General features: G+C 45.1%; 2 protein-coding genes and 2 pseudogenes across 2 annotated transcripts; 1 reads left to right on the top strand and 3 right to left on the bottom strand.

The window, feature by feature from the left end:
- Positions 1-39,733: 39,733 nt before the first annotated feature.
- Positions 39,734-53,676, top strand: LOC144728135 (uncharacterized). Its single transcript, XM_078607447.1, has one exon. The coding sequence runs from the start codon at positions 39,773-39,775 to the stop codon at positions 53,267-53,269; it is 13,497 nt and encodes a 4,498-aa protein (XP_078463573.1). The 5' UTR covers positions 39,734-39,772; the 3' UTR covers positions 53,270-53,676.
- A 4,764-nt stretch (positions 53,677-58,440) lies between these two features.
- LOC144727927 (trace amine-associated receptor 365 pseudogene) lies at positions 58,441-60,701 on the bottom strand (annotated as a pseudogene).
- A 6,672-nt stretch (positions 60,702-67,373) lies between these two features.
- LOC144727925 (uncharacterized) lies at positions 67,374-79,257 on the bottom strand. The gene is made up of 3 exons (XM_078607055.1): positions 78,212-79,257; positions 74,253-74,515; positions 67,374-71,514 (listed from the first exon to the last, which is right to left on the bottom strand). Exons 1-3 carry the CDS (start codon positions 79,255-79,257, stop codon positions 70,349-70,351), a joined length of 2,475 nt encoding a protein of 824 aa, XP_078463181.1. The 3' UTR covers positions 67,374-70,348.
- An 18,561-nt stretch (positions 79,258-97,818) lies between these two features.
- LOC144727876 (trace amine-associated receptor 365 pseudogene) lies at positions 97,819-98,889 on the bottom strand (annotated as a pseudogene).
- Positions 98,890-107,900: the final 9,011 nt, after the last annotated feature.

Genomic DNA, 107,900 nt, shown 5'->3' with positions numbered 1-107,900 from the left:
TGTTTATTTTTCGGATTTAGTTTCCTGCCGAAATATTAATAGTTCAGAAAATTGCTATTTGCCATTAATTCAGTGTTTTGTGAAAATCATTCTGAGTAATTGTCAGCATGGGGATTATACAACGGAATCATTTCCTGGCAGCATGTGCGTTTTTAACGTGCTATAGATCATAGAGTTACAATGATTACAAAATGTAATGGCAGGCTTATTAATGATATGCAATTGAATAACTATTGCAGGAATAATCATTTAGTATGTACATGTCATGTTAGCATTCTTGTAGCACTGGGCTATCATCACAAAGGAACGTGCTGTTACGTTTCACAGGCAGTCTGCAATACGTTTCAAAGTAGTAGGGGCAGCGATGTTGCTGCTGTGTGTAATCCCAATTGAGTCGTCGGCAGGAAATTGGGCAAATTTTCCCAGCACACAATGGCCTACTCGCTTCGAATGACGTCACGGGATCTTTAAAGTCCCATGTGAAGCAGGCGGACTGTAGTATGCAAAAATAAGAATTGATTTTACTTTCTGCCAATGAAACAGGTGTTAAGATGGTCAAACACCAAAATAGATACCTTTTGCAAGGAAGCAAGTCCGCACTAACCACAAGTACTTGCAGCAAAAACATAAAAACAAACATGTTCTGATAATATATGCATCGTTTTTGACACTGAATGGCCTAAACCAGACAGCCTTCATTATGGCCTAGTCTCACCAGTGTCAGACCAGAGAACGCCAAAAGGTGAACAGGACAAAGATAATGCAAGTATCAGAGCATGTGTTGAGGTACAAATGACGACGCGGAGGCAGGTCTTCAGTTAAGGGCTAGCGCCAGTTATTTATTAAGGGTTTCGAATAACTTCCCCAGGGGTAGGGGTCCTACACTAAGTCCTTCACCCGGACCTTCACTCTGTCTGTTATTAGCTCGGCTAGCTCCAGGGCTCTCTCCCTCGAGTCGGATCGGGGGTTCAGCCAACACCGACCGACCGGGGAGAGCAGCACCTTTTATGACTACAGCCGGCTTCTCTCCAGACTCAGTGAACTCTACCCCTGGCTGCCTTTTCCACCGCTCTCTATCCCGGGCTCCAACAACGACCCCGCTTTCGTCACGGGGTCCCCCTTAAGTACCCTGGTGAGACAAGACATCATCGCACCGCCCAGCACGCATGACGTACTCCTCTACACATGTATAGCTGACTTTGAGCAGTTCTATCTATAGGACCTTTTTTGCCAGTATTAAAGTATGATACTGGGGAAAAAAAGGTTCCACAGAGTGTAGTATTTTAGGGTTGATACACCCGCGGTATTAATCAGGGCGGCCTTGCCGGACCATAGCGACACACCACCCCAAGAGCAATCCTTATTCATAATCGTAAGTGTAGCATATCGAAGTGCATTAAAATCGGAAAACTATAAAATTGCGTTATACGACAATCGCCACATCGTGAAATGTAATATCGCATCGTGAAAACGTGATATTGCGCAAACCACGTAGTCTGTAATTCCTAATGTCTTGGGTCATATTGTGTTGGTATAATACCAATGAGAACGAATCGCTCTCCGCCACAGACAAACAAATAAAGTTGTCGCGTCATGGACAAATGGGTCAACAGTCTGTAGCCTGCAGAACAGTGACCACCAGAGCCGTCCATGGGTTCAGCGATTCGGGGTGACCGCCCCAGGTTCCGCGCTTTGGGAGGGGGTGGGGGGGGGGGGCTCGACGTCACCATGTCAGATGCAATACTCCCGGTTTAGTTTGAAGGCCTCAAGGGGCCCCACACTGCGTTATTTGCTCCCCCCCCCACCTTATGCACGGCCCTGGTGACTGCGCCCTAAAACAATTCCAATAAGCCAAATAGCGGAATCTCATTAATTACAAGACGTCATTATTATCATTGCCTCGTCAACAACAATGAGCGCGTAGTCACAATACCTAATCGGTCCGTCTAATTAAGCCAGACAGTCCCTGCCTTTATAAGGACGCCCGGAGCAGAGTGTATTTCAGTCCGGAGGCTGGGTGCCCAGGACTGTAGAATCCACGTGAGGAATCTCCGGGCTGTATTCCATGCAGATGGCTGCACATATCCTGGGTTGCTGACCCGTTCTCAAAGAGTTTCGTTTGGCAGATGTCAATGCTGAGCGTTGTTCCCTCCTCTCGTTTGTATGCGTGGTGGGTTTCCTTCCAACGTGTAGCCAAAACGCCACTTGATGCATAGAGAAATTTCTATTTTTTCAAATCAAGATCATCCTGAGAAGCAGTCCTGGATAAAAGATAGTTTATCATTGGTGGTGTCCCTTCAATAACGCGTGTGCCTCCGTCCAATTTAATACACCATGAAGATTAGTGTATTAGCGTTGGGCGATGCTGGTTCTGCTGGTGGTGGTGATGGTGGTGGTCGTGGTGCTGATGATGCTGGCGATGGTGACGAGATAAAGTCTTCTGTTCGGTAAGTGTGTGTATGTTAATATATATAAGTCTAAGGATGTCTACAACACCTCAGCTGGCTTCCGGTACCTGGATCGTCTGCTTTGATTCTGGGACGGTATTTCTGGATAGTCTACTTAGGCTCCTCAGACGGTGCTTCTGGATAGATAAGCTTCTGCTCCCAAGACGGTGCTTCAGGAATCGTCTGCTTTGCCTCCGGAGACGAGACACGATGGAAGAACTATCCATGATATATTTCCTTAAATAGTGACATTTTAGCGATACAGTTGATCATCATCCGGCTTCCACCATTATCCGGCTGTCCGGCCAAACTACCAAAATCGCTCCACGTGCTCTAACCCAGCGGTCCCCAATCTTTTTGGCACCAGGGACCGGTTTCGTGGAAGACAATTTTTTCACGGACCGGGGGGGGGGTCATCATTGGGTCATTCCCCCTTTTCAAAGAAGCTCTCCAGCGACGTTTGTTTTTTTACTCATGTTGGCTAGGGATTAGCAGCTTGTGGGCTCACCAAAACTGTGACTGAGACAAGTGCGCATTGCGGGAAAGAGGCGCGGACGGAAGTGGTAAAAAATAAAATAATGGGGGCGGGCCACGTGCGGACTCACCGCTCACCTCCTGCTGCTGTACGCAGAGGCGTAGCTAGGATATTTTGCGCCCGGGGACGAACTATAAAATTGGCGCCCCCCCCCCGTTTAATCACATTTTCCTATTACATCGAATAAGGAATAACAATTTTAATTTTAATGAAACATTGTATTTAAAGAAGCAAATTTATAGAAATTATATTACATGGCTCACTCAGTCACTGTCGTAGACTGGTTGACATAGTCTACAAAAGATTAATTTTTCTTGATTTCACTGTCGCAAACTGGTCAATCACGTAATCAAAATCTGTTTTTTCCAATGTTCCTCTTTTAATGCTAAGAAGAGCAAGATCACTGAGACGATCTTGTCCCGTTGAAGCACGCAAATACGACAAAATAAGTTTCATTTTGCTGAACGACCGCTCACAGCTTGCAATTGAAACTGCGAATTGTTAATAAAATTTGCAGTGAAATTCGTAAATTCGGAAATATGTCGTCTCCATAAAACACAATAAAACCAAGAAGATCCAAAGGAGTTTCTGGTAGAACTTCATTCCGGTTACTGAGCAGCATTTTGCAATCTCCAATTTCTGTGAAAAGTTCGTGGCCATTGATGTCGGTGTCATAGAAATTTCCTAAATCTTTGCAATTTCGACGAATTGCATCGACATCTGTGTCGGATAGAAGAGTTTTGACGTCCAGCAGAAATCCAAATTTAGTTTTCAGGTCTTTTAGTCGTAAAAACCGTGTTGACATCTGTTGAAGTCGATAAAATACGCTCTTCATAACGTGCACAATTTCTTCTTCTGCTGAAAGTCCTGCATCTCTTGCCAGTTCTCCTGGCATCTTCCGACGTCGCCTAATTCTTCTGTCCACATCGATCCCCCAGGCTGTGCATCTTGTTTTGGCGTTTTCTACAGCAACTTGGCTCAAATCATCACGAAGCTTGACAAATTCATGCTCCAAAGATTCAAGATCAGTTGCTGCTTCCTTGAAATTCATAGTAGGATCCTGTAAGCGCTTCTGAACACGATAAATTTTTCCAAGAATGACATTCCAGAAATGTAATAAAACTATGAAGTTAAAATTTAATACGCATGCCTGTAACTGTTCTGCATCACTTCTGGTTTCAGGCGTCATAGTTACGTCCTCCGATAATTTGTCTAGCAGCCCTACTTGTTCATCCAGTCCTTCATAGATAGCTTTAATAGTTTCTGATCGTGCACTCCAGCGTGTTTCAGGCCGTCGTAGTTTCCGCCACCAAGAAACAGGCCAGTGACTAAGGCTGAAAGACTGCGCCTGTCTGTTGTTTGGGACGTTCTTCCATGTAAGTTCTTAATAGGCGCGAGTACCAAAATGTAATTACATGACATGTAGGCTGTGTGTGGCGGGATATATAAACTTGTAGGTTCAGGTGTAGATTTGTGCAGTAGTTTCAGGCTGCCGCGCCCGCCGCAATAAGTTATAATGTAACGTTGTAAGCCTCATTTTGGCGCCCCTTTACCCTGGCGCCCGGGGACATATGTACCCCCCTGCCCCCCCCCTAGCCACGCCTCTGGCTGTACGGCCCGGTTCCTAACAGGCCACGGATCGGTACCGGTCCGCGGCCCGGGGGTTGGAGACCCCTGTCCTAACCATTTCGGCAGCATGTGCGTGACAAAAAAAATGTAGATATCCTTGATTTCAGTGTTTTAATATTATATAGTACATTACACAATGCATACAACTTTAACAATGCAAATACTGCGCATGCATACATTTTTCATGACGAATAAATAGAGTAATAAAAACAGAAAAAATATATATATACTCTGTTTCTTTCGGTAAAGTCACGTAGGTATAAAATAAAATACGTGACTTTACCGAAAGAACCAAAGAATATGGATTCCTGCAGTCACGAAAGCTTCAAATCAAGAGAAAATATGCAGTGCGTGTAATTCGACGTTGGCATCAGTCCGGCGACCATCAAACACATGTTGTTTAAACAAGAGCGTTAGTAGTACGTACATCACCCCATGCAGAGTCTTTGAGATTGCAGTGGAAAGTACGATACAGTAAATACAGTTTCTTTTTCAAAATATATTTGTGCCTATTTGTATGTTTAATTCCCATTTCATCTATAAAAAAACACAACACATACAAACATGTTGTGCAAGAATGTGCAAAAATAAGCTATTTTAAATGATTAGTGATTATCCCGTGTTTTTTTGCAAATCCGGCGCCCCATTCACCCCGAAGCAGCTGAATAATTATCAATGTCTACTGTATTCGAATACCCTTCTGTCGAATTTTAAAGGGTTTTAATCTCTCTCAGATTTCATTTTTACGAAATGTTATTTTTTTCAACTATTACGTACCTCAGCAAGACACTATGGAGGCGATATCCATGATGTATTTAAGTGACATTATTTATTTTATATCTATCTTATGTATTTTAATTTAATATCTTTCTTTTTTATCTGTCTATCTTCTATCTATATCTTCAAACTATATCTTCTATATATTTTATATACATATTTTATTTGAAAATATAAGTAAAACAAAGCGTGAATCTTTATTTAAGATGTACTAGATCGGAGTATGTTTCGCCGGGTACCAGAGGTGTGGACTCGAGTCATGTGACTTGGACTCGAGTCAGACTCGAGTCATGAATTTGATGACTTGCGACTCGACTTGGACTTGCATAACAATGACTTTGTCCCACCTATGAGATGTGGACTCGAGTCATGTGACTTGGACTCGAGTCAGACTCGAGTCATGAATTTGATGACTTGCGACTCGACTTGGACTTGCATAACAATGACTTTGTCCCACCTATGCCGGGTACAGCTTGTATAACACTAGCTTTACTACCCGGCTTCGCCCGGGACTTGGATTCTTGTCTTGGATTAATACACGGCCTACGCGGTGGGGGGGGGGTGACGTCAGCAGGCACACTGTGTGACGCTGCCGCATGCAGGTGACATCACAGATGTGACGTCACCGCTCACTTTCCGTGCAAAATATATCCATTATTGCGCCCCCCACCCCCCCTCCCCAAAAAAAAAAATACCAAAGTCTATTTTTATAATTTTTGCATGGTGTACAGTCTGGAAGTACCCACATGGCAAATTTCAAGTTTGTTGCATGTCGGGAAGTACGCTAAACATTTTGAACAGACACACGTAATCACAAATTTCCCTTTAATATATATAGATAAGCGCGCGCACACACATACAAATATATACAGACACAAACACTTATAGGCGTGCATGTGCGCATGCATGCATATACATTCAAAGACACAGTTATACAACGCACATACATTAAAATGTATAGCCTCTAACAGACTGTTGGGGCTAGTGCTGTTAGCCAATACCTATTAGGCTGGAACAGCCACACCATGCTGCACACACATCACACTACACACGCCTCACAACCCCACATCACATTACACACAACACACACTACACTCACACCCACATCACATTGCACACACCACAGTCACAGCCACATCACACTACACACAACACTATATGCCACACACATCACACGCAAAACCACGCACCTCGTGGTTTTCACGTATGACCCTTGGGCTACATTCATCTCAAACCTTTATAACATCCTGCCTCAGCAGTTTTCCCGCTATATTTTTTCCTGCCTCAGCAGCTCTCCCGCTATATTTTTTCACCTGATGACGATTGCTTGTGTTGCGATCGAAACGTCGTGATATTTTTTTTTATTCTTTTTCTATCTACGTGGCTTTACCGAAAGACCCAAAGACTATAATTCTCTTGGATGTTGCAAAGTAAACACTTGGATTCATCAAGCTTAGAAAACGGAAAACGTGGATTTATAATGAGACCTTAATCAAAGAGGAAAGGGAAGTGAAGAGCAAATACAGTACCTCAAACGATATCAGGAGTTGAAGGCCGAAGTACAGAGGAAGCTATGAATGGATTAGCAGAAGCAGTTGGATAGTATTTGTGAGGAACTGAAAGCAGCAAACCGAAAAGGATACGCAAGGAAATGTTTTAAAGCAGGCAGATCAATCACAATGTAGTTTCAACCTCGACTGTAATGCATCCAAAATGCGACTGGGGAAAGTGTCACAGAAGCTTCACAATTTGCTAAGCAGTTGTGAGAGTAATTTGAAGACCTATATGATGACAACGGGGGGCGGGGGAGGGGGAAGTCTGGAACGAGATTACCAGGAGTGCGAGCCTCCTCCCCTTCGTTCAGAAGTTGCTCGAGCCATTCAACAGACAGCAAGTCACAAGTCTACGGGTCCAGATGACATCGCCGTGGAATTGTTTAAAGAAGGAGGAGAGACGGTACTTGAGAAGATGCAGATAATATGTGTGGCAATCTGGGAAATTGGTAAATGGCCAGATGGTTGGATATACTCTACGTTTATCCCTCTTCCGAAGAAGGGTGATTTTTAAACAGTGCACAAATTACAGAACAATAGCACTAGTTTCTCATGCTAGCACAGTCCTTCTTAGGATCATCCTGGAATGGATCTGCTTAAAAACAGAATATGAGATAGCGGACGAGCAAGCTGGATTACGGCAAGGGAGATGGACAAGACACCATTTAACCGATCTCAGAATCATCATACACACGGCAAGAAAACATCAGCTATTCTATACTATGTGCTTTGTCTACTTTAAGAAAACGTTTGACTCGGTCTCGCATCATAAGCTCTGGCAGACCACGATGGACATGGGATTCCCACGACATCTGTTTGACTTACTGGCCAAACTTAATAACAAACAATTTGCTCGAGTCAAAGTGACAGGGGCACTGTCAAAATGGTTCTGTCAGAAAGGGAGTCGGACAGGGTTGTGTCCTTTCTTCATACTTATTTACCATCCTGGATGAAACGGTACTGAGAAAGAAACTTGATGGTTTCTTCGAAGGAATCTTGATCAGAGGGTGATGAGTCACACATTTTTTGTATGCCGATGACATTTTGCTTGCTGGTTCCGAGGTTGAGCTGCAGGAATTGACAGATCGCTTAGATCAGGTTATTCACAAGTTAAACCTCCTCATCAATGTGGACAAGACCAAAGTGATGAGCCGTGATGGAGCAGCCTGCAACATCTGGATAGCGCTTCCTGATCTGGAACTTTAAGTAGATATCATGACGACATCGGTAGAGTTATGCACGTGAGCGAATAATGAGTTGATTCCCAGTTGATTGGTTGTGAGTGGAAGATTAGGTGAGTGTAATAAGGTGAACATATTTATCGATTAGTGAAAATAGGCTATGCTTAATTATTTTAAGGTGTACAGTATTGACACTGACCAACGTAGGAGTGACCAACATAGAAGTAAGTAAAAGGCTGCACCTAGAAGAAACCTGATGCAGGTAGTGATGAGAAGGAAACTGGTACTATTTGGACACGTATGTAGGATGGACAACGACAGGAAACTGAAAAGTGTGTTGTTATTCGGAAAAATGGAAGGAACCAGAAAGAGCGGGATACCCACCAGAGAATGGCTTGACGACATAAGAGATTGGTGCCAGAAAGATGTGCATAACGTGAGCATATTGGCGCAAGGCAGAGGAATATGGAAACAAATGATTACATGCGCAGTCGACACTTAAAAGCTATCTGCCCATAAATTGTGATGATGATGCTGTATATTATTGGTAACGAAGCTGAAATGTTAATGCTACTGTGATTCTCATTTAAGCGTGGACAAGATGTAATTATAATGGTTGATTGAGGTTTCGTGAGTAATTGTACGTTATGTTGTTATTTAATACAGTCAATTGTGTTGGGTATAGGAGAGTTTACGACACATTTTTTTACATGTCCTAACCCCCCCAAAAAAACTCAATTATGAATCATAATTTAACCTTGCTGGAGATATGCAAATATATACACTGGGTGATCTTCATCTACAAAGTCCGACATTCAGATCAGATCAATATTGAACTGACATCCATCTATACAAACAAATCTGTAAACTTTAGGATGACCTCTAATGGCCTCTTGACTGTTCCAGACCGAGAAATAAGTGTTTCCAGGGCCTTCTCTCGTGCATCATGCCTTTTTTTTTTAAATATCCTCATAACCAATCTTAACAATCCACATTCACTTCATATAGCCATGTGTGTTAAAGCCATGCTGCAGAATTACCTCTCCCACAAATGTGAATGCTATAACTAATCTCCGTTATGTCTAAGATGGTTTATTTACATTAATGTCTGTAATGGTGATTTTCTAACACCATTATTGAGTTGTGTTTATGCACGGATTATTGTGTATCCTGTTGCAGTAAGTTCTGGCGTGGGATTTTGAGAGAAAAATATTGTTGTATTGTTCGTTTGTACATTCCCTCCTCTCGCAATGTCCTGTAGCTGCTGCCACTGCCGACGGACTTGGACTGTGGTCGTCCTTTTAACAGCTGTCTAGAGCTCAATGCGCCCTTGCCAGCTGGAATTAAAGTTTGAGTCTGAATCCCCAATTTTTTAGGCCAAGGCGACCCAGTCAGGTCTGGATCGGCAGCATTCCCATGGCTGCATGCATCCTCTTACTATGCGGGACCACAGGGATCACGGGCTCGCCGCTCACCCCAACACCCACTACGTCTCAAAATCCCCTGGCTCAACAACTGAAGAACAGGTGAGTCCTCCTATACCTATTTCCACTGTACAACTGAGCCATGCCAGTGCCGTGCCAAGACAACAAGGTTGTTTTTCCCATTGCAGAATCATAGCTCATGTCACACGCTGAACAATGCAATGTATGACAGTAAAATTATTAATCCCATGCATGGCTCTGTTTGGTCCTGAGCTTTGGTTCTGGATCATCTCGGCAACTAGCCAGTGAACAAACGCCTATCGGTGGTGAGCGATATCAGAACCAGTTCTGGACCTCTCCTAGGTGGGCTCATCCTGAAAAAAATCCTATTCCAAATACTTTATGCTTACCGTGGCTTTCATTCATTGACTCCTCCACCCATATTGAAGACTTAGATTATTGCAGGCTGAATCTTTAGTCTCATCCATACCGTGATCAACCATGCTGCTGATCCAAACATCTTTTCACTCCTTGCACTGAATAGCTTTGGAATTCCCTCCCATGATCTCCTTTTTCGAGTTCTCATAACCCATGCTCAATGAAATAAAGAGATGAATTATCAATAACAACTTCAATATGATTTGCTTGTTTCTTTCCACTTGGCGGTTTGGCCCTTTGACTCTGTGCTTATCAATTGCGATTTCATATATTTTTAGTGGTATCAAGTGCATTATGTAAACATCAAATGGGCGTGGTGCTAGCCACATCACCCCTCTTAATAGTTCTTAATATCTGCCAAATAACTTGTGTCACTAGTATCTATAGGCTATCATGGACACCGTTGTTTATATATTTATATTTGTAGTTCTCTGTGTTTATTTGTATGTGTCGTGTATGCTCGTGTCTGTGTGTGTATGGTACAACTCCACGCAGAACTTGGTTTGCAATTCCCATTGCTTTCAGAAGATTAGCACTCGAACCATCATTAACCCGTAATGAAGATATCTTAAATACTTCAACTACATCACTAACAGTCGACGAAGACCGTGCCAATGGCACTGACCTAATGCTATCCCCTCAAGGAAATACTCTCAACACTCAAGAAGAACCGAGACAACAAGCTGAAGAGTTGGTGACCATTGAGGGACTAAGTGCTTCAAATGAGACATACCAATATCGTCGGAAATATTCAAGGAGATTTGGACAAACTGAAACAAATTTAAGTGTACCATACACGAAACAAGAAGTCCAGGTTCCTGATAATCATAAATATGCAGGTCTTCTAGGTGGTGATGAAAAACGTTCTCTTTTGTACAACTGGGAATCAGAGATTTTGTCCAAACAAAGAGCATCAGAGACATTTAATGGGGACACCCAATCTAAGAGTGAGGAGCAGAATTCAAATAAAACGGCCAGACAATGGCCTATTCAGGAACTGGAAGCGTCTGTTCCCATGGTACAACCACTATTGAACAGTTCCCAGTTTCTGCAAATAGTTTTTGAACCAGGACAGACCCGAGAAGAAGGGACCATAGCAGTATCTGATGTTAAGCCTAACCCGACTATTGACCTTGAATCTGGGGTCCGTGGATTGAAAACATATGATATTCTGAAGAAGCAAGAAATTGGAAGAGCAGAAAATGAATATTCTTGCACAAGCAATTTGCAACCAAAGGATGAATCGCATACCCCAAGGCAGAAGGCACCGGAGGAAAAGTCAAATCCACAAGAAAGTTCATGGACCGCAGTGATCACAGCACTTGTAAATGTTATTGTTCGCAGGAAATCAGATGATTCTCCGGCCATTGAGGAGAAAACTGGCAAAGAGGCAATAGGGCCAACGCAGGTTAAATGTCAGCCATCTGAGACTGAAGCTAAATCTGGAGGAAAACAGAGGCAACAGGAACATATTGTGGATGTGTCAGTTCAAGGTAGCAAATCAGCACTGGAAAATGAATTAAGAGGCAAAGATAAAAAATCCGACACTCACCCTAACACAAACTCCAATCTTAAAACTAACCCCAACCCCAACCCCAACAACATATCCAGTGGTATATTATACCCTGACTCCACTCCCAACACGAACTCCAAAACGAACTCCAACAAACACCCTGACTATAGCCCTAATAATAAAACCAACAATGACCCTAACAATAATCGAGACTCTTACCAAGACGCTGAATTTACCCACAACCCCAACAATAAACCCAATTTCAATAATAACCCTGAATCAAATCCCAAGGCTTACACCAACCCTAACCCTGACTTTAAAAACAATGCCAATGACTACCCTAGACCTGATATCAACCACAACACTAACACCAACATCGAACCTAACTTTGATGCTAGCCCCAACAACATCTCCAATAGCAAACCTTATGCTGAATATAATCCCAACCCAAAACCCAAAACGAACTCTGATCAAAAACCTGACTCGAGTCCAAATGATAACTCCAACACTATTTCCAACAATAACCATGACTCTTACCCCAATAGTAACTCTGACTCCAACCATAATCCTGACTCAAATGCCAATGCTGACCCAACCACTGACTCCAACCCTAAACCTGACTCTTACAGGAACCCTGACAAGAACCCAAAAACCAACCCGATCCCAGACACCAAATCCGATTCTAACCCCAGCACTCACTCCAACCCTAAGCAGGACTCTTACCCTAATCCTCAAAACAATGACAAAGCTAGCCCTGACTCTGAACCCAACACAAACCCCAACACTAACTCCATCCAAAGCCCTGGTTCAAACCTCAACTCTAACCCGAACTCTGACTCTTACCCTAACCCTGACTCTAACTCCAACACTGACAAGAACCCCAATTCCAACCAAAGCCCTGACACGGACTCTAACCACAATCCCACCAACCCAAATGACAACCCAAGCCCAGACACTGACGACAAAAGTAACCCCAACAATAACTTCAACCAAAACCCTGATTCTAACCCCAACTCTATCGCTAACTCCACCACTAACCAAGACAAGCATAATGACAAAAATAACCTTGACTCTAAACCCAACATAAACCCCAACACTAACTTCAACCAAAACACCGACTTTTACCCCAACATTACATTTGACTCTGCCTTAAAAAATAACACTGATTCTCACCCAAACCCTGACTCCAACCCTAACCCTGACTCTAACTATATCCCCGAAAAGAACCTGAGTGACAACCTGAGCCCTGAAACTAACGACAAAAGTAACCCCAATTATGAATTAATCAAAAACCTGGATTCTAACCCCACCTCTATCCCTAACTTTAACTCCAACTTTTCCCCACATTCTGACTCTTATTCCTACACTGACAAGAACCCCGATACCAACTCTAGCCCTGATACCAACGCTAACCTCAAACCCACCAACCCAAATAACAACTCCAGCTATGAAACTAATGAAAAAAGTAACTCCAATACGAACTTCAACCAAAACCCTGACTCTTACCCCGCAAATAAACATGACTCTAAGCCCAACACAGACTCCAACCCTTATCCTAAATCTAACCGCAACCCCACCAACGCAAGTGACAACCCAATCCCAGACACGGACAACAACAGTAACCCAAATTATGAATTAATCCAAAACCTGGATTCTAATCCCACTTCTATCCCTAACTTTAACTCCAACTTTTCCCCTGACTCTGACACCAATGCTCAACGGAACACTGATTACAACTCTAACCTTGATTCTTACCCCAACCCCACTGGCAAACCTGAGCCTGACTTTATACCCAAGACAATCCCCAACACTTACTCCAACCATAACTCTGACGCTTACCCCTACATTAACCCTGATTCTAAGCCCACCACAGACTCCAACCCTAAACCTGACTCTATCCGTAACCCCACCAACCAAAATAACAAACCAAGCCCAGACAATGCCGACAAAAGTAACCCCAACTATAACTTCAATGAAATCCCTGATTATAACCCCAACTTTAGCTCTAACTCCACCCCCAACCAAGACAACCGTAATGACAAACCTAACCTCAACTCTAACCCTAACACTGACTCTAACCCAAACCCCGACTCTAATTCCTACACTGACCAGAACCCCAATACCAACTCTAGACCTGATACCAAATCTAACCTCAAACCCATCAACCCAAATAACAACTCCAGCCCTGACACTAATGAAAAAAGTAACCCCAATACAAACTTCAACCAAAATCCCGACTCTTACCCCGTAAATAACCATTACTCTAAGCCCAACACAGACTCCAACCCTAACCCTGAATCTAACCGCAACCCCACCAACCCAAGTGACGACCCAATCCCAGACACGAACAACAACAGTAACCCAAATTATGAATTAATCCAAAACCTGGATTCTAACCCCACCTCTATCCCTAACTTTAACTCCAACTTTTCCCCTGACTCTGACACCAATGCTCAACGCAACAATGATTCCAACCCTAACCTTGATTCTTACCCCAACCCGACTGGCAAACCTGAGCCTGATTTTATACCCAAGACAATCCCCAACACTAACTCCAACCATAACTCTGACTCTTACCCCTACATTAACCCTGATTCTAAACCCAACACAGACTCCAACCCTAAACCTGACTCTATCCATAACCCCACCAACCTAAATAACAAACCAAGCCCAGACAATGCCGACACAAGTAACCCCAACTATAACTTCAATGAAATTCCTGATTATAACCCCAACTTTAGTACTAACTCCACCCCCAACCAAGACAACCATAATGACAAACCTAACCTCAACTCTAACACTAACTCTGACTCTACCCCACATTCTGACTCTAATTCCTACACTGACAGGAACCCCAAAACCAACTCTAGCCCTGATATCAACTCTAACCTCAAACCCCCCAACCCAAATAACAACTCCAGCCCTGACACTAATGAAAAAAGTAACCCCATTACGAACTTCAACCAAAACCCCGACTATTACCCCGCAAATAACCATGACTCTAAGCCCAACACAGATTCCAACCCTAACCCGGCCTCTAACCGCAACCCCACCAACCCAAGTAACAACCCAATCCCAGACACGGACAACAACAGTTACCCAAATTATGAATTAATCCAAAACCTGGATTCTAACCCCACTTCTATCCCTAACTTTAACTCCAACTTTTCCCCTGACTCTGACCCCAATGCTCAACGCAACACTGATTCCAACCCTAATCTTGATTCTTACCCCAACCCCATTGGCAAACCTGAGCCTGAATTTATACCCAAGACAAATTCCAACACTAACTCCATCCAAAGCCCTGGTTCAAACCTCAACTCTGACCCTAACTCTGACTCTTTCCTTAACATTGACTCTAATTCCCACACTGATAAGAACCACAATTTCAACCAAAGCCCTGACACCGACTCTAACGGCAATCCCACCAACCCACATGACAACCCAAACCCAGACACTGATGACAAAAGTAACCCCAACACTAACTTCAACCAAAACACCGACTTTTACCCCAACATTACATTTGACTCTGCCTTAAAAAATAACACTGATTCTCACCCCAATCCTGACTCCAACCCTAACCCTGACTCTAACTATATCCCCGAAAAGAACCTGAGTGGCAACCTGAGCCCTGAAACTAACGACAAAAGTAACTCCAATTATGAATTAATCAAAAACCTGGATTCTAACCCCACCTCTATCCCTAACTTTAACTCCAACTTTTCCCCACATTCTGACTCTAATTCCTACACTGACCAGAACCCCAATACCAACTCTAGACCTGATACCAAATCTAACCTCAAACCCATCAACCCAAATAACAACTCCAGCCCTGACACTAATGAAAAAAGTTACCCCAATACAAACTTCAACCAAAACCCCGACTCTTACCCCGTAAATAACCATGACTCTAAGCCCAACACAGACTCCAACCCTAACCCTGAATCTAACCGTAACCCCACCAACCCAAGTGACGACCCAATCCCAGACACGGACAACAAAAGTAACCCAAATTATGAATTAATCCAAAACCTGGATTCTAACCCCACCTCTATCCCTAACTTTAACTCCAACTTTTCCCCTGACTTTGACACCAATGCTCAACGCAACAATGATTCCAACCCTAACCTTGATTCTTACCCCAACCTGACTGGCAAACCTGAGCCTGACTTTATACCCAAGACAATCCCCAACACTAACTCCAACCATAACTCTGACTCTTACCCCTACATTAACCCTGATTCTAAGCCCAACACAGACTCCAACCCTAAACCTGACTCTATCCATAACCCCACCAACCTAAATAACAAACCAAGCCCAGACAATGCCGACACAAGTAACCCCAACTATAACTTCAATGAAATTCCTGATTATAACCCCAACTTTAGTACTAACTCCACCCCCAACCAAGACAACCATAATGACAAACCTAACCTCAAATCTAACACTAACTCTGACTCTACCCCAAATTCTGACTCTAATTCCTACACTGACAGGAACCCCAAAACCAACTCTAGCCCTGATATCAACTCTAACCTCAAACCCCCCAACCCAAATAACAACTCCAGCCCTGACACTAATGAAAAAAGTAACCCCATTACGAACTTCAACCAAAACCCCGACTATTACCCCGCAAATAACCATGACTCTAAGCCCAACACAGATTCCAACCCTAACCCGGCCTCTAACCGCAACCCCACCAACCCAAGTAACAACCCAATCCCAGACACGGACAACAACAGTTACCCAAATTATGAATTAATCCAAAACCTGGATTCTAACCCCACTTCTATCCCTAACTTTAACTCCAACTTTTCCCCTGACTCTGACCCCAATGCTCAACGCAACACTGATTCCAACCCTAATCTTGATTCTTACCCCAACCCCATTGGCAAACCTGAGCCTGAATTTATACCCAAGACAAATTCCAACACTAACTCCATCCAAAGCCCTGGATCAAACCTCAACTCTGACCCTAACTCTGACTCTTTCCTTAACATTGACTCTAATTCCCACACTGATAAGAACCACAATTTCAACCAAAGCCCTGACACCGACTCTAACGGCAATCCCACCAACCCACATGACAACCCAAACCCAGACACTGATGACAAAAGTAACCCCAACACTAACTTCAACCAAAACACCGACTTTTACCCCAACATTACATTTGACTCTGCCTTAAAAAATAACACTGATTCTCACCCCAATCCTGACTCCAACCCTAACCCTGACTCTAACTATATCCCCGAAAAGAACCTGAGTGGCAACGTGAGCCCTGAAACTAACGACAAAAGTAACTCCAATTATGAATTAATCAAAAACCTGGATTCTAACCCCACCTCTATCCCTAACTTTAACTCCAACTTTTCCCCACATTCTGACTCTAATTCCTACACTGACCAGAACCCCAATACCAACTCTAGACCTGATACCAAATCTAACCTCAAACCAATCAACCCAAATAACAACTCCAGCCCTGACACTAATGAAAAAAGTTACCCCAATACAAACTTCAACCAAAACCCCGACTCTTACCCCGTAAATAACCATGACTCTAAGCCCAACACAGACTCCAACCCTAACCCTGAATCTAACCGTAACCCCACCAACCCAAGTGACGACCCAATCCCAGACACGGACAACAAAAGTAACCCAAATTATGAATTAATCCAAAACCTGGATTCTAACCCCACCTCTATCCCTAACTCTAACTCCAACTTTTCCCCTGACTCTGACACCAATGCTCAACGCAACAATGATTCCAACCCTAACCTTGATTCTTACCCCAACCTGACTGGCAAACCTGAGCCTGACTTTATACCCAAGACAATCCCCAACACTAACTCCAACCATAACTCTGACTCTTACCCCTACATTAACCCTGATTCTAAGCCCAACACAGACTCCAACCCTAAACCTGACTCTATCCGTAACCCCACCAACCTAAATAACAAACCAAGCCCAGACAATGCCGACAAAAGTAACCCCAACTATAACTTCAATGAAATTCCTGATTATAACCCCAACTTTAGCACTAACTCCAACCCCAACCAAGACAACCGTAATGACAAAGCTAACCTCAACTCTAACCCTAACTCTGACTCTACCCCAAATTCTGACTCTAATTCCTACACTGACAGGAACCCCAATACCAACTCTAGCCCTGATTTCAACTCTAACCTCAAACCCACCAACCCAAATAACAACTCCAGCCCTGACACTAATGAAAAAAGTAATCCCAATACGAACTTCAACCAAAACCCCGACTTTTACCCCAACATTAAAAATGACTCTAACTACAAAAATAACCCTGACACTAACCCCAACCCTGTCTCCAACCCTATCCTTTACTCGAGCCATGACCCCAAAAATAACCCAAATGCCAACCCTAGCTCTGACACTAACTACAAAAGTAACCCCAACAATAACTCCCACGAAAACCTTGACTTTTACCCAAACATTAAACCTGACTCGAGTCCCAACACCGACTCCAATTTTTATCGTGACTCTGACCGCAACACCACCAACCCAAATGAAAACTCAAGCCCAATCACTGATAACAAAAGTAACCCCAACACCAACTTCATCCAAAACTCCGATTCTAACCCCAACTCTATCCCTAACTTTAACTTGAAACCCATTCCTGTATTTTTCCTAAATGATCAACGCCATACTGACTCCAACCCTAATCTTGATTCTTACCCCAACCGCAATGAAAAACCTGAGCCTAACTTTAAACCTAACACGAATCCCAACACTAACTCAAACCAAATCACTGAGACTTACCCCAACATTAACCCTGACTTTAACGCCAACAATAACCCTGAGGCAAATTCCAGTGCTAACCAAAGTACTGACTCCAACCATAACCCTGATTCTTACCCCAACCCCGAAAAGAAGCATAATGGCAAACTTATCCCTCCCTGTGAACCCAACACGAACCCCAACACTTACTCCAACCAAAACCCTGATTCAAATAACAATGCTATCCCAAACACTGACTCTAACCCTAAACCGGACTCTTATCGGAACCCTGACAATAACCTCAACACGAACCCTATCCCTGACACCGACTCTGATTTTATCCCCAGCACTCAATCCAACCCTCAGCAGGACTCTTACCCCAATCCTCAATCCAATCCTAATGAGAAAGTTAACCCTGACTCTAATTCCCACACTGACAAGAACCCATATTCCACCCAAAGCCCTGACACCATCTCTTACCATAACCACACCAACCCAAATGACAACCCAAGCCCAGGCACTGACGACAAAAGTAAACCCAACACTAACTTCAACCAAATCCCTGATTACAACCCCAACTCTATCACTAACTCCACCCCTAACCAAGACAACCCCAATGCCAAAGCTAACCCTGACTCTGAACCCAACACAAGCCGCAACACCAACACCAACCAAAGCCATGGTTCAAACCTCAAGTCTAACCCTAACTCTGACTCTAACCCAAACCCCGACTCTAATTCCAACACTGACAAGAACCCCAATACCAACCTTAGCCCTGATACCAACTCTAACCTCAAACCCAGCAACCCAAATGACAACTCAAGCCCTGTCACTAATGAAAAAAGTAACCCCAACACTAACTTCAACCAAAACCGCGACAATAACCCTGACTCTAAGCCCAACACGGACTCCTACCCTAACCCTGAATCTAACCACAACCCCACCAACCCAATTGACAACCCACGCCCAGACACGGACACCAACAGTAACCCAAACTATGAATTCATCCAAGACCCGGTTTTTAACCCCAAATCTATCCCTAACTTTAACTCCAAACCCATCCCTGACTCTGACCACAATGCTCAACGCAACACTGACTCCAACCCAAACCTTCAATTTTACCCCAACCCCTATGGCCAACATGATCCTGACTTTAAACCCAAAACAAACCCCAACAGTAACTCCATCCAAAGCCCTGGTTCAAACCTCAACTCTGACCCTAACTCTGACTCTTACCTTAACACTGACTTTAATTCCCACACTGATAAGAACCACAATTCCAACCAAAGCCCTGACACCGACTCTGACCGCAATTCCACCAACCCACATGACAACCCAAATCCAGACACTGGTGACAAAAGTAACCCCAACAATAACTTCAACCAACACCCTTATTCAAACCCCAACTCTATCGCTAACTTCACCCCTAACCAATACAACCATGATGACAAACCTAACCCTGACTCTAAACCCAGCACAAACCCCAACACTACCTTTAACCAAAACACCGACTCATACCCCAACATTCCCGATGACTCTACCTTAAAAAATGACCCTGACTTTAACCCCAACCTTGACTCCAACACAGACTCCAACCCTAAACCTGACTCTATCCGTAACACCACCAACCAAAATAACAAACCAAGCCCAGACAATGCCGACAAAAGTAACCCCAACTATAACTTCAGTGAAATCCCTGATTATAACCCCAACTTTAGCACTAACTCCACCCCCAACCAAGACAACCGTAATGACAAACCTAACCTCAACTCTAACCCTAACACTGACTCTAACCCAAACCCCGACTCTAATTCCTACACTGACCAGAACCCCAATACCAACTCTAGACCTGATACCAAATCTAACCTCAAACCCATCAACCCAAATAACAACTCCAGCCCTGACACTAATGAAAAAAGTAACCCCAATACAAACTTCAACCAAAATCCCGACTCTTACCCTGCAAATAACTTTTACTCTAAGCCCAACACAGACTCCAACCCTAACCCTGAATCTAACCACAACCCCACCAACCCAAGTGACGACCCAATCCCAGACACGAACAACAACAGTAACCCAAATTATGAATTAATCCAAAACCTGGATTCTAACCCCACCTCTATCCCTAACTTTAACTCCAACTTTTCCCCTGACTCTGACACCAATGCTCAACGCAACAATGATTCCAACCCTAACCTTGATTCTTACCCCAACCCGACTGGCAAACCTGAGCCTGATTTTATACCCAAGACAATCCCCAACACTAACTCCAACCATAACTCTGACTCTTACCCCTACATTAACCCTGATTCTAAGCCCAACACAGACTCCAACCGTAAACCTGACTCTATCCATAACCCCACCAACCTAAATAACAAACCAAGCCCAGACAATGCCGACAAAAGTAACCCCAACTATAACTTCAATGAAATTCCTGATTATAACCCCAACTTTAGTACTAACTCCACCCCCAACCAAGACAAACATAATGACAAACCTAACCTCAACTCTAACACTAACTCTGACTCTACCCCAAATTCTGACTCTAATTCCTACACTGACAGGAACCCCAAAACCAACTCTAGCCCTGATATCAACTCTAACCTCAAACCCCCCAACCCAAATAACAACTCCAGCCCTGACACTAATGAAAAAAGTAACCCCATTACGAACTTCAACCAAAACCCCGACTATTACCCCGCAAATAACCATGACTCTAAGCCCAACACAGATTCCAACCCTAACCCGGCCTCTAACCGCAACCCCACCAACCCAAGTAACAACCCAATCCCAGACACGGACAACAACAGTTACCCAAATTATGAATTAATCCAAAACCTGGATTCTAACCCCACTTCTATCCCTAACTTTAACTCCAACTTTTCCCCTGACTCTGACCCCAATGCTCAACGCAACACTGATTCCAACCCTAATCTTGATTCTTACCCCAACCCCATTGGCAAACCTGAGCCTGAATTTATACCCAAGACAAATTCCAACACTAACTCCATCCAAAGCCCTGGTTCAAACCTCAACTCTGACCCTAACTCTGACTCTTTCCTTAACATTGACTCTAATTCCCACACTGATAAGAACCACAATTTCAACCAAAGCCCTGACACCGACTCTAACGGCAATCCCACCAACCCACATGACAACCCAAACCCAGACACTGATGACAAAAGTAACCCCAACACTAACTTCAACCAAAACACCGACTTTTACCCCAACATTACATTTGACTCTGCCTTAAAAAATAACACTGATTCTCACCCCAATCCTGACTCCAACCCTAACCCTGACTCTAACTATATCCCCGAAAAGAACCTGAGTGGCAACGTGAGCCCTGAAACTAACGACAAAAGTAACTCCAATTATGAATTAATCAAAAACCTGGATTCTAACCCCACCTCTATCCCTAACTTTAACTCCAACTTTTCCCCACATTCTGACTCTAATTCCTACACTGACCAGAACCCCAATACCAACTCTAGACCTGATACCAAATCTAACCTCAAACCCATCAACCCAAATAACAACTCCAGCCCTGACACTAATGAAAAAAGTTACCCCAATACAAACTTCAACCAAAACCCCGACTCTTACCCCGTAAATAACCATGACTCTAAGCCCAACACAGACTCCAACCCTAACCCTGAATCTAACCGTAACCCCACCAACCCAAGTGACGACCCAATCCCAGACACGGACAACAAAAGTAACCCAAATTATGAATTAATCCAAAACCTGGATTCTAACCCCACCTCTATTCCTAACTTTAACTCCAACTTTTCCCCTGACTCTGACACCAATGCTCAACGCAACAATGATTCCAACCCTAACCTTGATTCTTACCCCAACCTGACTGGCAAACCTGAGCCTGACTTTATACCCAAGACAATCCCCAACACTAACTCCAACCATAACTCTGACTCTTACCCCTACATTAACCCTGATTCTAAGCCCAACACAGACTCCAACCGTAAACCTGACTCTATCCATAACCCCACCAACCTAAATAACAAACCAAGCCCAGACAATGCCGACAAAAGTAACCCCAACTATAACTTCAATGAAATTCCTGATTATAACCCCAACTTTAGTACTAACTCCACCCCCAACCAAGACAAACATAATGACAAACCTAACCTCAACTCTAACACTAACTCTGACTCTACCCCAAATTCTGACTCTAATTCCTACACTGACAGGAACCCCAAAACCAACTCTAGCCCTGATATCAACTCTAACCTCAAACCCCCCAACCCAAATAACAACTCCAGCCCTGACACTAATGAAAAAAGTAACCCCATTACGAACTTCAACCAAAACCCCGACTATTACCCCGCAAATAACCATGACTCTAAGCCCAACACAGATTCCAACCCTAACCCGGCCTCTAACCGCAACCCCACCAACCCAAGTAACAACCCAATCCCAGACACGGACAACAACAGTTACCCAAATTATGAATTAATCCAAAACCTGGATTCTAACCCCACTTCTATCCCTAACTTTAACTCCAACTTTTCCCCTGACTCTGACCCCAATGCTCAACGCAACACTGATTCCAACCCTAATCTTGATTCTTACCCCAACCCCATTGGCAAACCTGAGCCTGAATTTATACCCAAGACAAATTCCAACACTAACTCCATCCAAAGCCCTGGTTCAAACCTCAACTCTGACCCTAACTCTGACTCTTTCCTTAACATTGACTCTAATTCCCACACTGATAAGAACCACAATTTCAACCAAAGCCCTGACACCGACTCTAACGGCAATCCCACCAACCCACATGACAACCCAAACCCAGACACTGATGACAAAAGTAACCCCAACACTAACTTCAACCAAAACACCGACTTTTACCCCAACATTACATTTGACTCTGCCTTAAAAAATAACACTGATTCTCACCCCAATCCTGACTCCAACCCTAACCCTGACTCTAACTATATCCCCGAAAAGAACCTGAGTGGCAACGTGAGCCCTGAAACTAACGACAAAAGTAACTCCAATTATGAATTAATCAAAAACCTGGATTCTAACCCCACCTCTATCCCTAACTTTAACTCCAACTTTTCCCCACATTCTGACTCTAATTCCTACACTGACCAGAACCCCAATACCAACTCTAGACCTGATACCAAATCTAACCTCAAACCCATCAACCCAAATAACAACTCCAGCCCTGACACTAATGAAAAAAGTTACCCCAATACAAACTTCAACCAAAACCCCGACTCTTACCCCGTAAATAACCATGACTCTAAGCCCAACACAGACTCCAACCCTAACCCTGAATCTAACCGTAACCCCACCAACCCAAGTGACGACCCAATCCCAGACACGGACAACAAAAGTAACCCAAATTATGAATTAATCCAAAACCTGGATTCTAACCCCACCTCTATTCCTAACTTTAACTCCAACTTTTCCCCTGACTCTGACACCAATGCTCAACGCAACAATGATTCCAACCCTAACCTTGATTCTTACCCCAACCTGACTGGCAAACCTGAGCCTGACTTTATACCCAAGACAATCCCCAACACTAACTCCAACCATAACTCTGACTCTTACCCCTACATTAACCCTGATTCTAAGCCCAACACAGACTCCAACCCTAAACCTGACTCTATCCGTAACCCCACCAACCTAAATAACAAACCAAGCCCAGACAATGCCGACAAAAGTAACCCCAACTATAACTTCAATGAAATTCCTGATTATAACCCCAACTTTAGCACTAACTCCAACCCCAACCAAGACAACCGTAATGACAAAGCTAACCTCAACTCTAACCCTAACTCTGACTCTACCCCAAATTCTGACTCTAATTCCTACACTGACAGGAACCCCAATACCAACTCTAGCCCTGATTTCAACTCTAACCTCAAACCCACCAACCCAAATAACAACTCCAGCCCTGACACTAATGAAAAAAGTAACCCCAATACGAACTTCAACCAAAACCCCGACTCTTACCCCAACATTAAAAATGACTCTAACTACAAAAATAACCCTGACACTAACCCCAACCCTGTCTCCAACCCTATCCTTGACTCGAGCCATGACCCCAAAAATAACCCAAATGCCAACCCTAGCTCTGACACTAACTACAAAAGTAACCCCAACAATAACTCCCACGAAAACCTTGACTTTTACCCAAACATTAAACCTGACTCGAGCCCCAACACCGACTCCAATTTTTATCGTGACTCTGACCGCAACACCACCAACCCAAATGAAAACTCAAGCCCAATCACTGATAACAAAAGTAACCCCAACACCAACTTCATCCAAAACTCCGATTCTAACCCCAACTCTATCCCTAACTTTAACTTGAAACCCATTCCTGTATTTTTCCCAAATGATCAACGCCATACTGACTCCGACCCTAATCTTGATTCTTACCCCAACCGCAATGAAAAACCTGAGCCTAACTTTAAACCTAACACGAATCCCAACACTAACTCAAACCAAATCACTGAGACTTACCCCAACATTAACCCTGACTTTAACGCCAACAATAACCCTGAGGCAAATTCCAGTGCTAACCAAAGTACTGACTCCAACCATAACCCTGATTCTTACCCCAACCCCGAAAAGAAGCATAATGGCAAACTTATCCCTCCCTGTGAACCCAACACGAACCCCAATACTTACTCCAACCAAAACCCTGATTCAAATAACAATGCTATCCCAAACACTGACTCTAACCCTAAACCGGACTCTTATCGGAACCCTGACAATAACCTCAACACGAACCCTATCCCTGACACCGACTCTGATTTTATCCCCAGCACTCAATCCAACCCTCAGCAGGACTCTTACCCCAATCCTCAATCCAATCCTAATGAGAAAGTTAACCCTGACTCTAATTCCCACACTGACAAGAACCCATATTCCACCCAAAGCCCTGACACCATCTCTTACCATAACCACACCAACCCAAATGACAACCCAAGCACAGGCACTGACGACAAAAGTAAACCCAACACTAACTTCAACCAAATCCCTGATTACAACCCCAACTCTATCACTAACTCCACCCCTAACCAAGACAACCCCAATGCCAAAGCTAACCCTGACTCTGAACCCAACACAAGCCGCAACACCAACACCAACCAAAGCCCTGGTTCAAACCTCAACTCTGACCCTAACTCTGACTCTTACCTTAACACTGACTTTAATTCCCACACTGATAAGAACCACAATTCCAACCAAAGCCCTGACACCGACTCTGACCGCAATTCCACCAACCCACATGACAACCCAAATCCAGACACTGGTGACAAAAGTAACCCCAACAATAACTTCAACCAACACCCTGATTCAAACCCCAACTCTATCGCTAACTTCACCCCTAACCAATACAACCATGATGACAAACCTAACCTTGACTCTAAACCCAGCACAAACCCCAACACTACCTTTAACCAAAACACCGACTCATACCCCAACATTCCCGATGACTCTACCTTAAAAAATGACCCTGACTTTAACCCCAACCTTGACTCCAACCCTAACTCCAACCCTAACCCTGACTCTAATCATAACCCCGACAAGTACCTAACTGACAACCTCAGCCCTGATACTAATGACAAAAGTAAACCTAATTATAAATTTAACCAAAACCCTGATTCTAATGCCAAAAATAACCCTGACTCTAAGCCCAACACGGACTCCAACCCTGACCCTGCCTCTAACCGCAACCCCACCAACCCAAATGAAAACCCAAAGCCAGACACTGACGAAAAAAGTAACCCTAACAATGAAATCATCCAAAACCCGGATTTTAACCCCAACTCTATCCCTAACTTTAACTCCAACTCTTTCCCTGACTATATCCCCAACGCTCCGTACAACACCGACTCCATCCCTAACCCTTACTCTAACCATAACCCCGACAAGAACCTAAGTGACAACCGGAGCCCTGATACTAACGACAAAAGTAACCCCAAAAATAACTCCAACAAAAACCCCGACTCTTACCCAGAAAATAACCCTAACTTTAAGCCCAACACGGACTCCAACCATAACCCTCACTTTAATCACAACCCCACCAACCCAAATGAAAACCCAAGCCCAGACACTGACGATAAAAGTAACCCCAAATCTAACTCCAACGAAAGCGCTGGCTCAAACCTCAACTCTAACCCTAACTCTGACTCTAACCCAAACCCCGACTCTAATCCCAACACTGACAAGAACCCCAATACCAACCGTAGCCCTGATACCAAATCTAACCTCAAACCCACCAACCCAAATGACAATTCAAGCCCAGACACTAACGACAAAAGTAACCCCAACAATAACTCTAACCAAAACCCCGACTATTACCCCAAAAATAACTCTGACTCTAAGCCCAACAAGGACTCCAAACCTTACCCTGACTCTAACCACAACCCTACCAACCCAAATGACAACCAAAGCCCAGAAACTGAAGCCAAAAGTAACCCCAACTATGAATTCATCCAAATACCTGATTCTAACGAGATTTCTATTCCTAACTTTAACTCCAACCCTAACTATGAATCTTACCCCAACCTCAATGGCAAACCTGAGCCTGACTTTAAAACAAACACGAACCCCAACACTTCATACAACCATAACCCTGACTCTTACCCCTATATTAGACCTGATTCTAAGCCCAACACCGACTCCAACCCTAAACCTGACTCTAAAGGCAACCCTACCAATGCAAATGACAAGCCAACCCTAGACACTGAAGAAAAAAGTAACCCCAACACTGACTTCAGGCAAAACCCTAATTCTTACCCCAAATCTATCACTAAATCCACCCCTTCCCAAGACAACCCTAATGAAAATCCTATCCCTGACTCTAAACCCCACACAAACCCCAACAATAACTTTAACCAAAACACCGACTTTTACCCCAACTTTATCGATGACTCTACGTTAAAAAATAAGCATGAATCTATCTCCAAACCTGACTCCAACGCTAACACTGATTCTAACCATAATACTAACAATAACCTAAGTCACAACCTCAGATCTGATTCTAACGACAAAAGTAAACCCAACAAAAACTCAAAACAAAACCCCGACTCTTACCCCGATAATAATCCTGACTCTAAGCCCAACACGGACTCCTACCCTAACCCTGAATCTGACCGCAACCCCGCCAACCCAATTGACAACCCACACCCAGACACAGACACCAACAGTAACCCAAACTATGAATTCATCCAAAATCCGGTTTCTAACCCCAAATCTATCCCTAACTTTAACTCCAAACCCATCCCTGACTCTGACCCCAATGCTCAACGCACCACTGATTTCAACCCTAACCTTGATTCTTACCCCAATCTCACTGGAAAACCTGAGCCTGACTTTATACCCAAGACAATCCCCAACACTAACTCCAACCATAACTCTGACTCTTACCCCTACATTAACCCTAATTCTAAGCCCAACACAGACTCCATCCCTAAACCTGACTCTATCCATAACCCCACCAACCCCAATAACAATCCAAGCCCAGACACTGGCGACAAAAGTAACCCCAACACTAACTTCAACCAAATTCTTGATTATAACCCCAACTCTATCACTAACTCCACCACTAACCAAGACAACCCTAATGACAAAGCTAACCCTGACTCTGAACCCAACACAAACCACAACACTAACTCCAACCAAAACTCTGATTCTTTCCCCCACAATAACCCTGATGCAAACTCCGGTTCTAACCCAAGTTCTGACTCCAACCTTAACCCTGATTTTTACCCCAACCCCAAAGAAGACCCTATTGGTAAACTATTCCCTAACTGTGAACCAAACACGAACCCCATAACTTACTCTAACGAAAACACTGATTCAAGCCCAAACTTTAACCCTAACTCCAACCATAACCCTTACTCAAACGACAATGCTATACAAAACACTGACTCCAACCCTAAACCCGACTCTCACCAGGATCCTAACCATAACCCCAAAATCAACATTTTCCCTGACACCAACTCTGATTCTAACCCCAGTACTCACTACATCCCTAAGCAGGACACTTACCCCAATCCTCAAAACAATCTTAATGACAAAGCTAACCCTGACTCTGAACCCAACACAAGACCCAACACTAACTCCAACCAAAGCCTTGGTTCAAACCTCAACTCTAACCCTAAATCTGACTATAACCCTGACTCCAACACTGAAAAGAACCCCAATCCCAAGCCTAGCCCTGAAACTGACACCAACCGCAACTCCACCAACCCAAATGACAACCCAAGCCCAGACACCGACACCAACAGTAACCCAATCTATGAATACATACAAAACCCGGATTCTAACCCCAAATCTAACCCTAAATTTAACTCCAAACCCATCCCTGACTCTGACCCCAATGCTCAACGCAGCAATGATTCCAACCCTAACCTTGATTCTTACCCCAACCTCACTGGCAAACCTGAGCCTGACTTTATACCCAATACAATCCCCAAAACTAACTCCAACCATAACTCTGATTATTACCCCTACATTAACCCTACTTCTAAGCCCATATCAGACTCCATCCCTAAACCTGACTCTATCCATAACCCTACCAACCCAAATTACAATCCTAGTCCAGACACTGGCGACAAAAGTGACACCAACACTCACTTCAACCAAATACCTGATTACAACCCCAACTCTATCACTAACTCCACCCCTAACCAAGACAACCCTAATGCCAAAGCTAACCCTGACTCTGAACCCAACACAAGACCCAACACTAACTCCAACCAAAGCCTTGGTTCAAACCTCAACTCTAACCCTAAATCTGACTATAACCCTGACTCCAACACTGAAAAGAACCCCAATCCCAAGCCTAGCACTGAAACTGACACCAACCGCAACTCCACCAACCCAAATGACAACCCAAGCCCAGACACGGACACCAACAGTAACCCCATCTATAAATACATACAAAACCCGGATTCTAACCCCAAATCTAACCCTAAATTTAACTCCAAACCCATCCGTGACTCTGACCCCAATGCTCAACGCAGCAATGATTCCAACCCTAACCTTGATTCTTACCCCAACCTCACTGGCAAACCTGAGCCTGACTTTATACCCAATACAATCCCCAAAACTAACTCCAACCATAACTCTGATTATTACCCCTACATTAACCCTACTTCTAAGCCCATATCAGACTCCATCCCTAAACCTGACTCTATCCATAACCCTACCAACCCAAATTACAATCCTAGTCCAGACACTGGCGACAAAAGTGACACCAACACTAACTTCAACCAAATACCTGATTACAACCCCAACTCTATCACTAACTCCACCCCTAACCAAGACAACCCTAATGCCAAAGCTAACCCTGACTCTGAACCCAACACAAGCCGCAACACCAACACCAACCAAAGCCCTGGTTCAAACCTCAAGTCTAACCCTAACTCTGACTCTAACCCAAACCCCGACTCTAATTCCAACACTGACAAGAACCCCAATACCAACCTTAGCCCTGATACCAACTCTAACCTCAAACCCAGCAACCCAAATGACAACTCAAGCCCTGACACTAATGAAAAAAGTAACCCCAACACGAACTTCAACCAAAACCCCGACAATAACCCTGACTCTAAGCCCAACACGGACTCCTACCCTAACCCTGAATCTAACCACAACCCCACCAACCCAATTGACAACCCACGCCCAGACACGGACACCAACAGTAACCCAAACTATGAATTCATCCAAGACCCGGTTTTTAACCCCAAATCTATCCCTAACTTTAACTCCAAACCCATCCCTTACTCTGACCACAATGCTCAACGCAACACTGACTCCAACCCTAACCTTGAATTTTACCCCAACCCCAATGGCCAACCTGATCCTGACTTTAAACCCAAAACAAACCCCAACAGTAACTCCATCCAAAGCCCTGGTTCAAACCTCAACTCTGACCCTAACTCTGACTCTTACCTTAACACTGACTTTAATTCCCACACTGATAAGAACCACAATTCCAACCAAAGCCCTGACACCGACTCTGACCGCAATTCCACCAACCCACATGACAACCCAAATCCAGACACTGGTGACAAAAGTAACCCCAACAATAACTTCAACCAACACCCTGATTCAAACCCCAACTCTATCGCTAACTTCACCCCTAACCAATACAACCATGATGACAAACCTAACCCTGACTCTAAACCCAGCACACACCCCAACACTACCTTTAACCAAAACACCGACTCATACCCCAACATTCCCGATGACTCTACCTTAAAAAATGACCCTGACTTTAACCCCAACCTTGACTCCAACCCTAACTCCAACCCTAACCCTGACTCTAATCATAACCCCGACAAGTACCTAACTGACAACCTCAGCCCTGATACTAATGACAAAAGTAAACCTAATTATAAATTTAACCAAAACCCTGATTCTAATGCTAAAAATAACCCTGACTCTAAGCCCAACACGGACTCCAACCCTAACCCTGCCTCTAACCGCAACCCCACCAACCCAAATGAAAACCTAAAGCCAGACACTGACGAAAAAAGTAACCCTAACAATGAAATCATCCAAAACCCGGATTTTAACCCCAACTCTTTCCCTAACTTTAACTCCAACTCTTTCCCTGACTATATCCCCAACGCTCAGTACAACACCGACTCCATCCCTAACCCTTACTCTAACCATAACCCCGACAAGAACCTAAGTGACAACCGGAGCCCTGATACTAACGACAAAAGTAACCCCAAAAATAACTCCAACAAAAACCCCGACTCTTACCCAGAAAATAACCCTAACTCTAAGCCCAACACGGACTCCAACCATAACCCTCACTTTAACCACAACCCCACCAACCCAAATGAAAACCCAAGCCCAGACACTGACGACAAAAGTAACCCCAAATCTAACTCCAACCAAAGCCCTGGTTCAAACCTCAACTCTAACCCTAACTCTGACTCTAACCCAAACCCCGACTCTAATCCCAACACTGACAAGAACCCCAATACCAACCGTAGCCCTGATACCAAATCTAACCTCAAACCCACCAACCCAAATGACAATTCAAGCCCAGACACTAACGACAAAAGTAACCCCAACAATAACTCTAACCAAAACCCCGACTATTACCCCAAAAATAACTCTGACTCTAAGCCCAACAAGGACTACAAACCTTACCCTGACTCTAACCACAACCCTACCAACCCAAATGACAACCAAAGCCCAGAAACTGAAGCCAAAAGTAACCCCAACTATGAATTCATCCAAATACCTGATTCTAACGAGATTTCTATTCCTAACTTTAACTCCAACCCTAACTATGAATCTTACCCCAACCTCAATGGCAAACCTGAGCCTGACTTTAAAACAAACACGAACCCCAACACTTCATACAACCATAACCCTGACTCTTACCCCTATATTAGACCTGATTCTAAGCCCAACACCGACTCCAACCCTAAACCTGACTCTAAAGACAACCCTACCAATGCAAATGACAAGCCAACCCTAGACACTGAAGAAAAAAGTAACCCCAACACTGACTTCAGGCAAAACCCTAATTCTTACCCCAAATCTATCACTAAATCCACCCCTTCCCAAGACAACCCTAATGAAAATCCTATCCCTGACTCTAAACCCCACACAAACCCCAACAATAACTTTAACCAAAACACCGACTTTTACCCCAACTTTATCGATGACTCTACGTTAAAAAATAACCATGAATCTATCTCCAAACCTGACTCCAACGCTAACACTGATTCTAACCATAATACTAACAAAAACCTAAGTCTGAACCTCAGATCTGATTCTAACGACAAAAGTAAACCCTACAAAAACTCAAAACAAAACCCCGACTCTTACCCCGATAATAATCCTGACTCTAAGCCCAACACGGACTCCAACCATAACCCTCACTTTAACCACAACCCCACCAACCCAAATGAAAACCCAAGCACAGACACTGACGACAAAAGTAACCCCAAATCTAACTCCAACCAAAGCCCTGGTTCAAACTTCAACTCTAACCCTAACTCTGACTCTAACCCAAACCCCGACTCTAATCCCAACACTGACAAGAACCCCAATACCAACCGTAGCCCTGATACCAAATCTAACCTCAAACCCACCAACGCAAATGACAATTCAAGCCCAGACACTAACGACAAAAGTAACCCCAACAATTACTCCAACCAAAACCCCGACTATTACCCCAAAAATAACTCTGACTCTATGCCCAACAAGGACTCCAAACCTTACCCTGACTCTAACCACAACCCTACCAACCCAAATGACAACCAAAGCCCAGAAACTGAAGCCAAAAGTAACCCCAACTATGAATTCATCCAAATACCTGATTCTAACGAGATTTCTATTCCTAACTTTAACTCCAACCCTAACCATGAATCTTACCCCAACCTCAATGGCAAACCTGAGCCTGACTTTAAAACAAACACGAACCCCAACACTTCATACAACCATAACCCTGACTCTTACCCCTATATTAGACCTGATTCTAAGCCCAACACCGACTCCAACCCTAAACCTGACTCTAAAGGCAACCCTACCAATGCAAATGACAAGCCAACCCTAGACACTGAAGAAAAAAGTAACCCCAATACTGACTTCAGGCAAAACCCTAATTCTTACCCCAAATCTATCACTAAATCCACCCCTTCCCAAGACAACCCTAATGAAAATCCTATCCCTGACTCTAAACCCCACACAAACCCCAACAATAACTTTAACCAAAACACCGACTTTTACCCCAACTTTATCGATGACTCTACGTTAAAAAATAACCATGAATCTATCTCCAAACCTGACTCCAACGCTAACACTGATTCTAACCATAATACTAACAAAAACCTAAGTCTGAACCTCAGATCTGATTCTAACGACAAAAGTAAACCCAACAAAAACTCAAAACAAAACCCCGACTCTTACCCCGATAATAATCCTGACTCTAAGCCCAACACGGACTCCAACCATAACCCTCACTTTAACCACAACCCCACCAACCCAAATGAAAACCCAAGCACAGACACAGACACCAACAGTAACCCAAACTATGAATTCATCCAAAATCCGGTTTCTAACCCCAAATCTATCCCTAACTTTAACTCCAAACCCATCCCTGACTCTGACCCCAATGCTCAACGCACCACTGATTTCAACCCTAACCTTGATTCTTACCACAATCTCACTGGAAAACCTGAGCCTGACTTTATACCCAAGACAATCCCCAACACTAACTCCAACCATAACTCTGACTCTTACCCCTACATTAACCCTGATTCTAAGCCCAACACAGACTCCATCCCTAAACCTGACTCTATCCATAACCCCACCAACCCCAATAACAATCCAAGCCCAGACACTGGCGACAAAAGTAACCCCAACACTAACTTCAACCAAATCCCTGATTATAACCCCAACTCTATCACTAACTCCACCACTAACCAAGACAACCCTAATGACAAAGCTAACCCTGACTCTGAACCCAACACAAACCACAACACTAACTCCAACCAAAACTCTGATTCTTTCCCCCACAATAACCCTGATGCAAACTCCGGTTCTAACCCAAGTTCTGACTCCAACCTTAACCCTGATTTTTACCCCAACCCCAAAGAAGACCCTATTGGTAAACTATTCCCTAACTGTGAACCAAACACGAACCCCATAACTTACTCTAACGAAAACACTGATTCAAGCCCAAACTTTAACCCTAACTCCAACCATAACCCTTACTCAAACGACAATGCTTTACAAAACACTGTCTCCAACCCTAAACCCGACTCTCACCAGGATCCTAACCATAACCCCAAAATCAACATTTTCCCTGACACCAACTCTGATTCTAACCCCAGTACTCACTACAACCCTAAGCAGGACACTTACCCCAATCCTCAAAACAATCTTAATGACAAAGCTAACCCTGACTCTGAACCCAACACAAGACCCAACACTAACGCCAACCAAAGCCTTGGTTCAAACCTCAACTCTAACCCTAAATCTGACTATAACCCTGACTCCAACACTGAAAAGAACCCCAATCCCAAGCCTAGCCCTGAAACCGACACCAACCGCAACTCCACCAACCCAAATGACAACCCAAGTCCAGACACGGACACCAACAGTAACCCCATCTATGAATACATACAAAACCCGGATTCTAACCCCAAATCTAACCCTAAATTTAACTTCAAACCCATCCCTGACTCTGACCCCAATGCTCAACGCAGCAATGATTCCAACCCTAACCTTGATTCTTACCCCAACCTCACTGGCAAACCTGAGCCTGACTTTATACCCAAGACAATCCCCAACACTAACTCCAACCATAACTCTGACTCTTACCCCTACATTAACCCTGATTCTAAGACTAACACAGACTCCAACCCTAAACCTGACTATATCCGTAACCCCATTAACCCAAATAGCAATCCAAACCCAGACATTGGCGACAAAAGTAACCCCAACACTAACTTCAACCAAATCCTTGATTACAACCCCAACTCTATCACTAACTCCACCCCTAACCAAGACAACCGTAATGACAAAGCTAACCCTGACTCTGAACCCAACACAAGTCGCAACACCAATACCAACCAAAGCCCTGGTTCAAACCTTGAGTCTAACCCTAACTCTGACTCTAACCCAAAACCCGACTCTAATTCCAACACTGACAAGAACCCCAATAGCAACCCTAGCCCTGATACTAACTCTAACCTCAAACCCACCAACCCAAATGACAACTCAAGCCCTGACACTAATGACAAACGTAATGCCAACACTAACTTCAACCAAAACCCCGACAATAACCCTGACTCTAAGCACAACACGGACTCCTACCCTAACCCTGAATCTAACCGTAACCCCACCAACCCAATTGATAACCCACGCCCAGACACGGACACCAACAGTAACCCAAACTATGAATTCATCCAAAACCCGGTTTCTAACCCCAAATCTATCCCTAGCTTTAACTCCAAACCCATCCCTGACTCTGACCCCAATGCTCAACGCAGCACTGATTCCAACCCAAACCTTGATTCTAACCCTAATCTCACTGGAAAACCTGAGCCTGACATTATACCCAATACAATCCCCAACACTAACTCCAACCATAACTCTGACTCTTACCCCTACATTAACCCTGATTCTAAGCCCAACACAGACTCCAACCCTAAACTTGACTCTATCCATAACCCCACCAACCCAAATGACAACCCAAACGCAGACACTCATGACAAAAGTATCCCCAACACGAACTTCATCCAAAACCCTGATTCTATCCAGATTTCTATTCCTAACTTTAACTCCAACCCTAACCCTGACTTTTACCGCAATCCCACTAACTTAAATAACAAGCCAAGCCCAGACACTGACAACAAAAGTAAGCCCAACACTAACTTCAACCAAAACCCTGATTCTAACCCCAACTCTATCACTAACTCCACCCCTAACCAAGACAACCATAATGGTAAACCTAACCCTGACTCTAAACCCAACACAATCTCCAACACTAAATCCGACCAAAACTCTGACTCTTACGCCAACATTAACGATGACTCTAACTTAAAAAACGACCTTGACTCTAACACCAATCCTGACTCCAACCCTAACCTTGACTTTAACCGCAACCCAAACAAGAACCCCAGTGCGAACCCTAATTCTGATTCAAACCCCAACGCTCTCTCCAATACTGACTCCAGCCCTCAACGTGTCTCTTTCCCCAACCCCAATAACCCCAATGACAATCCTAGCCCTGACTCTAATTCGAAAACAAACCCTAACACCAACCAAAACCGTGATTATAACCACATCTCCAACTCTGACTCTTACCACAACACTTTCACTTCACAGGAAAAGAAAGCTGGAGAATATGGTATCACAATTGTCCCAATGCAGGAGGCTTTTAGTGATAAACAATTACCTGACAATAAGGAGACACATTTATATGAAATAAATACGAAGTTTAATGAAATAAATACGAAAGAAAGAAGTCTGATTTATAAAAATTATACACAGACCAACACTCTGAAAAGAGAGTTTAAGGAGCAGACAGACACATTATCACGTAACATTTCTAAAACAATAGACATATTTCAGGTTCCAACCATTGTTTCCACTCTGGATTCTGATCAATCTTGGGATTTAATTGAAAATACAAGTCCTGAGCTGCAGATCTTTGTGAAAGATGTGAATTCACAAAATCCTGCTCATCCAGATACCACAAATCAGCCAGATGCAAGACATTGGCTGGAAACTGCACATCGGGCAGAAACACCAACTACAGCACCCACAGGCAATGCGACAGAGTGTAAGGTTTGGTACAAGTCGAGGTGCATTGAACGTAAACATGTTTCTAATGAAATTAAAACAATTGGGAAAGAACGTCCTATGAATAGGAGTGAACTATTTGATGGAATACCAAACAAAGCAAGATATTTTGAAAATCCTATATCACCAGCCAAGGGTTGGACAAAACCAGAAACTGGTACAGATTCTAGAAGGCCAACAGATTTTACAGCGGGGGAAAAGTCACCCAAAGAGACAGGAAAAATATTGGAAAAGACACGTGGCACAGAACAATCAAATGAGCTTGGAGAAACAAGCCAGGGAAAGCATTTAGAGGTAAATGAGCTTTACCAAGTTGCCACATTAAACAAAGACATTGATCTTCCTTTGTTCAGCAACAATGTCGGTGGACATCTGAAACCTCGGAAAGAACCAAAAATTGTGAAGAAAACTAGTGTATTAAATCCATCAAGTGAATACAAATACGCACAACAGGAGGAGGATGAGGAGGACGTAGAAGAAGGAAGCCCGCGGAAGATTTCTGAACAAGGTAGACAAAATGAGGAACTTGAAAATAATGGAAAAAATGGAATTAATCCCTTAAACGATGGGTGGAAAGATATTATCAAGGCCACTGTTGATATTTTAGTTCAGGCCAAATCCAAATTTCTTTCAGCTGCACAGAAAAAAAACACTGCTATAAAGTCAAAGTCAAAATGTGATGATTCACCGACGAAAAATGATAAAAATGTGCTTACGATTCATGAGCCAACATTGACAAACTACGACAAAAGCATGACCTCTAAACCGCCACCATTGAAGGAACAGCCACTATCAAGTCCAACCCAAGGTGACCGAAAACCAAATTTGCAACTTGAGTCGACAACGGAGCATGTTTCAGAAAAAGTGGCAAAGCAAGTTGAGTCACCGACAAAAGTGCCGAAGGCTTTAGAAAGAATAGGTGGTGGTGATTTAATTCAGGCTTGGAGGGAAACAGTCACCTTAACAGGAATAGAACACAAAGTCAAGGGGACTGGAAGTGCGATATTAAAGCCAACAACAGCAGAGGCACATGGAATTGACAACAGAGCAACTCCAACAATAGCACTTAAACATGGTAGTGATGTCAGGTTTGTGCCGACAAGAGCAGTCCAAGAGGAATTCGACATCAAGGCAACTCCAACAACAGCACCAAAACGTGGAAGTCACATCAGGTTTGTGCCAACAAGAGCAGGTAAACAGGAAATCGATATCAGGACAACTTCAACAGCAGTACCAAAACATGGAAGTGATGTCAGGTTTGTGCCGACAAGGTTATCCGAAAAGCAAATCGAAATCACAACTCCAACACCAGCAGTAAAACATGAAAATTATGTCAGGTTTGGGCCAACAATAGTAGCCAAACAGGAAATTGACATCGAGGCACCTCCAACAACAGAACCAAAACATGAAAGTGACGTCAGGTTTGTGCCAACAAGAGTAGCCCAAGAGGAATTCGTCATCAGAGCAACCCCAAAAACAGCACCAAAACATGTAAGTGACATCAGGTTTGCACCAACAATAGAAGCTAAACATGGAAGTGACATCAGGGAAACTCCAACAACAGCACCAAAACGTGGAACTGATGTCAGGTTTGTGCCAACAAGAGCAGGTAAACAGGAAATCGATATCAGGGCAACTTCAACGGCAGTACCAAAACATGAAAGTGATGTCAGGTTTGTGCCGACAAGGTTATCCGAACAAGAAATCGAAATCACGGCAACTCCAACACCAGCAGTAAAACATGAAAATTACGTCAGGTTTGGGACAACAATAGTAGCCAAACAGGAAATTGACATCGAGGCAGCTCCAACAACAAAACCAAAACATGAAAGTGACGTCAGGTTTGTGCCAACAAGCATAGCCAAACAGGAAATCGATAGCAGCGCATCACCAACAACAGCACCAAAACGTGGAAATGACGTCAGGTTTGTGCCAACAAAAGAAGCTATACAAGAAATCGACATCAGGGCAATTCCAACAACAGAACCAAAACGTGGAAGTGACGTCAGGTTTGTGCCAACAAAAGAAGCTATACAAGAAATCGACATCAGGGCAATTCCAACAACAGCACCAAAACGTGGAAGTGACGTCAGGTTTGTGCCAACAAAAGAAGCTATACAAGAAATCAACATCAGGGCAATTCCAACAACAGCACCAAAACGTGGAAGTGACGTCAGGTTTGTGCCAACAAGACCAGGCAAACAGAAACTGGACATGGGGGCAACTCCAACAACAGCACTAACACGTGGAAGTCACATCAGGTTTGTGACAACAAGAGCAGGTAAACAGGAAATCGATATCAGGGCAACTTCAACGGCAGTACCAAAACTTGAAACTGATGTCAGGTTTGGGACAACAAGAGCAGCCAAACAGGAAACTGACATCAAGGCAACTCCAACACCAGCACTAAAACATGAAAATGATGTCAGGTTTGGGCCAACAATAGTAGCCAAACAGGAAATTGACATCGAGGCAGCTCCAACAACAGAACCAAAACATGAAAGTGACGTCAGGTTTGTGCCAACAAGAGTAACCAAACAAGAAATCGACAGCAGCGCAACACCAACAACAGCACCAAAAAAACATGGAAGTGATGTGAGGTTTGTGCCGACAAGAGCAGCCAAAGAGGAATTTGACATCAGGGCAACCCCAACAACAGCACCAAAACGTGCAAGTAACATAAGGTTTGTGCCAACAAGAGCAGGCAAACGGGAGATCGACATCAAGGCAACTCCAACAATAGCACCAAAACATGGAAGTGATGTCAGGTTTGGGCCAACAAGGGCAGCCCAAGAGGAATTCGACATCAGGGCAACTCCAGCAATACTGCCAATACGTGGAAGTGACATCAGTTTTATGCCAACAAAAGAAGCTAAAGAGGAAATCGACAACAGGACAACTCCAGCAACAGCGCCAAAACGTGGAAGTGACGTCAGGTTTGCGCCAACAACAGAAGCTAAACAAGTAATTGACATCAGCGCAACTCCAACAACATCACCAAAACATGGAACTGATGTCAGCCTTGTGCCAACGAGGGCAGGCAAACAGGATATCGACATCAGCGCAACTTCAACAAGAGCACTAAAACATGGAAGTCATGTCAGGTTTGTGCCGACGAGAGCAGCCCAAGAGGAATTCGACATCAGAGCAACTCCAGCAACACTGCCAAAACGTGGAAGTGATGTCAGGTTTATGCCAACAAAAGAAGCTAAACATGAAATCGACATCAGGGCAACTCCAACAACATCACCAAAACATGGAAGTGACATCAAGGCAACTCTCGCAACAGCACCAGCACGTGAAAGTGATGTCTGGTTTGTGCCGAAAAAAGTAGCCAAACAGGAATTCGACATCAGGGCAACGCCAACAACAGCACCGATATCTGACGGTGACATCAGCTTAGTTGTTGTACCAGTATTGACGGCATCCAGGGAAGAAACAATAAAAAAAGAACAAAATTATTCTGCACCAACTACGCAAGCAGAAGTCACAAGCACACGAGATGTGAATTCACCTGGGAAAGTCGATGAGACCGAAGAAAGAGGAAAACACAAATATAATGACATGAACTACAACAAATATTCCAGATTGCCTTTTGTGTATGAAAAAATATCAGTCGCTAATGTCCCTGGTGTTCACAGTTCAACAAATGCACGTGATTTGGTTGATTTTAGTCACAATGAGAGTAAAGATGACGTCACACATGATGCCAAAACAAAGAGTCAAGAAGAACCAGGAAGTGCACGTGAGAAAGAACAAGGAGGCTCAAAAAAGAAAATTGGCACAGGATCGCAGGAAGAAAAGGAGGACGAAAAAATAAAGCTCAAACACGACAAGCACAAGAGAAAAGAGGAATCGCGGACTGAAGAGTCACGTGAGATTAACAATGTAAAAGACAAAAAGATCAAGGGAAGTGGGAAACTCGGAGACAGCAACATAAACCTTAGTGAAGTAAGTTTGGAGGACAGAAAAAACAATGAAGCCAAACAAAGTGGTATGAGCTCTAAAGAGCAAGAAACGAGGCCCACAAATGTGCAGGATGGCAATGGAAAAGAAAGGGATCATGGTAAAGAAGACACAAAAATCACAGTTGGGAGAGGAGGCAAATCAGAAGGAGATGAGCAGAGTAGTCGGGATAAGAAGGGAAGTCAAGCAAACAGGCATGCTAATAAAACGAGTAAAGAGATGGAACATGAAGAAGCAAAAAAGGGAAAGAAGAAACAAATAATGAAAGGTGCTGGTGATAGTCATGACACTGAAGATAAAATTAACAAACTTGATGAATTCGTAAATAAACCAAAAAAAGGAGTGAATATACATGACAGCCGGGGTCAGATTGGTAATAAACAAGAGAGTAAAGAAATAGGTCCTAAACAAAGTGAAGGGAAGACAGAAAAAGACCGCAGAAAGAAGGAGAAAACTAAAGATAAAAAGGGAAAGAAATCTGAGCAAGGGAGTGGAGATCACCACGGTGCTGATGTTGAGTCCAGTAGGGAAGGGAACAACATTGAAAAGTTAACTGACATAAGAGTTAACATAGAAACTGAGCATAATAATGTAATCAAAGGTAAACAAGAACATCATATAAAATATAGAGATGATGGAATGGTTAAAGATATGGGAGGCAATACAACAAATAATAAAAATAAGATTAATGGGAAGAATGTAAATGAAGGAATTAGAGATGATAAGGAGAGTGCAAAAGAAGAAGAAGACCACCCAAATCGAGGAGTTATTCTGGAATCTTTAGGTTACAGTTCCCAAGAAGACAACAGAGAGATAAATTGGCGTGAAAAGATGGGTAATAAAGAAGCAGGAAGAAAAAAAACGGAGACTACTAAAAAGCAGAGAGGCAACACAGAGGGAAGAGGGAGTCAACATGGTCGAGGAAGTGAAGTGAAAACCAAAAGTGAAGAAAGTACGCATGGTGGTGATGAACAAGAAAACAGTGAGCAGGATAGACTGGTTGACTTTGAAACTGTGGATAATGATTGGGTTGCACATGAAAAAGAAAGTCATGAAAGCTATAGGGAAGATGGGACAAGCAAGAGGAGGAGGAAGAAGACGAAACATGGCAAGGAAGTAAATGAATGGATTGGAGATGGTGATGAGAGTGAAAACAAATCAAACAAGGACACTAAAGTTGTCACTGGAGAGAAAGACAAAGAGCAAGACGACACCAAGGGAGACAAATCAAAGGAGCGAACTAAAGTTGGCAGCGGACAGAAAGACGAAGAGCATCCGAACACCAAAGAGGACAAATCAAACACAGACACTAAAGTTGTCACCGGAGAAGTAGACAAAGAGCAAGATGACATCAATGAAGAGAAATCAAACAAGGACACCAAAGTTGCCAATCCAGAGAAAGACAAAAAGCAAGAGAAAACCAAGGAAGACACATCAAAGGAGGGCACTAAAGTTGTTACTGGAGAGAAAGACAAAGATCAAGGAAACACCAATGAAGAGAAATCGAACAAGGACATTAAAGTTGCCACTCCAGAGAAAGACAAAAAGCAAGATGACACCAAGGAAGACACATCAAACAAGGGCACTAAAGTTGTTACTGGAAAGAAAGACAAAGATCATGGAAGCACCAGTGAGGAAAATTCAAACAAGGGCACTGAAGTTGCCAGCGGACAGAAAGACGAAGAGCAAGCGAACACCAAAGAGGACAAACCAAACAAAGGCAATAAAGTTGTCACCGGAGAAGGAGACAAAGAGCAAGATGATATCAATGAAGACAAATCAAACAAGGACACCAAAGTTTCCAATCAAGAGAAAGACAAAAAGCAAGGGAAAACCAAGGAGGACAAATCAAAGGAGGGCACTAAAGTTGTCACTGGAGAGAAAGACAAAGATCAAGGAAACACCAATGAAGAGAAATCAAACAAGGACATTGAAGTTGCCACTCCAGAGGAAAACAAAAAGCAAGATGACACCAAGGAAGACACATCAAACAAGGACACTGAAGTTCTTACTGGAGAGAAAGACAAAGATCAAGGAAATACCAATGAAGATAAATCAAACAAGGACATTAAAGTTGCCACTCCAGAGAAAGACAAAAAGCAAGAGAAAACCAAGGACGACACATCAAAGGAGGGCACTAAAGTTGTTACTGGAGAGAAAGACAAAGATCAAGGAAACACCAATGAAGAGAAATCAAACAAGGGCACTGAAGTTGCCAGCGGACAGAAAGACGACGAGCAAGCGAACACCAAAGAGGACAAACCAAACAAAGGCACTAAAGTGGCCCCTGAAGAAGGAGACAAAGAGCAAGATGACATCAATGAAGACAAATCAAACAAGGACACCAAAGTTGCCAATCCAGAGAAAGACAAAAAGAAAGAAAAAAACAAAGAAGACACATCAAAGGAGGGCACTAAAGTTGTTACTGGAGAGAAAGACAAAGATCAAGGAAACACCAATGAAGAGAAATCGAACAAGGACATTAAAGTTGCCACTCCAGAGAAAGACAAAAAGCAAGATGACACCAAGGAAGACCCATCAAACAAGGACACTAAAGTTGTTACTGGAGAAAAAGACAAAGATCAAGGAAACACCAATGAAGAAAAATCAAACAAGGGCACTGAAGTTGCCAGCGGACAGAAAGACGACGAGCAAGCGAACACCAAAGAGGACAAACCAAACAAAGGCACTAAAGTGGCCCCTGAAGAAGGAGACAAAGAGCAAGATGACATCAATGAAGACAAATCAAACAAGGACACCAAAGTTGCCAATCCAGAGAAAGACAAAAAGAAAGAAAAAACCAAGGAAGACACATCAAAGGAGGGCACTAAAGTTACTACTGCAGAAAAAGACAAAGATCAAGGAGACACCAATGAAGAGAAATCGAACAAGGACATTAAAGTTGCCACTCCAGAGAAAGACAAAAAGCAAGATGACACCAAGGAAGACACATCAAACAAGGGCACTAAAGTTGTTACTGGAAAGAAAGACAAAGATCATGGAAGCACCAGTGAGGAAAATTCAAACAAGGACACTGAAGTTGCCAGCGGACAGAAAGACGAAGAGCAAGCGAACACCAAAGAGGACAAACCAAACAAAGGCAATCAAGTTGTCACCGGAGAAGGAGACAAAGAGCAAGATGATATCAATGAAGACAAATCAAACAAGGACACCAAAGTTTCCAATCAAGAGAAAGACAAAAAGCAAGGGAAAACCAAGGAGGACAAATCAAACAACGGCACTAAAGTTGTTACTGGAGAGAAAGACAAAGATCAAGGAAACACCAATGAAGAGAAATCAAACAAGGACATTGAAGTTGCCACACCAGAGAAAGACAAAAAGCAAGAGAAACCCAAGGAAGACACATCAAAGGAGCGCACTAAAGTTGTTACTGGAGAGAAAGACAAAGATCAAGGAAACACCAATGAAAATAAATCAAACAAGGACATTAAGGTTGCCACTCCAGAGAAAGACAAAAAGCAAGTTGACACCAAGGAAGACACATCAAAGGAGGGCACTAAAGTTGTTACTGGAGAGACAAACAAGGAACAAGGAAACACCAATGAAGAGAAATCAAACAAAGACATTAAAGTTGGCACTCCAGAGAAAGACAAAAAGCAAGTGAAATCCAAGGAAGAAACATCAAAGGAGGGCACTAAAGTTGTTACTGGAGAGAAAGACAAAGATCAAGGAAACACCAATGAGGGGAAATCAAACCAGGACATTAAAGTTGCAACTCCAGAGAAAGACAAAAAACAAGATGACACCAAGGAATACACATCAAACAAGGGCACTAAAGTTGTTACTGGAGAGAAAGACAAACAGCAAGCGAACAGCAAGGAGGAAAAATCAAACAAGGACACTAAAGTTGGCAGCGAACAGAAAGAAAAAGAGCAAGCGAACACCAAAGAGGATAAATCCAACAAAGGCACTAAAGTTGTTACTAGCGAAAAAGACAAAGAGCAAGGGACGACCAAGGAGGTCGAAACAAATAAGGGCACTAAAGTTGCCACCGCAGAGAAAGACAAAAAGAATGAGAAGACCAAGGAGGACAAATCAAACAAGGACACTAACGTTGCCACTGGAGAGAAATACAAAGAGCAAGATGACACCAAGGAAGACACATCAAAGGAGGGCACTAAAGGTGCCACTCCAGAAAATGACAAAGTGCAAGGGAAGACCAATGAAGAGGAATCAAACAAGGACACAAAAGTTGCCAGCGGACAGAAAGACGAAGAGCAAGCGAACACCAAAGAGGACAAACCAAACAAAGGCACTAAAGTGGCCCCTGAAGAAGGAGACAAAGAGCAAGATGACATCAATGAAGACAAATCAAACAAGGACACCAAAGTTGCCAATCCAGAGAAAGACAAAAAGAAAGAAAAAACCAAGGAAGACACATCAAAGGAGGGCACTAAAGTTGTTACTGGAAAGACAGACACAGATCAAGGAAACACCAATGAAGAGAAATCAAACAAGGACATTAAAGTTGGCAGGCCAGAGAAAGACAAACAGCAAGAGAAAACCAAGGAAGACACATCAAAGGAGGGCACTAAAGTTGTTACTGGAAAGAAAGACACAGATCAAGGAAACACCAATGAAGAGAAATCAAACAAGGACACCAAAGTTGCCAATCCAGAGAAAGACAAAAAGCAAGAGAAAACCAAGGAAGAAACATCAAAGGAGGACACTAAAGTTCTTACTGGAGAGAAAGACAAAGATCAAGGAAACACCAATGAGGAGAAATCAAACAAGGACATTAAAGTTGCCATTCCAGAGAAAGACAAAAAGCAAGATGACACCAAGGAAGACACATCAAGCAAGAGCACTAAAGTTGTTACTGGAGAGAATTACAAACAGCAAGCGAACAACGAGGAGGAAAAATCAAACAAGGACACTAAAGTTGGCAGCGAACAGAAAGAAAAACAGCAAGCGAACACCAAAGAGGACAAATCCAACAAAGGCACTAAAGTTGTTACTGGCGAAAAAGACAAAGAGCAAGGGAAGACCAAGGAGGTCGAAACAAATAAGGGCACTAAAGTTGCCACCGCAGAGAAAGACAAAAAGAATGAGAAGACCAAGGAGGACAAATCAAACAAGGACACTAACGTTGCCACTGGAGAGAAATACAAAGAGCAAGATGACACCAAGGAAGACACATCAAAGGAGGGCACTAAAGGTGCCACTCCAGAGAATGACAAAGTGCAAGGGAAGACCAATGAAGAGAAATCAAACAAGGACATTAAAGTTGCCACTGCAGAGAAAGACAAGAAGCAAGATGGCATCAAGGAAGACAAATCAAACAAGGACACTAAAGTTGTCACAGGAGAGAAAGACAAAGAGCAAGCGACCAGCAAGGAAGAAACATCAAAGGAGGGAACTAAAGTTGGCAGCGTACAGAAAGACAAAGAGCAAGCGAACACCAAAGAGGACAAACCAAACAAAGGCACTAAAGATGTCACCGGAGAAGGAGACAAAGATCAAGGAGACACCAATGAAGAGAAATCAAACAAGGACATTAAGGTTGCCACTCCAGAGAAAGACAAAAAGCAAGATGACACCAAGAAAGACACATCAAACAAGGGCACTAAAGTGGTTACTGGAGAGAAAGACAAAGATCAAGGAGACACCAATGAAGGGAAATCGAACAAGGACATTAAGGTTGCCACTCCAGAGAAAGACAAAAAGCAAGATGACACCAAGAAAGACACATCAAACAAGGGCACTAAAGTTGTTACTGGAGAGAAAGACACAGATCAAGGAAACACCAATGAAGAGAAATCAAACAAGGACATTAAAGTTGCCACTCCAGAGAAAGACAAAAAGCAAGAGAAAACCAAGGAAGACACATCAAAGGAGGGCACTAAAGTTGTTACTGGAGAGAAAGACAAACAGCAAGCGAACAGCAAGGAGGAAAAATCAAACAAGGACACTAAAGTTGGCAGCGAACAGAACGAAAAAGAGCAAGCGAACACCAAAGAGGACAAATCCAACAAAGGCACTAAAGTTGTTACTGGCGAAAAAGACAAAAAGCAAGGGACGACCAAGGAGGTCGAAACAAATAAGGGCATTAAAGTTGTCACCGCAGAGAAAGACAAAAAGAATGAGAAGACCAAGGAGGACAAATCAAACAAGGACACTAACGTTGCCACTGGAGAGGAATACCAAGAGCAAGATGACACCAAGGAAGACACATCAAAGGAGGGCTCTAAAGGTGCCACTCCAGAGAACGACAAAGTGCAAGGGAAGACCAATGAAGAGAAATCAAACAAGGACATTAAAGTTGCCACTCCAGAGAAAGACAAGAAGCAAGATGACATCAAGGAAGACAAATCAAGCAAGGACACTAAAGTTGTCACTGGAGAGAAAGACAAAAAGCAAGACGACACCAAGGGAGACAAATCAAAGGAGGGAACTAAAGTTGGCAGCGTACAGAAAGTCAAAGAGCAAGCGAACACCAAAGAGGACAAACCAAACAAAGGCAATAAAGATGTCACCGGAGAAGGAGACAAAGATCACGGAGACACCAATGAAGAGAAATCAAACAAGGACATTAAAGTTGCCACTCCAGAGAAATACAAAAAGCAAGAGAAAACCAAGGAAGACACATCAAACAAGGGCACTAACGTTGTTACTAGAGAGAAAGACAAACAGCAAGCGAACAGCAAGGAGGAAAAATCAAACAAGGACACTAAAGTTGCCAGTGAACAGATAGAAAAAGAGCAAGCGAACACCAAAGAGGACAAACCAAACAAGGACACTAAAGTTGTCACTCCAGAAAAAGACAAAAAGTATGAGAAGACCAAGGAGGGAAAATCAAACAAGGACACTAAAGTTGCCAGCGAACAGAAAGAAAAAGAGCAAGCCAACACCAAAGAGGACAAATCCAACAAGGACACTAAAGTTGTTACTGGCAAAAAAGACAAAGAGCAAGGGAAGACCAAGGAGGTCGAAACAAACAAGGGCACTAAAGTTGCCACCGCAGAGAAAGACAAAAAGAATGAGAAGACCAAGGAGGAAAAATCAAACAAGGACACTAAAGTTGCCACTGGAGAGAAAGACAAAACTGTGGATAATGATTGGGTTGCACGTGAAAAAGGAAGTCATAAAAGATATAGGGAAGATGGGACAAGCAAGAGGAGGAGGAAGAAGACGAAACATGGCAAGGTAGTAAATGAATGGATTGGAGATGGTGATGAGAGTGAAGAAGATGCCTATGCAGATCATGATGACACAAAACTGATAATTATTTTGAAATCTCATAGTTCCGAGGAAGACAGCAAAGAGAGACATAGGCACAACAAGGTGGAGAGCAAAGAATCAAAAAGAAAAAAATATAATGAAAGTAAAAAGCAGAGAGTGAAGACAGAAGGAAGGAGGGTTGAACATCAATTGAGAAGTGCAGGTTCTATCAAGAGTGAAACCATTATACGTGATGGGGATGAATATGAAGAAGGCAGTGAGCAAGAAGGGGTTCATTTTGAAACTGTAGATGAAGTTGTCACCACGGATAAAAAGCAAAAGTACACCAAGGATGGCAAATCAAACAAGGGCACTAAAGTTGTCACTGGAGAAAACGAGAAGGAGCAAGACAACACCAAGGGAGACAAATCAAAGAAGGGCACTAAAGTTGCCACCGGAGAGAAAGAAAAAGAGAAAGTGAAAACCAAAGAAGACAAATCAAACAAGGGCACTAAAGTTGCCATTGGAGAGAAAGACAAAAAACAAGATGACACCAAGGAAGACACATCAAAGGCGGGCACTAAAATTGTTACTGGAGAGAAAGACAAAAAGAATGAGAAGACCAAGGAAAACAAATCAAACAAGGACACTAAAGTTGTCACCGGAGAAAAAGAAAAAGAACAAGATGACACCAAGGAGGATAAATCAAACAAGGGCACTAAAGTTGCCACTGGAGAGAAAGACAAAAAGCAAGATGACACCAAGGAAGACACATCAAAGGAGGGCACTGAAGTTGCTACTGGAGAGACAGAAAAAGATCAAAACGAAACTAAGGAAGACACATCGAAGGAGGGCGCTAAAGTTGCCAGTGGTCAGAAAGACAAAGTGCAAGGGAAGACCAAAGAGGACAAATCAAACAAGGGCCCTAAATTTGCCACTGGAGAGAAATACAAAGAGCAAGCGAACAGCAAGGAGGAAAAATCAAATAAGGACACTAGAGATGCCACTCCAGAGAAAGGCAAAACGCAAGATGACACCAAGGAGGACAAGTCACACAAGGGTACTAAAGTTGTTACTGGAGAGAAAGACAAATATCAAGGAAACACAAACGAAGATAAATCTAACAAGGACACTAAAGTTGTCACTGGAGAGAAAGGCAAAAAAAATGAGAAGACCAAGGAGGACAAATCAAACAAAGGCACTAAAGTTGTCACTGGAGAGAAAGAAAAAGATCAAGACGACACTAAAGATGACAAATCAAACAAGGACACTAAAGTTGTCACCGGAGAAGGAGACAAAAAGCAAGCGAAGAGCAAGGAGAAAAAATCAAACAAGGACACTAAAGTTGCCACTGGAGAGAAATACAAAGAGCAAGATGACACCAAGGAAGACACATCAAAGGAGGGCACTAAAGTTGCCACTGGTCAGAAAGACGAAGGGCAAGAGGACACCAAAGAGGACAAATCAAACAAGGGCACTAAAGTTACCACCGAAGCGAAATACAAAGAGCAAGATGACACCAAGAAGGACAAATCAAAGAAGGGCACTGAAGTTGCCACCGGTGAGAAAGACAAAGAACAAGACGACACCAAAGAAGACAAATCAAACAAGGACACTAAAGTTTCCACTGGAGAGAAATACAAAGAGCAAGCCAACAGCAAGGAGGAAAAATCAAATAAGGACACTAAAGTTGCCACTCCAGAGAAAGACAAAACACAATATGACACCAAGGAGGACAAATCACACAAGGGTACTAAAGTTGTTAATGGAGAGAAAGACAAAGATCAAGGAAACACCAATGAAGCGAAATCAAACAAGGACACTAAAGTTGTCACTGGAGAGAAAGACAAAAAGAATGAGAAGACGAAGGAGGAAAAATCAAACAAGGACACTAAAGTTGTCACTGGAGAGAAAGAAAAAGATCAAGATGACACTAAAGATGACAAATCAAACAAGGACACTAAAGTTGTCACCAAAGAAGGAGACAAAAAGCAAGCGAACAGCAAGGAGGAAGAATCAAACAAGGACACTAAAGTTGTCAGCGGACAGAAAGAAAAAGAGCAAGAGAACATCAAAGAGGACAAATCCAACAAGGACACTAAAGTTGTCACTGGCGAAAAAGACAAAAAGAATGAGAAGACCAAGGAGGAGAGATCAAACAAGGACATTAAAGTTGTCAGCGGAGAGAAAGACAAAAAGCAAGATGACACCAAAGAGGACAAACCAAACAAAGGCACTAAAGTTGTCACTGGAGAGAAAGAAAAAGATCAAGACGAAACTAAGGAAGACACATCGAATGATGTCACTAAAGTTGCCAGTGGTCAGAAATACAAAGTGCAAGGAAAGACCAAAGAGGACAAATCAAACAAGGGCCCTAAATTTGCCACTGGAGAGAAATACAAAGAGCAAGCGAACAGCAAGGAGGACACATCAAACGAGGACACTAGAGTTGCCACTCCAGAGAAAGACAAAACGCAAGATGACACCAAGGAGGACAAGTCACACAAGGGTACTAAAGTTGTTACTGGAGAGAAAGACAAATATCAAGGAAACACAAATGAAGATAAATCTAACAAGGACACTAAAGTTGTCACTGGAGAGAAAGGCAAAGAAAATGAGAAGACCAAGGAGGACAAATCAAACAAAGGTACTAAAGTTGTCACTGGAGAGAAAGAAAAAGATCAAGACGACACTAAAGATGACAAATCAAAGGAGGGCACTAAAGTTGCCACTGGTCAGAAAGACGAAGGGCAAGAGGACACCAAAGAGGACAAATCAAACAAGGGCACTAAAGTTACCACCGAAGCGAAATACAAAGAGCAAGATGACACCAAGAAGGACAAATCAAAGAAGGGCACTGAAGTTGCCACCGGTGAGAAAGACAAAGAACAAGACGACACCAAAGAAGACAAATCAAACAAGGACACTAAAGTTTCCACTGGAGAGAAATACAAAGAGCAAGCCAACAGCAAGGAGGAAAAATCAAATAAGGACACTAAAGTTGCCACTCCAGAGAAAGACAAAACACAATATGACACCAAGGAGGACAAATCACACAAGGGTACTAAAGTTGTTAATGGAGAGAAAGACAAAGATCAAGGAAACACCAATGAAGCGAAATCAAACAAGGACACTAAAGTTGTCACTGGAGAGAAAGACAAAAAGAATGAGAAGACGAAGGAGGAAAAATCAAACAAGGACACTAAAGTTGTCACTGGAGAGAAAGAAAAAGATCAAGATGACACTAAAGATGACAAATCAAACAAGGACACTAAAGTTGTCACCAAAGAAGGAGACAAAAAGCAAGCGAACAGCAAGGAGGAAGAATCAAACAAGGACACTAAAGTTGTCAGCGGACAGAAAGAAAAAGAGCAAGAGAACATCAAAGAGGACAAATCCAACAAGGACACTAAAGTTGTCACTGGCGAAAAAGACAAAAAGAATGAGAAGACCAAGGAGGAGAGATCAAACAAGGACATTAAAGTTGTCAGCGGAGAGAAAGACAAAAAGCAAGATGACACCAAAGAGGACAAACCAAACAAAGGCACTAAAGTTGTCACTGGAGAGAAAGAAAAAGATCAAGACGAAACTAAGGAAGACACATCGAATGATGTCACTAAAGTTGCCAGTGGTCAGAAATACAAAGTGCAAGGAAAGACCAAAGAGGACAAATCAAACAAGGGCCCTAAATTTGCCACTGGAGAGAAATACAAAGAGCAAGCGAACAGCAAGGAGGACACATCAAACGAGGACACTAGAGTTGCCACTCCAGAGAAAGACAAAACGCAAGATGACACCAAGGAGGACAAGTCACACAAGGGTACTAAAGTTGTTACTGGAGAGAAAGACAAATATCAAGGAAACACAAATGAAGATAAATCTAACAAGGACACTAAAGTTGTCACTGGAGAGAAAGGCAAAGAAAATGAGAAGACCAAGGAGGACAAATCAAACAAAGGTACTAAAGTTGTCACTGGAGAGAAAGAAAAAGATCAAGACGACACTAAAGATGACAAATCAAAGGAGCGCACTAAAGTTGCCACTGGTCAGAAAGACGAAGTGCAAGAGAACACCAAAGAGGACAAATCAAACAAGGACACTAAAGTTGTCACTGGAGAGCAAGACAAAAAGAATGAGAAGACCAATGAGGAAAAATCAGACAAGGACACTAAAGTTTCCACCGAAGCGAAATACAAAGAGCAAGATGACACCAAGAAGGACAAATCAAAGAAGGGCACTGAAGTTGCCACCGGTGAGAAAGACAAAGAACAAGACGACACCAAAAAAGACAAATCAAACAAGGACACTAAAGTTGCCAGCGGACAGAAAGAAAAAGAGCAAGAGAACACCAAAGAGGACAAATCAAACAAAGGCACTAAAGCTGTCACTGGAGAGAAATACAAAGAGCAAGCGAACAGCAAGGAGGAAAAATCAAACAAGGACACTAACCTTGCCACTCCAGAGAAAGACAAAACGCAAGATGACACCAAGGAGGACAAATCACACAAGGGTACTAAAGTTGTTAATGGAGAGAAAGACAAAGATCAAGGAAACACCAATGGAGAGAAATCAAACAAGGACACTAAAGTTGTCACTGGAGAGAAAGACAAAAAGAATGAGAAGACCAAGGAGGAGAAATCAAACAATGACATTAAAGTTGCCAGCGGAGAGAAAGACAAAAAGCAAGATGACACCAAAGAGGACAAACCAAACAAAGGCACTAAAGTTGTCACTGGAGAGAAAGAAAAAGATCAAGACGACACTAAGGAAGACACATCGAAGGAGGGCACTAAAGTTGCCAGTGGTCAGAATGACAAAGTGCAAGGGAAGACCAAAGAGGACAAATCAAACAAGGGTCCTAAAGTTGCCACTGGAGAGAAATACAAAGAGCAAGCGAACAGCAAGGAGGAAAAATCAAACAAGGACACTAAAGTTGCCACTCCAGAGAAAGGCAAAGAGAATGAGAAGACCAAGGAGGACAAATCAAACAAAGGCACTAAAGTGGACAACACAGAGAAAGACAAAGAACAAGACGACACCAAAGAAGACAAATCAAACAAGGACACTAACGTTGCCAACGGACAGAAAGAAAAAGAGCAAGAGAACACCAAAGAGGACAAATCAAACAAGGACATTAAAGTTGCCAGTGGAGAGAAAGACAAGAAGCAAGATGACACCAAGGAGGAAAAATCAAACAAGGACACTAAAGTTGCTACTCCAGAGAAAGACAAAAAGCAAGAGAAGACCAAGGAGGACATTTCAAACAAGGACACTAAAGTTGCCACCCGAGAGAAAGACAAACAGCAAGACACCAATAATGATGTCAAATCAAACAATGGCACTAACGTTGCTAACGGAGAGAAAGACAAAAAGCAAGAAAAATCCAAGGAGGAAAAATCAAACAAGAACACCAAAGTGGTCACTGTAGACAAAGAACAAGCAGAGGGCAAAGGCCCGAAGCAGATTCGGGTTGAAACATCTGGTACTGGCAAAAGTGATAGCAGCAGGAGTCAAAAGAAGGAGTTGCAGTGTGTCGGGTAGTTGGAGTAATAATTAGTACCAATCCTCCTCCCCACACTTTATTCCACCCGACTGTTGATCCATTATCGCAAAACAGGGTCGAGATTCGACCCCTGAATCAATTTTGTTTTCATCTTTTCGGCATAGATATTGGTCTCTAATGCCTGCTGGGGTCTTTTGTTCCCATTGCTTACAACATATAATCATAATAGTTGCTTACGACCATTTTTCATTCCACTGCTGAATGAACACCTGGCCGCGTTACTCACATCAGCTGTTTTACCACGACGCTAGTCAGTGCAGATCGGTGATTTCTCCACTTTGTATTTAACTTCGGAGAGGAAATGCATAAGCAGTGGTCATATTGGAACAAATGAAATGCAAGTTTCGTGTGTATTTGTGAAAAATAAAATGAAATGAAAGGACAACCCTGTTCAGATGTTTTCATTTGCGTTCTCATTCTTTTCGCGTCCATCCACCAAAGGCACACATCCTTTAGTCCTCGCAGTTTGCCTGTTGCAAAATCTTGCACAGGGCATTGGCCTTCTTCAAGCAGTGGGCAGACAAAGTGGTCTGTCGTCTCTCACCATGGTCGCAGGTCTCTTTTATTTGTGTTAAATGTCTTTTAGTAGTATCATTATTCAGGTGCACGAAATGGTTGTGGTAAAGTGGAGTGCATGTTTTCATGTTGGCAGAACGTTGGATTGCTGATGGTCACTTCATTCTATGAATGGTGGGTTCTGTTCGGGTTATTGATGTCCCCTGTTAATACTCTAAACAATTATGGAATTTAATATAAGAATAAGCTTTCCCCTTTTTTCAGGCAACAAAACAGGTGTTAAGATGTTAAAACACCAAACTTAAACCTTTTGCAAGGAATCGTGTCTGCATTAACCACAGATACCTGCGGTGAAAATACAAACAAAAAACATGTTCTGAAAATTATGGAAGTGACCAAACATCACAATGCATGATCCTCCTAAAAGAGTTTTGGGAATCAGTGAGGTTTTTCTTATGACTCGTATTATATTTGTTTTAGCATCGTTCATGTTGTTTCGTAGACTGCTTTTGTGTTCTTTTAAATCACTTTTCTTCCAATAAAAAGAGTAAGTGAAATGACGCAACGTATTGGAATTTAAACGGGCCAAGTAATTATTTGTATGGTTTGAGAGGTGTCTGCTTGGAATTACATTGAAAGAAAGATGAAAAAAGAGTCATGGATTACAGAACACACGCAATTTAGGTGCATCACAGTTAGCTCGTGAAAAGTGTGTGGACTTGGGCAGGGCACGTCAAATGATAAATGGGGATGGTGACCGCTGGTCGAGACTTAACCAAAACACCACCCACGTCTGACACCATGCCTTTTGTCCAGCAGTCGATCGAGAAAGGGGCTGCACAATTGTTGATTTGTTGTATTATTTGACGGTGATTATCGGAACAAATGCGCGAATTTGAAACCCAGTAAGGGACCATGCTGTAGACTGGCATATACTATTCGTCTCTTTATTCATACACTCGTGATGCGTATACAGGATCAGACGCTTAAGGGACAATAATAGGAACGGGACAAAGTAGGAATGAACATAGGATGCAGACAATAGAATATGGATAGTGGAAACGAGATAGCGTAAACTAGGCATATCATGAATACAAAATCGTAGAAATTTGGAAATATTTTCGACCGACAATCGTAACGCGACAGGCAGCACATTAACATACAAGGCAGATACAACGGAGATGCAAAAAAGCCAGCAAGAACGAACAACACAATCAATATACACAAGACGGTTGCAATGAGAAAGCATGTACCAGCCACGCAGTGCAAACCCAGATGGTACAAGCAAAACAGAAACAATCTAGACGCGCCACATGTTTAAGATAGAATACTATGCACGACTCAACAGCATCAAATCATCGAATCTTTCATGTCAGAATAGGCCGAATGGTTTTGGTCTCGGGCCTGTGTCTGCAGAGGCGTGATCAGCAATCGGCAGTTTGGTTTTACTACGCTGGAGGCCACAAGTTCACAATAATGTATCGTGAGTTATATTTACATTATTTTGGCGCGTTATTCGTGCAATTCACTGTTGACTTTGCTAAGGCATTGCTTGATTTCTCACTCAAATTTGACCAGAACACTGCCAAGCACGGCTGGCTTGGTACTGCCACTAGAGAGCACAAGGTTCGGCTGTCCATAATAATCGCATTTCATTGTAACCCTGTATATAGCTATACTCATATGAATGGCACTGCAGAATAACGAGGACAAAGGCGAAATAGATGCGGCATGCCGAACATTATTCCAGAGCAGTGTTCCTGACTCTTCCGGCTGAATGCAGCATTGACTATTGCACTATTTACTATTGCACTATTTACTATTGCACTATTTACTATTGTACTATTTACTATTGCACTATTTACTATTGCAATATTGACTATTGCACTATTTACTATTGTACTATTTACTATTGTACTATTTACTATTGCACTATTTACTATTGCAATATTGACTATTGCACTATTTACTATTGCACTATTTACTATTGCACTATTTACTATTGCAATTTTGACTATTGCACTATTTACTATTGCACTATTTACTATTGCACTATTTACTATTGCAATTTTGACTATTGCACTATTTACTATTGCACTATTTACTATTGCACTATTTACTATTGCACTATTTACTATTGCACTATTTACTATTGCACTATTTACTATTGCACTATGTATTGTCGACTACGCTATTCCCAGGTCACTCTTGCATGTACGAGATCTATCCTGATCTCTTAACTTCTTGCCTGGTTGAATATAAAATAAAGTGAAACGATGATTGAAAGTATCCAAGAATGCTTGCTGTAAGACAGACCCGCAGCGTAGAGGGGGCCTTGGGGGGACTGACCACCGCCCCCCCCACCAATAGCTGAAGGCTCAGCGCCCCCCCCCCTCCAAATTATATTTATATAAAGTCAAGAAATGTTGGTACGAAAATTAGTACAATTCAGGCATGGGTGTCGCAGCTTCTTTTAGCAGACACAGGAGGAACAGCTGGAGCATATTGCACGATTGACAAACGCTCGGTTGGCATTTGCTCGTGTAAGGGAGTCCACGTGAGTTGTCCTGAGCTCGGGAATTCCCTCTTCCAGTAACGAAAAAGACATAGAACTCTCATATAGCTTAACAGACTGTTGGGGCAAGTGCCGTTAACGAGCACCTAATGAAGGCCGACTCCGACAGACGAGAAGGTGGGTGGCCAGCACCACGCCCGACTTCCTTTGTCTGCCTAGTGGCGATGTTCACACACCAAACCAGGTACTAATTTGATGCTGAATCAACCTAGGGGAGGCTCAGGATCCGTTCAAATAATCGTCACTGGTGTTGGCCGTGAGCCGGAATCAAAGCGTGGCGACGGGTTCGTAGTGCAGCGCAGTAACACACACACAAAGTAACGCCCACTCCCACTAATACACACTCCCAGTAACGTCTACACAGTAACGAACACACATTAACGCACACTCCCAGTAACGCACACTCCCATTAACGCACACTCCCACTAACGCACACTCCCATTAACGCACCCCCATTAATGCAAACACAGTAACGCACACTCCCAGTAACGCACAACCCCGTAAGCTCGTTCTTCGGCCATTGCGCCTTTCTTTAATGATATATCTGGGCGTGGTCCCTTGTCCCTTGCGTGACCCCCACACACGCAATCCTGGCCGTGTCCCCGCCCGACCTCTACACTTTGATTACGTGACTTCACGTGAGCCACAACCCCCCACAACAAAATACAACAACTATGAAACAATCGATGTATTTAAACTGACCATTCGTCAAATTGAACCGTAAGCCCCTTTTTTGACGACCCGATGAAGGAACAGCCCTGGTCTTCTCACTGCTCCCACAACAACGAGAACAGCTTTCAACCGAGTTCCCACACCACCAATACGCAGTGGAAGAAGATGTGGTTTGGGCATTTCCTCCATCAATAGAACGATCGGGGACTCCGCCAGACTGCGAATGTGCTGGTGAGGAGGTGCAAGACAATCACTCGCTCACTTGGTCACTCACCCATCGCTTATTCACTCACTCTCCCATCGCTCACTCACTCACCCAGCGAATGCACTGGTGAGGAGGTGCAAGATAATATTCAACCTTCCCTATAATTCCCATACCTCGACCCTTCTCGCGCAACTGCAATGGCTCCATGTCTACGACTGCTGCCTGTTCAAATGCCTTACCCTGGCCTACAAATCCCTTCATGGACTTGCCCCACAATATCTTGCTACGTGCCTTCTCGCCCTCTACGTTCTCAATCCTTGCTCTCTCTCTGTCCCTCCGTTTCCTTGTGCTCAATCCACGCCCCACTTCACATTAAACAGTTACCTTCGCTCACGAGTTCTCGCTCCATACTCAGAACTCGCTTCTTTTCCCTCGCTCACCCTCCCCCCGCGACCCCCCCCCCCCCTTAATATCCGCCTCATAACCACCACCGTTATTTTTCCCTCTTAATATTCTCATTATATGGCTATCACTCATTCCTCATTCGTTCAATCCATTCATCATCATTTACTGTCATAAATTTTGCTTTCACCAAATTCACGCATCACAGATTTGCCCATTGCTTCTTCTCATCTATTTCGTTCACCCCATCCCCACCAATACATCAATATGTACCGTTGTTAATTATTTGTTAAAACGCCTTGCATGCGCTATATACATTTATTTAAGATAAGATAATGAGGCAAAATATCACTCGCTCGTTCGCTCACTCACCCATTGCTCACTCGCTCGCTCACCCATTGCGCACCCCTCCATCAATGAAATGATCAGGGACTCCGAAAGACTGCGGACGGGCTGGTGAGGAGGTTCAATATAATCAGGCAGAATATCACTCGCTCGATCACTCACCCATCGCTCACTCACTCGCTCACTCAAGCAGGCGTAATATCACTGGTGACTGCCCCAATAGAACGCGGCTGTTATGCTTGTGGAACAAAATAACTCCTCCACTCAGCTACCACTCCGGATGCTGCCATCGAATGGCTAAAACAACATTGAAAACCCCACAATCGTAACGCTGTTGCTTCTTTGTTCATACGCCATAAACAAAGAAAAGAGAAACAAAATATGAGAGTGAGACACCTCGACGCACCGTGAGGTTCACGCAGGGACGTGTCTGTTCAATTGGCCGAGTCGTTCAGGTTGAACAGATCGGCGTTCCGGTAGGTGGACGAGGAGACCCGGCAGGTGAAGATGAGCCGGAAGGCACCGCGGAAGGAACGGTTGAAGGAGGCGAAGAGCACGGGGTTTATGGCCGAGTTCACGTACGCGATCCAGTTGGCCACGTCCCAGCTCGTGGCGCTCGTCTGGTAGCCAATTATCGGGTCGATCACCGCCACGGAGCAATAGGGCAACCAGAAGAGCAGGAAGACTCCCATGATGATTCCGAGTGTCTTCGTGGCGTTGTGCTCTCGCTTCATCGCCGCCCACTGCTGGCGGGCGGAGGATGAGGAGGACTCGACACCGGGGACGTGCGCGCTGTTGGCGCGGATCTTGTGCGCCTGCTCGCGGGCAATGCGGAATATCTTGGCGTAGGAGGTGACCATGATGCAGAGCGGGATGAGGTAGGCGAAGAAGGCGTTCGTGAAGGCGAAGGCCATGTTGCCCACCACCGGGCACGCGTCCCGGCACGAGCCCCGCGCGATCACCTCCTCGATCCCGAGCACGGTCCAGCCGGAGAAGAACGGCAGCCCGTAGGCCAGTGTGGTGCTCCAGCAGACCACCAGCATCAGCGCCACCTTGATCACACAGCAGCACCAACAATAGAGGACGATGCACGGGGGGAGCGGGGTGGAGAGGTAACGTTTCTGCATCGATGTGAGTAGTGTGGGCGGGCACGCCGAGCTCGTTCCGACTCATTCCGCGTGCTTGGGGTGATCGACGAAGATCTCACAAGGTAAAGGCGCAGCTCTGTAATTGCTGGCTGATGACACTGCTGGCGGAAGAACCTTCTCCTCTAGACGGAGCTCTACACACTCCTCCCCCCCTCCTCTTAGAAGAGGTGGGAGTACCCACACTTTACCCAACCAGACGCGATCTGCCTAACGACTAACTATTGAGTACCCATATACAGTATACTGCTCGCTTGGATAGAATTTCGGGGGAGGGTTTCAACTACTGCGTCCGGAGATCAAATTGAACTGCGTAACTCTGATTTGCAAGTCCAGTGTGCTATCCATTAGATTATAATATGGCTATCCATTACATTGTGATGGATAGCCATATCGCGACAAACTAACCCTTTCGCTCACCAGATCTATCTACTGTCACATATTTTAAGGCAGTAGGCATTTTAAGGCACAAGCCACATTAGTGTGATTGTGGTCATGCAACCAAAATAATGGAGTTGAGAGCAAACCCATAGAGATGCATAGAGATACACAGAGACTCAAAGAGAAACATAGACACCCGTAGAGATACATGAGGACCCAAAAGGAAACAGTGACAAACCAAAGACCAGCCACAGTATTGACCATGCAAGCCATTTACTGGACCGCATAGTAAACCCATGAAGACGCTTAGATACACGAGGTACTGAGAGATACATATTGAACTACACAGCGAAACAGATAAACCCATAGAGACCCACCGAGATAGATGTAGACTCATACAAGTACATAGACACCCATAGAGACCCATAGATACGATAAAGTAAACCACTGCAGTCTGCGCTCATTCAGCGGAGGAGGAATTTCAAAACTACACGAACTCTCTCTCCCGAAGCCCTCTCGTCGTGACCAGCAGCAGAACCTCGGCATTGGTGTCCGTCTCCTGAACATCTAGCTGCTACTATCATCATTTTCTCCTTTCCCTGGCACCTCTGATTAGCACGGTTGGCTACGTATAGTGGTGCGAAATAAGTTCAAGATACATCACGCGCAAGAAAAGACTAGCGTAGAATCGAATAGCGTATCTCATGAGTTGCTGGAAATACCTTCGGCGGCCCGAGCCGCTTCGGGTATCGCAGCGGGTCGCTGATGGCGATGTAGCGGTCGATGGAAATGCAGCTGAGGTGGATGACGGACGACGACGTGAACGTGAAGTCGAACCACGTGTGCACCTTGCAGAAGAAGCTGCCGTAGAACCAGCAGCTGTAGACGGCGCGCATCATGCTGTAGGGCATCACCAGCAGGCCCACGAGCATGTCGGCGAGGGCGAGGGAGAGCGTGAAGGCGTTGGTGCGCGTCTGCAGTTGCCGGAAGTAGAGGATGGAGAGGACGATGAGCGAGTTTCCCACGACGGTGCAGGCGCTGAACGAGATGAGCACCACCAGAGCGAGAGTGCGCTGGGTCGCGGGCAGCCGAGGGCTCGAGCAGCTGAGGTTGTTGTACGAGTTGACGCAGAGCAGCCCAGGAGCCTCGACATCCGATTGGTTGTCCATGCTTGTCCTGAGATGTAACCAAAACATGTATACGTATTAGGGTAAGTACGTATGTGTATGTATGTGTGTTAGTGGTCGACTCAGCCTCGAATGAGTACCTGGTGCGGTGTGTAAATTACGCCGATAAGGAGACAAAGGCGGCCGGGTGGAGTATTGGCCTCCCACCCCCTCGTGCTTCGTGCCGGCCTTCATAGGTGCTCGCTAACATAACTTGCCCCAAACAATGTGTTAAAGTTATACGGGGGATCTTTGTTTTTGTTGAGGAGCGCGCTGTACTCTGAAACCGGCGACACGGCGACCCGAGTTAGATTTCCGCTGGACATCCCCTTGGTTTGAATCAAATGAGTACCTGGTGCGGTGTGTATATGGTGCTGGTCACCCACCCCCTTGTGTACCGTACCCACTTTCAAAGGTTCTTGCTTACAGTACTTGACCCAAAAGTCTGTGTTAAGGCTATATGGCGGATATTAGTCGTTGTTTTCCATTTGTCTTTTATGTATGTATGTTAATGTTTGCGCAGGGGCATCTGTATGTCTGACTGAATACCTGGTGATGAGTGTGAGTACTTGGCGATGTGTCTGGCTTAGTACCCATTGATATTATTCAAATATGAGCAGTATTAACGTGACTTCCATAGTAGGGACTGTGTTATGTCACCTTCTGGGGCTGCACTTGGGACACAAGGTGGTACAAATCTCAATGCGTCTTGGAAAATGTATGAAAATTTACTCACATTTTACCCCACCACACGCGACCTGCCAACTTTGTTTTTTTCCATTTACATACTGCTCTGCGGACAGAAAAGCGAGATTTTAAATAAACTTGCGCCGTAATTTCACCTGCCGCACCGGGAGATATGCATTGGGCTTCTTTGGTTGAAAATTGGTTTGTGAAGTTTGTGACTCGCGCGTGTGTGCCTCTGTCTGCCTTCATTGGTGCAAATAGCACCTAGGAGGGCCGGGCGGTAAACTAGGGGTTGGGTGGCCAGCACCACGCCCGGCCTCCTTTGTCTCCTCAGTGGCAATGTTTTCACACTGCACCAGGTACTTATTTGAAGCTGAGTCAACCGAGGAACGTCCCAGAACCGGTTCAGATAATCGTCAATGGCGTTGGCCGTGAGCGGGATTCGAACTTGAGTCGCTGGGTTTGTAGTGCAGCGCGCGAACAGCACTTCGCCCAAATATCTAAGGATATACATAGATTCTGACACTTTGCTGCGCCCATTTCAAGCCATTATGAACAGTTGCAGTTGGAGGCTTTCCCCCCTTTTCCATCCGCCTGATGACGACTGCTTGTGTTGCGATCGAAACGTCGTGAGTTTTTTATGATTAATTATTTTATTTATTTATAAAAAAAAATCTTCTTTTTTACTCATTATTTTCTATCTACGTGACTTTACCTAAAGAACGAAAGAACAAAGAATATATACATGGATGTTTGTATTTATCTTGTGCTGAACCACCAAAATGGGTGCTCGCTCACGGTACTTTCCCCAATAGTCTATGTAGGCGACTTGGGGACGGTCTATGAATGCATGTGTGTCTGCGCCATATTTGTTTGTGAGTATGTTCCTTTTTCATGTTCCGTTAGGTCGACTCAGCCTTAAATAGATACCTGGTACTTTGTGTAAGATTAACGATGGGGAGACAAATAGGGGTCAAGCCGACCCTAATAGGCACTCGCTAACACAGGGTTTCCCACACTCCAGTCCTCGCGACCCAATTTACTGCCCATTCAAATGCTAATTAACTTGTTCCACGCTACACGCACCGTATGATTATTAAATACGTTACACTGACGCGCTAAGCAATTAACACTGTGATCCGTGTGTCCAAGTGTTGTGTGTGTACACGTGTTCCTTTCCTGGCTACGGATAGAGTTGATATTCGAAGCCATCATGTGCCTCTCCTCGGTCGCCTCAGCCTTAAATGCGTGCGTGGGGGATTAGGGGTAATATTATCATCATGGGTAGGGCTATGGGTAGAGTTATAGGGTAGGTTAGCAGTAGTGTTAGGGGTAACATTAAGGGTAGGGTTATGGGTAGAATTATAGGTAGATTAACGTTAGGTTTAGGGGTAACTTTATGGTTATGGGTAAGGCTATTGATAGAGTTATAGGTACAGTGAGGGAAAAAAGTATTTGATCCCCTACTGATTTTGTACGTTTGCCCACTGACGAAGAAATGATCAGTCTATAATTTTAATGGGAGGTTTATTTGAACAGAGAGAGACAGAATAACAACAACATCCAGAAAAATGTATGTCAAAAATGTTATAAATTGATTTGCATTTTATTGAGGGAAATAAGTATTTGACCCCCTCTCAATCAGAAAGATTTCTGGTTCCCAGGTGTCTTTTATACAGGTAACGAGCTGAGATTTGGAGCACACTCTTAAAGGGAGTGCTCCTAATCTCAGCTTGTTACCTGTATAAAAGACACCTGTTCACAGAAGCAATCAATCAATCAGATTCCAAACTCTCCACCATGGCCAAGACCAAAGAGCTATCCAAGGATGTCAGGGACAAGATTGTAGACCTACACAAGGCTAGAATGGGCTACAAGACCATCGGCAAGCAGCCTGGTGAGAAGGTGACAACAGTTGGTGCGATTATTCTTAAATGGAAGAAACACAAAAGAACTGTCAATCACCCTCGGCCTGGGGCTCCATGCAAGATCTCACCTCGTGGAGTTGCAATGATCATGATAACGGTGAGGAAACCGCCCAGAACTACACGGGAGGATCTTGTCAATGATCTCAAGGTAGCTGGGACCATAGTCACCAAGAAAACAGTTGGTAACACACTACGCCGTGAAGGACTGAAATCCTGCAGCGCCCGCGAGGTCCCCCTGCTCAAAAAAGCAAATATACATGCCCCGTCTGAAGTTTTCCAATGAACATCTGAATGATTCAGAGGACAACTGGGTGAAAGTGTTGTGGTCAGATGAGACCAAAATGGAGCTCTTTGGCATCAACTCAACTCGCCGTGTTTGGAGGAGGAGGAATGCTGCCCATGACCCCAAGAACACCATCCCCACCGTCAAACATGGAGGTGGAAACATTATGCTTTGGGGGTGTTTTTCTGCTAAGGGGACAGGACAACTTCACCGCATCAAAGGGACGATGGACGGGGCCATGCACCGTCAAATCTTGGGTGAGAACCTCCTTCCCTCAGCCAGGGCATTGAAAATGGGTCGTGGATGGGTATTCCAGCATGACAATGACCCAAAACACACGGCCAAGGCAACAAAGGAGTGGCTCAAGAAGAAGCACATTAAGGTCCTGGAGTGGCTTAGCCAGTCTCCAGACCTTAATCCCATAGAAAATCTGTAGAGGGAGCTGAAGGTTCGAGTTGACAAACGTCAGCCTCGAAACCTTAATGACTTGGAGAAGATCTGCAAAGAGGAGTGGGACAAAATCCCTCCTGAGATGTGTGCAAACCTGGTGGCCAACTACAAGAAACGTCTGACCTCTGTGATTGCCAACAAGGGTTTTGCCACCAAGTACCAAGTCATGTTTTGCAGAGGGGTCAAATACTTATTTCCCTCATTAAAATGCAAATCAATTTATAACATTTTTGACATGCGTTTTTCTGGATTTTTTCGTTATTATTCTGTCTCTCACTGTTCAAATAAACCTACCATTAAAATTATAGACTGATCATTTCTTTGTCAGTGAGCAAACGTACAAAATCAGCAGGGGATCAAATACTTTTTTCTCTTACTGTAGGTTAGCGATAAGGTATGGGGTAACAGCACGGATATGTGTAGGGTTATGGGTCGGACTGTGGCTATGGTTAGGGCGAGGGCTATGGTTCGATGAAGTGCTCGGTCGAACACAAAGCACACCGTCCTGCGGTTCGAGCATCGAGGACAAAAATCGGTCTGGAATGTACAACACGAAGATGATGCCACTTTCACGAGAATACTACAAAGCAATAGCACTAGACATCGTTACATGTCTAGATCTTGAGTCCGTACAAACTATTAATCGATTGAACGAGGACAGACGGCAACGATTTATCACGAACGAGGTGGACAGCACAGACAGTACAGACAGAGCGTGCGAGTCTGTACCAACAAGGCGACCCAATCCTCAAGCAAGAACCTAGGCTCGAATCCAGGTGGCCGGCCGCCCCGTCTGTACGGTAGCCTGCTCAGGGTCTATGACACGACCATTATAAACCCCCCTCAGAGTCACACGGTCACCCACCATCCGTCACTCGTGCTCATATGTCAACACCTTCGAGGACGTTACGATCATTGAGTGGCATAACTCGTCCCTTGAGATCCGTATTGGAAACCCGGTCAACTCGCATCTCACCGTACGTCGCCCAATCGATTAGCACGGTTGGCCACGTAGACGGTGCGAAAGAAGTTAAACATGCGGTACATAATAGGTGAAACGGTAAAAGGCGCAGCCCTGCAATTGCTTTACTCGCGCCACTACTGGCCAAAGGACCTCCACCAGAGGGGAGCTCGAGAGAGAACCACTCTGGGGATATTTTTCTGGCGTCCACTTCGACACTGGCCATACTCCTCGGCAGTGGTGGAATTTATCAACGCTTTACCACACCACACACGACCCCCTGCCGATCGGCTGGACCTTGAGGCGAAGCAATTGAAACTTGCTCCATTGTCTGTCTCATTAACCTGCCGCGCCGGGAGATCGGTTTTTTCCGGCGACCTGTGGGGAGCCTCACCTCAAACCGTGTCTTTATTTTGTTCCGGAACACGCAGACGTGTTGTTGATAATATCGATACGATTTAAATTCTTACGACTATGGTTGTATATATGGACTAATGATCTCCAGGTACAATCTCACACAGACAAGCGCCCCTATCTAGGTGGGATCCTATCCAGATGGGGCCCGATCCAGGTGCCTCTATTTATGAGTTGGAGAGTACCCCCCTCCTCCCTCCCCCTTATGAGTGACGTTTTGAACCCTCTTGGTGATGACGAACGAGCCCCTCCCTGCCCCCCCCCCCCCAAATAAAAAAAAACGAAATGTCCCACCCCAAAATGTGAGACCAGACAGTTCACACTTCCCTAATACACTTGGGGAATGTGAAAATTATCGAGCGACTAGTGGGGGGGGGGGGGACCAATTAGCGGTGGCGTTGTTGTTTCTGGCTGTTGTTATAATTATAGAGCACTTAGCACTATTTGCTATGTGACGTCTCACTGGGTCACAGTGAGATAACAGCGTGGACTGTGTATAATTATAAGTTATTAATAGTCTTGTGTGGACGCGGTGAGAGGGTGGGTATGTGGATCTGTGTATCGGTGTGTGTGTGTGTCCATTCGGGTTTTTTTAATGTGTGTGTTACATTGCCGTGGTGCTGGCCACCCACCCCCTGGTGTGTCGTGCCTGCCTTCATAGGTGCAACTCGCTAACAGCACTTTGCCCAAAAGTCTATTAAGGCTATACGGGGGATCTTTGTCTTGTTAACATCGCCACTAGAAAGACAAAGGCGGCCGGGCGTGGTGATGCTGCCCTTCATAGATGCTACTCGCGAACAGCAGTTGTCCAAACAGTCGGTTAAGGCTACACTTTGTCAAGATTTAACTGGGGATATTGGTCTCCGTTCACAGGTTTGCTGATATGTGCATGTGTAGTGACATCGCTGGATGTCAACATGTTGGGTGCAGTACCGGCCCTCGAGGAGCACGGCGTGCGATGTCGCGACATCGCGGACACCACAGTGGTGTGGGTGTAGTACCGACCCTAGAGGGGCCCGGTGAGCACTGAATGATAGCGATAGATGTCACCACGCTTTGCATGCAGTGCCGACCCTACAGAACAGGGTGTGTGGGTGCAGCCGAAGGATGAGGTTATTCGAGGCCATGGTACCCTGGTTGACCTGGGAAGACATGTGACCAGTTAAGTCTACAAAGGGGCCCCAAGAGTGGGCTAGCGGTGGTCACGTGATTGGGACCCAGATCCTTCCCGAGGATTCTGTAAGGTGGACGTGGCCAAGGGCGGAGCCGGCCACGCCACAGAGAATATAAGCCGGGTCCCGAGAGGGACCGGGGTTGTTGTTCATCCTGGAAGAATCCCTTCATCTATGTTCTCCGTTAAACAAGTCTCCAACACGTCGACCCGGGCCGAAGCTATTGGTCCCGGTCCATCGTGGCAGTTACGTTGTAACTAGTGTAGATAGCCTGGTAGTCACCACCATAGGTTGTTATTATGTTAAGGGCAAAGTTACCCCGTGTGTTGGAACTGAATAAATGTGTTGCCTCCAAGTCTACGTCTGCGACTCAGTTGAACCCATTACACATGCATGTGTGTGGGTGCGGTGGTGCAGTGGTAGCGTGCTGCGCTACAGATCCCTCTACCCTAGTTAGATTCTCTCTCACGGCCAACACCATTGACGATTATCTGAACCGGTCATGGGCGTCCCCTAAGTCGACTCAGCCTCAAATGGGAACCCACACTTTATCCGCCACCTCACGCGATCTGCCGATGGACTAACTGTGCCGTACTCGTTTATGCTGCTGGCAGGTCAGAGGAGCGAGGGAGAGATTTAAGAACATCGCCAATGTATTCAATGGCCGCGCCGGGAGGTCGAATTGAATCGACGATACGTGGATTGAAATGCCATTGTGCTGATCATTACACACACCACCACCTGACCCACTTATGATTATTTTGATATAACAATTAGCAATACGGAAGTCGCCATTATTTATTAACGTATGCAACTTTTAGCAAGACACACCGACGACATTCTACAGAGATTCAAATCAACACAGCCATCAAGTCGTTAAATATCAAAATCCAAAGCGATTCCGTGACCACACAAGCAAGCAATGGGGGGTCATGCATTGTGCTCTGAGACATTTCAGAATTAGCATCATCATCTTGGGCCACGATCGATCCACTGCTGAATGAAGGCCTCCATCTCCACACCGACGCCAACCCTCATGCTGGCGCGGTTCAAAAACCTGCAAAAAGATTATCGGTCGCATTCCTTCCTCTTGGATTGTTATGACAGTTAGCATAGCCAGTGCGAAAACATACCGTTCAAGAAACATATCTTAGTAGGTTATGGTTCTGGATTCGAACTTATCATGACAATTTCCATTGCTGACCGCCCTATAGCGCCAGGTTTGGCTGAACAAGACGTGCAGCTGTGTAAAGCTTTGGAATCACTTAGCAGCAATAATTTGCCTTTCGAGGCCATATTGAAGTGTTGTTGAACCCCCCCCCCCTCCGATGCTCCACCACTTTCGCTCTCCCACCGTGCCAACTCGCCGTGCTGTATCCGCCCGGCGTTCCGCACGTTGTCGTGAGCGTCGCTCCTTCGCTGCAGCGAGGGTCTCGCCGACAGCTTCCCGACAGCATCTTTACACTCGGCCAGCTATGGCATCGTACTGACTGATGCCAATGCGTCCTGTAATTATGTTGTCGCGTGTCTCGTCAGTTCAGTAGCTTGGGGCGCCACCGTGGTGAGATGTTAACTACCTCTCCTAGTATACAAGACGTCGTGGGTTTTAACTCGACCCTGACTGACGCCTGTATATTTGGAGTTTGCGTGTTTCTCTCCCCGTGTTCATGTGGGTTTTTTTCTCCTGGTCCTCCAATTGTTCTCTCTACATTTAGAAACAAAATGCATTCAGAGTCTTTGGCTGCTATAAGTTCCACGCGATAAGTCACTTTATTAAGCTATCAGCTCTGATCAGGTGGCTTCTGAAAAAGAGTTATTTATCTCAATGGGCCTTACCTGGTAAAATGTATAGGTGATGACAGTCGGTGGTGGCATTTAAATGAAATCCCGTGTATTGGGAGGTTCTTAAATCAGTCGGTTCGGATTGGTCTCGACGCGGGTGTAGACACGCCATGTGTGCGCTTCTTTTAAACTGTCGAGTACGTGCAGGGCACGTGGGACACAATCGACAGTCGGTTGAGCCGCTGGCTTCGTTGTTGTCGGTTAACATTACCTGTTTTTCTTTTGTCGGGTTGGTGACCCCCGGCTCACTCTGGAAACGAGACCCCCAACCTGCTCTCTGGTCGAACAAAACACGCTTGAAACTTGATTATAAGACGCAGCACGAAAAGTGTTGCTTTACATTTCCGAAACCTGGCCTATCTCTCGTCTTCCCGGAAAGAGACGCGTGGTAGGGGTCAGGGACATTTTTCAGTTCCGGCAGCAATTAAGCCCTGATCTATGATATTTATATTTTTTACACAGAGTAAATTACATTTGTATCATTAAACTAAATTAACTCAAAAGGAAAATTGACCAGCATTGAGCTGCGTGCCTAGACACCTTTGTGTGGCAACTGTAGGACTAAAAAACGCCGGAGAACGGCATTTGGCTAGATCAATATTGAGCCACTGATCGTAAGCGTTGCGGCTACAAAGGGATTGATCTGTTCAGCTTCAAACACCTGTTGGTGAACATGATGGGAATGTCATAGCTGAGATGGATTTGTGGAGTTTAGCAACAACAACAAAAAAGGCAGTCTGAGAAATGGAAGAGGTTGAGATGACGAGGGTGGGGAGAAGAGCGAGAATAGAGCGCGATGGTTTTCACGAACGTTGTCAAAACGTCGGGAGATTACATCAGAAGGATAGTTACGTGAAAGAGAAAGATGGTGGTGGAGGGGGGGGGATTGGATTCGACGTTGTCAACGACATGGAGATGGATCCAAGATTGTGGGGGGGGGGGGGCTCGTGTAAGGGAGTCCACATGAGTTGTCCTGGGTTACCAAATACTCATTTGATGCTGAGTCGACCCATGGGAGGCCCAGGACAGGCTCAGATAATCGTCGCTGGTTTTGGCCGTGAGCCGGAATCGAAGTCGAAGCGACGGGTTCGTAGTGAGACGAAGGCTCGGAAGAACAATGGATTGATGAACGATGATTTACAGTCCTTTGTGAGTCCACTGTTAGTTGCGGGGCCTCACCACACGGCGCGGGTGGTGGTGCTGTTTGGCCGATTCTTCACTCTGTCGATTGGTGTGGATTGTGATGAAGGACGTTCCCAGGACAGCCGTCAGATGTCACTCTCGACAAAAGTTAGCCATGGCCCGGAATCAAACTAAACTGGCCAGGTTCATAACCACCATGGCGATATGGTTTTACAACTCTACGTACACACAGTCACTTCTGAATTACACGGGTTCCGGATTAACGGTGCTTTAAAAAGAATGCATCTCTTGTTTCGTGCGCTGGCTTAATAACGAACTCCTGCCAATGAATGCATAAATAAATAATACACTACTCTCAACTCATAGTGGGCCATTGACTCACATGACCCGGAACACATTGGCCAGGAAAACCGATTCTGTCAACGAGCAATACACTGCAGCCACGTTTACACATTGTGTCCTCTCCTCCTCGAATACTCTGGACTATCCAGAGTTTATTTTAATTGCAATAATATTTTTTTGTTACAAAGTGTTAGCAAAAAACCCTCATTCCACCCACAATGCAACGATAATTACTCCACACCATCCAGGGATTTTCTCACGAAATTACCGAACGCTGTCCTGGTGGTTTAAGCAAGAAATCAATCGCCACTGAAAATAAAAAGACATTCAACCACGCAGATCCGATTAGCAAGGTTGGCTACGTACGGTGCCAAATAAGTTCAACACACATACAAAACAACCATCTTCCCAAATACAAATCCGCATGCTCAAGCCATCTCAGCCACTCCGCTTCCGCGTTTGAAACTGAACAGATCCGTCCCTCTGTAGCTGCCATGCAGAATCTTGCCGCTAACGATCAGATAGAACGCGTTGCGGAACGAGCGATTGAACGCCGCGAAGAGGATGGGGTTCATGGTGGAGTTGATGTAGGTGAACCAGTTGGCCACGTCCCATACCAAGGGGTCGGACGCGTAGCCGAGCAGTGGCTCGGAGGCGGCGACGACGAAGAAGGGGACCCAGAAGACGACGAACGCGCCCATGATGATGCCCAGCGTCTTGGTGGCGCTGTGCTCTCGCTTCATGGCGCTCCACCGGCTGCGCACCGCCGCGTCGGCCGATCGCGTCTGGAGCATCGCGATGCTGATCTTTCTCGCCTGGGCCCGAGCCATCACGTACACCTTGGCGTACGCAGCTAGCATGAGCAGCATCGGGGTGACGTAGGCGCACAGCGTGTTGGTCAGCGCGAACTGGACGTTCATGAAGACTGGGCAGTTGTGCGGACAGGTGCTGCTGGCCACTATGTCCTCGATGCCCGCGATGTTCCACTCGAGCATGTATGAGAGGCCGTAGATTATAAAGCTGGTCCAGCAAAACACAAGCATCCTGCCCACCAGTTTCTTGGTCACTCGCTGCTCGTAGCGCAGGGGGTCGCTGATGGCCACGTAGCGGTCGATGGAGATGCACGCCAGATGGAGGATGGACGAGGTGGTGAGAGTGTAGTCGAACCACGTGTGCATCTTGCAGAAGGTTTTTCCATAGAACCAGCACGTGTAGGCGGTGCGTGTCACCGCGTAGGGCATCACCATGACGCCCACCAACAAGTCGGCGGTGGCCAGGGATATGGCGAAGGCGTTGGTGCGCGTCTGAAGCTGTCGGAAGTAGAGGATCGAGGTGATGGTGAGGATGTTCCCCAGGGCCGTGGTGGCGATGACGAGGGAAAAGCCTCCGATGAGGATGTCTCTCTCGCCGTCGCCCAAATCCGGGGGACTGCAGTTGAAGTTGAAAAATGTCACGACGCACACGGGGGCCACCAATGTGTTGGTCGCGTTGTGAGTTTTCATCGTTTGTTGTTTGTTATCTTTTTTTCGGAAATGCGCGATGCGAACACGAGATGGAGAGTTAGCCGCTAACTCGTTCCCGCGGTGCTCATCATCTGTTGAGAAAGCACGGGGGGAGGGTGGGATCGAGCGATATACAGCAGGTGAATCGCCAGCCGTGTGAGTACAACAGCAGCACGGCTTAACTTCTCACTCGATATTTGTTCTCGGTGGCTCGGAGCAGAAGATTAACGGCGTAAGGCTCTACCTCTAGACGAGTTCAAGGTACGCCCATCCACGATCATCCCATATTATTCTTGCTCCGCTCTACATAGATAGTGTTCCAATAATGCGTTGGATAGGTTTAGCACAGAGTTAGGTGAGATGGATGTGGTTTGCCAAAGTAATTACCGGATCGGGGCTCCCTACTGTTCTGCCTGAAGTATGGACTGCGTATCAGCATCATATCGTCTATGTGTGTATTCTATGAACCTTGTTTCATGCTATTATGGTGGAGGATCATGGGTAATTAACAGGTGATACAGGATTAAAAAGAAAAAAATATATGTTAAAAACTAATTTGTTTAGAAATGCTTCCTTGTGTTTAGTTTGTGGTCCTTCCCCCACACCTCCGATTAGCGTTGTTGTCTACGTACGGTGCCAAATAAGTATAACATACAGACATCAGGATTTACGTGTATAGGAAGCTTACCTGATGCCACAGCTATTTAAAGTGCACTTACAACACCTCTCATATAAACCATTCTGATGCCCGGCTGAATGATATCAGCTGTCCCTGTGCGGCACGAGCTGTACAAAGTAAGGGAATGCAAATTTAAGCACTGGACATGTCAGCAGGGGTCATGTTGCTACGTGGGTTTTTTTTCCAATAGATTTGCGAGTAAATAAATACTACCTTATATACATGCTGTGAAATGTCGACTTCGAAGGTATAATTGTATTATTGTATTGAACAGACGGTAAGTCACTATGAGATCTCTTTTACCAGTGGCAAAATATAGTAGTAGGTTTTTACCCTTTTAAACTGGTACAAAACTGACACCTTTATTCAAGGCATCATGTTTGCAATAACCACAACACAAGTAATCAAAAAAGCAAACAAAAAGAAGCAACTCTGATAATGATAATAATATGCACTGTCCTTGAAGTTGATTGGTCCACACCCGAGACGGCTTTCTTTAGAGCCTAGTCCCCATTGGTGTTGGACCAGATGACACGAGAAGGCGTACAACTCAAACACAGTGCAATATCAGAGTATTGAGAGCTCGGGGTAAGCATTTACACTATGAGATCTCTTTTACCAGTGGCAAAATATAGTAGTAGGTTTTTACCCTTTTAAACTGGTACAAAACTGACACCTTTATTCAAGGCATCATATTTGCAATAACCACAACACAAGTAGTCAAAAAAGCAAACAAAAAGAAGCAACTCTGATAATGATAATAATATGCACTGTCCTTGAAGTTGATTGGTCCACACCCGAGACGGCTTTCTTTAGAGCCTAGTCCCCATTGGTGTTGGACCAGATGACACCAGAAGGCGTACAACTCAAACACAGTGCAATATCAGAGTATTGAGAGCTCGGGGTAAGCATTTACACTATGAGATCTCTTTTACCAGTGGCAAAATATAGTAGTAGGTTTTTACCCTTTTAAACTGGTACAAAACTGACACCTTTATTCAAGGCATCATGTTTGCAATAACCAAACATGATGTGTGGACCAATCAACTTCAAGGACAGTGCATATTATTATCATTATCAGAGTTGCTTCTTTTTGTTTGCTTTTTTGACTACTTGTGTTGTGGTTATTGCAAATATGATGCCTTGAATAAAGGTGTCAGTTTTGTACCAGTTTAAAAGGGTAAAAAACTACTACTATATTTTGCCACTGGTAAAAGAGATCTCATAGTGTAAATGCTTACCCCGAGCTCTCAATATTCTGATATTGCACTGTGTTTGAGTTGTACGCCTTCTCGTGTCATCTGGTCCAACACCAATGGGGACTAGGCTCTAAAGAAAGCCGTCTCGGGTGTGGACCAATCAACTTCAAGGACAGTGCATATTATTATCATTATCAGAGTTGCTTCTTTTTGTTTGCTTTTTTTACTACTTGTGTTGTGGTTATTGCAAACATGATGCCTTGAATAAAGGTGTCAGTTTTGTACCAGTTTAAAAGGGTAAAAACCTACTACTAGACGGTAAGTCATTAGTTTGAATATATAAGGAATGAATGGGTTAGAATCCACCGGCCGCCCTGGAAAAGTCCGTGGTTATGTGTCAAACTTAAAAATGCTTCACTCAACAGTAGACGATAAGGAACCCGTGACCACGTTTGTAGGAGTAGACCATTGTGTGCCGCCGTCACGGTGCAGATTTGCCAAATTAAAGAAGAAGATTATACCGTGAAGTACTTAAATTACTCAACTCTAGTCTGGACGGCATGCCTTGTTCCCTACTGCGCAAAACCTTGCAGGACCCTCCTGACAATGAGTTATGAGACTCAATGAGGCTTTCCGGACTTGGCTTTCCGAGCGTGACAGTACGAAAAAATATATATATATAGTTTTTTACGTAACTATTGGTAAGGCAATCACCAATTATTTCGGAAAGAGTCAGATCTCCCAACTGCACTTCTATGCTCCTAGGTTTTTTTGCTGCACGCCTTAATCAATGCGATCTGACCAGCGTGGTGAAGTATGATCAAGATAGCCGGTATTGTGCAGGAACAATCGTGTCCGAGTGATAAAGGACTGTACATGTGCATTAGCACGGCAATCGTCGTTACAACGTTTGACGTCTATTTGGTTTATACCTGGGGGGCCGTTAGCTCACCTTTACCCGAGACGGAGACTCGTTCGAATGACCCTCGACCCAGGTCACCCCCTTGTGCGACGGTCTCGAGGTGTCGATACAATCTCGCCTGGATAAACAAAGTCCGATCACTTCGTCTCTTCGTCTCTGTGTGCACCCCTCTCCCCGCCTCGTGGTGCTGCCGCGATGTGGACCAACCAGGTGCCCGGCCTGTGTGATCCATGCCTTTATATTCGCGCGCGCGTGGCATCCCCCGAGCATTCGCGTACCTGGGTGCCCAAGCGCTTCACTCCTCGACCAGCCAATCACCCACACACGCACCCACCGTTCTCACCCATAGCCCTCACATCATTCCCCACCGACATCCCTCCCTCCCTCCTCACCCATAGCCTTCACATCGACTCCACCAACCTCCCTCTTTACCACCCACCCTCCTTCTGACCCATAGCCCACTCACCCACCCACCGACCCACTCACTTATTTAAACCAACCGTGCCTTTAAACCACCCAGCTACCCCTCTCACCACACTATTCCCGGCTCTAATCTACCTCTAACACAACTCTATTCATGAAACTGTTTAATCCCCCACTCACTCACCGACTCATATATTCACTCACTCACCCTGCCGCTTGCTGACTCAACATATAAAAACCTCATTCGCTCATTCAATCACTCCCTCATATATCCAATCACCTATGCACCCACCTACTAGAACATTCATTCTTTCATTAATCCACCAATGAATCTATCAGTGCCTCCCCATCCATCACTACATTCAGGCTTACATGATCACCCATCCACTTACCCCACCGACCCCACCACATACTCATTCACTCATTCACGAGTACAACACACAAAGACCCCCCGTATAGCCTTAACAGGCTGCTGGGCCAAGTGCTATTTGTGAGCAATTATGAAGGCTGACACGGCACACGAGGGAGTGAGTGGCAAACACTACGCCCGGCCACCTTTGTCTCCCCAGCGGCGATATGTATACACCGCACTAGGTACTCATTTGAGGCTGAGTGGACCTAGGGGAGGCGCAGAATTGGTTCAGATAATCGTCACTGGTGTTGGCCGTGAGCGTGAATCGGGTCGCCGAATCCGTAGCGCAGCACGCTAACCGCTACACTACGACTCTGCACATTCACGAGTACACCCTCTCACTCACCCATTCACTTATTTAATCACTTAATCAATCATCCACCCACACACCCACGAGCGTGTTCAATCACTCACTCCTTCACTCATCAACCCTCTCACCTACTCACACACTCACTTATGCAATCACCCACCCACTCACTCGCTCATCCATCCACACATTCACCAACCCACCTTACCGCCACCAACCACTCATCCACTCATTAGTCAACCTGGCCGCCCCGACCTCCCTTAACGACCCCTAGCCTCTCCGACTAATGCACTGCATCCCCACGGTAGCACTCCTCCCCTCGTTAGCTCAAGGAGCTAAGCGGATTATAAGATAGGGCGCACGTCTCAGAATAAATTCGTTCGAGTAGCAGAGGGATTTGACCCGCAAGGAATTAATTACGCATTTTTGTTTCACGGTTGATGCCCTACTCGCCCGCGCCTGCTAAATTTACCGTAGGTGGTGCGGAACACGTGAACCATGAGATGTTGCACCTATTTCATTATATACGTAAACAATATGTTTCGGGCAATGGAAAAAGGCGCAACCCTGCAAATGCTCGATGGCGATAGGGCTCTCTACTCAAGGGAGCCTCTCCAGAGGGAGAGGCTGGGGGGGTATGTTTGGCCTACTATTCCACACTGGCCAGACATATTTTAAGAGGAGTACCCACGCTTCTTTACCCCACCACACGCGCTCTGCTGGGTGGACGGAGGTTTACCCACGTCTGCTGCAGTGGTATAACGGTGAACATATCGCACTTACAATTCCTACAGGTCACCAGTTCAATTCAATCTCCCGGCGCTGCAGTTGGGGGCCGCCCATAAATGACGCCAGTCACCTGGTGGGGGGGGGGGGGTCAGACATTTGTGACGATGTGTGATGAGACAACACGTTCTACGTAATTAAATAGACTTGTTAATAAATGTTTTCTCCTACAACATCAGAGTACAGCGCCACATTACAATGGCAATAGTTTAAAGCGATTTGAAGCATGTTTTTTTTGGATGGGTGGTGGGCAGAGCTTTGTTACGTCATATTTGAGGGGGGGTCTGACTTTTTGTGACGCCGTGTGACGACGGGGGGGGGGGGGGTCAAAAATCGTCCAAAATCGCGTGACATCATTTATGGACGGCCCCTTGATACAATGCGCCAAATGTTATTAAATTCTCACCTCTCTCCCTCTCTCTCTGCTGTCCATCATGTAGTATGCGAATCTGAATTGGGTGTACGTGAAAGCGAGTGCATCTGCAGGTCGCGTGTGGTGGGGTAAAGTATGGGTACTCCGGCCTCTTGAAACACGTCTGGCCAGTGTGCAGGAAGAGAAAGCCCAATACCCCCGTTTGGTCATCGCAGTTGAACGGCTGAACAAGCTCGAAAATCTATTTAGAGTCGTCAGTATTCCACAAATCGGTTTATTATCGCTGCAGAAGCACAGACAAAGGCACGTTTTTCGCATCTACTCGAGTTTGTTCTGATGTATTCGTTCGATTCGCATCTGGGTACATCACGGCATAACTTGCAAAAAACTATAGCATCCATCGCAAACACAATGATGATAATAATTAAATAAAGAATAACAATCTACCTCCAAGCTTGCAAGACAGTCACTACGATAGCAACAGCAGCATCACAACTCATCATTACCTAACCCTACTATAACTATTTCACCTATTTTTTTTTATTGTACCAGGTAAAGCCCACTGTGCTATTATCTCTTTGTAAGGAGCGACCTGGCCGCAAATGATCGCTCAACGAAGTAGCGTATCATGTGTAAATATATGGGAGCAGCCAAATAATTCAAACGCATGTTTATTCTAAGTGTGTAGGGAAAAACCGGAGAACCCGGAGAACCCGGAGAAAACATGCAAACTCCAAATATACAGGCGTCAGGGTTGGGATCGAATCCACGATCTCCTGTATACTAAGCGAGGGAGGTAACATCGCCACCGTGGCGAGCCTAAGAATATAGACTTCAAACAACGATTCATACATGACAAGGCTATGTTAGGAATGTTACACACGATAAAAAGATTTTCTCACGTGCAAATTAAATTATTTCAAAACAGTATTTAAATAATAGGGTGGGCAAAAAGTCAGAACACGTAGAGTTATATAATTTATTTTAACACTGGCGTTACAAATGCATTCTTTAGGTTAATATTTTAGCTTTTTATCATTGTTTATATCTATTTTTTTCCATCTTTTCAGATGGACATTTCATAATGGAACGAACATTGACGAAAGACTAACGAGTTAAATTCGTTTACTTTTTTATGTATGTTAAAGAAGACAGTCCAAGTTCCAAATTCATTCAAAAAGAGAATTCATGCATGCATTAATGTCAATGGAAGTCAGTTTCAACTTTTGTTAAAATAAATTAAATAACCCTATCATGTAATTTTTGGAAATAACTAAAATAACCCTGTTTCATGACTTCTAATCCACCCTATATAAGCTGCATTTGTTCGGTTATTTGTGACCGCGCATCATCATCATCATCATAATTTTTTATTATTATTCTAATTACACTGAAAAACGCGATAAGAGCAACTCGTGGATCAGAGGGCACGCACAAGGCACAGGGAGACATCATGTCGACTCCATGAGAGTCAGGCTGGCTCGGGCAGGACTTGTCACTGCAAGGAAATGACCGCCAGTAGTCGAGACTAACCACGGAGGAACACATGCATGTGTTAGATGGATTGCTGCAGTGAGAGATGGGATGAGTTGGTGGGGGGGGGGTGAGGTAGGCCTTCATCCAGCAGTGGATAGAGAACAGCTGCTGTTGCTATTGCTGCTGCTGATGATTATAATTACTTTTCTAACCTCCTAAAGTTGAATAGATCCGTCCCTCTGTAGCTGCCGCGCAGAATCTTGCCGCTCATGATCAGATAGAATGCACTTCGGAACGAGTTGTTGAAGGACGCAAAGAGAATGGGGTTCATCGTGGAGTTGAAGTAGGTAAACCAGTTGGCCACGTCCCACACCGTCGAGTCCATCCTGTAACCGATCACCGGCTCCGTGGCCACCACCACGATGAAGGGCAGCCACACGATAAACAGCACCACCATGATCATGCCCAGGGTCTTGGTGGCGTTGTGATCCCTCTTCATGGCGTTCCACTTGCTCTGCATGGTTAAGTCGCTTGCGTTGCTCGCCCGGACCTGGTCTCCTAGCGAGCTGATCCTCTTCGCCTGATTCCGAGCCATCACGTAAATCCTGGAGTATGCGGCCATGATGAACAGCATCGGCAGCACGTAGGCGCCCATGGAGTTGGCGAGTCCGAACGGGACGTTCATGAACACAGAGCAGTTGTCCGGGCAACTCTTGGCAGCGACCACGCTCTCGATGCCATTGATGTTGAGCTTCAGCATGTAGGAGACACCGTATGGGATGATGTTGCCCCAGCAGATGGTGAGCATCACCGCCAGTATCCTGTAGGTCACGCGTTGATCATAGCGCAGCGGGTCGCTGATGGCCACGTAGCGATCAATGGAGATGCACGCCAGGTTGAAGATGGAGCACGTGGTGAAGGTATAGTCAAGCCACGTGTGGATGCGGCACATGAGCTGGCCATAGAACCAGCAGCTGTAGGCTGTGCGCATCACGGAGAAGGGCATGATGAGGCAGCCCACCAGGAAGTCGGCGAGGGCCAGCGAAAGGGCGAGCACGTTGGTGCGAGTCTGCAGCTGCCTGAAGTAGAGGATGGAGACGATGGTGAGGATGTTGCCCACCACCGTGATGGTGATGATGATGGTAAAGACGCAAATCAGGACCACGCGTTGCGGCTGGGTCAGCTCGGACAGGGTGCAGTTGAGGTTGTAGAAGGAAACGTTGCACGTAACCACTTTTTGAACCGTTTCTTGCAACATGGCGGGGGTGCCCGCCGGGTGACGTAGTTGGCAGAGCGTTGTGACGTCACGACTCGATCATCTCACTGTCAAGGACGAACATCTGCAAGGAGCAACGACGAGGCGGGTGACAGCGCTGGCGCATTTGCAGAGGTTCACTTTTCGAGGCCGCGGCCGCCCTGGTTAATACTTCAGGTAGTATTGACCGTAATAAATGCAATTAACTACGTGTAGCCTGCTGTAAAGAGGCCACGAGTGACATGGTCCAAATGTTGGCAAATTTGAATAAGAAACATTTGCTGGAAAATTGTTCAAGCTTAGCAGGACCATCCTGGAAAAGAGTATTGAGATTCAGTGTGGCTCTCCTGGGTAAATCATTATTTGAATCATCTTAATCCATAAATGGATTATCGTTGTTATTTTTGAACATCGAGAGCTATTGAAACTCACTTTGAGACAGACTGAAGGGCAGACAGACACTTGCAGAGGGGAGGAATGGAGAGAAGCACAAATGAGAGTTAGACAAAATGTAATCCCTCGCAGACGCACAGAGAGAGGAAATGGAAGATTTTGGTCACGGGATTTGTCTAAGCACCGTATTAGAAAGTTTTCAAATGTGGGTCTTTCCCATGGTCATTGCGTAGGACATACATTGGGGTGTAAGAGGAACACATGGGAGTTATAGAGAAACACATGGGAGTTATGGAGGAAAACATGGAAGTTATGGAGGAATCCATGTGAGCTATGGAGGGACATATGGGAGTTACTGAGGAACACATGAGAGTTATAGAGGAACACACTGGAGTTATGGAGGAACACATGGATGTTATTGTGGAACACATGGGCGTTATAGAGGAACACATGGGCGTTAAGGAGGAACACATTTGAGTAATAGAGGAACACATGGGCGTTATGGAGGAATACATGGGAGTAATGGAGGAACACATGTGCGTCATGGAATAACACATTGGCATTATGGAGGGATATATGGGAATTATGGAGGAGCACATGGGAGTTATGGAGGAACACGTGAGAGTTACGTAGGAACACATGGGCGTTATAGAGGAACAGATGGGAGTTGTATGAGGAGCAGATGGGAGTTATGGAGGTACACATGGGCGTTATAGAGGAACACATCGGAGTTATGGAGGAACACATCGGAGTTATGGAGGAACACATCGGAGTTATGGAGGAACACATTGGTGTTATGGAGGAACATGGGCGTTATGGAGGAACATATTGGCATTATGGAGTAACACATTGGTGTTATGGAGGAACACATGGGAGTTATAGAGGAACATGGGCGTTATGGAGGAACATATTGGCATTATGGAGTAACACATGGGTGTTATGGAGGAACACATAGGAGTAATAGAGGAACACATGGGTGTTATGGAGGAACACATCAGAGTTATGAAAGAACACAATTGAGTAATGGAGGAACACGTGGGAGTAATGGAGGAACACGTGGGTGTTATGGAGGAACACATGGGTGTTATGGAGGGACACATGTGAGTAATGGAGGGACACGTGGGAGTAATGGAGGAATACATGGGAGCTCTGGAGGAACACATGGCGGTTATGGAGGAACACATGGGAGTAATGGAGGAACACATTTGCATTATGGAGGAACTACATGGGCGTTATAGAGGAACATATGGAAGTTATAGAATAGCACATGGGAGTTATGGTGGAATACATGGGATTTACGGATGAACAGATGGGCGTTATGGAGGAACACATGGAAGTTATGGAGGAACACATGAGCATTATAGAGGAACACATGGTAATTGTATAGGAACATATGGGAGTTATGGAGGAACACATGGGAGTTATGGAGGAACACATGGGAGTTATAGAATAACACATGGAAGTGACAAAGTCAACTCATCTGCCGAAGCTAGGTGCTAGGTCTTCATCCAGCTGTGGATAAATCGTGGCTGATTACGATGACAATGAGGCATAGACCTTACAAAATTATGCCAATATTTATAGCTCCTCCAAAACATGGTTAAGCTTTAACATCTCTAAAGATTGTCTATATGTATCAGATAATGTGTCCCCCTATCGTTTTATTCTGTAAAATAAATATTTATCAAGTCAAACTCTTCGCACCTCTGTAGAGCGAGTGCTGGAAATTCAACAGTCCCATGGTCGGGGCCATTCTGTCCACAGGACAAACATTGTTGACATCCCACAAAATGGTACCTATTTTACGTGTCCGGGACGGATGATGCACCGAGTCGTACGGCGGTCGTGGGAGTGGTATGGACAGCACCACGCCTGTCCGCCTTTGTGTTCCCAGTGATGTTCACATACCGTGCCAAGTACTCCTAAGAGAGGCGCGACTGATGTTATCCGTGACTGACAATCGCAGATAACTCTTCTGCATCTCCCTCCCGATGTTCATATACACGCACACATTCGTACAAATACACAAACAAAGACAAATATCCCCCACATAGCCTCAACAGACTGTCGGGAATAGTGCTGTTAGCAAGCACTTATGAAGGCCGGCATGGCACACGAGGGGGTGGGTGGCCAGGACTACGCCCGGCCGCCTTTGTCTTATCAATGGCAATGTTTAAACACCTCACAATGTACTCATTTGAGGCTCAGTCGACATAGGGGAAGCTCAGGACCGGTTTTTTATAATCCGCACTGGTGTTAACCGTGAACGGGAATCGATTTCCTGAAGCCAGTTTTTGCAGCGCAGCGCGCTAAACAAAATGTATCTTCTATCTATATAAATAAATACCTTAATTTGTATATGTCTCAAAAAACCTCTCTAGGGTACTTCCCGACAGGGTAAAGTTGACATTTGCGACACTGGTAACTTTTAGGACACAGATAACAGGAGGGAAAATCCATCTTCTAGTTCTATTAGCGAGCACGGATGAAGGACGGAACGGCACATAAGGGGTTAGGTGGCCAACACCACGCCCGGCCGCCTTTATTTGAGACTGAGTCGACGAAGGGGAGGCCCAGGCACACGCACACACAAACTCTTACGCACACAGATATAAATACGTCGACACGCAGGCACATATTGATATACCCACATACTTAATACGTTAATGTGAAGTACATTTTTAGACTTTGATTTGCAATTGCGATACTGAGACCCCAGCCAACCATGCTGTCGACTCCGTGCAACCTTATTAAAGTGCAGGCTCAAGAACCATCATCTTATCCTCTGCCTATGACTGACTGCCCCTCTCTCCGATAATCTAACGCAGAGAGGCACAGACTCACACAGAGGGCCATAGATTCACACAGAGACCCATAGATCCACACAGAGACCCATAGATACACAAACAGACCCATATATTCACGTAGATAACTATGCCTCTACAACGTCTCCAGGCGCGTGGGCATTTAGGACCTCATATATAAATCCGCATTGTGATCGCATTGTTTTGAGGTTGACGAATGTCCTGCATCCTCATGCAAGATACGTGTACGCATTGAGTGGAGGCGGAGCGATGAAATCAGCTCGTGTGTAGAGGAGCTAACGTGGATTGCTCCATCACCAGACAGTGAGAGACGGCGGCGGCTTGCGGAAGCTTTCATTCAGCAGTGGATCTTGTTCTTTTACTTTCCAAAAGGCAGAGAGAGACACAGGCCGTTAGAGTGAGAGAGATAACCAAGCAGGGAGACACAGATACAAATATCCCCCGTATAGCTTATTATCAGACTGTTGGGGGCAAGTGCTATTTAGCGAGCACATGTGAAGGTCGGTACGGCACGCGAGGGGGTGGGTGGCCAGAACCACGCTCGGCCGCAAATGTCTCCCGAGTGGCGATGCTTACAACATCGCACGAGAGTGATCATTTGAAACTTAGTCGACAGAGGGAAGATAGACACATCAACTGTTAGTCCACATCGAGAGGCAGACAATACATAGAAACGCAGCCTCGCCGAGCGGAGTACATCGAGCAGGGGTCGGCAACCTGTCAAAGAAGAAGAGCCATTGGTTTTATTTTTTATTTTACACGCTTTTATTTAACTCACTTTGTTGTCGTATCCTCAAAAAATATTGTAACTCAATTTTTACCCACTCCCCAATGTGCTATCGACTGCAAACTTGGTATACTTATGTCATACTGATGACAAGACTATATTCTATCATAAAAAATCTAAAATATATATTTTAAAACATCCTTTAACACGCTTTTTATAAACTCACTCTGTCTGTTGTTGTATCCTCAACTCTGTCTGTTGTCGTATCCTCAAATCTTGTAACTAAATTTTAAACCACTTCCCAATGTCGTATCGACTGCAAACTTGGTATACGTATGTCATACTGATGACAATACCATATTCTATCAAAAAAATCTATATATTTTTTTAAACATTATTTTTTATATGTTATGTTTCGGCTTGAGTCTAATTGTCCACGCTCAACTGACGTTGGCTCTAAATCACCACGGCCCCTAACGTTATGGCAAGCTGTGCGGCCACTTCCTGGAGTCGTGGAGTTCTGGCATTACGAGTACGGTACATTTCATTAAAGCGTGTTTAAAATAAACGTATTTTAAATATTTTTTTTGTCTTTGACCAAGATAGTTCGAGATCCCCATCACACGCAGAGCTAACTGGTACACAAACACAGCAGGTATAATACAGCAGATGACAACAACACACACTCTGACTTAAATAAATGAAATAGGTGATGGACTAAAACTGTGCCTCTTTAGTTTCCCCTCCCCCTGAGTTATTATTTGACAATAAAGTCTCACTGTTGGAGAGATGTTGTCACCAAGACGTTCCATAGTGACCCATTTCCTGGCATACTTAATCGATACATATTTTTTTACCTGACGTTTTCAGATTAAAGTTTATTTATTTTTTAAACAGCTGCCCTTAAGGGGGCAGCCAAAGCAACGCGTGCGGCTCCGGAGCCGCAGGTTGGCGACCCCTGAGTCAGAGAGATACCCCCATGGTGGCTGTGTAACGCTTACCGCACTGGACTTGTAACCCAGAAGTCGCCTGTTCGATCGGTTCGATCTCCCGGTGCGGCCATTGTCAGCGGATCTAACACGGATATTTTGAACCCCTGATTGCCCCACCCGGACCCAGGAATTGAACCTAGGTCCTCAGCGGTGCCGGCTCACTTGCTCTGACACTGACATTATAATCCCCTGGTTGACGCACCCGGACCCAGGAATTGAACCTAGGTCCCGAGTGGTGCTGGGTCAGTCGCTAACACACGGACTTTATAGCCCCTCATCTATCCGGCCACCTCTTACATATAAGCTCACCTTGACGCAGAGCACTGTCGATTCTTGCGTCTTCTGGCCGTCGTTAGTATTACTACCCTGTGTATCTCACCTGGTACCGAGCGACCAGGTGCGTTACCTCTCTGCTTTTTGTGTGTTTATATACCCGCACCTTGGCTCCCTGGAGTATGAGCTTATTTGAGCACTTACCCACCCACCCACCCCTCTCATCCACTCGTCTCTCCCGTCGAGACACCAACCTCACCCACCCCTATCAAACACCCCTGTCTCTCACCCACTCATCGACACCACCATTAGTGGATCTGTGTGTCACCCCCCCCTCCCATCCACCTACCCTGTCAACCAGCTCACCAGCCCAGTCTCCCCCCTTCTCCTCCCCTATCACCACCACACAGTATCCACCTATCCCACCAATTACCTCCCACACACAATCATACTTCTACTCATGTATCTTTGCCACCGTGACAACCTCCACCACGACCACCGCCCCATACAAATTGCAAAGACCCCCCATATAGCCTCAACAGACTGTGGGGACAAGTGCTGTTAGCGAGCACCTATGAAGGCCGGCACGGCACACGAGGGAGTGGGTGGACAACACTACGCCCGGCCGTCTTTGTCTCCCCAGCGACGATGCTGACACCACGGCACCAGGTACTCATTTGAGGCTGCGTCGACCTAGAGGAAGCCCAGGACCGGTTCAGAGCATCCTCACTGGTGTTAGTCCTGAGCGGGAATCGAACTCTGTTAGCCGGGTCCGTAGTGCAGCCTGCTAACCGCTACACTACCAATCCCCCCATACACCCACCCACGCACCACCAACACTCCACCATTCCCGCTTTTCACTCACCCAGCAGGCTAATGGTTCATGCCGGTGTTAAACTTAACAGTTCACAAGTCTCCGAACGAGGGAAGCGAGAGAATGGGACCCAAGGGATTTCGAGAGAGAGATAATTGCTGTTAAGGGGGGCAAGAGGTTTGGAGGCGGGGGGTGGGGTGCGGGGGGTGAGCCTCGTGTGTTCGTGGTGCCGGTCCTTCTGTTGCTCTTCTGTATTAAGCGAGGGACGTGAGCAGCGCAAAGCACAGCAGGATGTATTTGAATATAATTTATTATATAGACATATTCATAATGATGTTTTAATGTGTATCTCAATACAATTGCATACGTATTATATAGCATATATTATATATAATTATCTGTTAAACAAATATCATGGAAATATATGTATTGACGACTATATTTACCCAAGGATGTCAGTGTGTAACGTGCGTGACGTCATTCCACGTCGATCAGCCCCCCTCATTAATAATCACGAGCAGGTGACGTCACTCGACATGGGGGTAGGGGGGGCGCCTCCTCCCCCCTCCTCAGCGTCAACTTAAAACCCTCACTACAAAGGCAGAACCCTCACGTCACGTGATCTCCGTAACGCTATTGAGACATCAAAGTAAAAGGACTTCATGATGAACAAGGGATTATAACCTTTAAATGAAACTAGCAGAAGTACCCGGCGTTGCCCGGGTTAAAAATATATTTCTTAATAACCTTACATATATACACACCCTCACCACTCACCCTCACCATTCACCCTCACCACTCTCCCTCACCACTCTCCCTCACCACTCATCCTCACCAATCACACCCTCACCAATCACCACTCACCCTCAACACTCACCCTCACCACTCACCACTCACCCTCACCATTCACCCTCACCACTCTCCCTCACCACTCATCCTCACCAATCACACCCTCACCAGTCTCCCTCACCACTCTCCCTCACCACTCATCCTCACCAATCACACCCTCACCAATCACCACTCACCACTCACCCTCAACACTCACCCTCACCACTCACCACTCACCCTCACCATTCACCCTCACCACTCTCCCTCACCACTCTCCCTCACCACTCATCCTCACCAATCACACCCTCACCAATCACCACTCACCACTCACCCTCAACACTCACCCTCACCACTCACCCTCACCATTCACCCTCACCACTCTCCCTCACCACTCTCCCTCACCACTCATCCTCACCAATCACACCCTCACCAATCACCACTCACCACTCACCCTCAACACTCACCCTCACCACTCACCCTCACCATTCACCCTCACCACTCTCCCTCACCACTCTCCCTCACCACTCATCCTCACCAATCAAACCCTCACCAATCACCACTCACCACTCACCCTCAACACTCACCCTCACCACTCACCCTCACCACTCACCCTCACCACTCACCCTCACCACTCAACCTCCCCTCACCACTCACTAATCACCACTCACAATCGCCACTCACAACCGCCCTCACCATTATATTTTTGCCCCAGTCAACGCAGGATATTTCCCATTCGTAGCAGTTTATATCAACTCTATAACCAACTTATATTAAAGAGGAAGCGCGATCCTAAAGTAATTTACAACCTTCGATTAGTCCTTTGTGCGATTCAAAAGAATCGATTCCTGGCATGTTGGGGGTTTACAGTTTGAATGATAGAGTTTCATTTTCATTGGTATGTTATGTTTTAATGTTTTCAGGAGTTTTTAATTACATTTTTGCCCCGGTCAACGCCGGATATTTCCCGTTCGAAGCAGTTCATATCGACTTTAACCAACTTATAGTAAACGGGAATCGTCCGAATCTAAAGGAATCTACAACCTTCGATTCCTTTGCGCGATTCAGAGAATCGATTCTTGGCGCGTCGGGTTTAAAAGTAATTACACAGTTGTATTTTCATTGGTATGTAATGTTTGAAAGTTTTCAGAAGATGTTACATGTATTTTCCCCCCGGGCAACGCTGGGTATATCGAGTTTATACCACAAAGTCGTCGCTTGATACGGGTGGGGTGTCGAGGCCTAGTACCGTGCAGAGCCTCCGGCCTCGCCTAGATTGCCCACCCGGCTGAGGCTGGGTACCGGGGCCGTTACCCCCCCCCCCCCGCGCTACAATAATACTGTCCAATCGCTATAATTTTATTATCTACCGACCCTATAATAGTAATTGCACACATTGGGGTGGGGGGGGAGTGAAGAGGACGTGAAACTTTGATGAATTTACCTCAGAGTCGCGTGTTAATGCGTGCGCATATTTTTAACGGGAATTAAAAATGGCGTCCACCCCGCAGCGAATGCGTCACTACCCGTTGCCAGGTGCAACCGCCGTGGTCCGCGCCGGTCGTCCAATGAAAGTGCGTATGGTCCGGCGACACACAGACACACACACAGACAGACAGATTTGCGATTTTATATATATAGATAAGTCTGTGTCACCGCGGCCTTACAAATTGCACACGAATGGATGCAATGAATATCGCGTCGCAGCCTGCTTTTCACTTCGCTTGCAGGTTTCTAATTTAGGGGCCGTCCATAATTGAAATCACGCGATTTTGGATGTTTTTTGACCCCCACTCCCCCCCTCGTCACACGGCGTCACAAAAAGTCAGACCCCCCTCAAATATGACGTCACAAAACTCTGCCCCCCCCCCCCCAAATCAATTTTGAAAATAAAACATGCTTCAAATCACGTTAAACTATTGTCATTGTAGTGCGTATTTATTGTGGCGCTGCACTCTGATGTTGTAGAAGAAAACACGTATTAAAAAGGAGGCGTTGGAAATCTCAAATTTTGCATAAAATTCCCTTGAAAATATTTAACGTATAACTAAAACTGCAGATGTTCAGAATATTATAATGACATTTTCTTATAATTATTAAATATTCAAAGTAATTATCACTATAAAAATTTTACTTGAAACTTTGTAGTAGAACGAAGCAAATGGAGAGTACAATTATAGCAATCACATATTCATTCCACAGAATGAAAAGCCGTGGTAGAATCATTAGAATCAAAATGTTTAATAACAATGATTCAAAAAAATTACAAAATGTACGCTTCTCCATTCTCACATGGAGAATCAACATGCTCCTTCATGGAATAAATAAAAGGTGACCTTAGTAAATTTAAATAATCAAATAGTTAATAATGAAAATGTATCAAAATTAGTGTTGTTAAACAATTCTATTGAATTAATACTTATTTAAAGTTGTCACACATTGTCACAAATCTCTGACCCCCCTCCCCCCCCCTAAGTGCGTGACGTCATTTATGGACGGCCCCTTACTGCAATACACCCGTCCTTGGACGGGCAAAAGGCGAGTACATATATAACATGTATTTACATGTATGTTTAATACATTATATATAATAGGTATATATAATAGGCAACGTTTCGTGCAATGACCCTTCACAGCATAATAGAGGCCATATCTTGAATAATCATGTCAACTTGTAGCTCCGCACCGCAACCAGAGAGAGAGGACGACTCAGAGAGAAAGAGAGAGAGGGACGACTCAGAGGCGCCAGGAGGAGGAACCACGGACGAGCAGCGGGAAGGCGGCAGCAGCAGCACCCACGCAGTGAGGAGCCGGCGCTACCAACAATTACGCAAGCTCTGCGGTCCTCTGAGGTGTTACCGGTCAATTAATGAGGGTTTCAACAACCTCATGTTTAAAGAGGTATTTAATCCAGCGAGCCACCGTCTTAGTTCAACGTGCTGCTATAATTACCGCGGTGAGAACCAGGAGACCAGGACAGAGTCTTCTTGGCAAGAGGAATTCATGACTGGAGGGACGTTCATCAACTGCAGAACCTCCACACGTCTCCTCCTCGTCCTCCTTCCCCTCCTCTTCCTCCTTTCTCCTCTATTTGCTCCATGGACACTGCTGTGCCTCTTGTCACGAGGATCGTGATGCTAGTCCGACGGCCGATGAGGAATTACCATTTGCATCGAGCTGGTATTTAAATCGCCCCAGCGTCTCTCAGCGCCGTACAGCACAACTCAATCACTACGATGCCCAGTTGTGATTGTTATCTTTTGTTGAGCCAAGGGGACCGACGCTCTGATGACAGCTCTCCCTGTGCGGCACGACGAGTATTCCATATATGGGCACCGCGGTGGCTAGGAGATGTTAACTGCCTCGCCTGGTATGCAGGAGGTCGTGGGTTCGATCCCGACCCTGACGCCTGCTGTATACTTGGAGTTTGCATGTTCTCCCCGTGATCGCGTGGATTTTTCTCTGGTTTTTCCCTGCACATTTTGAATCAACATGCGTTTAGAGTGCTGTGTTTGGATGCGCTAAATCTCCACATTGATACTCCACTTCGTTGGGCTATCATTTGTAGCCAAGTCATTTCTAAAAAAGAGCTGTATAGCTCAGTGGGGCTTAGCTGGTAAAATATATAATAGTTTATAGTTTCAATGTTTAATTGGTAATTACCATCAAGTGATTTGTACTACTGTGACGACCGGCACGTATGAGCTGTTCTTTGTATCGTATGAAGATCACGGTATTCTTAACGTCCCCTGCTGTGGTGCGGTTCAGACGGCGGTGGGTATTTGTGGTTAATAGAGCCGCGGTATTAACCAGGGACGCCGCGGCGCTGGAACCGCAACTTCTGCAAACGCTGGTTCACGTCATGGCCTCTTGCAGCTCTTTCTCTCCAAGCCTTGCCGTGGGGTGATCCCCGTCTCGAGATCCTTAGGCGGAGCCCCTGGGTCGCCCTTGCACCAACGTTTGCGCTTCTGGCGGCTGTCTGGAACGTCCTTCCTTCCGATATTAGGAAACCACTCAGAGCTATGCACTTAGAAATCTAGTTGGAAAATGACTTCTTTAGAATTTTCTTACGTGTTTAGTTTGTTGTCCTTCCCACGCACCTCCGATGAGCACGGTTGGCTACGCACGGTGCGAAAAAAGTTCAACGAACGGTACATATATCGTAAATCTTCCTTAATAAAATAGTATGCAGCAAAATATTCCTTCCAGATACAGCAGCCACATTCGCAAATGTGATTTGTAGCTAAAAACCTTACCCGTGTATCATCGATAGTTACATTTTCATGTGTAATGTAATCGAAGGACTCTGTGTTGCTGTTGTCTTGCTGTCGTTTGGGACTGTTGTTGTTTTTCTGCCTTGCACAAAACTTAAATTTGATGTTGATCAAATCTGCAGGGATGTATGTACTTGTGACATTGGTTCTTCAGTACTTTGTATTTATTCACCCATTTATTTTAATCCCTTGCTTATTTTTTTTTCTCTACCTTGCTCTGATGCCGTTGTTTGTATTGTTCGTTGATGTAGCTCGCCGACCCGCCCGACCCTGCTGGACATGTGTCAAAAAGAGCTTCATAGCTCATCGAATTCCTCCTCCTCCAGTGTAAATAAACATTCTCATTCTGATTCATGCGTCTCAGTGCTTGCTTTATTTCATCTCCTGGTTAAAGATAAATTATACAAACAAGTGCAGGATGTAAGACTGATCCTGGCGGAATATATATATATATTTATATATTCCACGCACAATCCCATGGCTTAATGCGAATCTCACAGGAAATGCACTGCACTATTTGCGTGACCCATTCTCAAGAGACGTTCTTAGGCTACTCGTAGGGAGGCCCTGCTTTACCGTATTCTCCCTATTATAAGACGCTGGGGGGTCCCCCCCCCCACAACTGTTACACTATTGTAAAGCAAACATTGTGGTTGCGTAGTAGCCATGCGTATTTGTGCGCGTGTAAACAGATTTCTAGAACTTTATTCGATGGCGGGGCACACGTTTCGGGTGCGTTTTACTTCCCCCAGCTTCTTATAATCCAGAGAATACGATAGATGCTAGGCAATGTGGCGAAGTAACCATTCGCAACCCTCACCCACCCCATTCGGGATTCGATAATAAACGAAAACTACACACTATTTTTGTATTTTACCAGGTAAGGCCCACTGAGGTGTATAGCTCTTTTTCAGAAGCGACCTGGCTATCACAATAGTTCAACCAAGTAGCTTATCATGTGTAAATGTATTGGAAAATACTCGAAACGCATGTTTCTAAATGTGGAAGGAAAAACCGGAGGACCCGGAAAAAAATCCACGCGACCACGGGGAGAGAGACATGCAAACTCCAAATATACAGCAGGCGTCAGGTCGGGATCGAACCCATGCGCTCTCACATACCAGGCGAGGTAGCTAACGTCTGGCCACCGTGAGATGTATTTTATATAACAATGTGTAGTGTGAATATAGCAGCATCTAGTGTCTGAGGAGGGTTAACCTAAAACCACATACGACGTATGAATCGATAACGATTACCAACTACATCATGAGGCCTCCTTTGCCTGCTAGTATTGTGGTTAATGTAAACATGATTCCTTGCAAAAGGTGTCAGTTTTGTTGTCAGAAAAAAATGGGAAAACCCCTATTAGTAGATTATCAACTAATTCTTATCGTCTAATTTCAGAATAGATCTTAATTGATGGGTATATACTGTGTTTAATTTCCGGATAATAAGACGCTCTAGAAAGTAACACGCATTAGAAAGCTGTGCCCGGTATCTGTATAGTTATACTGTATATATCTGGTCACACACACGCCACATTCACACATAACACAGACCGGATTTTAAGACACAACCCCAAATAGTTTCTTTAAATTACAGGTGGGTAAAAAAAGTGCGTCTTATAATCTGGAGAATGCGGTAAATTAATGCTTGTACCTCCTCCTGGGCTTGTGAATAGATTAGTCGTCGATAATGATCGTTCCTTTGCGCATAAGTATCGATTGTTTAAGATCTCACGATGATCAGCCGATCTGACATTTGGGATAATGTGGTGATTGAGACGAAACAAAGAGAGACAAACTAAGCATCGATGCTTGCATCGATGCCATGCGTAGGAATCGTGATGAATAATCGAATAGCGGTGTTCCCTTAATAAAAATGAAAATCTATAACAGGTGATGTTTCGAACAATGGCCCTTGATAACACATTCATATATGTGTTATGCTATGAAGTAGGGCCATTGCACGAAACGTCGCATATTATATATAATATAGTGTATTTTCAGGCCACACGCGGTGTTTATGTTATTGACACTGAGCGTAGTGCGTTGTTGTTATTAGTTGTGCACCATTGCCAACGCAGCACTCACCCCTTAAATCAGGGGTGTCGAGCTCAATTCCATCTTCGCCCGCATCGTCATTATATGTGCCCTCAAAGGGCCGGTTGTATCTGTAAGACTATCTACTCTTTATCATATTAAATAATCGCCTCTGCATTCGATTACTACTGGTTTTAGTAATAACTAACTCTGAAAGAATAAGTCTAGGAAAAATAATGGCAAGCAGATATTCATTTTTTTTCATTTCAGTTTTCAGCAGGGGCGGTTTCTTCATTAGGGCGATTGGGCGACGCACCACCAATGTCATTCAACCACAGAGTCACGCTAGCCGTCACTGTCAGCCTCTGGATATAGTCCAATCAGCGTCATGTCACGTTCTGTGGAGTACCGCCTCTTTTTGGGCGATTTCACTACGGCTGAGAATCGCCCCGAGTGGCCCCATAGACTTACATTCAAAGATGTTTTTTTTCGAACGGGGGCGCTGCAATGCATTCTCTATGGCTTCCGGGAGGGCATGCACTAACGTGCTTACGTCATCATACGTGCTAACGTCATCATACGTAAGCACGTTTCATCCAACAAAATAATTTATCGCCACCTAGTGGAATCTTTAATAAAATAAACTTGAGTGGTTTGTTTTAATAGTGAGTATATAAACAAACAAGATGTATTGTAAGAGTCACTTTATTTTTCATTAATATTAAAGAAGTGAAGTTTCCTTTACATGCTTAAGCTGTTAATTTATTCATTGCATGGGTGGACCTTATCAATCATCCAGACATTTGCCCCCCCTGAGAGATTTTGCAGGAGCCGCCACTGGTTTTCAGTGTCATTTATTAGGTATAACCCTGTGAGCATCACAGTGTTATACTTTGCCAATGCATTCCCAGACTTATCAATCTGACCCTCAGACTTGCCAATGCATTCCCAGACTTATCAATCTGACTCTCAGATTTGCCAATGCATTCCCAGACTTGCCAATCTGACCCTCAGACTTGCCAATCTGACCCTCAGACTTACCAATGCATCCCAGGACTGCCAAGGCTAACAGCACATTTTTTTAATGACTGTTTTTATTGGTTTAATATGCAGCAGCACTTACTTTTTCGATGCTTTATTTGTACTTCATCCACCATCTCCTGATGTATTCTCCTAGTCAGGGCAGGACAGGGCTCCTCTTAGACTCTATATTTCGTGCAGCCATGCTCCCCGCGTCACCACGCATGTCACGGGACCTGAGCCCCGGGAGGTCATGTCACGTGACGTGACCAGAGGTGTACGAGACACCACTGGGTCCCTCTAAACTACCAAGCAACCACGTGAAACCACCACATGCCATTCATCCACAGCACCAGTAGCAACCATGGTAGTTATGCCACTGTATGTGTGTATTAGTGAGCGTGTATTAGTGGGTGTGTTAGTGCATGTTATGTGAGTGTTCACAAGTATTATGTGAGTGTGTATTAGTGTGAGTTTGTGTGTTAGTGACTGATATACACAGTCACTCAGAGATATACACAATATTGACAGACAATGCAGCTCCTTAAACATACCAGTTTTTTTGGTAGCAGATAAATCCAAACGTTTTCTGTTTGAATATGGTTAAGGCACGATCCACACAAATCAGGAAAAGTTTCATCTGTGTCCCGCAACGGTTTCTCTGCGAGGGCCACATAAAATGGCCTGAAGGGCCGGATTCGGCCCGCGGGCCTTGTGTTTGACACATGTGCCTTAAATCATTTGTTTAAATCCAAAAGCTTCTTTGCTCAGAGATAATTTATTCCCTGAATACGTACATTGATCGCCACCAGAGGGCGCTCTAGGACCATCTCGCGAAAGAAACCGCCGCACCCCATTGTCGTTAAAAGGGCCACAAAATCATGGGGAATCCTTTTCTGGCTCAACTTGATTTGGCTGGACCAGGTGTGAGGGCTCACGACACCATGATGATTCGTTTTTACATGAGTGGTATCAGTCTACTGCCAGTAAGTAGTGATTATTTATTCGGCTGCTGCTGTTTGCGTGAGATCCCATTTTTCTGTGCAATTTTCGCAAATGTTTGACCGTGACATCGGCACATGATGGCCCTTCTCTTGCAAATGTCGCCACGGGATCTGCAGCGTCCACTGGGAGTAGAGCAGTCGGTGCGTAGTATCATCGTGGTTAATACACAACCCAGTATTCATTGGGACGGCCGCTTGGATTCGAACCGAGCATCTGTGGAAACAAGCGGCGAACGCGCCACCGTTCGACAAGGTCACCGCCAAAATCCACTGTTGGATGAAAACCTCCCCATGCCGTGTATTATATAGGGGTATCTTTGACATACTTGGACCGTGCAAGAACCGGCTCAAATATCACTGTGAAAATCGGTGGCTATACTTTTGCTGATGAGTCCCAATTCCTGACGAAACCAGTCCATCACTGCATCGCTTTTGCTGCCGTCAGTCAGTCGGTGTCACATTCTGCTCAAATTTATTTTGATGGTGACCTAAATCAAAAAGGGACCGCACTGCAGTTTTTCAGGAACCGCTGATAGTGTTTGCATAATATACAAATAACCGTGTTCTTTGTGTACTCGTGTATACATCTCCAGCCTGCGCTATCATTCTGTTGTGATGCGGTTGTATCACCCTTTGCAGATGTGTTGAATGTAAGCTAACGGAATAGTCTTCTTGGTTCTTTCGGTAAAGTCACGTAGAAGGGAAGTAATAAAATAATAAAAATAAAACATAATAAAATAAAATAATTCTCACGACGTTTCGGCCACAACGCAAGCAGCCGTCTTCAGGTGAAGAATGAGACACTGCCAAGCTAGGAGCTTATATATATAAGCTGGGTTGGAGGTGGAAGAAGAGCGCCTTAACAAAAAGAATGTGCATATCAAGAGGAATTTAGCATATTCATGGGAAATACGTAGGAGGTGGGCGGGGGGGGTTTCAAAGTCATATTATGCCCATGCATTATGCAGGATCAGCAGCACCGAAGGGAGGGTGCAGGGGGTAGCATTAACAAAGGAAAGGAATGTTAATAGTATGTAGCTGCAGTTACTAAACAACCATGTAGAAAACTAAAGTATAAACTGAATAAAAAAAAATAAAGTATAAACTGCATAGCATCATCAGTATACTTACTATACTCTACAATAAGCTGAGTTGCTAACAGTAAGTAATACATTACAATTCTACGTCGTAAAAATTATATAATATGCTTCCATCTAAACTTTATTTTCTTACATCACACGTGTATACACCGTACTAAATACTGCCATAGACAAACCCAACATTAAATTACATACTGTATTGCTATAAACCCCAATGTAACTGCTACCAGTTACTACCAGTTACATTGGGGAAACCAAACGACATGTCTCGGACCGCATCCGTGAACATAAAGCAGACCTGAAACACGGTAGGACAAACACCTCAGCCGTGGCAGATCACTGTTACAACTCAGTGGGCTCACATGACATTGACTTCTCCAAGACAGAGGTTCTCTGCAAGCCATCTGGCTATCATGAGAGATTCGTTCATGAGGCGATCCACATATACAAACACAGAGACAATTTCAACCGAGAAGATGGATTCTGGCTTAGCAATCATTGAAAGGACATAATAAACCATTTCGGATCTTAACTGATTGTGTTCACGTTTACGGTGACTTTCAGACCGCGTTCCACTCACTGGCATTGTATTCTCCGCAGGGAATGGATTCTTTGCTCCGCTGCAAGTTTCACACCACGACTCACCCATTGACACGACGGTCAATGGTACAGTGTATAATAACAAATAGTATAACATTTATATGCTTAATACAATGTACAAAGTAATATATAGTATCGTACTTGTATAGTAAACATATAGCAGTGTGATACACATTAGGGTGGGTAGCATAATACATAGTGTTATATTAAAATGTATAAGGTTTATAGCAATACAGTATATAATTTAATGTTGGGTTTGTCTATGGCAGTATATAGTACGGGGTATACTCGTGTGATGTAAGAGAATAAAGTTTAGATGGAAGCATATTATATAATTTTTACGACGTAGAATTGTAATGTATTACTTACTGTTAGTAACTCAGCTTATTGTAGAGTATAGTAAGTATACTGATGATGCTATGCAGTTTATACTTTAGTTTTTTATGTAGTTTATACTTTAGTTTTCTACGTGGTTGTTTAGTAACTGCAGCTACATACTATTAACATTCCTTTCCTTTGTTAATGCTACCCCCTGCACCCTCCCTTTGGTGCTGCTGATCCTGCATAATTCATGGGCATACTATGACTTTGAAACCCCCCCCCGCCCACCTCCTACGCATTTCCCATGAATATGCTAAATTCCTCTTGATATGCACATTCTTTTTGTTAAGGCGCTCTTCTTCCACCTCCAACCCAGCTTATATATAAGCTCCTAGCTTGGCAGTGTCTCTTTCTTCACCTGCAGACGGCTGCTTGCGTTGTGGCCGAAACGTCGTGAGAATTATTTTATTGTTTTATTTTTATTATTTTATTACTTCCCTTCTACGTGACTTTACCGAAAGAACCAAGAAGATGAATCCCTGCAGTCACGAAAGCTTTAAATCGAAATCTAACGGAATAGGTTACGCTACAAAACTCACTACTAACGCAAACAAACAAAACATACAGCCACCCTAACACACAAACACTAGACTCACCGAATTGATTAATCCGCGATGAAAAAGAACATCAAGTACAGCCCTTACCAAAACACGTATCGTGCAACGTCACAGATCCGACTCGCTGCGGAATGATGTATTGGCGGATGTGTGATCCGGTCAGATATGTGAACAACTACGTTAAACCAAGTCCTTGCTTGTCGACAACTCAGATTTAGAATATGTATTTACACTGGAGGAATCCGATGAGATGCAAAGCTCTTTTTCGCAGTGGGGGCGGGAAGAACGTTACAACAACAAACTTAAAAAAACACGATAGGAGTGCAAAGTATAGGAATGGTAAAAAAATAACTTAAAATACATGCAAATAAAACTGTACACCTTTTTTTATTACCAGCTGAAGCCCCTTGAGCTATTCGCTTCTTTTTTCAGAAACGACCTGGCCACAAATAACAGCTCAACGAAGTGGCTTTTCAAGTGGGAATTTCTAGCAGAAAAATGGTCTAAAAAATGTAATAACTAATCAAGTGCCTGTATACGCGAGCAGATCTCTTCGCTCCATCTCCGCTGCGCTGGACGTCCCCGCCTTAAGCTGCCGCTCTGCGGTTAGTGTCGACCCACCGGCATTCGGCATCACCACCACCACCCCTTTTGGCCACGACAACTCCTGTTCAAGCACCATTTCGTAAAATCCTGCATGGCCCACCTTCTGCACCACCCGACCGACCCGACTTGACTCATTTCACAGGGTCATTGAAGCTGAACAGATCCGTCCCTCTGTAGCTGCCACGCAGGATCTTGCCGCTCACGATCAGATAGAACGCGTTGCGGAACGAGCGATTGAACGCCGCGAAGAGGATGGGGTTCATGGTGGAGTTGATGTAGGTGAACCAGTTGGCCACTTCCCACACCAGTGGGTCGGACGCGTAGCCGAGCAGCGGCTCGGAAGCGGCGACGACGAAGAAGGGGACCCAGAAGACGACGAACGCGCCCATGATGATGCCCAGCGTCTTGGTGGCGCTGTGCTCTCTCTTCATGGCGCTCCACCGGCTGCGCACCGCCGCGTCGGCTGATCGCGTCTGGAGCATCGCGATGCTGATCTTTCTCGCCTGGGCCCGAGCCATCGCGTACACCTTGGCGTACGCAGCTAGCATGAGCAGCATCGGGGTGACGTAGGCGCACAGCGTGTTGGTCAGCGCGAACTGCACGTTCATGAAGACGGGGCAGTTGTCGGGGCACGTGGTCCGTTTCACGGAGTCCTCGATGCCCGTGATGTTCCACTCGAGGAGGTAGGTGAGGCCGTACGCCACGATTCCGCTCCAGCACAGCACGAGCATCGCGGCGAGGGTGGCGCTGGTAACCCGCCGCGAGTAGCGCAGGGGGTCGCAGATGGCCACGTAGCGCTCGAGGGATATGCACATGAGGTTGAGGATCGACGAGGTGCAGAGTGTGTAGTCGAACCACGTGTGCACCTTGCAGAACGTCCTGCCATAGAACCAGCAGCCGTAGGCGGTGCGGGTGGACGCGAAGGGCATCACGAGCAGGCCCACGAGGAGGTCGGCCAGGGCCAGCGAGAGGGCGAGCACGTTGGTGCGCGTCTGCAGCTGCCTGAAGTAGAGGATGGAGGAGATGGTGAGCATGTTGCCGGTGATGGTCATGGCCACGGCTATGGTGAAGGTGCCCATGAGCAAGGCGCGCTCCACGTGGGTCATTGGCGACGGGGTGCAGTTGAAGGTCGCGAAGGTCACGACGCACAACACGGACGGGAAGCTCTCGTTATGCAGAGACATGGTTCCGTGTGTACACGACGATCGCCCGGACTCTGTCGCCGCGCTTGTCGCTGGCTTCACTTCCTTGTCTCCCCACACCCCGGCGGAAGGTTTCTTCAGGGGTAATGTTTGATGGAAGGATCGTTGGAAGGTGCGGTAGAGGGTCCAGTGAGTTTGCAGGGGTTGGATATTTGACTTTACACGCCCTGCGGATGATTATCTGCCGCACAGAAACATAAACGCATTTTTTAAAAGGCACCACCGAGTAGGTTTTAACGGCTCTCTCTGGTGTGTTTTTCGGGTTGTTTTTGCGTGCCATTTCGCGTGATGCCCGACCTTTCGCAGCGCGTGCCGGGAGCTTTTTTTCTTCCAGATACTGAACTGAAACCTCGGACACCCGAGCCCTAACAGCTCGCGGTAACAACACCAACAATTCACGGGAGAGAGCTGTAACGGCACAACCACTGAATGTCAACATTTAGTTGCTGCGCCGCAGCGATACGGTATGGTGAAGGATAAGCAGCAGACTGTGTGGTGAGGATGGGGAAGAGTGGCAGTGTGTGTGTGGTGAGTTTTATCAAGGTGTGTGGTGAGGAGTGTCAGGGGGTGTTGGTGAGAGCTGGTAGGGTTATGTAATTGGTCTCCTATTCCACGCTTATCAGATGTCTGGCTGTACCAACACTTTACCACACTATACACGACCTATACCGATCGGCTGGAGGGGCAGAGGTTTAAGAAACTTGCCCGCTGTTTCAACTGGCGGCCCCTGGATTGCAGGTCCAGAACGCTGCTGACCACTTCACCACGAGAGCTGACATCGTTTCTCAGTTCAAAAGGTCAACATGTCATCATGTCTGTATGTGAGGCAAACCGGTAACCGGGGTTTAAGCAGGAATTTTGTTGTCATTAAGTTGTTGGTAGTGCCAGAACAAAAAATGACACAACTCGATTTGAAAATAGCGCAGCGGTCAGTCGCGTACGCTATCGAGTGTGCAGGCAGTGCAACTGCGCGGGGAACCACGCAATGCCTCTGCTGTCGACGTGACGAGCCAGACTTCAGAGAGCACATTACAACAGCCGCTTGTGTCAGGCTTGGTGCACTTTGAGGTCACGTGAAGTGTCGAAGGCTCCTTGCTGACAAGAAGGTCACGGGACAGACCCAGGTTCCACGGGTTGTATATATGTACGTATATATGTGGAACTTATTTTGCACCGTACATAACCAACCATGCTAATCGGAGGTACGAGTTGACTGCTATGCCAGGCTAGGTGCAGGAAGTCATGGAATAGACCCAGGTGCTGTGGGTTGACTGTTGTGCCAGGCTAGGTGCAGGAAGTCACGGAATAGAGCCAGGTGCTGTGGGTTGACCGACTAAAATGACTGGAAAATTGGCCGTAGATGCACAGGCATCGGAATCAAAAGGGAGCTAGAGAGAGAAGATGTGAGAGAGAGGGAAGAGATGTGGACGGGACTGGACCGTGGAGGGAGCGAATCGTTTGCATTGGTTTATCTCTGAACGTAACCGAACGTCCTGTTTCACGTCTAGGATCGTCGAACGTATAGGTGCGGATGATGCTCATCACCCTGAAGTCCGTGGTGGAAATTGCACATTCCTATTCCGAGGGACCGGGCATCCAAATAAAAAAAAAACATTGTCGACTCATAATGGTAATATATATTAAAGGTTAAATAAAATAAATAATGGTAATAATTCTAAGTAATTTGTCAATCCACTGCTGGGTGAATGTCCCGTGTTGGTCATGGTGTTTGTAGTGATACACATATAGACTCCGCCTGTATTTCCGTCAAGTGTCAGATATCTACAACATTGTACATCAATTAGTCACGATATTATGATGAACATAATTATTAACCACGATTTATCATGTATCTGTGTGCACACGTGAGTGCATGGGTGTACATGTGGGGAGCGGTAGCGGTTTGCGCGCTGCGCTACGAACCTGGCCATGGCGAGTTCGAATTCTGCTCACGGCCAACACCAGCAACGGTTATCTGAACCGGTCCTAGGCCTTTCCTAGGTCGACTCGGCCTCACATTAGTGCCTAATACAATGTGTAAAACATCACCATTGTGGAGACAAAGGCGGTCGGGCGTGGTGCTGGCCACCCACCTGCTCGTGTACCGTGCCGGCCGTCATCGGTGCCACTCGCGAATAACATTTGTCCTAACAGTCTGGTAAAACCTATACGGGGGGGAACTTTGTCTTTATTTTTGATGCGTGTGCATACTTACTCAGCCACCTACCGTGAGTGCACGGACAGTCGCCGCAACTTCACCGCTCGCTTCACTCAGGACCACGCGCCAACATCTTCCCTATTTTTATTGAGAAGTTCACTTCGGCGAAGGATCAATAAGACCACAGCTTAGACACACACCCACAAAGATCACATATATATATACAGACACACGCTTACACACGCAGACACAGGGTGTGTTGTAATGTGTGTGTGTGCGCGCGCGCCTGTGTGTGTCTACTCTCTGGAGCATATTAGCAAGATGATGTCCTCTGTGGATTCACATAATTTAAAATATAGCCATTGTTCGCACCTCGTTTACACATAAAGACCACGCGGCCGAGGGATGTGGTAATGTGTACGCTAATTGGGCGTCTCGAGGGTGTCTTGATTATTATTGCTATTTAAAAACAAGGTTTGTCTAATCATTTATAGCTTTGTAAATTGATATTCCCCAGTGTTATGTGGCGGTCGTGCGAGCGATGTTTTTTGCCATTGGACTAATCCTTTGGGATCTGTCACACAGGCCGTGCATCGTCCCTCCGCGTCAGCGTGAACGGCCTGCTGAAACGAATGTCATAAAACAACTTTAAAGATCTCTCTACCCCTGAGCTCTGGCGCGCATGAGTGGAGCAACACTTTCACACCAGGGCCCTGTCGCATCACAGTGAAAATTTTCGTCGCGTGGTGATCAACCCGATATTTTCAAAACTAGAATTTCAAAACAAATTAATGATAACCCCTAATTTAATGGGATGTTTTTTTTTGTCATCATTGTTAACCGAATAAGACTGTCAGCCTACCATTTAAGTTTATTTTACTGAAAGAAACATGTGTAATGCGAGCGTAAGCGAGATTTCGCCGCTCAGCTCTGGGCTAATCAGACGGCCCGGAGTATTGGGGGCGGGGCCCAGTAATGTGGGCGTATGGGAAGGTCCGCCACCCACCTCCGGTCCAATCGGATACCCGGAAGATCAGGGGCGGAGCCTAAGGGCGGAGCCGGGGGGGTCTAAGTGAAGGGCATAATCTGGAAGGTTCGGAAAGGGCGTGGTGGAAGGTGGAGACAGGATGACGTGGGGAGGGGAATATAAGGGGGGTCCGGAAGAGGCTCGAGGTCAGTTGGCGTAGTCACGGAGTGGGACCACGTTGGGTCGTGGGAGGCCTCCTGCGCCATCAGCCACGTGGCTGGAGACGACTCCAAGCACACCGTCAGCCAACGGTGTGCGGGAGCAGGGAGGAGTGCGGCTGACAGGAAGGGGGCGCGGGGCGCGCAAGAGGAACAGCCGGTCCACTGTCCGGACCAGCGGAGTGTGAGCGGCATTACAAATAATAAAAGAGAGACGGAGACCAAGCTGTGTGTCGTCAACATAATTTATTACACATGTATACGAGGTAGAGCAAGGTCAATAGGTGATCGGGGCCAATGTCATACTTCACAATACTTCAACGTATTCTTCCCTCTATTAGATCCAGTAGATGTCACGTCGGCACCCATGCTTCAAAGACTGTTCTTACAGCCTCACCATCGCCACCAACACCATCAGAACTTACAGTGAGGGAAAAAAGTATTTGATCCCCTGCTGATGTTGTACGTCCGCCCACTGACAAAGAAATGATCAGTCTATAATATTATAAATGGTAGGTTTATTTGAACAGTGAGAGACAGAATAACAACAAAATCCAGAAAAACACATGTCAAAAATGTTATAAATTGATTTGCATTTTAATGAGGGAAATAAGTATTTGACCCCTCTCAATCAGAAAGATTTCTGGCTCCCAGGTGTCTTAAATACAGGTAACGAGCTCCCTGTAAGAGTGTGCTCCTAATCTCAGCTCGTTACCTGTATAAAAGACACATGTTCACAGAAGCAATCAATCAGATTCCAAACTCTCCACCATGGCCAAGACCAAAGAGCTCTCCAAGGATGTCAGGGGCAAGATTGTAGACCTACAGAAGGCTGGAATGGGCTACAAGACCATCGCCAAGCAGCTTGGTGATAAGGTGACAACAGTTGGTGCGATTATTCGAAAATGGAAGAAACACAAAAGAACTGTCAATCTCCCTCGGCCTGGGGCTCCATGCAAGATCTCACCTCGTAGAGTTGCAATGATCATGAAAACGGTGAGGAATCAGCCCAGAACTACACGGGAGGATCTTGTCAATGATCTCAAGGCAGCTGGGACCATAGTCACCAAGAAAACAGTTGGTAACACACAACGCCGTGAAGGACTGAAATCCTGCAGCGCCCGCAAGGTTCCCCTGCTCAAGAAAGCACATATACATGCCCGTCTGAAGTTTGCCAATGAACATCTGAATGATTCAGAGGACAACTGGGTGAAAGTGGTGTACTCAGATGAGACCAAAATGGAGTTCTTTGGCATCAACTCAACTCGCCGTGTTTGGAGGAGGAATGCTGCCTATGACCCCAAGAACATCATCCCCACCGTCAAACACGGAGGTGGAAACATTATGCTTTGGGGGTGTTTTTCTGCTAAGGGGACAGGACAACTTCACCGCATCAAAGGGACGATGGACGGGGCCATGTACCGTCAAATCTTGGGTGAGAACCTCCTTCCCTCATCCAGGGTATTGAAATGGGTCGTGGATGGGTATTCCAGCATGACAATGACCCAAAACACACGGCCAAGGCAACAAAGGAATGGCTCAAGAAGAAGCACATTAAGGTCCTGGAGTGGCTTAGCCAGTCTCCAGACCTTAATCCCATATAAAATCTGTGGAGGGAGCTGAAGGTTCGAGTTGCCAAACGTCAGCCTCGAAACTTTAATGACTTGGAGTATATCTGCAAAGAGGAGTGGTACAAAATCCCTCCTGAGATGTGTGCAAACCTGGTGGCCAACTACAAGAAACGTCTGACCTCTGTGATTGCCAAAAGGGGTTTGCCACCAAGTTCTAAGTCATGTTTTGCAGAGGGGTCAAATACTTATTTCCCTCATTAAAATGCAAATCAATTTATCACATTTTTGACATGCGTTTTTCTGGAGTTTGTTGTTGTTATTCTGTCTCTCACTGTTCAAATAAACCTACCATTAAATTGTAGACTGATCATTTCTTTGTCAGTGGGCAAACGTACAAAATCAGCAGGGGATCAAATACTTTTTTCCCTCACTGTAGGTCGTATCAATGTTACGCAGACGAAACGTCCTTCTGTCCCCTGCTTGTTTACCCAGGAGCGCTTCACTGAGACTCAAGACTATTTTTTTCAGGCGGTTCATGCCAAGTGTTCGCAGTAAGGGGTGATGTGACTGTGCGTGATCCCAATTGAGTAATTTGCAGGTCATTTCTCATTCAGCATTGGGGATGTCTTGGCCACTATCAGTTATATTGTAAATTGACCTCTGTTTTTTTACTTTGGGAAAAAACCGGAAACCCGTGTAGAACAGGGGGGAGAACATACAAACACACACAGAAAGTAAGCCGAGTCGAGAATCGAACCCAGGCCCTTCTTGCTGTAAGGCTTCAGTATTAACCCTGCTCCACACGGCCACCCAAGATGTAATTTAAGGACCTCTCTTGCAGTCTAATCACCACCACCAATAGCAGCAGCATCTCGCTTTAAATCTGAGCCTACCCAAAGGTGGACGACCAAGGTGGTGGCGATGAATGAGATCGTAAGATCGGTCCTTGGAGGACGCGTCGACTGCGTAACAATGCAAAGCCAACTTGCAGTGAACAACGCTGCTGCAGCCAAGTAAATGGGTGTAAGCTCTGGAGGTGGGTCAATGAGCGTGTTAGTGGGTGGGGGTATAACCATATATATGAACAGAGGAACGGATTGCAAAAATGTAGATTTTTTGTAACCTATTGAGACCTCAAGAGACCAGGATATGAGTCTAAATTTGCATGGGTGGTGAAATGGGATACCAAAATGATGAAAGCGATAACATGTAAACATAGTACAGCAATTAAGCAAGTAGAAATCAGGACGAAAACAGGAGAAAACGAAACTATTGCACGAACATAAATCGATGTTAAATACATTCCAGATGCGTTAATAATATATAATCCATGCGTAAAGACGTGTTGTCTTCCTCGTTTTGTCTCAAGTGTGCTCCTTTTGTACTGCCTCGTTTGTATTGTTACATCTCGTATGTAGTCTAGCTTGCCTTTTTGTTTTCGTTCGCTAGATTATCCCAAATCTAACGCTTAATAATAACTTGCATTAGTCATGATCTATTTCTCAACGAAAACAAAGAGCAGAAGGGTCGTCGTTATCTACCTAACCCTATCCACATCTATATTCTCTGATAAGAAACAAATGACGAGTGTGGCGATAAGTTCCTGATTTGTCCTTCTGCATCGCTGTGATCGCTGTCCCTGAGTGGCACCGCTGTTCACCTGTGTTCTGTTTTTGACTCGAGATCTTAACTCGTGTAAAAGTGGGAGCAATTCAACAACAACAAATCTTAATTCCAATATATAAAAAAAATATATGTAAGTTATTATTATATACTACGCGAGAAGTACACGGCGTTGCCCGGGCGAAAAAGACAAACACACACACACCGACTTGCACACACAGACATCGACCCACACACATAAACACATCGACTTACACACACACACATCGACTTACACACACAAAGACAAAGATCCCCCGTATAGCCTTAACAGACTGTAGGGGCAAGTGCTGTTAGAGAGCACCTATGAAGGCCGGAACGGTACACGAGGGGGTGGGTGGCCAGCCCCACGCCCGACCGCCTTTATATCTCCAGTGGCGATGTTTACACACTGCACCAGGTTCTCATTTGAGGCTGAGTCGACCTAGGGGAGGCCCAGGACCGGTTCAAATAATCGTCACTGACTTACACACATATATCGACGCACACACACACAAACATTGACTTACATGCACGCATCGACTTACAAACACACAGCAACTCGCACACACACACACATTTTTTTAAAATTTCACTGACACACACACTTTGACTCGCACACACACATGGACCTACAGACAAAGAAATTGACTTACACACTCACATGGACCCACGCACACACATCGTGGTACCTTGGCAAGCTGGGCTACTATACCCCCCCACCGCCCGCTCTACAGTAGCAGTCCCTACAAACTACCGACTCTTATAGAGTCAATATATACTATTATATAGTACTCACTTCACAGAGTGTAGTGGTGAGGCCTAGTCCTGTGCAGAGCCCCTGGCCTCACCTAGATTGCACAGCCAGCCAAGGTGGCACCTTGCCAGGCTGGGGCTGGACCGCTACCCAACCTCCCCCACCATCCCCCCGCCCGCTCTACAGTAATATTATGTAAGCTCTATAATATTAGTATCTACTGACCCTAAAGTAGTAATTGCACACATCGGGGTAGGGGTGGGGAGAAGAGGAAATTACACTTCGTAGAATCTACCTCAGTCGTGTGCTTTTTTTGGTTGCATTTTTAACGCGAATGGGAATCTCGACCCCCCCCCTACCGAACGCATGCGCGTCACTAGGGGGCGCGCATGCGCAGATGCGTGCATTGGCGTGCTGGCAGGCGCAATAAATAAATAACAAAAAAACCTGCGCTAAATCGCTAAGTAAATTACTTTAAAGGTGACGGACGCGAAATCGGTATAGCGCTGGCTCACTACAGGGCTTATGCCATTCTATCTAACCGTAAACCCCACGGCTTGTGAGCCAAATCCCTTGCAAGTGTTGGTCATACACAGACAGATGGACAGACAGACAAAATTGTCTTTTATAGGTGAGACTAGCGGGAAGTACCCGGCATTGACCAGGTGAAAAAGACAGACACACACATCGACTTACACACACTTACAGACATTGACCCACACACATAAACACATCGACTTACACACACAACAACAACAACTATCGCCATTCACCACTAAGTGGTGGTGACATCACCATGACGCTTGTGCCAGGCCATGTGCACCTTGAGGCCACGTGAAGTGTCGAACGCCTGCTGGCAGGAGGTTACGGGGCAGACCCAGGTGCCACTGGTCGACTGACTGAGATTACTGAGATGACTGGCTGATGCACCACCTGTGCCCCCTACTGTGCAAACTTGCTGTGCTTTAGCCGCTCGGCGCTTCGCTCGTTGTTGCGAGTGTCACTCCTCCGCCCTCCGTTGTTGTTGGAGGGCGACTGCCTCCAACTGTCCAGCAGCGTCCTTCACGAGCCTCCTCCACAGAGGCCGATTTTGACACCACTGATACCAGTCATCGGCAAGTCCACTCGGCTCCACATCCTCCTGTACACGTCACTCCATCTATTTTCTAGCCCGTGCCGCGCCCGTTTAGCCCCCTCGATCCGGCCGAACAAAAGCTGTTTAGGCATGCGGTGACTGGGCATGCGGGCCACATGACCCAGCCAACGCATCCTTGCCTGCCGGAGGAGCTCACCGATGGGACTTTGTCCAGATCTTTCTAGGATTTGTGGGCTCCTCACACAATCCAGCCTGGTTAAACCCAGGATGGATCGTAGCCAGGCCAGCCTAAATTGTTCCAATCTGCAATGATGCTCCATTAGGGGGGTCCACGTTTCGCAAGCATATAGAAGGGATAGAATGACCGTGGCCGAGAAGACTTGAAGCTTCGTGCGGAGCGACAGACCAGGTAGCTTCCACACAGTGTTTCACAACCGATGAAAAGATAATGCCACTCGACTGATTCTGAGTGAGACCTCTGCTCTTAAACCGGAGCCAGTCATGAGCACACTGCCCAGGTATGGGAAACTCTCCACTCTCTTCACAACTGCCCCATCACCGATTGGGAGTTGTGTGGGTGGGTTGCCCGATGGTCCAAAATAC

Source organism: Lampetra planeri, chromosome 27 (assembly GCF_965212315.1).
Source record: "Lampetra planeri chromosome 27, kcLamPlan1.2.h2, whole genome shotgun sequence".
In the NCBI taxonomy this organism is placed as follows: Eukaryota; Metazoa; Chordata; class Hyperoartia; order Petromyzontiformes; family Petromyzontidae; genus Lampetra; species Lampetra planeri.
The sequence above is the reverse complement of the archived record's forward strand: the minus strand, read 5'-3'. Positions and strand labels throughout refer to the sequence as shown.

What these genes read in the sequence shown, in the direction of transcription:
- LOC144727925 (XM_078607055.1), bottom strand. Translation starts at nt 79,257, where the DNA reads ATGTTGCAAGAAACGGTTCAAAAAGTGGTTACGTGCAACGTTTCCTTC. An exon ending in GATCTATTCAACTTTAGGAG is followed by an intron (nt 74,516 to 78,211) that starts GTTAGAAAAGTA and finishes CGAGGAGTGAAG; the next exon opens with CGCTTGGGCACCCAGGTACG. An exon ending in AGTCTCCGTCTCGGGTAAAG is followed by an intron (nt 71,515 to 74,252) that starts GTGAGCTAACGG and finishes CTTTCTCAACAG; the next exon opens with ATGATGAGCACCGCGGGAAC.
- LOC144728135 (XM_078607447.1), top strand. Translation starts at nt 39,773, where the DNA reads ATGCCAACAAAAGAAGCTAAACATGAAATCGACATCAGGGCAACTCCA.